The 142,443-nt window shown below is 37.2% G+C and overlaps 12 protein-coding genes and 3 pseudogenes across 13 annotated transcripts; 8 read left to right on the top strand and 7 right to left on the bottom strand.

Moving 5' to 3' along the window:
• Positions 1-18,127: 18,127 nt before the first annotated feature.
• Positions 18,128-19,330, bottom strand: LOC137708084 (F-box/kelch-repeat protein At3g06240-like). The gene has a single exon (XM_068447074.1). It carries the CDS (start codon positions 19,328-19,330, stop codon positions 18,128-18,130), a length of 1,203 nt encoding a protein of 400 aa, XP_068303175.1.
• A 3,972-nt stretch (positions 19,331-23,302) lies between these two features.
• On the top strand, positions 23,303-23,791 carry LOC137707764 (uncharacterized). The gene is made up of 2 exons (XM_068446678.1): positions 23,303-23,528; positions 23,631-23,791. Exons 1-2 carry the CDS (start codon positions 23,303-23,305, stop codon positions 23,789-23,791), a joined length of 387 nt encoding a protein of 128 aa, XP_068302779.1.
• A 9,931-nt stretch (positions 23,792-33,722) lies between these two features.
• Positions 33,723-37,665, bottom strand: LOC137708055 (2-hydroxyacyl-CoA lyase-like). The gene is made up of 2 exons (XM_068447035.1): positions 36,127-37,665; positions 33,723-34,317 (listed from the first exon to the last, which is right to left on the bottom strand). Exons 1-2 carry the CDS (start codon positions 37,522-37,524, stop codon positions 34,003-34,005), a joined length of 1,713 nt encoding a protein of 570 aa, XP_068303136.1. The 5' UTR covers positions 37,525-37,665; the 3' UTR covers positions 33,723-34,002.
• A 580-nt stretch (positions 37,666-38,245) lies between these two features.
• LOC137749361 (uncharacterized) lies at positions 38,246-39,785 on the top strand. The gene is made up of 4 exons (XM_068489458.1): positions 38,246-38,613; positions 39,036-39,158; positions 39,248-39,298; positions 39,390-39,785. The coding sequence occupies exons 1-4, from the start codon at positions 38,356-38,358 to the stop codon at positions 39,447-39,449; spliced, it is 492 nt and encodes a 163-aa protein (XP_068345559.1). The 5' UTR covers positions 38,246-38,355; the 3' UTR covers positions 39,450-39,785.
• Positions 39,786-40,244: 459 nt separating this feature from the next.
• On the bottom strand, positions 40,245-42,909 carry LOC137749215 (probable histone chaperone ASF1A). The gene is made up of 3 exons (XM_068489327.1): positions 42,687-42,909; positions 41,173-41,288; positions 40,245-41,068 (listed from the first exon to the last, which is right to left on the bottom strand). Exons 1-3 carry the CDS (start codon positions 42,793-42,795, stop codon positions 40,715-40,717), a joined length of 579 nt encoding a protein of 192 aa, XP_068345428.1. The 5' UTR covers positions 42,796-42,909; the 3' UTR covers positions 40,245-40,714.
• A 7,809-nt stretch (positions 42,910-50,718) lies between these two features.
• LOC137707997 (F-box/kelch-repeat protein At3g06240-like) lies at positions 50,719-51,957 on the bottom strand. The gene has a single exon (XM_068446957.1). It carries the CDS (start codon positions 51,928-51,930, stop codon positions 50,752-50,754), a length of 1,179 nt encoding a protein of 392 aa, XP_068303058.1. The 5' UTR covers positions 51,931-51,957; the 3' UTR covers positions 50,719-50,751.
• Positions 51,958-57,718: 5,761 nt separating this feature from the next.
• On the bottom strand, positions 57,719-70,236 carry LOC137708093 (DNA ligase 6). Of its 2 annotated transcripts, none has more exons than XM_068447085.1 (19): positions 67,845-70,236; positions 67,617-67,734; positions 67,382-67,460; positions 66,632-66,734; positions 66,445-66,541; positions 65,236-65,338; positions 64,641-64,769; positions 64,432-64,479; positions 62,383-62,480; positions 62,217-62,282; positions 61,421-61,580; positions 61,195-61,302; positions 60,905-60,954; positions 60,188-60,222; positions 60,029-60,090; positions 59,761-59,922; positions 59,570-59,658; positions 59,009-59,108; positions 57,719-58,410 (listed from the first exon to the last, which is right to left on the bottom strand). In XM_068447085.1, exons 1-19 carry the CDS (start codon positions 70,147-70,149, stop codon positions 58,102-58,104), a joined length of 4,221 nt encoding a protein of 1,406 aa, XP_068303186.1. In that variant the 5' UTR covers positions 70,150-70,236; the 3' UTR covers positions 57,719-58,101. The 2 variants fall into 2 exon arrangements, with proteins under 2 accessions (XP_068303186.1, XP_068303185.1); XM_068447084.1 differs by having other exon boundaries at positions 57,720-58,410; positions 67,379-67,460.
• A 1,014-nt stretch (positions 70,237-71,250) lies between these two features.
• On the bottom strand, positions 71,251-71,977 carry LOC137749410 (uncharacterized). Its single transcript, XM_068489505.1, has one exon. It carries the CDS (start codon positions 71,975-71,977, stop codon positions 71,372-71,374), a length of 606 nt encoding a protein of 201 aa, XP_068345606.1. The 3' UTR covers positions 71,251-71,371.
• Positions 71,978-76,981: 5,004 nt separating this feature from the next.
• Positions 76,982-81,877, bottom strand: LOC137749336 (serine/threonine-protein kinase 12-like). Its single transcript, XM_068489434.1, has 11 exons — positions 81,470-81,877; positions 80,873-80,965; positions 80,248-80,331; positions 80,028-80,119; positions 79,782-79,902; positions 79,234-79,313; positions 78,865-78,927; positions 78,478-78,566; positions 78,314-78,399; positions 77,463-77,575; positions 76,982-77,166 (listed from the first exon to the last, which is right to left on the bottom strand). Exons 1-11 carry the CDS (start codon positions 81,731-81,733, stop codon positions 77,052-77,054), a joined length of 1,200 nt encoding a protein of 399 aa, XP_068345535.1. The 5' UTR covers positions 81,734-81,877; the 3' UTR covers positions 76,982-77,051.
• Positions 81,878-83,789: 1,912 nt separating this feature from the next.
• LOC137707877 (F-box/kelch-repeat protein At3g06240-like) lies at positions 83,790-87,224 on the top strand (annotated as a pseudogene).
• A 6,190-nt stretch (positions 87,225-93,414) lies between these two features.
• Positions 93,415-94,689, top strand: LOC137707977 (F-box/kelch-repeat protein At3g06240-like). Its single transcript, XM_068446936.1, has one exon. It carries the CDS (start codon positions 93,508-93,510, stop codon positions 94,687-94,689), a length of 1,182 nt encoding a protein of 393 aa, XP_068303037.1. The 5' UTR covers positions 93,415-93,507.
• An 11,920-nt stretch (positions 94,690-106,609) lies between these two features.
• On the top strand, positions 106,610-110,578 carry LOC137707731 (uncharacterized). The gene is made up of 7 exons (XM_068446642.1): positions 106,610-106,938; positions 107,161-107,286; positions 107,950-108,150; positions 109,203-109,299; positions 109,515-109,618; positions 109,811-109,862; positions 110,116-110,578. The coding sequence occupies exons 1-7, from the start codon at positions 106,724-106,726 to the stop codon at positions 110,317-110,319; spliced, it is 999 nt and encodes a 332-aa protein (XP_068302743.1). The 5' UTR covers positions 106,610-106,723; the 3' UTR covers positions 110,320-110,578.
• A 1,949-nt stretch (positions 110,579-112,527) lies between these two features.
• On the top strand, positions 112,528-123,760 carry LOC137708856 (DNA glycosylase/AP lyase ROS1-like; annotated as a pseudogene).
• Positions 123,761-131,458: 7,698 nt separating this feature from the next.
• LOC137707988 (F-box/kelch-repeat protein At3g06240-like) lies at positions 131,459-132,705 on the top strand. Its single transcript, XM_068446948.1, has one exon. The coding sequence runs from the start codon at positions 131,473-131,475 to the stop codon at positions 132,700-132,702; it is 1,230 nt and encodes a 409-aa protein (XP_068303049.1). The 5' UTR covers positions 131,459-131,472; the 3' UTR covers positions 132,703-132,705.
• Positions 132,706-138,986: 6,281 nt separating this feature from the next.
• Positions 138,987-140,405, top strand: LOC137707760 (NADP-dependent malic enzyme-like; annotated as a pseudogene).
• The last annotated feature ends 2,038 nt before the right edge of the window (positions 140,406-142,443 follow it).

The following is a 142,443-nucleotide window of genomic DNA, read 5'->3' as shown; positions in this document are numbered from 1 at the left end:
TATAGTGAAATTCAGAAATTAGTGATTCATGGGAGGCAGCGTTAGGGTGTTTGTGGTGCTGGTCTTTGAGGGTAATTTTAGAAGAAACATGGTGAAATTAGAAAAGGTTTAAATTTAAATTCTTAATGGAGTGTAGATAAAAATTGGGGTAAACTTAGATAAAAAGTGATTATGTGATCGTATTTCCAATGAAAAGATTGACTTAAAAAATATTGAAGTTTTATTAAAACATGTGTTAGGTTACATATTTGATTCTAGTCATTTGATGTGTATTTAATTCAAATTCAAATTCTGTTTTTGTTTTAGAATGATGATAGACCCACCCCATTGTCTTATTTTCCTACCCATATTATAATTCACCCACTATAAAAAATTTAAAAACTAAAATCTCATTTCCGCACCCACTATTATTCCTAAAATAGCCTTATATCACATCACCACCTCTTCATTGTACTTTTTGCACCCCAATCCTTCCCTCAACTTCCTTTAGCAGCAAAATCTGCTAATTGGTAGCCAAGGTTGTGAGTAAGAGGACAAAGTAGGGAAGAAAGAGTAGCCCGTGAAGGACAACTAAGCCTCATCCCCCTTATCATCCCATCCCTTTCCCGCTTCCGCCTCTATTTTCAACCTCGCCAACCCAAAATCCTATTGAAATGATACAAGGGCAAAATTCCAGACCTACCCCATCTTCAAGTTTTAATTGTATCCGAGTATTAGAACATGAAATGAATTTTAGTGAAAAAATGACACAAGGGCAAAGGAAGCCTACAATGAGGCCACAATGAAAGTACTAGAACAACAACAACTTGAGTCGTGGTTCGGTCGTGGCGGTTGAAGCCGAGGAGAGAGATGAAACGAAAGAGAGAAAACTGGAGACAAAGAGAGAGAGACGGTGAGGGAGAGAAAATGGGTAGGGTTTAAAAGTCTTTTTCTAAAAGGATAAACGTGTCTCTAATACTTTCATTAAAATGTGGGTGAAGAAATAAGATAATGAGGTGGGTTTATCAGCACTCTTGTTTTAATATTTAATGTATATTTTTATTCAGTATCGCCCACTAAATATTTTGAATTTATTAATACAAATTTTGATTTATTAACTTTTTTTTATCTTCAATTATATTCTTATAAATGTGGAAATATCTCGATCCAATATGTCCACCATGTCCACCTGGACACCCACATCAAGCTATGTTGATCGACAACAACATATAAGTTATCATGCTTGCATATCCATCATTTGAGTCTCCAACAATTATTCCAATAATTACATATCCAATTTGACCTATGGACGAATTCGCAAGCATATAGTCTGAAAGGTGAAACGGCCGTAAAGTGATGGTGTTGTGGAAAGTGCGAGTAAATTAAAACCTAAAGTAACTAATACTAGAGTAAGCATATGAGCAGGGTCGAGCCCTTATCACTGGGTTAGTAGCATTTATACCGTAATGAGAAACATCATTCATATTAGCTTTTGCCAGAAATCCTCGTCATCACATGAACTCTACCACTAAAATCCTAGAGGAGCCAAGAATAAGGGTGAGTAGGCCTAAACATGGCTTGTCACATCAATGGATACAACAAATGATGGTCCCCACACATCACTACCAATTCTTTCAAAAGGTTTTACAGACTCATGATTTCTTGGTTCAAAGACTTGTCTAGACATTTTACCATTCAAACAGGAACTACAAATATGTTTATTTATATCACATGTGTAAGTAATCTTGGAATTCGAAAGCATACTATTTAACTTCATTAGTAGAATTCCCAAGCCTATGATGCCACAAAAATGCCTTTATTAACTGTCCTAGAAAAATTTTTGGTGTAGACTGCAGCAGTTCATTATACTTGAAGAACAACTGTTTAGAGATGTAATACAGGCCTCCACTACTCTTTCATCTCATGAGAATTGTCTTTGTTGCTTTGTCCTACACCCAAAAATTATACTCATCAAGGATTACATAAGATTTGTTATCCCTACACAAAATGTAAATAGATAAAAGACTAGCAGCAAGTTCCGAAACATGCAAGACAGTATGGAGATGTAAAGGTTTTGAAGAAGTTTGAATTGAGGAAAAACCAGTATTCTTCATAGGAATACACTATCCACTTCTAACAGTTATCTTTTGATCCCCTCAAATGGTGTAATTAAGCTCAGATCTGCCATATCTCTTGCTATATGGTAGGTTGCTCCATTATCCATTAGCCATGCTTGACTGGTATTGCAATCTGGTGAAGCTTGTGCATTCATTACATTGATAGTTACTAGTGGTTATGCTCCCTGAAAGGTATAATTGCTCCTATGAAAGCAATTGAGTGTAACATGTCCTTGTTTGCCACAGATTTGGCATCCTAACAGATGCAGGCATTTGTTCGTTCATGTAGTGGCAGTTAGGAGTAGTGTGCATTCTCTTGCTACATATTTGACACTCTGGAATTATGTTAGACCTCTGCCCTTTCCATTCTATGAACCCCATAAAGATCCATCTTTATTTCCAATAGATGATCCATCAAAACTTCCATTATTTCTATTTGTAAAACAACCATAGTTGTTTCCAAAATTTTCTCCATTGCCTCCATCAAAACCTTGGCCTTGAGTTGTATCTAGGACCATTGTATCCTCCATTGTCTCTTTGAGAGTGAAACTGTTGAGGTATATTTTTCCTTGAGTAAAGTGATCTCTAGAAGGGCCATTTCTATTTCCATTGAATCTTTGAGACTGTCCAACAAAACCATATCATTTATTTGATTGTTGTCCACCTTGAAAATTTCCTGGAAAGACATGTCCGTGGTAGAGTTGTCTGCTAGCTCCTATTATAGATGATTCACCTTGATGAAATTGTATATTAGCTCCAGCAATAGAGGATTCCCCTAGACAAAACATTCCAGTCATTGGAAATTGCATAAAGGTTTGAAGTTCTCCAACTATCTTCTTTGCACTAAGTGGCTATGCATGAAACTCTTTAAGAGTTATAGGAGATTCTTTATCAACTATTACAGTCTTTTTCATGTTATATTCAGAAGGTAACCCTGCTAGTGCAGCAACAATAAGATCATTATCTTATATGCTTTCAGCCAGCAACAAGTAACTGATCCTTTAGATTTTTCAATAGAATAAGGTACTTCTCAATTGAATCATCTCCCTTTTTAATGGTATAAAGTTCAGTCTTCAAGTGATTAATTTTGGCTCGAGTTACAGTGGCATAACGATCAAATAGCTAAGTTCATGCTTCATATGCAGTCTTGCTACCAACAACATATTCAATTATTTCATCACCAAGTGTAGCAATTAACAGACCTAACAATGCTTTATCAGTTTTTATCTAGTCACGATGTGCCTGAGTAAGTTCTTTGGTAACCCCAATTTCTAGAGATATCACATATTTTGGAGGACAAACATTTGCACCCTCAAAATAGTCAAACAAAACTTATCCTTCTAGCATAGATTGAAATTGAAATGATCACTTTGCAAAGTTATCATCTTGCAAACGGATAGTGACCATGCCTAGTATACCATCAATTTGAAGAGGTGTAGAAGCCATTTGTATTATCAATGAAATAGTAATCAGATACTCAAGAAATCTCAAACATATACAATCGAATTTTCAATTTTTCAGATCAAATCACAAAAAAAACAAAACAAAAAATTCGAGATTCAAGATTCTATAGCTAATAATCAATCAAATTCAAAACTTTGCACAAAGATTTCACAACTTCACAGATTTAAATCTTCTTGCCTTTAACAAGTTTCAAGAAGCAAGTTTTCACACTCAACTATCAAACAAATAAGAATCAGCTTCGTGTGTTAAAAAAATCATCAAAACACTGAAATATTTTGGAATAATTTAGCCAGATTCAGCTCAAATTCAGGAAAAATCACACTTGAGATTGATCACTGATAAGAAATTGAAGATCCTACCGCATTGATGCAGATCACAAAGCTCACATATCCTTCAGAAATCAGCCTATTTCACCTCACATCCCAGGTAAAAGACAAACTTGAGCTAGATACCATATTAACAATCCAACAATAGTGAAGAAATGAAGAAAACTCAGAGTTGCAGTAATGGAAGTTGAAGCGATACTAGAGAGAAAGATGGATATTTCTGAATATTACAATGTATAAGAAGATATTTACACTTGTGACTTTACTACTATTTATAGTAACTAGGAAACTTAATAGCCAAGTAAGCTCCTAACTACCTAACAATCCAAAGCATAGGATTGTGACACTTTTCCTATATATTTGTGTCCCAAGTTAGGGTATGTTTGGAATTGCAAAAACCACTTTCAAATAATCAAAACGTGTTTGGAAGCGTTTGACATAAATAACTAGCAATGTTTACGAGTTATGAAGACCATATTTAGCTATCTTCTGGAAGCACTAGAAAGTAATATTTCAAAGCATTTGGATTCCTGAAAAAAGTTAAGGTTCCACCATAGAACTAATTGGCAATATGGAGAGTAGCTCAACTTACTTATGAGCACATGTAAGGTCTCTCCTCCCATTCATTCTCAACAATTTTTAGTTATTTTTTGTTATACTTCTTATAAAAAGTGCTTCAAGCATAACTGCTTTATGTTTGCGAGAGTTTTCGAATGAGCACTTGGTAGGTACTTCTTCAAAAAGCACGGCAAAAAAACACTTTTTGTATACACAGGCAATCCATGTAGCCTTACTTGCACCCAATAAACAAGCATATCTATGAGAAAACATATGATGGAATGTACCTGAAAAAATAGCTTGTCAGCTATCCATAAATACTGAGATACAAATCAGAGGTGCCATAACCGTAATGTAATCCACGACTGGCTTCTCACTGCTAAAAACATGCCCCAAAACGTAGCTGCGGTAGAAGACAGTTGTGCTCATAATAATTGCCTCAAAGAGTGATAGAAACATTGTGGCCCATACTGTAACGACCCGTCCCGGAGTTTACAGAACGTTGAGGGCAATTTTGTAAATTCACTTTGATTGGGAGATATTTTGTCATGTTTGCTTTTTGGTCTTAATTGGTGTGCCCAAGGGGGGCCCACCCTTTTGGTTTTGTCGACTGCGGAGTATCTGTGAGTGGACCATTTCCAAAATGCATGATTTTATTATTAGAAATGCATACATGAAAAGTACGATTTTATGACTACATTTTATGAAATGTTTATAAGTAAATCAGATTTACGCTTTATGAAATATCATGCTTTATTGAATTTATGTTCTTTGAAATATTTATGCTTATATATACTTATGAACATGGTGATGATGTTTTGTGCTAGAACACTTCTATGGATTTATGATATGATGTTTGAGTTATTGAGCTCCGATGAGATATATTTTGGAAAGACTATGTTCATGATTTTTTGTGCTTACTTAGTGGTTATTCATACTATGTGCCTTTGGGCACATGATACTTATATATGGTTTTGGTTAGGTGATGAAGAGCCTTTGCACAAATGATATTTATATATGGCTTCAGTCAGGTGATGAAGGGCCTTCGGGGGAATGATACTTATATATGGCTTCGGTTGGGTGATTAAGGGTCTTCTGGCAAATGATGATACCACTATTAAGCACACTATATATGATATAAAAGGTTTTATGGCATGCTAGGGTTTTCGAAAAACTTATTACTTATTATGCTATATGAGTTTTCTAAACCTAGGGGTCAGTACGTTGATGAAAGACTGTTTTAGTATTACTTGTATATAAACTTGGTCCATTCATGTTTTGTTTTGTGCCCCCCTCAAGACTTAGAATCGAGGTGTACAATCCAAGCGTCAAGGCATTCCCACATCGTATCTTCGAGTCCTCTTGGCGTAGGACCCATTTCTTTGTTCGTACAGTTTTATAATATTCCTTTTACAATGTTCTGGATTAGTTGTATGCTCTGAACAGATTCCACAATTGCATATTCATTATAGTTAAATTTATGAGTTTTATTTATATTCGTTTTTTCTTCATAGTTCTCTTGCATGTTAGTATGGCTTCGTCACACTCGGGTGTCAGCCAGCACGTGCCTACCCTGGTGTTTGGAAGATATCGGGGTCGGGCGTGTCAATTTGGTATTAGAGCATGGATTGTTAAGAGCATACTTAGGATCTTCGATTACTGTTGTAGTGTGTCGACCTTGACATCATCTGGATGTCACAATTTTCGGATTTGGTACCATTCTATGCAGTTATGCAAACCTTTTCTTGGGAGACTCCTTTGTAGCAGATGTCATTCTTATCAATTTCCTAAAAGGTTGCGACCGTTGGAAATTGAAATCCTCACAAGGTGTTGTGAAATATGAAAAATCTTTGGTCTTATCATTTTCTGTCGGCAGTTAACGATTCTTTGTGCTATTAATTTCTGGCTAGGTAGCAAGTCAATCTTGTTTAAGATGTTGGAGGTGAATGAAGTTTTTGACAACAGAAGTATTATCACACATGATCATTGTTTTTACACTTTTCGGTGATATCGATAAATTTTGAATGTTACGGTGATGTTTTATTGAATGTTTGGGTACACGCTGATGCAACATGACCAAGTAATGCATGTGCCTCTTGACGGTTAGAATCGTATGAAGTGAACCACCTTATCTTTTACTTGAGCCAATGGTTACCGTCATACTTGAAAATCTAATGACACCATTTCTTTGTAGAAATTTTGTGGTACGAAGGTTGGGAACATAAATTTTTGGTGTTTGGAACATCATCTTACTCATGCTTCCGTCCCTGCTTTTCTCGACGTTAATGGTGAGTTTTAAGCCGCTGGTTTTACATCCTTCTTATATTTGGGTTGTTTTCTAATGTAGCATGGGAAGGTCATCACCTATGCTCCCAGACATCTCAAACCTCATGGAAGGAATTATCTTATTCATGACCTAGAGCTAGTAACAATTTCCCTTGCTATAAAATTTGCGATATTTTCTCTACAACAAAAAGTATTGCATCCTTTCTGACCAAAGAAGTTGTAGTGTGTTTTCACACAAAATGAGTTGAGTTTGAGATGGGAGTGGTGGATGGAACTCATCGGTGATCTTGTTTGCACTTTTGAGTACCATCTTGGTCAGGTAAATGTCATAACTGATGTTGTTAGTCGGAAATCCCATGGACAGCTTACCTCTATCCGAGCTATCCATGTCCCACTATCGTTTTCTCTTCTAGGAATTGGCTTTACTTTGGCATCTGATCCACAGTGAGTATTGTCAGATGACATGAGAAGGGATTTGAAAGTCTGAGGAGTTAGAACTATGTTGATAAGAAAAAAATTGTTCTTGCCTAAGGGTAAGGAAGCTATGAAAAAGGAAAATTCTTTATGAGGCTCAAATTTCAATGTATGACATGCATGCTGGCAATACTAAATTGTACCACTGTTTTCGTCCATTTTATTATTGGTATTGTATGAATGGGATATCGATGAATATGTGAGTAACGTCTGATTTACTGGTAAGTGAAAGCTATGAGGTGGAAGCCATCAGGCTTATCTCAATTTCTTTTTATTCCTGTTTGGAGGTGGGAAGAAGTTCCCATGGTTGTCTTTCTTGGGTTATCGGGGACCCACTGAGGATGTGAATGGAAATTGGTGAATGTCACCATAGATTTCTTGTACAAACCACCTTGTACACATGGAGACTATGACGACGTTTCAGTATTTGTTGATCAACTCACTTGTCATTTTATCTACCAGCCTGTGAGGACTATACTTCAATCACTTGGCATAATTCTTCAGTTTAGACTTTGTTAGACCGACGTCTCGATTAACATCAATTTCGATCGTAATCCCAGATTCACCTCTGTTTACCCTAAAACACTTCGTATCATTTCTAAGAAAATAGACTGTTCAGGAAAACCATTGAGATTCGAAAGTTTTAGCTGAGACCATCAGTCATTCAATCACCCATTATCACCCTATTAAGCGAATCATTACTACTAGTGATTGAATATCCCTGAGATTATCGTTGTAATAGTTGTTATGAATACTGGAATGGGAAAAAGGTCTAAGCTACAACCTATTAGATTATTTTAAAGTACCGATCGAGTCGAGTCCACGCTTAACCATCTCAACTTGCCACCACACAATCAAGTTAGGTACATACACGTGTTCTTGCACCAAAGCTACGCATTCAGTCCAGTTATCTTATACTTTAGATTTGTTGGACTTGTTTTGACCCTTAAATTCTTGAGTGTTCTGTTAGCCTTCTCGGCAGAGCCATTTGCTAAATCCGAGAGAAATTTTCAATGAATCAGCTCAGTTAGGCTTTGTGAATCACATTATTCGGTTATAAGGTGTGCTGTCATTATTGTACCTTATCGTGATGCGCATTTCACTTCTAAGTCTTGTGAAGCTTTCTTGAAGGCCATAGGTACTAAGTTATTGTCCAATACTGCATTTCATTTCATTCTCAAATTGTTAGACAGGCTAAACGAGCTTTCTAGACCTTGGAGGACGTGTTATGTTTATTCGTTTTATGGTTTCGACATGATTTGAATTTGCACTGATCTCTTTTGGAGTTGTTTACGACGATAGTTTTTAATTTTGATTTGGGTATGGCACTATTTGAGACATAGTATGAGAGATTCTACCGGCAACACTTGTTAGATAGAAAAGTATTGTGAAACTGGTATTTGAAGGATCTAAATTCGATATAGGAAACTGTATGCTTCAAATGATGTCACCTTGGAGTTGGACAAAATGATAATTTTGTGCACTTGGGAAATTACTACTTGTTTATCAAGACAACAATGTGTTATCGATATTGCGGGCTACAGACTATAATATCGATGGCTTATTCGTTGGGTTCGTTAAGAAAGTGGGCAGGTAGACCCGTCTACGGTAGTTGATACTGATTAGTTATTGTTTGGGCTCAACCCAAAGACACAAACACCTATTTTTGGGGTACATGGCGTTACGAATGCTTGGACGAGACCCATTTTCATTTTCGGTTCTAATTCTTAGTGCAAGTATTTTAAGATACTTTATTATAATTATATATATTTGTATTTTTAACGTTACAAATGTTTGGGTGAGTCTTTTCCACTTTCAGTTTTAAGTTCAATACGAGTTTTCAGCTTCTATGTTAGTACATATCTATTTTGACATTATCTTCTTATGCGTACATATTTTTGACCTTATGTTATTATATATTTTCGACTTTATATCTTTATAAAGTATGATTTTACTTTTATACTAATGGGGGAAAAAGTTATGAGCTTGCAGACATGAAAAATGAATCATTGCAACCCGATTGCGTTGGTGTGGCATATTCTCTTTGATGTAACCGCTCTGAATTGATTTCTTCTTTATATATATATATATATATATATATATATATATATATATTCTTCTTCATATCTTTGAGTTTTTTTTTTATGTATAGCAAGTTATTTCAAATTTCAAGGATGAAATTTTCTTAACGAGGGTAGATTGTAAAGACTCGTCTTGAAGTTTACAGAATGTCAAGGGCAATTTTGTAAATTCACTTTGATTGGGAGATATTTTGTCATGTTTGCTTTATGGTCTTAATTGGTATGCTCAAGGGGGGCCCACTCTTTTGGTTTTTCCCTTGGCCCTCTCCTTCTTGTCCTCTCCCTCTCTCCATGTATTCCACCTAAAAGTCTCATAGCTCTCTCTCTTAAACTCCCCCAGCTATCTCTTTCTCTCATTCTCTACAAACTGAGTTCACACCACCCTCGCCGGAGTGGCGAGCACACCCACTATAACCTTAGGCTAGTCACGAACCACTGCCATGTTGGCCTTTCCCTCACTCTTTACTTCTATCTCTCACTTCTTCCTCGACAAGCACCGAGATGGTGCAATGGGGAACTCCGGCAAGTTCTACCTTTTCTTGACTACGTCAGACTTGAAATACCATTGCTTCTTCTTCCTTTTCAACGTCTTGGTTGGTTTTAAAAACTATAGGTATGCCTTGTTGATGTTTTGTGATAGAAAACAACTCAGGGAGACTTTCCTAATTTTTAAAAGAGAACTCGAAACTTCCAAGCCATTTTTTGGCCAACTTCGGCCACCACACGGCTCCAAATTGGTATAAATATCTTCTTCTCTTTCTTAGCTTCATTTTCATAGCTTGTACGTCGAAAATGGTGAAAAAATGAGCTCGAACGGAGCTCTAGAAGCTCTGCTTAGATTTTGGCCGACCTGCAACCTGAAACTAGGTCGACCCGACCTAAACCCAAAACCTAAATTTAAAATTAGATTCGAACTCAGCCCAAAACCCAACTGAGTAACCAAGCCTAACTCAGCGACCCAAAACCTAGATCCAACCTGGGTTCTACCCGACCTGGACCGGTTTTCAGTTTCCAGGTCAGCGCTTGGGTTCTTATGTCGGTTCGCGCGTGGGCGCTGCCATGGCCGGCGCATAGACCACATGCACCTTCACCGAAGGTACTGTGCTCCGCTGCCATCCACGGCGATGCCGACAACTTTCCGACCAACTTTCCAGGGACTCAACTTGGCGCGTGCGGTGGTGCGTGGCCTCCCGGGCCGCCATCCCATGACAACTCATGTAGCGGCGTGTAGGGTACCCGAGGTCCCCCCTTAGGTTTTTCGACGACCTGAATCCGTTTACGACATCCGTTTTCCAAATTCAATCATTTTAGTATAGTTTAATTAAGTTCTCCATTTATGTGCTTAGGTGCATTTGTTTGTAGCGTTTTCGTCTTCTCTAGTTTGCACGACTCTTTGATGGTGGAGTATCTGTGAGTGGACCCTTTCCAAAATGCATGATTTTATGATTAGAAATGCATACATGAAAAGCATGATTTTATGACTACGTTTTATGGAACATCTATGAGTAAATCGGATTTACACTTTATGAAATATCATGCTTTATTGAATTTACGCCTTTGAAATATTTATGATTATATATACTTATGAACATGGTGATGATGTTTTGAGCTAGAACGCTCCTATGGATTTATGATATGATGTTTGAGCTATTGAGCTCCGATGAGATATACTTTGGAAAGATTAAGTTCATGATTTTTTGTGCTTACTTAGTGGTTATTCATACTATGTGCCTTCGGGTGAATGATACTTATATATGGATTCAGTCGGCTAATGAAGGGCCGGGCAAATGATGAAAGGCTTTGGAGCAAATGATACTTATATATGGCTTCAGTCGAGTGATGAAGGGCCTTCGAGGGAACGATACTTATATATGACTTCGGTTGGGCGGTTAAAGGTCTTCGGGTGAATGATGATACAACTACTAAGCACACTATATATGATATATGTTTTATGAAATGTTTTATGGCATGCTAGGGTTTTCTGAAAACTTATTACTTATTATGTTGTATGAGTTTTCTAAACTTGGGGGTTAGTACGTTGATGAATAACTGTTTTTAATATTACTTATATATAAACTTGGTCCACTCATGTTTTGTTTTACGCCCTCCTCAGGACTTAGAATCGAGGTGTACAATCTCGGTGTCAAGGCACTCTCGCATTGTATCTTCAAGTTCTCTCAGCGTAGGACCTATTCCTTTATTCGTACAGTTTTATAATATTCTTTTTACAATGTTTTGGATTAGTTGTATGCTCTGAACATGTCCCACAATTTCATATTCATTACAGTTAAATTTACGAGTTTTATTTATGTTCGTTCTTTCTTCGTAGTTCTCTTGCATGTTAGTATGGCTTCGTCACCTTCGAGTGTCGGCCATCACGTGCCTACCCTAGTGTTTGGAGGATATTGGAGGATATTGGAGTCAGGCGTGTCACATATAGCCATTCAAGCTGCTTATGGATTTCCAGCTCATAATTCTTTCGACACCTAAATGATATAAAAAAAGTTGATGTTTAGGTTTACTTCAGTTATTACCTCCAGGCCCCTAGCATTAAAACACACTATTAATATGCAATCCTATTTAGGTTTGAGCGCTACTCGAGCAGTCTTGAGGGGTGTTCAAATATTGCTTGAGGAGTCATACGTATATTGATCTAAAATACAAAATGCACTTTAAAATAACATGATGAGAGTGGTACCTTGCAGCAGCTTCGAATCCATATGATATAGTGAAGTGCAATGTAGAGATTGTAAGGTTGTATAACCACAAAGCATACTAGTTTGCGAATATCAGCTGACGATCATAATGTAAATAGAAAGTAAAGTGATTAAGCACAGAAATTGAAGTGTACCATATTGAAAGCACTAAAGGCAACTATGGATTTGATAGAAGGTCGGCCAAACAGCAAAATTATCAGATCACGCAACCACCATTTAAGATTATATTTTTGCCGAAACAATGCAAATTAAGATATAAAAGTACACAAAAAATAAATAAGGTCAAGACATTTTGCATTTAATCCATTCAAATATACAAAATCCAAGGAACCATATGATTAAAATAAATGAAAATATAATCAGATCATGCTGCAGGCTTCTCCTTCACAGCCCAAACTTAGGTGGTCCTTGGAGGGCCTCACAACCACTTAGCCAAGGTTCAGGTGGTTTCAGGACCATCCAAGTCCCTTAATGGATTTCTCCTCCTTCGTGTCATACAAGAATACATTACTATTGAATATAATGGATTGATTGACAGCCAACTCACTGTCAAATGGATTGCCAGTTCAGTGTTCAACTTAATAGAAAATATGCTAGCTCAGCTTTATGGTTACAAAAGATTGGATGATGTATCAATAAGTTAGTTGGTTAGTTAGTTATACAGATTGCTAGCCAAGCTATGTGCTTGATATATAGTAGTGTAAACATAGACTGTGTAACTCGTTCATTCATAAATTAATACAAACAGTTTATTCATTTCTCTCTCTCAATATTCATTTCTGAATGCTAGTATCAATTTCTGGTTTTCAGAGTTCATCATTTTTGGTTCTTTGATATTGTTATCATGATATCAATCGCCTAGGACAGTCTTTCAGCAGCTTTTCCCTTGAGTTTTCTCGTATTGAAGGTTTAGTTTGCGATCGCTGAAATTTTTTTGGCATATAAGTTCGTTCTTTTGGGTTGCTGGTATTTTCGTTCTTCGATTCATCAAAATTCTTGAATTTTGTGTACATGATCTATTTGATTGTATGTGTAAATGAGGTATATGATTGTTGTGAGGAGTTAAAAAGGCCGATGCCAATTCTTGTTTTTTGTGTAATGATGTATGTGATTGTTATGAGGAATTAAAAAGGTCGATGCCAATTCCTGATGATTGTTGAAATGCTCTTAATTGTTCAAGATTGTTGATTCTTGTCACTTCATAAAAGGCCAAAGCCAAAAGTGATGTTATACTCTCTGTTAATTAAGATTTAGGTCATAAGTGTTTGTTTTGTATCCATTACAATGGCTGTGAATTCAGTCAAGATTGAGGGGTTACTTGGTATGATCATAGTCAAATTGCAAGAAGATAATTTTGTAAAGTGGAGTTACCAGTTTCAATCAGTTATTAGAATGTATGATTTGTTCGATTACTTCAATGGGGAATCCCAGTGTCCACTAAAGTATTGTAATAACTCATGAAAGTGGTGTCACAAAAGAAATTACACAGGCCTATAAGCAATGGATTCAGAAAGATATGGTTTTGCTGAGTTTGCTCATTGCTACATTAACTGGTGAAGCAAGGATCATATGATAGGCTACATGACTGCTCAAGAGGGTTAAGAAAGTTTACAAGAAAGATTTGCATTTGTTTTTATTGTGAGGATAAATTAGTTAAAGACTGAATTTCACACTGCACAAAAAATGTCTGATTCAGTGGACAAATTCTTACTGAGATTGAAGGTTATTAAGGATGAGTTGGTATCTACATGGGAGAAAATCACTGAGAATGGTTTGATGATTGATGTGCTGTCAGGATTACCACCAAAATTTGAAGTCATAAAGACCATCATTCTTGCAAGGGAAGCATCCATCTCTTTGAAAGATTTCATAGCTCATAATAGTCTTGCTGGGTTAATGTATGCCATGTATATAAATAGTGAATCATCAAATGCACAAGGTATTCAAGGTGGTTACTAGAATTTTTTGCAACGAGAGAGTTCCAACTCACAAAGATTTCATGGAGGTTTCAATGGTGGGTTTGGGTTTGTTGGAAATGGTGGAAGACCTTTTCAATTACAACAGAGATTAAATTTCAATAACATAAGGTTCAATGGAAACAACAATAACTCAAGAACTTATTCCAACTTTGGAAACATGGTTCTATGATTGTAATGGATCTAATGGGTCTAATAATAACACCAAGCGGTCTCAGAATCAATATGGTAGTTCTAATAATTTTTCTAGTGGAAGTGGATTTAAGCAATGAAGCAACTAAAATGAGAATACAAATTAAAAGTCTTCTGGTTCTCCTGAATGTATCTCAAAGAGGTCACACATTGCACCAAATTGTTTTTACAAGACTGGTAATGATCAAGCTACTAGAAATCTAACTGTTTGTTAAATCTGTGGAAAGAAAAGCCATACTGCTCTACAATACCATCATAAGAATAAGTATTCCTATCATGGGTCTCCTCCACCTCCATCACTCACTTAGTCATCTATTGGAATGGCAGCTCAATCATCCAATACAACTCAAATGGCTTAGAATGTCCATGGACAACAAATCTTGAACATCTTAACATGTCACTCCTTATAATGGTGAAGCTAAAATTACCATGGGCAATGTAAAAGTTTGAATGTCAAGAATAATGGTATATCCAAACTTATTATAGATAATCATACATTTGTATTAAATAATGTGTTGTATGTTCTTCATTTTGCAATGATTTTGTTATCAGTTAAGAAACTATGTAGAGATGATGGTTGTTGGTTCATGTGTTATGATTTAGTGTTTTTTTTATACAAGACAAGGCAACTCAGGTGATTTTGTACGAAGGAAAGAGTAATAATAGGCATATTGTTCAAGATACCAGTTTAAGTGTTCAAAAGTTCATTTGTTGCAAAGTTAGATAATTATGCTGCATTTCTTGGAAAGAAAGTAAGAGTCTCAATTTAGCCTTAAAAGTTAGCATTAAAAGTTTGGGCATCTATTTGAGGAAGTATTATTTATAATGTTGAAGAATGTAGGTGTATCAATTAGTAGTGATTCTTGCCTCTCAAATTTATGGTAAAATGTGTAAATTGTCATTTTCTGTAAAACAAGTTAGGAAAACATATGTTTGAAAAGATACAGTCAGATGTATAAGGTCCACCTCTTTAGAAATCTATAGAAGGGTATATGTATTATGTGAGTTTTGTAGATGATTACTCAAATTTATATGGATTTTCCCAATGATAAATAAATCAGATGTGTTCCAAATTTTTGCCAAGTTTCATGCTTTTGTCATTACTCAGCTTAATACTTAGATTAAATGTCTACAATATGATGGAGGTAGGGAGTATCTGAATAAAATGATGAAGAATTTCTTGGATCATAAGGGTATCATACATCAGGTATCATGTCCTCACAACCTCAACAAAATGGACTTGCTGAGAGAAAGCATAGGTATCTTGTTGAAACAGCAAGTTTAATGACAGAAGCTCATTTTCGAGCTAGTTTGGTATCATGCCTGTTCATATGCAGCATTCTTGTTAAATAGGATGCCATGTCAAACTCTGGAAAACAAATCACTAATCAGTTACTATTTGGTGAAAATCCTACAATTCATTGTCTCGAAGTTTTTGGGACTGCAATATACCCTTATCTCAGACCTTACAATGAGAACAAACTTCAACCAAGGTCAAGTCAGTATGTTTTTCTGGGTTCTGTAGTGGGATATAAAAGATTAATAGGTTATGATATTCACAGTGGTAAATTCATCATTTCAAGACATGTTATTCATGATGAGGATGTTTATCCTTTCAAGCAGCTATCTGTAACAAAGGATACTTGTTCAAGATTCTGTCAATGGTTAAATCAAACTCATGTGGTTATTCAAGTTCCAGTACATAGTCATCAAAATGCACAGAATAGTGACAATGGAATTCAAGAGAAAAATTATGTATCATATATCAATAGCAATTCTGAATTGCAATCTGCAACTCCAAGTCGTTCTATATTAGTCACAAACAATAGTACTGAATTACAGTCAAGAGAGTCAAATGCTATTTCAGACCAATATGCAGTCCAAAGTTCCCCACATAATCACTCTGGTACATTGCCAATGTTGCTTGTCTACTCAAATTCTCAACTTAAGGGTCATTTTACGTTTCTCATCACAAAATGAATCACCATTGGCACTAACATCTCTACTAATATGAATACTTCTAGTTTTATGCATCAAATGGTAATAAGATTAAGAGTGACATTATTCAGAAGAAGGACTGCAATGCTTTCATAGCTTCTTTTCTTAAGTTACAGTCTTTGCAGTTAACTGAAGAAGATCAATTTGTTAGGTATACTTTTATATATGAAATTATTGATGTCTCAGAACCATCTACATTCAAAAAAGTTGCTTCAAGGACACAATGGCAACAAGCTATGCAAGAAAAATATGATTCTCTCAGAAGTCAAGGAACATAGGTTTTAGTCACCTCTTCTAATGATAGATCCATTGTTGGTAGCAAATAGGTTTATAAAGTGAAGAAAAATCTTGATGGTAGTGCTTCCAGATATAAGGCAAAGCTTGTGGCTCAAGGATTACCTCAAGAGCATGCAAGGTACTAATTACTTTGACACTTTTAGTCCAATGGTTAGACATACCACTGTGAGAATATTGTTAGCTCTAGCTGCAATTAACCATTGGAAACTTAGACAGCTTAATATAAAAAATGCATTTCTGCATGGTGAGCAAGAAGAAATTTATATGAAACAAAAACAGGGGTTTGTAGATGCATCTCATCCTATTCATGTGTGTAAACTCATCAAGTCTCTATATGGTTTAAAGCAAGCTCCAAGGACATGGAATTCAAAATTCAAATCATACTTAGCAGCTATGTAATTTCATTCTTCAACTTCTGATACAAGCTTGTTCAACAAGAAAGATGGCAGTGACAGTCATTCTTCTCCTACATGTTGATGATATCATACTCATAGGGTCTAACTCTCTTAAAGTGCAGAAAATGATTGATGAATTGTCTGAAGTTTTTGAACTCAAGGATATGGGACAATTGACATACTTTCTAGGGGTTACAGATTTTATATAAACCAAGTGGTGTTATATTTGTTAACCAGTTAAAGTATATAAAAGATTTGATCCACAAGGCAGGTATGGATTCATTTAATCATGCATCCAATCCTTGTAAACCACATGATCAGATGTTGAATTTGAATGGTCCCATAATATCAAATACTTCTCTTTATAGGACCACTGCAGGATCATTGCAGTACTTGACCTTCACTAGACCAGATATTTCATATGATGTGAATATAGTGTGCCAGTTTATGAATTCTCGTACAAAAATGCATTATGGAGTAGTAAAGAGAATGTTGAGGTATCTACAACAAACATTGCATAATGGGATCTATTGATACAGTAACAACATTGACTACATTTTTAGATGCAGATTGGACAGCTGATCTTAATACAAGAAGATCAATTACAAGATATGTAGTGTATTTGGGAAATAATCCAGTGTCTTGGCAATCAAAAAAGCAAAGTTCAGTTTCAAAGAGCTTAACAGAAGCATAATATAAGGCTCTTGCTCACCAATAAATTAATACTAAGATTACGGTAAAATATATAGTATAACATTGACTCTTCATATAGCACTGTAAACACAAATGGTGCAATTCATTCATTCATTCACAAATCAATACAAATAGTTCTTTCATCTCTCTCTCTCTCTCTCTCTCTCTCTCTCTCTCTCTCTCAATATTCATTTCTGTAAGCTAGTATCAATTTTTGGTTTTCTGAGTTCATCATTTCTAGTTCTTTGATATTGTTATCAATTACTACTATTAATTAAGCTATTGATTTTTAAAACCAAAAGTACGAGTTGTAGCAATTTAACAAAAAAAAAAAAAGACACATTGTTATGTATACGGTTTGAGTTTAGAAGACCAAACAAAGACATTCAATTGATCAATAAAATAAAATAAAACCATACAAAGTTAAATGTAACAGAAGATGAGATTTAGAACAGTGCTAGGCTATGAGTACTACTACTGTGGATATGGTCTCAACAAAACAAAGTTCCATCGATATATATTATATTATGCATTCAAATATATAGGAGAAAATGGAACTTGATTTGCCCTCAACTCACTTGATCGGAACAATACTTTCCACATAAATTAGAGCTTTAAAAGCTCTAACTTGATTGAGAACAGGAGAAATATGAAGATAGTTGAGATTTCCGGTACTGGAATTATAAGAGCTAGCTGTTCCACCAGAGGTTTCCATAAGAAGCTCATCTGTTTTCCAAAATGTAAATAGATTTTCAATGCCTTTTAAGGGTCCAAAGGTTAGGAGTTTTGTCCATGAACTTTTAACTCCGTCATAATCGTCCATTACCCATATTTCATATAATGTAGAATCCTCATCACTTGGATTGTAACAAGAGCCAAAAGAAGCAATCGATTTATTACACAGAAAAAGATTAGAAAACTGAAAATCAGATTCTCTTCTAGAAGGCAATTGTATTCTATGAAATATCTCTTCACCTAAATCAAATGAAAGTACGAAATTTTCTTCATCGGTTGCAATCCAATAACAAAATCCATTCAAGTACACTGAACAAGTATAACAATAGGTTTCACTTGATATATCAATCTTGATCTCTCTCCAAGAGTTAGCAGTCGTGGTATATACCTCAGCCGTGTGAGGAAGAGCAATACGATGATAATCATATTGCTCAGCATCTGAATACTCACAATTTTCAATAACTTGCACGACCTTGTATTCTTTAGCTTTGCAATCATAACCAAATCCCAATAATGTAGAGATCGTGTTCAACTGAAATTTTCTCCTCGAACGGGAAGGTTGAAGAAGGCATGAATGGGGAAGTTGCCTAAATTCCCCAGTTGCAGGATTGCATAAAATAACATGTATCCAATGAAGAGTTTTCCATGCTAGTACACAGACAATCCCATTGCAATAGCCACCAATCTCCACAAAATCATGGCCTTCCAATGGACACGGTATATTGACGTCCTCAACATCATAATGAAGGTTGTGATCATCACTATCAATGGAAAGATTAATTATGGACCAGAAAACTTCTGGTTTCCAACTTCTATCCGGGAAAACACGATTCTGACAACGGTTGAGAAGGATGCAAGTGGAGGTCGATAGTTTGTTGTTCATAGAATTGTTGAGGTGTTTGGCAACAAAACTTGGAGTATTGATGAGAGTGCACCAAGACTTGCGTATGCATTTGAATCGCATCAGAGACTTGGGCGGCAACCTAGATAGTGTTTCGACCACCCTATCTTCAGGAGTTTCACTTTCACGCACCTGGGACATTTTGGCAATTTGTTCCACAAGAATTCTTCACACGTATATATACAGAGGAAAGAAAACCACCAATTTGAGAGCCAGACTAAATCAAACTACAAGTCCCTAAGACCTGGTAGATCGAGATTCAATTTCAACAGTACTAAATAAATTTGGAGTTCCAAGACCACAACATATATAGCTATAAAAAAATAGGAGCGATCGAGTCAGTTTCGAGTTTTATGGAGGATCTTATGTTCAAATTTGACTATTTTTTATTTTATTTGATACAAAACTAACCATTCAAATTTTACTTTTTAATTCTACATTAAATTGATAAAACAAAAAAAATTGAGGAATGGGACCCTAATCTTTTCTTTTAGATTTTGATATTAGACACATTTTCAATGTTTTATTTCTCATAAATCATTTTCAGATTAAATAACCAAAAGCATTCTTAAATTATAAAATAAATTAAAAAAATCCTATTTGTCATTTTCTTATAGAATACTCATAGGCTTTTCGTAAGAATTTGTTATATAACTCGCACTCTTACTTATGTACATGACGTGAAAAACTTGTTTTGAGCTCAGCTTGTTAATGGATTTTCTTAAATATTATGTTCTTCATTTTCAAAATTAATTCTTTTTAAATTAATAGCCAAATACATTTTACACTAATTATTATATCTGATTACTGGAAAAGTATTTTCAAAAGTATAACTAAACTAGCCCCAAGTTTTCACCATCTCTTTAGTAATAAACTATCTTCGAAAGTATTATCTTCCAAATGAGATTTGAATTTGTGATTAAGTTGTTACAACCTCTTAATGCCATCTTCTAGCATATCTATCTACAGTAAGGAAATCCCTTTGGTAAATCTAAAACAAAAGCATGACAATTGACAAGAAATAGGGCAACATAAGATGGACCATATATCTATATATACCAACTTGGAAGTGGAGGGAGATTTTGAAGTCCTTATTGGTGTTGTTAACGGTACCATTTTCATTTGCCATTGAATGTCATCATATTTATCAGAAGCAAACTTTGTGACAGATGCTACGGCTGATGTCTTCTTCTTGTTGGATTGTTATATAACTGACTCTTCCTAATGACTAATGAGGCATGATCAACTTGATTCTAGGATTATTTCAATTTTAGTCATTTAACAATATGCTTGAATGAGGGAAATAAATTTGAAATTTTGGAAAAAAAAATTAGAATTTATAAATTGACATGCATCAATTCTATTGTTTGGATTCATAAACATAGAAATTTAAAATTTTCGCATGGAAAAAAAAAACTTGGAATTTGGGACCTCCAATTCTCAAGTTTAAATTTCATGTAAATAGATATCATTGCTTAACTTATATGAGTGAGAGCTTAAAAATAACAAATTTCGTATTCAAATTCTATTGTTCTTTTAGGTTAACCAAACAACAAAATTCATAAATTCTCGAAAATAAAATTCTGTCATTTCAATTTCCATCATTATAAAATTCCTTAAAAATCTCAAATTTCCTCATCCAAATAAAGTGTAAGAGGATTTTCCGTGTATTTTTTTTTTTTTTCTATAGAAAAACATAAGGTGGAAGAGTCCCAAATTGGTGAAAGGAGAAACTTTGCAAGGATTTATATATTACCAATTGGTTTTATGAAGGAACCTCAATTCTCTTTATGGTCTCATAGCAGGTTGTCTCACGTGTGAGCTCAACGGCCACACGTGCTCCACATCATCGGAGTTGTGTTGTCCACCGGTTAGGCTTGAAAATTTGCCACACGTGAGGGGCATGTGAGTATGTGAAGGTTAAGGAGTCCCATATCTATGAAAAGAGAAACTTTTCAAGAACTTATAAGTAAGTTGAGCTATTTTTGAGAGCTACTAGACCCACCCGCATTGTCTTATTTTCCCACCCACGTTATAATCTCACCCACCATAAAAAGTTAAAAAATTAAAATGTTATTTTCCCACCCACTATTATTCCCAAAATAACCTTTAATATATACATACATATGAAATTATAAAATTGTCTTTTAAAAAATATAACAAATAATATGTAAATGAAAACCACTAAAGTCTGCAAATTCAAATGAAAAACGACAGAGATATCCAAATTCAAAAGAATTCAACAACAACAAATTTAAAAATATGATGCACAAATTCAAATGACCTACACACAAATTATTCTTCTACATTTTCAATGTAAACATAATCTTCTACCTCTTCCGTAAAAGCGTCATCTTCTACCTGTTCAATGAAAAAGTCGCCTTATAAGTTCATTGCTATTTTTTTACTTTCTTTGATTTAAAGGACATGAAAATATGAGTTAGGGTTTAAGGTAGACAAATTGTTTCCCATGCCAAACCTTAGGGTGGGAAGATAAGACATTGGGGTGGAAATAACATCACTTTTTCCCATATTCAGAGACAGATCTACAGAGGGACCTGGGAGGTCCCAGGACCCCTCGGTGATCTTGAAATGCTGCTAGAAATTTTCCAGAGGACCCCTCGTACTCGAACACGAGGTCTGTGTAGACTGTCTGTGCTGCAAGCAGCAGGTTGCAACTTGCAATGGAGAAGAAGACAGCAGGGGAGAAGAAAGACAACAGGGCTTTTTAAAAAATTGGTCCAAAACACAGTGTTTTGGCCTATTTTTTATTTTTTATTTTTTATTAAACCAATGAGACAAACGATGCCATTTGTCTCCACTGTTTGCAACATGATTCCATATTCTTTTTGAAAGCCTAGCCCCACATGGGCCATCTTTCCCATCCCGAAAGTCCCTTTTGCTTTTCCTTTCCCCGTTCCTCTACTTTTCCCCCTAATCCCCCCATCATTCTTATATTCACCGAAAACCCTAAATTTCTAATCCCACCCAATCCCATATTATAATTACATTACTCCAATATCATACCTCCACTTGTTTCAATTCTCCAAGCTACCACTATTTGGTTCCAAATTCAAGTAAGGTTTTTGGTATTCTAATCTAATCTCAATTAAATTATATTAGATATTGGTGGAGATTTTTAGTCTATTATTGATATGATTGTTGATATGTTTTATGTTTGCATACCCATTTTATCATTGAAATTTAGATGGAATTTTTGTTTATTGGTTGATTGGTATATGTTTTGTGTTTTTGGTTAAATGTGTAGTTTAGAAATAAGAAATATGAAAAGATTTTTCAAGCCAAAGCCAATAGCACCATCTACTTGTTCGGGTAGTTCAAGCTCAAGACAAAATGAGTGTGACATTGATTTTAATAATCTTGAGAAAGGCTCGGAAAAAAAGAATTCGAATGAAGGATTATCCTTCTAATATTCAAGATGAGGTCTGAAGAGCATATTTGCAAATGGGACCTTGTAGGCCTACAAAGTATGAGTTCCCATACACTTTGCATGCAAAGAAAAAGCGATGATTTGTTGTTTCGTGGTTTGAAGAATATGATTGGTTGGAGTATAGTATATCTAAAGATGCGGCATTTTGTGTTCATTGCTATCTCTTTAAAATCAACTTTTCACAATTATGAAGCAATGCCTTCACTGGGGTAGGCTTTAAGAAATGGAAGAATGCAAGAGAATGTTTTGACAAACATGTTGGTCCTATTGGTAGTTTCCACAATAACGCTAGAGAAGCAGCTAGTTATCTAATGAACCAAAAGACACATATTGAAGCAGTTGTGATCAAACAGTTAGAAGAAGAGTGTATGAAATATCGTCTTTGCTTGAATGCTTCAATAGATTGCACTAAGTTCTTGTTGTGACAAGGCCTTCCTTTTCGTGGCCGCGATGAAAGTGACACTTCGAATAATAGGGGGAATTATTTAGAGCTCTTGCAATTCCTTGCGGACCATGAGAAAATAAAGGAAGTTGTGTTGGAAAATGCTCTGGGAGATCTTAAGCTAATAGCTCCAATTAAAAATGATATTGTCAATTCATGTGCCTTCGAAATTATTAAGGCTATTATGAAAGAAGTGAAAGAGAGTAAATTCTTTTCTATAATGGTAGATGAATCACATGATATTTCAACAGAGGAACAAATGGCGGTGATTTTGCGTTATGTGGACAACAAAGGTCAAGTAATTGAAAGGTTCGTGGGAGTCCAACATGTTACGGAAACGACTTCAAGTAAACTAAAGGAGTCCATTGATGAGTTCTTGAAACTACATGATTTGAGCTACTCCAACCTACGAGGTCAAGGTTATGATGGTGCGAGTAATATGAGAGGTGAGTTCAATGGCCTTAAAAAAAAAAAATTGTATGAAGAAAGTTGTGCATTCTTTGTTCATTGTTTTGCTCGTCAACTACATTTAGCTCTTGTTGCCGTAGCAAAGAAAAACTTTGATGTTGCCGCTTTTTTCACATTGACTAATAGTTTGGTGAATGTTGTTGGATGCTCATGTAAGCGTCGTGATGCACTTAGAGAGAAACAACAAGAAAATCTCATGAAAGCTATTGAAAATGATTGTCTTGAAACAGGGCAAGGTTAAATCAAGAAACTAGTCTCAAACATGTTGGGGATACACGGTGGAATTCACATTATGATGCTTTGATTAGTTTGATTACACTGTTCTCATCTGTGGTGGATGTGCTTGACATGATTGTTGAAGATTGCTACAATGATAGTGCTGGTGAAGCAAAAAGGTTATTAAAAGATTTACAATCTTTTGAGTTTGTGTTCCTCCTCTTTTTGATGAAATCCACATTAGGAGTTACAAACGATTTGTCACAAGCATTGCAAAAAAACAAAACAAAGATCAAGAGATTGTGAATGCAATGGCTTTAGTCAAGACATGTAAAGAACAACTACGTTGCATCAGGAATGATGAAAATTTTGATCTTTTGGTTGATAATCATCTTTTTGTGTTGAACATGAAATTGAGGTGCCTAATATGGATGATTTATATGTTATTCAAGGGAAGTCATTGCGTAAGGCTCCAAGAAAGACCGATCATCTTTTTGTGTTGAACATGAAATTGAGGGTCCTTAACAGGTCGGGTCACTTTACCTAATGGGTAAAGTGACCCGACCCGTTATGACCCGCTATGACCCATTAAGAAAAATGTTTTTTTTTTTTCCTTAAATTTGCACATACCACACATTGCCACATAAATATTACTTCAAAACATTAAAACACATTTGTCATTTAAGTACTACATCTACACTTGAAAATAAGAGCCTAATAAACAAACATCCATACACTACTAATCTATTACAAAATATTAAATGTGCAAGGATATGCAAAATGAAAGAGTTTTTGTTTTCAAGGTTGTGAAGCCTTTCTCAAAAGTTTAAACTTTGTCAATGGAACTCAAAGCTTGCATGTTATTCCTTTTACAAAATCCTCAATTTTCATCGATCATCATGACATAAGATTTTGTGGTATCTACTAGTGTAAATATTTTAAATTGAAGATCGAATTCATCACTGAATGTATTTTTTTGCGATTTTTGACGTATGCAATCTTAAAGCATATACAAACAAGTTTGATAGTTGGATCGTTGAAATTATTTTCGTAGAATGCGTATCCCATCAAAACGATAGATTCACTAACACTTGGAGTTTATATAAACTTTCATTAAGTATAAAATAAGATTTTGTGGTAGCTACTAGGGTAAATATTTTAAATTGAAGATTGAATTAATTCATTGTATTCATATAGGGTCAAGGACTGTAGCTGTAAAAAAAATCATCAAAATTAGAGTTAAAATAACCGTTAAATAGTGATTTTTCGTTGATAACCTTCGAAAAGTATTGTCCCATTACATGATCTCTGAATATTTGTTTTTTCAAATTTTTGGCGTATGCGATCTCGAAGTATATACAAACATGTTTGACGGTTAGATCGTTGAAACTAGTTTCATAGAATGCGTATCCCATCAAAACAATAGATTCACTAACACTTAAGAGTTTATCCATACTTTCATTAAGTATAACATAAGATTTTGTGGTATCCACTTGTGTAAATATTTTAAATTGAAGATTGAGTTCAGTCATTATATTCGTATAGGGTCAAGGAGTGTAGCTGTAAAAACACCATCAAAATCGGAGTTAAAATAACCATTAAATCGTGATTTTTCATTGATAACCGTCGAAAGGTTTTGTCCCTTTACTTGATCTCTGAATGTTTCTTTTTTGCGATTTTTAGCGTATACGATCTTGAAGCATATACAAACAAGTTTGACGGTTGGATCGTGGAAATTAATTTCATAGAATGCGTATCCCATCAAAATGATAGATTCACTAACACTTAAGAGTTTATTCATACTTTCATTAAGTATAACATAAGATTTTGTAGTATCCACTAGTGTAAATATTTTAAATTGAAGATCGAGTTCTTTCATTGTATTCAAATAGGGTCAAGAAGTGTGGCTGTAAAAAATCATCAAAATCAGAGTTAAAATAACCGCTAAATCATGATTTTTCAATGATAACCGTCGAAAACTTTTGTCCCGTTACTTGATGTCTGAATGTTTGTTTTTTGCAATTTTTGGTGTATGTGATCTCGAAGTATATACAAACATATTTGACGGTTGGATCATTGAAATTAGTTTCGTATAATGCGTATCCCATCAAAATGATAAATTCACTAACACTTAAAAAGTTATTCATACTTTCATTACGTATAATATAAGATTTTGTGGTATCCACTAGTGTAAATATTTTAAATTGAAGATCGAGTTCGTTCATGATATTCATATAGGGTCAAGGAGTGTAGCTGTAAAAAATCATCAAAATTGGAGTTAAAATAACCGTTAAATCGCGATTTTTCGTTGATAACCGTCGAAAAGTTTTGTCTCGTTACTTGATCTCTGAATGTTTGTTTTTTGAAATTTTTGGCGTATGCGATCTCGAAGCATATACAAACATGTTTGATGGTTGGATCGTTGAAACTAATTTCGTAGAATGCGTATCCTATCAAAACAATAGATTCATTAACACTTAGAGTTTATTTATACTTTCATTAAATATAACATAAGATTTTGTGGTATCCACTTGTGTAAATATTTCAAATTGAAGATCGAATTTATTCATTGTATTCATATAAGGTCAAGGAGTGTAGTTGTAAAAAATCATCAAAATCGGAGTTAAAATAATCATAAAATCGTGATTTTTCGTTGATAACCGTTGAAATGTTTTGTCTCGTTACTTGATCTCTGAATGTTTGTTTTTTTTAAATTTTAACGTATGCGACCTCGAAGTTATTCATACTTTCATTAAGTATAACATAAGATTTTGTAGTATCCACTAGTGTAAATATTTTAAATTGAAGATCGAGTTCATTCATGATATTCGTATAGGGTCAAGGAGTGTAGCTATAAAAAATCATCAAAATCGGAGATAAAATAACCGTTAAATCGTGATTTTTCGTTTATAATCGTCGAAAAGCTTTGTCCCCTTACTTGATCTCTGAATGTTTGTTTTTTATGATTTTTTGTTGATGTGATCTCGAAGCATATACAAACAAGTTTGACGGTTGGGATCGTTGAAATTAGTTTCGGATAAGTCGTATCCCATCAAAACGATAGATTGACTAACAATTAGAGTTTATTTGTACTTTCATTAAGTATAACATAAGATTTTGTGGTATTCACTTGTGTAAATATTTTAAATTGAAGATCGAATTTATTCATTGTATTCATATAGGGTCAAGGAGTGTAGCTGCAAAAAATCATCAAAATCGGAGTTAAAATAACCGTTAAATCGTGATTTTTTGTTTATAACCGTCGAAAAGCTTTGTCCCGTTACTTGATCTCTGAATTTTTGTTTTTTGTGATTTTTTGCTGATGTGATCTCAAAGCATATACAAACAAGTTTGACGGTTGGGATCGTTGAAATTAGTTTCGGATAATTCGTATCCCATCAAAACGATAGATTGACTAACATTTGAGGTTTATTTATACTTTCATTAAGTATAACATAAGATTTTGTGGTATTCACTTGTGTAAATATTTTAAATTGAAGATCGAATTCATTCATTGTATTCATATAGGGTCAAGGAGTGTAGCTGTAAAAAATCATCAAAATCGGAGTTAAAATAACCGTTAAATCGTGATTTTTCGTTTATAACCGTCGAAAAGCTTTTTCCCGTTACTTGATCTCTGAATGTTTTTTTTTTGTGATTTTTTGCTAATGTGATCTCAAAGCATATACAAACAAGTTTGACGGTTGGGATCGTTGAAATTAGTTTCGGAGAATTCGTATCCCATAAAAACAATAGATTGACTAACACTTAGAGTTTATTTATACTTTTATCAAGTATAACATAAGATTTTATGGTATCCACTTGTGTAAATATTTTAAATTGAAGATCAAATTCATTCATTGTATTCATATAGGGCCAATGAGTGTAGCTGTTAAAAATCATCAAAATTGAAGTTAAAATAACCGTTAAATTGTGATTTTTCGTTTATAACCGTCGAAAAGCTTTGTCCCGTTACTTGATCTCTGAATGTTTGTTTTTTGAGATTTTTTGTTGATGTGATCTCAAAGCATATACAAACAAGTTTGACGGTTGGGATCATTGAAATTAATTTCGGAGAATTCGTTTCCCATCAAGTTCAATGGTGTATATGTATATATATATATACACACATACACACCATTGAACTTGATGGGATACGAATTCTCCGAAATTAATATATATATATATATATATATATAAATATTTTTATTAAGTAGATTTAAATCTATTTATTTTGTACATATAATGTCACGCCCCAATCCCGACATACGACTAGAATTGACACGTGGCGTCAACAAAAATCTGTATCTATCATATCCCACCTCCGGGATATGGCTAAGCACAACTCAGTAATCGAATCACATAGTTATTTTCGTATGCTTTATGGCTGCATCTAACCTTCCTGTTAGACTACCTACGTACCCTAGACAGGGATCAAGCCATTCGTAGTTCGTCATGCACAATAATTGACATATAACACAGTCCGATTAAGTCGAAAGGTATAACATTTCTCAATCAGTCAATAGAACTTGACAAGCATGAAAATACTAGACTCAGGGTTACATAACAACCCATCTGAAAATCATGATTTCCCCTCCAACAATATATAGGCCATTATGTCACAACATGATACCGCAATTCACAACATATATCATTTCAAAGAATCAACGATGTATAATACCATTCTCTAGCCACATTTATCAACAAGTCTAGTCATAACAATAACCATGGTATCCAACATAACAATCTCACATGACGATTAACATATCCCACTTCAACCCTCACATAATTTCCTCACGTTTCCCACATAAATTCGCGTTTCATAGCGAGTAACATATTTAAGAATTAACAAAGAACATATTAATCTCTAGAAACATTAATCAACTAAAATACTCATGATAACTCCACTCATATCCAACGTCATTCCACAATCACATCAATCAATAATGTCAACCATCACATCATCAATAACACATACAACAAGTCGAAACGCAAGGCTAGAGCAACACAATTCAGTTGAAGACTACATTTTAAAAAAAGGGGATTTTGGACCGCACAACGGACCAAGGCTCCAAAGGGGATTCCGGACCATCACTCAACGGAATCCAAACAGAATTCAGTTCCAATCCACCCAACCGAATTGAACGGAAGTCCAAGAAACATAACAACGGCTCGAAGGAACAAGACATGATTCAAGTTACCCAATTCACGAAACTCAACGAAACAAAGCAATATTTGAGTAAAATCCACATCACAATGGGTCATCGGTCATTTACTAGCCTCACATCTCCCAAGCAATTCAATATGCATTACAATTATGTGTCATAACCATTTCCAATACCCAAGTTACATCACATTTCACTTCATCATACTAATCACTATACTTCCAACATTATATTTCAATACATAGCTTGTAACATATCAAGGAATCACGAAGTACAATATTAACATTTAATTACGTTAATCAATCAATGAGATAACATATCATTTCACGAATTTAATTAAAGAACTCTACATAATTCCCAATTTGGGTTAAGAATAATAACATGGTAATTCTAATTTATTTTCACAATATCTATTGTGGGTAATTCCCATCTACTCGAATTTAGGATTCTAAATCACCTTACGGAATGAACAAGAGCAAGGATTCCGGACCACTCAACGGAATCCAACAACATTGGGTTCCGGACCACTCAACGGAACCCAAACCAAGATACGATTCCGGACCGTCACTCAACGGAATCGCGGAGTGGAGTAGGAAGGATTCCGGACCATCACTCAACGGAATCCAAACCAGGATACGATTTCGGACCATCACTCAACGAAATCGCAGAGTAGAATGTGTAACACCAATCGATAAAACAAGACATGGATCAAGTTACTCAAGGTACAAAGACTCAATGAAATGAGAATGAATAATGACACGAGGGTTGAAACATGTTTCGAAGCAACAAACCCCATAACAATGGATTAAAGGTCCACTACTAGCTCTCGCATTTCATCACCTCAATCCAATCATACAATACAAACCATATTTCCAATCCACAAGTCAAATCATACTTACTGAAAATAGATCACTGGCCACAAATAAAATAACACTCCAATAGAATTCACATTTAATTAACATAGGTCTATGGCGTATGTATATATATAATTCACATTTCAATATGCAATTCGAATCACTTTTCCACAATATTACCCATCCATAATCAAACCACATTTAATAAAAATAGATCGATGGCCAATTATAAAAGAAATCACATTTTAATAGCTTAGTTTGGTTAGTAATGTGTGCTACTTGTATTTATACTCTTGATTGTACTTTTGTGTTCCGATTAGGCTCTTCAAAGGAACAAAATTAATATTATCTAAAGAAAGTACACTGATTATGGAATCTACCACTCAAATAATATCACTCAATTAGTAGTAAAGAAGATTAGAAAGGAAACTGGAAAAGAAAATAGATGTGGCAAAAAAAGGTACTCTACTTCTCCACAAAATCTGCAGAAAACAGCACTATTAGACCAAGTTTAGGCTCCCCTTGGGACATTCCAAACTAAACCAAATCATGTGATATTATATGGGTTTTGAAGCTTGTGTTCTGTACTTTAAAAGCATACAAAGTTTGTAGAAAACGGAGCTCTAAATTGGAAGTTATGCCAAAAGGAAAAAACGGAGTCTTGAAACTGGAAACCCAATTTTCTGCCGCTGTTTGGCAGCCCGCGACCCAAACTTAAAGAAGGTTTTGATCAACCAAAACTCAACGAAATTGAGTGAAACCAATTGGGTTACGATCATGAGCATATATACTTTCAACACCCTAAAAATTTTCTCCAAAGGAGCACATGAAGGCCTAGAAATTAAGAGCCAAAGAAGGCTACTCGAAACTTGAGTTTTCTTTGCAAAGAAATCAATTTTCTGCAACTTACGTAACAACCCACTTCCAATTCATATCACATATCCCAAAATACTTCCCGGTAGTCCAGAAGTCACGTACACAACATCCAAAACTAACATGACTCAAAATTAACAAGAAATTGACCTTTGAACCAAACCCTTGATCAAGAAATTTGATTTACACACCCAACAATTGAATCTTTGGAAACCAAGCTAGACATAGGTTCACATGGTCACTAGAAGGTATTTAAAACCTAGACAACACTCGGGAACGATCCCACGCACTGCCACACGCGGTGGAAGCCAAGATGGAGGGTTTACAAACCCCGAATTTCAACCTTAACTAGAGGAGCTCAAATTTACGTGGTAGCTAGAGCTCAACAAGGGAAACACTTTTCACAACTAGGCCGGCGATAAATTCTAACCGGAAACAGTCCAATTTCACCGGAGAAAACCGGATTTCTAGGTGTTCTAAACACCCAACTCTAAATTGAATACGAAAGCACAAACTAAGCATACCCACTTGAAGATTATGAAGAGTAGATGAAGTTTCATACCTCACTCGAAGGAAATCGTTGCCGGAATCACCGGAAAGATGATAAATCCGCCGGTAAGGTCGTGGACTTTGCGACCTCGAACTGCACGGATGGAAAAAGAAATGGGAAAATATAAAATCACAGAGATGTAGAGCTCGTCAAGAGCTTTCCAGGGACACCAAGATCATCCAAAACGGAGCTCGGATGAAAAAGATACAAGCGGGTCAAGTTTGGTGGTTTTATGGGTCAAATTCCCCCCTAAAACGGTTTTGTGCAGTTTCCCCCTCCCATTTTCTGAAATCCCCCCAATTTATAGCATTTTGGTAATATAACCAAAATGCCACCAACTTCAAACGACTCTTAACTTCTCCGTTCAGACTCGGAAATAAGATCTGTTTGCGCCTACGCGCTCATGGAATCGAACTCTACCTAACCAATTCAAGAGTTGACCGAAAAGGTCGAGAAAATTAGAAATGACTAAAGTACCCCTCACTTCGTTTTCTTAAATTTGGAGAAATAAAGAACTAGTTCCAATCAAATCTTCGAAATACGTCAAGAATAAAATAAAATAATAATTTTGGGGACGGGATACCACATATAATTGATTGATACACGGAGTAGTACATCATGTGAGTCATTATAAAAATAGTGAGATATGTCATATGTGTGATAAAAAGTTAATAACTTAAAAAAAAAACAAAAAAATTCTCACCACTTCTATTAATTTTCATTTTTCCCTCTCTTTTTTGTTTCCTTTTCAACTTTTCTTATAATTTTCACTTTTTCCTCCGGCAGCCTACGGTGCCTACCCATCTTTCCCTAATTCCCTCTCTTTTTTGTTTCCTTTTCAACTTTTCTTATCATTTTCATTTTCCCTCCCTTTTTCTTCAAAAAGTGCGGCACTGTAGGGAGTGGAATGAAATTATCAATTATGGAATCAAATCAATGGATGCATATTAATTAATAATTATTATAGTTTTTATAAAATTTAATTCAAAATTTAATATATATATATATATATATATATAATTATTATAGATAGTTAATATTTTGGGGGTATAATTATTATAGTTAATTTAATATATATACAAATATATATTATAGTTTTTAGGGGTATAAAATTGTTAAATTAATATATATAATTAATACAATATTTTTTTAGGGTTATAAAATTATAAAAATAATATTCTTCTTATCGTGTATCGTGTTACCCACGTGTATACCCGAATCAACCTGTTATTTTAACAGGTGCTTATCGGGTTACCCGATAACGATCCGATTCGTTATCGTATCGACCCGAACACTTGTTAATTTCATGTTATGTCGTGTCGGATTATCAGTTCGTGTCAGAAATTCTCAGCCGTAAGTGTATGGTGTTATATGTCGTTTGCCGTCTTTACCGGCCTATAGAGACAAAGTTGGACTCCTCCAACATTCATTTAATCAATAATTAATGAGAACATATGAAGTGACGTTTGTTTTATCTTTTTACTTTGTGACAAACAGCCAGTCAAGTAAACGCAGATGTAGATTATTTATTTATTTAGTTATTGGATTTTGTCTGCAAGATTTAGGGACTCCAAATCCAACAGTGTGGGCACGGTTTGGTTAGATGAGACTTTGAGGTGAAATTAAAATTACAATTGAATTTTTTACAGTTTTGTTCGGTACTATTTTGATGCTTGAACCGAAGTGAAACAACCATTCTTTAAAGAATAACATTTAATATTAGAGATGAAAAATTATGTACAGGCTATATGTGAGAAGTTTACTATTAATATTACTGTGACCTTTTCTTAATAGAACTTTTCGAATAGTATGATTAAAATGGGACAATGTAGATGATGCTGTTAGTGTACGACGTAGGGTGTAAGAAGTTTATAACCTTCCACCATGCCTCCTCTTCTTCTCCAATCGACGCTAATGGTCAAGGGATCTTCTCGAAGCAAGAGGCATGATGGGAGCGGATGCTGTCAGAGGGATTGGACCGGTTGAGCTTTTTGGATTGTTTTATTATCACCTCACATATTAGTAAATACATTATATGTTAAAATATATAAATTCTGAATACACCTCAAATTATTATCCAAATTTTTTTTTATTTTTTTCAAGCTCTTAAAACCACTCACAAGTCACAACTTCCATTATAGAATAAAACTCTAACAAATAAAAGTAGAAACACGTCGATAAAAAAAAAAATTATTTTGACAAATAAAACATTCAATCAACATTTTAGCTCTTTATTAGGCTCATTTGTAAAGACTTCTTTGAAAGCACTTCCGCTCAGAGGCGTTTCTTGTAAAAGCACTTCAATTACACTCCGCTTCTTTTAGAAAAATTTCAATGGATTCTTTAACCCAAAAGTACTTTTAACTTTTTAATGCCAACATGATCAAAAGTTTTTGGTTATCTGAAAACGTTTTAGTTAACAAACCTTCAAATGTAGAAATCAATAGAGAAATACAAGAACCTGTACAATTACAAATGGACTGATTTGCACAGGACTCAGACAAGCACGATAAGTATTCATAAACCATCATTCATTAAACAAAAAAAACATAAACTCCTCCACTTTCCAACCATTCTTCCAACATCTCTATACCACATCTAAAATAAAAATACAGTTCCTTGAGTTAATGGCATTCATTTGAAACTCTCTTCGATTTACACGCCTAACGAAACTGTGAGATTAGTGTAATTCGTAATAATTGACAACTCCAAATCTCATGCATGTTTACATTATTCATACAGAAGCACCTCTACCCGGAGAAATGAGCGCGCTAAAACGCAGCTCAGGCCTACATCAGTTCTTGTGTTGAAGCCTCCCACTTTCTGCACCAGCATAAGGATCGATAATTACATTTATAACAGCTGGTTTTCGTGCCGAGAAGGATTCTGAAAGGGCGGACTTGAGTTCTTCAGGTGTCCCAACAAGATAGCCTTTGCCTCCAAAGGCTTCAATCAGAGTGTGATAACCCGCGCTTGGGACGAAGGAAGTGGGAGCAGGGTCATCCTTGTAAGGCCCACTAATTTCATCTGGGCTTCTTCGATCGCCACCATATACGCCACCATTGTTAAAGACTATCACAACAACAGGTAACTGGTATCGAACCAATGTCTGCAGAAATCAAAGAAAAAGAATACACGAATGATATTATCTCTTGTACAGCCCAAGTAACGCATATACACACACTATAAACAGACAGACAGGCAATAAGATAAACATTATCAATGGACATTGACCAAACAAAAAACATTGATGATATAATGGAAAATTTGTAAGGGAATCTTGATTACAGGAAAGAAATTTCAAAGGGTGATCATGAAAGAGAAATCAAATTTTCTAACAAAATTGCTTCTAGCCCACTAACCTTAACAAAAGCTGCGCTCAGCAATAAGGGAAAATTGTGAATAGGGGAACAAAGTATGGCAATGTGTCGAGGTCAAGCTTTCAACGACCGTTTCTTTCCTTTTTCTTTTCCTATTATACAGAAGACCACCAGACCCTCTTCAAACTTTGGACCAAAGACACTACCAACGACATCTCTCACCAGAAACTACGCCTTATCTTTACTCGAACTATGAGAAAAGATGGCCTTACCTACGACATCTCTCAAAAGATGGTCTTACTCCAACTATGTTTTTTTGTCAGACCATGTAAATCCTATGTATTTAGAAACCTATTGTCGCATGAATTCTCAATACACCACCAATGTAACCCAAATGATGGAACTTTGGTCCGCTACTAGTACTAACCACCAAAACCTAACTTGCTGAAGCTTTCAGAGAGAGAAGTCTGACCATCATTTACCTCAAAGTAGCACAACTACAACAAAAACAGCAAATGTCTACTATTTGTTTAAATGTCTCCAGGACTGTGTGCTCTATAAATAAGACACAAGGGTAGATATCTACCGAGGAAATCACAAATATCATGTCATTCTCTAAATCTCAACACATTTTGAGAAAAAACTGCACATGCTTCAAGCTGTCTTTGTTACGTATTCCAAAAGTTTCTAATACAAAGGAAAGCCAACATCAGACTCGATGTGGAGATGATGGAGGTCATGGCCCCTGCAAATTTTTCAAACAAAAAGTCCTTACTTGTGAAGATAGAGACTAAAAACCTCCAATGTATATAACCGAAAACATGTAGTCCCCCCTCAAGACCCAACTCCTACCACTCCAAGTATAATCCAGCCTACTTTGTAAGTCCCTTCAGCACTTAAAGTTGCCCATTTTTAACCCCAACTTCAAATAAGATGCTCACTCACTACTTAAGCTAATCATGTCCAAACCCATGCGACTGCATGTTCAAAACTAAGCTAATACTAACAGAAAAAAAAAACTAAGATGACCAGTTAAGCTGTCCAATTATACGTTTCTTTCTCTAATGTCTTTTAAAACAAAAAATAAAAACCAAAAGGGAAAGGAAAAAGGGTTACTGTTATGTTTAATATTATTTGTACTATTACTTTCACCAACCTAATAAACAACACCTAGGTTGATAATGCAGCACATATGCCATTAAGCATCTCACTTCCAAATTCTTTTTATTCCTATACCTAACACAAAGACCACCAAATTTTCTTCCACATCTTTCGAACTAAACGAAAACCGCATCAAAACCAACAACCGGCAAGCAGATGTCAGATGACTACAAATCAAGTTACTCTAACTCTCTAAACCATTAATGAGATTGACCAACTCAGATCCAAAACAATTTCATGGGGAGGAAAAGAAATCACAGTTTCGCAGCACAATCTGTGTGCCTTCAAATGAAAGTATTTATGTAAACAAACAGGTTATCCTTGCTAAAGGATCAATCACAGCTATCAAGCATATCACTAGCAGATAATTTGCCGGAATTAATATTTAATAACCATTAGCACATATTTTTTATGACAACGCATGTGAGGGACCATACCTCAACTTCCATTGCACTGAACCCAAATCCTGAATCCCCTTCCACTGCAACAACAAGCCGGTCAGGAGAAGCTACCGCACCCGCAATGCAGTAACCCAATCCAACCCCCATTGTTCCCCAAGTCCCTGCATCCAACCTGGTCCTCGGCTCGGTCTGAACCAACACAGACCGACCCACATCCATAGTGTTAGCCCCCTCGGAAACCAATATAGGAGCAGGGCTCCCCAACCCTGCAATTGCATCTCTAATAATCTTCATCGGCGTCAAGAAATTAAATGGCACAACTTCCTTAGCCAACTGAGCCTCCATTTTCGAAACATTGTCCTTCACCTTACTCAAAATCGCTGCAACCCACGGATGAGACTTCCCCAAACAAAAAGGGTCATCCTTGATCCCCAAATTGATATTCTCCAACACCAACTTTGCATCTCCAACCAAACCCAAATGTGGTTTTCGCAGCTCAATCTCTTCCTTACTAACATCAACCAAAATGAACTTCACATCCTTGGACCACTTGGGCGGCTCACCAAAGTGCAAAAGCCAGTTAAGCCTTGCGCCAACGACAAGCACCACGTCACACTTCCCGATCGCCAGAGACCTTGCCGCGGTCGCCGCCAGCTCATGAGTGTCCGGCAACAGCCCCTTCCCCATTGGAGTGGGCAAAAATGGGATTCCCGTCCTCTCCACCAGCTTACCCAACTCGTTCTCCGCTCGAGCAAATGCAGCTCCTTTACCAAAAACAATCAACGGCCTCTCCGCGTGCCGGAGCAGCGAAACGGCCTCCTCAATCTGCGAATTCTGCACACACGGAACCTTCTCCGACTCTCCGAATTTCTCGGCGGCGGTGGCCAATAAGCTCTCAGCCTCCGCCTCAGAAATTGTCTGGTGCAGTACATCCGAAGGAAAATCCAAATAGCACCCTCCGGGTCGACCCGAACCGGCTTTTGCAAGAGCTTGAAACACGCAATCCGGTATTTCTTTGATTGATTTAGCTTTGGCGGAGAATTTGGAAAAGGGTTCGACGGCGGCGATCTGATCGAGCTCCTGGAAATCTCCGCGGCCGAAATCTTTCTGGTCGCACGAACCCGAGATCATCACCATGGGCCAAGCATTGGCCATGGCGTTGGAAAGACCCGCGAGCCCGTGGACGCATCCGGGACCCGAGACCGTGAGGAGGACTCCGGGTCGACCCGTTAGATACCCGTAGGCTGAGGCGGCGTAACCCGCCGACTGCTCGTTGTGGAAGGCGATAAACCGAACTCCGAGCGAAACCGCGCGGTTCGCGAGCGAAGTGACGGGAATTCCCACGACTCCGAACATGCGGTCGACGCCGAACCGGGCAAGGGCCTTGGCGATCAGCTGGTTGCCATCGAGTGCGGTTGTGGTTGATTCACCCATTGGATCTGATTGCAGTGCTTCTTATGGTTTGGGGGGAAACGAGTGAGTGGAGTGGGTACATATAGACACAGAAGTTGGACGATTATGCCGCCGAGAGATTGTTGGGAAATGTGTTATGTCGGGGAGGTGGTAGAGAATTAGGAGATGGGTAGATGGAGAAATCAAATTTGATAAGGAATGCTGAGTCAGCCGCTGTTGCTTTTCTGCTTTGATGGGCGGCGGTCTGTCTGTCAATGGCGAAACGGAACGGGAGCATTTTTGCTAATCCCCATAAAACTATATGCTCATCATTACTTAATTAAATGACACGTGTTATTTTATTTAATTTTGATTAATTTTTTTTTAAATTGAAAAACTAATATTTAATGTAAAAATTAACTAAAATTAAATGAAATAACACGTATCAATTGATTAGATGTATGATAAGCAAACTATGATGAGCAAAAATACTTCCAAATGGAACATAAAGCAATTTCCTATGCCACGACGAGTTTATTAGTTGATGTTATTATTGTGCATAAAAGGCGTAACAGTGGCATAAAGTTGATATGAAAATTAGGCTTCGACTTCTAATCACAAGGCACGCAGCATACTGTTATGCCGTTTGCATAAAATATAGATGTTACGTTACTACTTCCTTCCCCTCGAAAAGAAAATTACCATTACTTTTTTCTGTTGCAAGATATGTGCTTCTGTGGACTTAAGTATAGATCATGAGAGTTCAAACTTTGTAGAAAAGTGAGTGCATTTTACATCTTAATGTTTGACCAGAATAAATACACCTATGTTTCGGAGTGTCAGCACTTCCAGGACGTATGACATCATCTTTTCATGCCAGGTCTACCAATAACTGAAGATGATGCTGCTTCAACAGGACATGAAATACCAGTTCTTATTGCTGGTCAGTTGCTTGGTAAAAGTGGTTCAGAATTACTAGAGGAAGAATCTAACATCATGCCAGACGAGGAATCAATACCGGTAGATTTACCAGACTGTATCGTGAAATGCAAATCAGCTTTCAAATGCAGGTTATGCCCTAGAATTGTCTGTTTGAATGAGGAGAGTTTAAGGGCTCATCTGAAATCCAAGGTAAGATGTGTGTCATAATTATCTTAGGGAAATTTGAAAAAAAATGTCAAAAGTTATAAAGGGAAGTTGGAAAAAACTTTAAAAGTTCATTTACTCTTTACGAGACAGAATGCTGAACATTTAAGTAACAGAGAGCAATGTATTCGTGTAATAAGATACGATTTAAAATTACTGATTTAGAGAACCATTGAGATTTGAACCTATTTGCTTAAGCTATCTTTTATACAACGAGATATGCAGTCTTGCGAGATGCAGAGGTTCTAGAAGGGTTCCTAACCACTAGTGGTGTAAGGAAGGAATACATTAATACAGCTTTGTTATGTTGTGCTTGCTCGCATTTAATTGAAGAAGTGCCAGTGTTTTTATGTGGTCTTGTCAAGACCAATTACTAGTGACTAATTCTATTGTTGTTATTATTGCAGAGACATGCTCGATCTAAGAAACTATTAGACGAAGGTAGGCTGAAGACCATACTGAACGCTGATGGGAAAATTGATGAAGAGGAGACCCCTGCTTTATATGCAAAAATTCTAGCTAATTCACAGGTAGGTCTCTCGTATATGCTAAATTAAACCAGGAAATAAAGTCACATGTGCATGCATGAAATTAACCCATCCCTGCTACTTTATTCTAGGGTATGCCGAGAAAGAGAAGTAAAAGACGGGACAAGAATGGGTCGAAAAAGGTAAAAAAACATCACACCACAATGTTTGGATATATCTAGGCTTTAAAGTATATAGTCTGTTATGACTTATAACGGATGTTGTAATATGCAGAGGACGAGATATGGTGGTAAGCAATCCAAAGGGAACCCAGCCAAGAGAAGGCGTGGATAAAGTTCTAAGAATGTTGCTTTTGGTTACTGTCCCGTGAGAGAATACAACTGCGAGAAAGGAAAACAAGGATTTGCTAGGTTTGTACCGAATTAAGGAAAGCTATTTTAAGATTTTCATCGCTTCCTAGTGATGTGGCTAAATGTGGAAATTTTCAGGTCGACGGGCCGAGGGCCCACTCCAACAACACCGATACTGTCCCCACTTAACCACCTGCACAATCCTCAGGTGTGGGGTTTTATCACAAAAGGCCTCGGTGTTAATTAGAGAGGGGTATTTCTATTTAAAGCACTCTTCTCTTCTCCCTCTGTCCGATGTGGGACTGGGGGTTCCAACACTAAAGGACTGCTTGATAATACTTTTCTGTTGTTTAGTTTCGGCCAAATTTTGTTTTAATCTTAGGTTTTATCCCTTCTTATTACCCACTTAGCTTTTGTCATCAGGAGAATGAAAATGATCACGTCTTGCATTCATAAGATTTTAAGATTCACAGAATTGACTTGACAAGCATAATGTTTACATACCAATTGATGCTAATCCGACGATTGCAAACATTTATCCGAAGTGTAATTATCGGTAGTTCCACAAAGGGGCTAAAACAGATTTCAATTCAAGGGTCAAACATTGCCCCTTAAACTCGGAAAGTTTGAATCGGAAGAACTGTAATAAAAGCCACAACAAAAACTATACACAACAGACATCTTGGTTGAATGATTCAGCTCATACACAGGCTAAAATGGAGGCATGGTTCTTCTGTTATGGAGTCAGGGTGCCGATGCAATAACTCAAACACGCTACTGCTAAAATTCTTGACATAGGCTATCGGGCCAATAAAACAAGTGAAACACAGAACCATTGCATTTTACTTTCACGACTACCTTGATTACGCAAACTTAAACAAAGAAAAAGCTCCAGAAGTGATATTAGTCCAAAAAGTTAAGATTATACACAAGGTTCGGTGAGATTTCAGGCTAGTAGTGAACATCTGTCTCCTATTGCTACAAATTTGATAATCCCAGTCAGCACAAAATATCACCTGAATGAACGAGACTTCCAACAACCAAAAGTCAGCATAGCTTCCTGAACCGATGTTTACTGTAGCTACAAGGAAGAAGTTATTAACTTCAAAACCCCTTCCCCGGTAGGGACAAAGCATTGGTATCCTTCTAATTTTTTTGGCAATCGCCAAGTGAAACGTTATGCATAATGTTTTCCTAGAAAGAGGATATCAAAAGTCAAAAAGGAATTGGAAGCCTGTGATTCAATACCTAAGGTTTCTGCTCCTCTGAAGGATCTACGGGCAAAACTAGCTGTTCTTCGCTTCCATCCGCCTCATTAGGCTGATCACGCGGAGAGGGTTGTTCTCCACTCTCAGTATTCTTTGGCTGGAAATTGATGGGGAACTTTGTGACCCTGGGCTTATCAGACAAAATGTTTCTTTGAACCCTATCAATCAAGACCTTTGGAGGAGGTTCTTCTCGCAGCTGCTCATCATCATAATCATTGTTAACATAGTAGCCCACTCGGATAAATTCCTGACCAATATAAGAGCAGGTCAACAGAAGCACTGTCACACCAATGATGTCTTCATCACGAATCTTGGATGGGTCAGGAGGATCTGCCTGCAAAATGATCAACAAAATTAACTGGAGTTGATTCAAATTCAAATGCACCTTGTGAGTCAGATGTGAAAAGAATACGGTAGAAGGATCTAGTGGAAGCTTACCTGTAGTACAAAACGATAGTTTCCAACATTGACGGGCCCAACAAGTACACTCTCCAGTAGTTGGTCATAAGTCTCATCCTCAGCAGATCCCACGTAGATGAGCTTCCATTCCAAATCTGTATTGGCATAAAAATTATTCAACAAGTAAACAAGGCATCCATACACTTTTAGTTCACCTAGAACTAGAAAAGCATGTGCAACTAGGTGCTACTTGTGCAATCTCAGAAAGTCAGCTCCCCATTCCATTCAAGTTTCATGCAAACAATCATCACCATTAGTGAGGGGATGACTCAAGAATCTGAAATAGGATATGATAATTTCCAAAAAATATTAAAGGAAGGGTATGGAACTAGAAGACTAAATCTTTTAACAAGCATCTGTACATAATTACTTTACTGTCTGTTGTCCTCAATAAGTCCGGTTAGGTCAATGCTTCAAGTTGGTGCTACTTGGTGGTTAAATAATTTTCTGTCGATCAAAGCTATAAAATTGGAAAGATTTTAGAGTTACAGCTCTACTGTTTGCCTAATTACACGGTGTTACGTTTTCACTCTTTGAAAGATACCTTTCTGGTTTTCTGTCTACAGTTCTATATGCAATACCTACGCAATTATAGCACCTCAGGCAAGTACTATAATTACATTCAAGTGACTGACATGTTAAACAATATTCCATAGCTGAAGCACCTCATCAATGCATCTATTCTTTGCTAAATTTATTTCTATTCCAAAATCCAAATCCATTCACCTTTAGCTGTATTTAATTTAACTGCAAACAGTCTAAATAGATCCAATCGCATCAAAGAACAGGAAGGAAGAAAGGAGGGGGGGTGAGGTCAGGGGTAAGGGCACGACAAAGACATTGAAACTGAAATTACTGGAATAACAATAAATATGTATACAGTGCACCCTCGAAATGCAGAAATGAATTGTTATTAGCAAAGCTGATAAATCAAACATGGTCATTGATAGAAAAGATTACCACCAATCTTTAGAACATACGCTTTCTTGAAATGCATACAAAACACAGTTTGACTTCTTTCAGCATCACACCAAGTCCACTGCGACGACATTTTCTTATTTCCACTTCTCATTCAATGGCAATCCAATGCTACAAATTCTTCCAACATACTATAATGTTTATTGTTCCAACTACATCGTGAAAAACGAAAAGAAGAAACACTCATCAACCAAGAAACAGTTTCACTTCTGGCTCAAAACCCAAACAATAAACTCAATCAATTGGGTGTATATCCCCAGTATTTCACAACAATAAGATAATAATCCAATCTATAGTATATGAGCTCTCGCACACCCATCTCCTTGCAAGCCAAGAAAACCCATTTTTTCGGAAGATAACTTCTACCCATTCAACATTACATCTAACACTTCAATCTCCAATTGTTCTGCCAATTTCCCAATCAAACACGAAAAAAACCCTAATTCAAACTCAATCATAAAATTAAAAATAACAGTACAAAAACTAAAAGAAAGAGAAAGAGGGGAAAGCAGTACCGTCTTTGAGAGGAGTGTTGCACTCGTAAGAAATTTCGAACTGGAAGGGTGCCAGAAACAGAGCCGGATTGTCGAGCACCGTCACGTTCGTGATGTTAATGGCGCTCATTGCAACGAAGCCCAGACGAAGAAGAAGACGACAACGACTGTGACTGTGACTACTACTCTACTCGCGTACGATTTCTTACGGACGGATTGAAACCCTAGGTTTCAGAACCTTAATCGAAATCCCAAGCCCGAATCGCGAATTGGTTTCGGAACACTGCTTTTATTTACTTCCATTTTTTTTTTTTTTTTTTGCGCGGAGAGGGATTTGATTTGCCGGTTCGATTTGGGAGTTCTGGGTTTTGGGGGAAATTTATTGATGTCGTTTTAAAGAGAGAAATGGAAAACGGGATAGTGACCGGATGGATACGGGCGATAAGCGGTGTCGATTTGGCGGGAGATTTTTGGTGAAGGGTGAGGAAACGGTTATTTACTGGTGTGGGAAACTTGAGGCGGTGAGCCTAAAAAGGATAAAAATGGACTCGTTGCGAAACTAATTGGGTAGTGCTAAGAACCATAGATGATCAATGTTGGGTGAGAAGTAAAAATGAGAATGTGAATAATATTTTTCAATTAATTATTATGGTGTTTCTTGCTTTACAAGTAATATAAAGCTTATAAGGAATTGATCTTCAAAACTTTGATGTGGTAACTTAGTAGGACAAACTCGTAGTCTAAGAAGAAAAGTGAGTTAATACAGGATATTGATGTTTCACGTCTCCCGGTTGATCATTAACACATACAAGGGTATGACCAACTTATAGTAGGTGCCTCATCAAAACTTCGTTAGGCTAGTAAAAACTAAGTAGGAAAAAATGTTTCCAATCGTAGGTAAAGAGTACAGTAAGGTCATATGAGTATGCTTCAGAGGATACTCCCTTGAGTTCGACAAAGCTTCCTATGAGAACTACCAGTGATGCAAATATGAAAGTTTAAGTAATCCAATTCCTTGAACAAGTTTATGAAAAGTATATTTCTGCAATGACTTCATGAAGAGGTCGACAAGATTGTCTTGAGATTAAATCTACTTGACTTCGATCTTCTAATGCTCTTGTTGATGGGTGAAGGAAAACTGCAATGCAATTTGTTTGGTATTGTCGCCTTTGATGTATCATTTCTTTAACTGGTTGATACTTGCAGTGATGTCGTCATGAATCGTTGTTGGATCGCCAATGATGAAAGAAAAACAACATGAGGTTGTAATGTGTTCAATCACCCCACAACTGAAAGTATTCATGTGATGCTTCATGTAGAGCTAGAATCTTAACGTGATTTGAAAACGTAGGAACCAAGTCCAGTTTGGTATATCTTTAGGAAAAACCAGATTAGATGATCAATTCATTAAACCAATGTAGAGCAGGGTTCTCATCCTATTGCTCCATAAAAGTTTACCAAATCAGTAATAAATTTGGGGTCAGAAAGCCTGTGTCCAAAACAGAAGGAAAAACCAGATCAAGAAACGCTACATAAGGAGTTATAGATATTTACTGCTTTCCATTGGCAAACATGATATCAAAGACAAATACGCAGATGTTGGCCTGCACATGAAAGAAAATGTTTGAAAACAAATTCAATATTTCAGAACAAAAATGAAATCTACCCATACATTACTGTTTGGACTTGATTTTACACCATCGGCCCAAGCAATCGAGGCCGTTGAGTAAGGATGATTCTTAATCGTCGGATAAGAAAGTTACAATAATTTTGTTGTTATTAGAGGATAATATTATGATTTTTAATCATGATAATTATCTTTTAATAATGAATTATCTTGACACTTTTCTTGTACGAGATAAATGTGACTCAAACTATATCGAAACAAGCAAAATAGTTCAATTTAGTTTGGGATTCTTAGCATTCAACGCGGGATTGAGCATCATGCATTATAAGAGGCTTAGCATGTGGTGGCATCAGTTGGTAACCAAGGTGGAGTCCAACTTGAATGATTAATTACGTGAAGTAAGCCATTGTGATGCATGCATGGGATAATAATTAGCAAACTCAAGGCTGCCAAATGAAGTGAATATTCTATGGATAAAGCTTGATATTCCAAGGTTTGAATGACAATGCTTATCTTTAGCAAAGAAGGAATTGGCATACCAAGCTTTGTTACGTGGTTTTGGCTAAAATGCATGGTTAGCATCAAAGACGTTGAGTGCCACGACTTTCATTGGATAATCATCATCTCCACGTAAATTATTATTTGTGGAGGTTGATGGTCACATATGGATTTTGCGCTAAGTTAGTTCTATAAATACCAAGCGGCAGACAATTAAAAGAGGACCTGGAATTCAACACCCAACTGCCCTGCGCAAAACCTCTCAAACATCTTGAGATTTCTTTTATTTTCTTTTTCCGCCGACACATCTTCAGTTTGGATAAACAGCACTGTGAAGGCAACCGGCGAACATCTTCAGTTTGGATAAACAGCACTGTTGCCGTAGAATCAACCGTTCCCGAAGCACCTTCAGTTTGGATAAACAGCATTGCGTCGAGGCCGACTGGTTATCTATCCAAGTCTCGGTCGAGAAGGATTTTCAAATCCTTATTGGCAGAGGTCATCTCATTAGCCTTCCCGGCGAAGTGAGGTGTTACCAGGTTACTACATTCGGCACCTTGAGAGCCGAATTTGATATTGAACTTCGTAGAACTAGCAGCCTTGTCTTCAGGCTCGAGAATCCAAAGGCCGAGATTTGTTCCTTCCTCGGCCGCAGTCGCAAGATAGAGAAGTCACCGACGCGCTCAATGCAACATCAACAAATTTTACTCCTCGGCCAGGCTCGGCCGACGAGTTGGCACGCCCCGCATTCGACCGAAGGACGTAGTTAGCTTATTAGTTACTCGGCCTGCGCACCACGTAGGTTTTGTAATTTTTAGGATCAACAATTACACAATTTTTTTATACGAATTTTATCTATCACGTGAACCTGTATAAATAGTCTATCAACATTTTTTATTAGATTTGATTTATTATGTAAGGAAGGCTTTAGAATGAACATCTTATGTTTCCCAATTAAGAAGCACATTGGATAGCATCCCGATAAGTCATACAACCTTTATGCTATCCAATGTAATTGATGTATCTCTGCCCCCTCTCCCACGTGACGACAATTCTTGAAAAGACATTAGCTTGTGACCATTATTCCTATCAACTGCAACTACCTGAAACCAGAAAATCTCAGAGAACTTAGTTATCCCCCAACCAAAAGAAAGAATTTAACAACTCCAGAAGAGCATCTTTGTCTGTGCTTGTCCATGAGTACAATACTAAGAACTTTTACCTCCGCATCTAGTATAAAAGTTTCTGCATCAGGCTTACAAGATGCATTAACTATGTTAATCAGATCTGGAAATCTTGATGTTGACTCCTCCCCCGTTTCGTGAAAATACACGCACAGACCCATCAACCAATTTGACCATCATATCTGAAATTATTGATGGAGTTTTGAGCTCCTATTGTTCCACATCGGGAAACAACAATTTGTCAAAGGTCTTTATATAAGTCAAGTCCTTTTTAATATTGATTAGGTGTTAGGTCATTTGGAATGAGGATTGAGGTTTGGGCCACTAATTATGTGGATTAAGCTTGATGATTATACTATAATATTAATATTAATTAATCAAGACAAGGGCCCTTGGGTCACTTGGGGTCAAGGAATTAATCTGATCAATTAGTTTTAAATTTTTAATTAAATTAATTTAAAACGTTTTAATTAATAGACACAACTCTTTGGAAAGAGTTGTATAGCTTCAGATATATCCAAAAAGTATTTGAAGAGGTATGAAAGAGCCTATATAACTGGAGTCCTCAGTTCTATTGATAGATATCCTTTCTTCATCTTTTTCTTCCGTACAAAATTCTTAGAGAGTAAACACACAAAGTAATTCGCTAGAATTCTATAATCCAATATGGGTTGTAGAATTAGGTAGTTGTATCCTGGTCGAGCAGACGTTGTAGAACCACAAGCACAAGAGTGGGACGGAAATATTGTTCGAAGGACATAACTATTGTGCTAGCTTCTACCTTCGATTCATTCAAGTTAGTATTATTATAATATTTGTATTTATTGTGTAATTGTATTCTGTATTCCAAGTGGATTTGAATAATAAAGTATAAATATTTTGATTCTGTATTTCTATTATTTTGTTGTTTCTAAATTGTTCTCCAACAATTATGGTCATAAGCATAGTAGTTGTTTCAAATCTAAAGGCTAAGCAGACTCTCTTAACTTCACATGAGGCACAGTTTGATGAATGCAAAGAACCACTTCATCAGCAGATACCACGGAGTTACTTTGAAAATCAAAAGGAATAGTTGGAGCTTCTATAGCCAGAAAAAGGAGAGGAGGGGGAGGAGGGGAGGGGAACAAGAGAAAGAGAGATCACCACCCATCTAATTCCTTTTGGGAATAAAGTATACCAGAATGTAACCAATATTTAAAATAAATGATCACAGGAATTCTCAGAAGAAAATTCTTGAAGTAAACCTCGAAAATTTCACAACCCTGAAATCTTTTCAACTAAATAAGAGTTGTCGGAACAAATTATAGGTGACACGGAACAGAAGTCTCCAACAATTTTGCATTGACATCTTTTGAACCTCTTATTAGCAAATATATTCCCAAACACATAGATTTCAGTACAAGGCCAAAGAAATTCAAAATATCTAATCATGAGTTTGAACATAAATAGTTTCAAAGGTGTATATCATAAGCTTAAATTATAAGATGTAGTGAATTTTAATTAGGCAGGAAAAATGACCACGGCAAAACAATGCATCCACAGGTAAGGGAGGACCTTACTTGTATTCACATGTAAAACCTTTTTTTTCAAAGAGCATCAGTGCTTGCTGAACACCATTCGTGATCCTACCACAAACAAACATTAAAAACACTGAGTTGCAGCATTAGTTTTTATTCTACTTGCATTCTTTAATACAAAGTAAGAAGAGCATTGGCTTAATAGGTATTCCTGGAACCATTGCCAAGGTTGACGAAGAAAATCCAATGCCTTTGTCCATGAGGGAAGGAACGACCAAATCCTGCATAGAATTAATCATGTGTCACATTCTGAAATCTCAAGATGATAAAACCAGGATGACAAATTTGAAATTTGCCTTCAAAATAGCATCAACATCTAACTTGAATTAGCTAAGAACAATGTATGATGTTTATGTTTACTATCAAAAGTGAGGCATCAGAAGATGAAAACAATCAGCCATATATAAAAGACATACAAACCCAATGGAGTGATGATGATGCGCAAGGAACTGCATTGGTAAATCTTAAATAACTGAGATTGATCCAAACACAAAAGTTGCACTTCAGGAGTCTTTCAAATAAATGACGACCGAAACTCAATACATAATCTCAAGTCATTGACATTTCTTCATAAACTTTAGTTTTATTGTATGCGGAAAAATAAGGGCTTAATGGTTAACATATAATCGATTAACACAATTTGGAGAAAGTACATCAATAAAGGCCAAATTGAGAAAAGCCGAACTGCACTACACGAAGGCTTGACCTTGCCAACATCACAGCCCATCCAAATTATCCTCATAAAAGTCAACATCCAGTTATACTGAACCACACCAAGTTGAGATATAGATTTTATTCAAGTTTGGCTTGTTTTATTCAAGTTCTGATAACTACAAACTTGTTGGATATAGCGACAGTGATTGGGCAGGAGATTCCGATGATAGAAAAAGCACTACTGGATTTGTGTTCTTCATGGGAGACACTGCATTCACATGGATGTCGAAGAAGCAACCGATTGTCACTCTCTCTACCTGTGAAGCTGAATATGTAGCTGCTACTTCATGTGTCTGCCATGCAATCTGGTTGAGAAACTTGCTGAAAGAATTAAGAATGCGACAAGAAGAGCCAACAAAGATCTATGTCGACAACAAGTCTGCAATAGCTCTAGCAAAGAATCCAGTATTCCATGACAGGAGCAAACACATAGATACCCGTTATCATTTCTTAAGAGAGTGCATTGCAAGAAAGGATGTGCAAGTGGAATACGTGAAGTCTCAAGACCAAGTTGCCGACATATTCACCAAGCCACTCAAACAAGAAGACTTTGTCAGACTAAGAAACTCAATTGGCGTCACAAGACAAGATTAAGGGGGGATGTTGAATTGTAATCTTGTCTTGGCCCAAAGATAATTGATCCGGCCCATACACAAAGAAAGATCCATACACATGCTAGAGAATTCTAGCAAAGTTCAAGTTGGTGGAAGAGTCTAGAAGAATGGTGAGGATTCCACCAACATACAAGATTAGTGTAGATAATTCTAGCTTAGGAAGGTAGTGGAATTATCTAGATATCTCTAGCATGATGTTTTCATGCTTCTCCAAGGTTCCATCCATGCCTATAAAAGGAGAAGGCATCCACACCATTTGGAACAACCAAGAGAGCAAGTAGCAAGAAGTGAGAGTGTCAAGTAAGAAGTAAGAAGAAGCAACAAAGCTTCTAAGAGTGTTTGAGTGTTTCCTTTTGTACTAAGTTTGTGAGTGAATAAAAACCTTGTGTAATACTTTGAGAATTCTTTCTTTCTCTTGCCTATCAATTCCGCTGCATTACATTTTTCTTTGTGAGATAAAACATCTCTAGAATAGTGAAGCATTTTTAAACTCCAACAGGCTTGACCTTGCCAACATCACAGCCCATCCAAATTATCCTCATAAAAGTCAACATCCAGTTATACTGAACCACAACAAGTTGAGATATAGATTTTAGAAGATCATCCTTCATGAAACAAAGACGGAAAATGGTTTTCGAATAAGAAAAATATAAGCATATGATATTTATGAAACTGTGAAACAAAATATTAGATATAGAAACCCTAATTGAAAATGGTTCCCAAAACCTTGTCCAGACCTGTGTCCAGAGTACAGACCCAAACTCAACACAGAAATTGTATCAAGCCTAACATTATAGCGCTAGATAAGGGTTTAAAGTAGTTACAATAACTGGCTGTGAATAAAATAGTCCCAGAAATAGTAAAAATAATTTCAGGCTATGAGAGGATGATGCCACAGTGAACTCCCTTCTTTCACCTAAATATTAGGCAGTTGCACATGGTGGATACTAATTATGTACCTCTGAACTATTTAAGTTTTTATTACCAGTGCCAGGTCATGTAAAAGTAGTCATAACAAACTATAGAATCTTACAAAACAACATTGGATACACTTGCTTTTGCACTTAAGCAGAATGGTATCAAAAGCGGCATTGTGATTTCATACCCCATTTTTATAGTGGAATACAGTCATCTAAAGGATAAAAAAAATAGAACTCCAACACCAGCATCTTGTTAGGTTTTGGCTCGTCAATTAGTGTCCTTTTCTGTTTAGGATTGTTTTAGGAAAAAAAAGACTAAAATTGTCGAATAATACACGTATGTGTGTTTTACATACTATACCCATTATGTGTTTTACGAACTATGGTTTGGGGGTAAAAGGCTATAAATATTCTTTTTTGCCTAAATATTTTTTAACACCCGGATTTTACTTATAAATGTTTGCACTCGTACATACGCTAGAAGGTTTAACTTGATTATGTTCAATGAGTAAAAAGGTTATTAGGTTTTTAAGAAGGGAATTCCGAAGAAAAAAAAAAAGGAAAACATAAAGGAATTGTTAGCATTAATTAACTTAAAAAAAAATAGTTATCGTAATCACTTAGTATTACGGTCTAGTGGCATTTCTCTTCACCTGTAAATGAGAAGTCTTTGGTTCGATTCTCACCAAAGGTGAATTTGAACCACATTATTGTTAGCTCATTATGAGATTAAGCCTAACCCCTCGTTCTTAGTGTAAATAATATCGTTTGTTAAAAAAAAAAAAAAATTATCATACTTTCAAATAGAATAACATTACAAAATGCTGAAAGTCCAAAAACTAAAGGCAGCCCATGATAAGCAAACATGTACAAAGGCCACAAACAAAACTTAGAAGAAGAAAACTCAAGCCTAATATCATGCATACAAATTAAATAGAACTTTGTCCTCAATTCACTTGACTGGAACAATAGTTTCCACATAATCTATCATCCAATTGATAATAGGAGGAATATGAAGATACTTGAGATTTCCGGTACTAGAATTATAAGAGGTGGCTTTTCCATATGAGGAAAGGATAAGAACCTCGTCACATTTCCAAAATGTCGAAGGAGACTCAATGTCTTTAAAGGGTCCAACGGTTAGGAGTTTTGTCCATGAACTCTTCACTTGATCATAGTCGTCCATTATCCATATTTCAAGCAATTTACAATCCTCTTCGTAACGAGAGCAATAAGAAGCAACGGATTCATTATACAGAAAAAGACCATAAAAATTAAAATCGGATTCTCTCCTAAAAGGCAATTCTATTCTATGAAATATCTCATCACCTAAATCAAATGAAAATATGTATTCCCCGTTATCGTTTGCAAACCAATAACAAAATCCCTTCAAATACACTGAACAAGAATAGGGAATGCAATACGGATCAGTATCACTCGATGTATCAATCTTGATCTCTTTCCAAGAGTTAGCAGTCGCGGTGTATACCTCTGCCGTGTAGGGAAGAAGAATACGCTCATGATATGATTCTTTACCTTCTGAATACTCACAATCACAATTTTCTATAATTCGCACAACCTTATATTCTTTAGTTTTGCAATCATAGCCAAATCCCAATCCTTTAAAGAGCGTTTCCAATCCGAATTTTCCCGTGGGAAGGGGTAGAAGAAGGGATGAATCGGGAAGTTGCTTGAATTCTCTTGTTGCAGGATTGCATAGAAGAACATTTTCCCCTACTATTACACAGACAATCCCATTGCAGTAACCGTAAAGCTGTACATTGTCTTGAACTTCCATAGGAAAGGGTATATTTAGGTCCTCGACATCATAATGAAGGTTGGGCTCATCACTTTCAATGGAAAGATTAATCATAGACCAGAAAACATCTCTTTTCCAACTCCTGTCCGCGAAAACATGAACCTGAGATCGGTTGAAAAGGATGCAAGTGAAGGATGAGAATTTGTTGTCCACTGTATTGCTGACGTGTTTGGCCACAAAACTTGGACTATTGATGATAGTGCACCATGATTTGTGTACGCATTTGAATCTCATCAGGGACTTGGGCGGCAGCCTGGACAAGATTTCGACCACCTTATCTTCAGGAGTTTCACTTTCATGCACCTGGGACATTTCAGCAGTTTCATTCCACAAGAATTCTTCACATGTATATACACATAAAAGAACAGCACCAGTTTGAGAGACAAATTAACTAAATCAAAATACAAGTCCCTAAGGCCTGGTAGATCGAGATTCAATTATTAAACATATTAGCAAATAAGATGCCAAAATCCAACAGTAGTAAATAAGCTTGGAGTTCCACAACCACAATATATTTAGCTATCAAAGAAAACAGGGGCCATCCAACCAGTTTCGAGTTTTATGGAGAACTATACGTTTAACTTTTACCATTTTAAACTTTTTTATTAGTACAAAAATAACCATTCAAATTTTATGTTTGCAGTCTAGATTAAATTATTTGAGTCAACGTGTAACATCACATGATTTTAATTAACTAATAAAGGAAAATTCACATATTCACATGAGTTTTAATTTATTACGCCAATTTTAGAAATACTATTACACAACTGCATCCTTGTTACAACTAAGAGTGTTTCTATTTAAACACCACTTCTCAATTATGTTTACCCAATTTCTATATACACCCCCATCAAAAATAAAAAAAATTAAACCTTTACTAAGTTCACCACATTTCTTCCAAAAATGCAATTAAACATCAACACCACATCCACAAACACCCTAAAGCAGCCTCTCATGCACCCCCAATTTTAGAACTTCAGTAGAGCAGTTCCATCGGTGGAAGGCAAAGGCACAAATATTGCCCAAAACTAAAGAAAACATTGCTCAACCGGCCCAAAAATTAAGGGGAATCACTAGGGCCCCACTATACCAGACTTAGTGCCAAGGCGCTAATTTTTTCTTTCAGCTTTAGCGGACAAAAGGCCACGTACAATTAGTCAGCTTTAGCTCAAAGGAGGCCCAAAATAAGGCCTAAGCCCACGGATGGGTTAAAAAAAGGGTGCCGTGCGTCCCAGGCCTAAAACGGGTGGGCTGAGCCGCGGCCCAGAACCACGTTGCAACACCGACCTGACCCTAAGCCGATCCTGCAGCTCGAGGCTTGGACGCTGGAACCGTGAGGCAGCAACCTTTTTTGGTTTGCTACATGTGTGTGAGAACCAGACATGCGCCTGGGTTCCTCACTGAAGGCGTACAGCTTCTGGCCCACATACCAGCAATTTTTTTCGCTGGGCCTATCACACTCTGGCCTGCACCAAACCCTTCTAAAACGGGTGGCTTGCTCTTATAAACGAACATCTTTTTGTCTCTTCCATATTATTCAATATAAACCAACATGTTGGTTCTAAGTAAAGCTCTTCTTTTATCTTTTGTTACAATTAAAAGTTAGAAAAACTAACGAAAAAAGTTTCAATGTTGTGGTCTATTGGGGCCGACGGGGAGAGAGTAGAGAAATATGTGTTTGTAGAAATGCAGGGAAATGTGTGTGTTATCCCTCCTACGTAGTGCCTTTATTTATAGTAGTAAAGGGGAAAGAATCCTTCATCCCCAAGGAATACAAGTTATAATAGGAAAGGATAACTAGAATAAAATCTAATCTAGGATTTACACAATCACACTTTAAATAGGAAGTTTACAACACTCCCCCTTGAGTGTGTTAATACTCAAGGTAGATTCAGCATCATGTAGAAGTTAAGGAAATCGACTCGTTGACACTGATTCTGGGAACATACTATTCTCAATGAGGTAGGAACTTGCATAAGGAAGTAAGTCTCACAAAAAAAACTCTAAGGCTATGGAAAAAACCCGAGTAGGGACAAAATCCATAGTCTAAGGAAAAATACATGAGTAATACAAAGTCAAAAGAAACGTCTACGGGACGTCATTAGGAATATGACCAGCCCAAGGTGGGTGCCTCGTTAAAACCTCGTTAGGTAGCAAAAACACAGTGGGAAAAATGCTCCAAATCGTAGGGAAAAAGAGTAAATTAAGATCAAGCAAGTATACTTCATGATACTCCTCCTGAGTTTGACACAATTCCAGATAGAAATAGTAAAGTTACAACTTAGAAAGTTTACGCATACCAATTCCATGAACAAGCTTCTGAAACGTCGTCTTCGGCAATGATTTGGTGAAGAGGTTGGCCAAATTATCTTGTGAACGTATTTGTGTGGTCATAAGTCTCATCCTCAGCATATACCACGTAGATAAGCTTCCATTCCAAATCTGTATTGGCATAAAAATTATTCAACAAGTAAACAAGGCATCCACTTTTAGTTCACCTAGAACTAGAAAAGCATGTGAAACTAGGTGCTATTTGTGCAATCTCAGAAACTCAGCTCCCCATTCCATTCAAGTTTCATGCAAACAATCATCACCATCAGTGAGGGGATGACTCAAGAAGCTGAAATAGGATATGATGATTTCCAAAAAATATCAAAGGAAGGGTATGGAACTAGAAGACTAAATATTTTAACAAGCATCTGTACATAATTATTTTACTAGTCTGTTGTCCTCAATGAGTGCATATTCCTACGCGGAACAAGTCAATGCTTCAAGTTGGTGCTTCTAGGTGGTTAAATAATTTTCTGTCGATCAAAGCTACAAAATTAGAAAGATTTTAGAGTTACAGCTCTACTATTTGCCTAATTACATGGTGTTACGTTTTCACTCTTTGAAAGATACCTTTCTGGTTTTCTGTTTACAGTTCTATATGCAATACCTACGCTTACATTCAAGTTACTGACATGTTAAACAATATTCCATAGCTGAAGCACCTCATCAATGCATCTATTCTTTGCTAAATTTATTTCTATTCCAAAATCCAAATCCATTCACCTTTAGCTGTATTTAATTTGACTGCAAACAGTCTAAATAGATCCAGTCGCACATACGACACAAAGAACAGGAAGGAAGAAAAAGGGGTTTTTGTGGGGGGGGTGGCGGCGGGCGCGGGCGGGGCGGGTGTTTGAAGTTTTAGAGAGGTCAGGGGTAAAGGCACGACAAAGACATTGAAACTGAAATTACCAGAATAATAATAAATATGTATACAGTGCACCCTTGAAATGCAGAAATGAATTGTTATTAGCAAAGCTGATAAATCAAACATGGTCATTGATAGAAAAGATTACCCTTTAGAACATACGCTTTCTTCAAATGCATACAAAACACAGTTTGACTTCTTTCAGCATCACACCATGTCCACTGCGACGACATTTTCTTATTTCTACTTCTCATTCAATGGCAATCCAATGCTACAAATTCTTCCAACATACTATAATGTTCATTGTTCCAACTACATCGTGAAAAACGAAAAGAAGAGGAAACACTCATCAATCAAGAACGGTTTCACTTCTGGCTCAAAACCCAAACAATAAACTCAATCAATTGGGTGTATATCCCCACTATTTCACAACAATAAGATAATAATCCAATCTATAGTATATGAGCTCTCGCACGCCCATTTCCTTGCAAGCCAAGAAAACCCCTTTTTCGGAAGATAACCTCTATCCATTCAACATTACATCTAACACTTCAATTTCCAATTGTTCTACCAATATCCCAATCAAACACGAAAAAACCCTAGTTCAAACTCAATCATAAAATTAAAACTAAAAGTACAAAAACAAAAAGCAAGAGAGAGAGGGGAAAACAGTACCGTCTTTGAGAGGAGTGTTGCACTCGTAAGAAATTTCGAACTGGAAGGGTGCCAGAAACAGAGCCGGATTGTCGAGCACCGTCACGTTCGTGATGTTAATGGCGCTCATTGCAACGAAACCCAGACGAAGAAGAAGACAACGACGACTGTGACTGTGACTACTACTCTACTCGCGTAGGATTTCTTGTACGGACGGATTGAAACCCTAGGTTTCAGAACCTTCATCGAAATCCCAAGCCGGAATAGCTAACTGCTTTCGGAACACTGCTTTTATTTTTGGAAAATTTTATTTGAATTCATATAACTTGGTTCTACATCTAACTTCCTCTCTTCATCTATATTGTTTTTGCTTAAAGAATTAATCTCTTTTTAAACCCAAATTTATTACCTAAAATACCCTTTCAAATTCATTTCAAAATGTTAAGTTATCTTTACACCCATTCACTTTATAAAATAACATTTGTAATTGATTAAAAAAAAAAAAAAAAAGGCGTTGCCACACTCCCCTCTTCCCACTAGCATTTACATGGCTACTTTTATTTTTCTTTCTACTGATGTACATAAACAACAAATCAAACAATTCATTCCTTTATATTTATCAACAAGTAAGGAAGTTTATAATCTAAGAACATTGGAAAGAAGTTTTTCCTTAGAACTTTCCAATTGCAGAAAGTTTAACAAACTATTCGAGATTGATGAAAAAAATTGAAACCTAAATACTCATCTTCTAAACTTTAAAAAAATTGAAATCAAACGAACAAAATATTCATAAATTGAGTCATACCTTAGTTGGATAATTCAAAACTTCAAAATCATAATCCATCAATAAAAAAAAAGCTTGTTTTACTCTACAAGATGTATTAGGGGTTTAGCCAGAATAAACGTAAGATAAACAAAAATTGATGGTAGGGTTTAATGGGTTTATTGATAAATTTGACTTTTATTATTAATTTCATTTTGTACTTAATAGTAATTATGCAATAAGATGAAATGGACAGGTAACAATTTAAATTTAAGTTGGGTATAGAAAAAAATTACATGAATTCAAATAAAATTTCTCGTTATTTATTTTATTTTATTTTACACGGAGAGGGATATGATTTATCGGTTCGAATTGGGAATTTTGGGATTTGGGGGAAATGGATATTTGTCGTTTTAAACCCAGAAATAGAAAACGAGATAGTGACCGGATGGATACGGGCGATAAGCGGTGTCGATTTGGCGGGAGTTTTTTTGGTGAAGGGTGAGGAAACGGTTATTTACCGGTGTGGGTAACTTGGGGCGGGAAGGGGTTTAAGTCTAAAAAGAAGAATAAAAATGGACTTGTTGCGAAACTAATTGGGTAGTGCTATGAACTATAGAAGATCAACGTTAGGTGAGAAGTAAAAATGAAGATGTGAATAATATTTTTTTAATCAATTATTATGGTTTTTCTTGCTTTATAAGTAATACAAAGCTTATGAGAATTTGATTTTTAAAACTTTAATATGATAACTTGGTAGAACAAACTCGTAATCTAAGAAGAAAAGTGAGTTAATTCAGGATATTGATGTTTCACGTCTTCCAGTTGATCATTAACACATACAAGAGTATGACCAACTTAAATAGGTGCCTCATCAAATCTTCGTTAGGCTAGCAAAAACTAAGTAGGAAAAAGTGCTCCCGATTGTGGGTAAAGAGTGCAGTAACGTTATATAAGTATGCTTTCAGGATACTCCTTTGAATTCAACAAAGCTTCCTATGAGAACTACTAGTGATGCAAATCTGAAAGTTTAAGTAATCCAATTCCTTGAACAAGTTTATGAAAAGTATATTTCTGCAATGACTTCATGAAAAGGTCAACAAGATTGTCTTGAGATTAGATCCACTTGACTTCGATCTTCTAATGCTCTTGTTGCTAATGAGTGAAGAAAAACTTTGATGCAATATGCTTGGTATTGTCGCCTTTGATGTATCATTTTTTTTCTTTAGCAGGTTGACACTTGCAGTGATGTTTTCATGAATCGTTGTTGGACCGCCAATGATGAAAGGAAAACAACATGAGGTTGTAATGTGTTCAATCACCCCTCAACTGAAAGCATTCAAGTGATTCTTCGTGTAGAGCTAGAATCTTAGCGTGATTTGAAAACGTAGGAACCAAGTCTAATTTGGTATATCTTTAGGATATTGTAGTACCTCTAATGATCTAAACAACCCATTTGAGACTGGGTTTGTTTAGAAAAATAACCACATCAGCATAACCAACCAGGCAAACTTCATTATGAAGATCGGGGGTTGGATCCGCTTAACGATGTATAAGGATAAATCAAGCCCTTATTCACTGTACCAATTGACATCAAAGTTCATGCACCGAATATAAAAAGATTGTAAACCCTTGGAGAACTAACTTTGTAGAATATGCAGACGCAGATGCATTTTAATTTAAAGCTGAAGTGGAGATCCCTATGAATCTTTACAAGGTAACAAAGATAAGAAGCAAAGGGGATGACTGTTTAAGCCCCAACCCTTTCAAGCTATACATTCAAAAGATATTTCGTACTATGCTATTTGTACAAACATTACAAAACTTTGGACTGAAAGCAGTTCACGCACCAAATTAAAGAAAATTCTCAATTTTCAGGTGCCACGTCCATCTTCCTTGTCTGAGAACGAAACATTGCAGCTATATCTTCAGCTGTGCTACATTCATCTGGTTTTCTATCTGCCACAGTGCGAATGTACCTTGGGAATCTGATCGAAATGCCACGTGATGGATGCACTAAACCTACAGCAGCCTGGTGAACAGGAGACACTGTAAAGTCTGCACCTCTTATTTCCCACACAAGTTCTGGGGAAAACCACATATCAGGCATCTCAGAGGTTTTATAATAAGGTGGTTTTCTGGACAAGATCTTGTCTCCCGAAAAGAAACCTTTCATCTGCAGTTAAAAACAGAAATCAAACCTATAATAAGCAGATTCATGAGATGAGATCACACAATGCATTGACTCTTAATAAGAGAATCCACGTGCAACACAGCGAGAAACCAATTGGAAGTATAATTTCCTGAAGGTTTTCTCCGCGCAGAAATGACAAATACACTAATAATTTGTCCAGTAAAAATAGAGTTTTCAAACTCGAGGATCCTCAACATGAACCTGATTTCTGCCATGAAGCCCTAAACTATGCCTTATTCACCATTGCAAAGAGGAAATTGCTTTCCACCACATATCAAATAGCTTACAACCCAAAGCTATACCGCACTAACTTTTAACAGGATAAATTTTAGAGAGGACACATTAAAATCTTAGGTCTCTTATATTTTAAGAAATATGAACCCTTCATTGTACTCCGCAATTGGAACTTGGTTTCAACAGGAAGTTGGAAACTTTTATCCAGCAGGATAACATTTCTAATATTGGAAACCACTTTACAGCCACAGGTCATCTTCGATCAGTCACAATATCATCAGTAACATAACAAAAAATAGCATGTACCTTCTTAAGAAAATACTTTGCATATCAGCAATACACATACCTCAGTGTAAAATGAGTCTGAAAACCCAGACATGACACGGCAGACGCTTTGGAAATCTTCAGTCTCAGGGTTATAACATGCCATAAGAAATGGACTGTACCTGTAACATAAACAACATGGTATGAGGAATGGACCTTACCCGCACAACTGATACATACTTCAACCCTTTCTCTTTTATGGAATGAGTAAGATTCAATATACTACTAAAAACCACAACAGAAACAGAAAAGACCGAATAGAAAGAAAAAACACAAGTTATCGACAAAGACTAAACTAATTAAAGGGTAGTGCTATCCACACCCATTTTTACTTTTGATACACCCCTCTCAATTTTGGCCGTCGGATAAAATGAATTGAAGAAGATCAATGCCCAAAAATTAACAAGGGTGTGTGGGAGGTAAAATTGGGTGTGTGAATAGCACTTTCCTATTTAAAACTCTATTTGTAAATTCAATGACTTGGAAAACATGTAAAGCAACTTTAACGTTTGTGCATCCGTGTATGTAGTAGGTAATCACACACAGCATAAAAGGTAAGCGGCAATGAAAAATAAATAATTACCAGCCTGCCTTTCTCCCGTTTCCATGCCAAGCTCCAATTGGGACTAAATCAAGAGAGTCGTTCAATCCCTCCATGTAGTCCCGCTTGACCTACAAAGGAAAGAAAGACTTAATAACAGGCCAGGTCAGATGTTTTTCCTATGATGTTTATTATATCAAATCATTTAATAAGAAACTTGAACAGAATTAAACCTTTAGCCACGTGTCTGTACGCTTTGATGGAGAATATCCAGCGTCAACATCTAAAGATTTAACCATAATCCCTTCGCATGAGGATTGGAATGAATTTTCAAGAAAGCAGCTGATCTTTGCTAACGTGGCTTCACTGGTTAAACAAGCATCATCTGCTTCAATCTACAAGCAGACAGATTTTACAAATCAGCAATTAAGGAAAGATCCATTATGCAAAAAGATAAAGCTAAAGCGCCAATTACAAGAAAAGTAAACCATAAGCACTTACTGTAATTTCCTTGGCATATTCAAAATAACCCAGCTTCTCAACATAAAACATATCTTTCAAATCTGCAGATTATTGAGCACCAAAGTTTACAACATAATTTCAGGGTATCAAGATACTCTTAGACAGAAATATACTACAAACTAAAGTCTGGAGACATACATTTTCGCCTTTGCCGCAGAGGAAAGCCCAGCAACCTGTGATAAAGTTTGATTAGCTAACTTTAATGATAAGCAACCATATTACAAAAAAATAAAAACAGACATAAATAAAAGCAAAGACAACAATATTATCGTGTAAAAATTTAGCGTGTCAACCCTGGGTCAACACAAAAACCATATACAGGTATTTAAATGTTCGTATCTCCTCTGAGTTTATACTGTTGAATGACACAAATTCTAATAAGGAGCAGTTAACCCAATGCAGAAGCAATGGAAGTGTTAGACAAATGTCCAAGCCCTTCCAACCTTGCTCTTTTTGCGTAGTTATAAATATGATTTTATGCCAATTTATCTGTAACTATATGCTTTTACGAAGTTACCACACAAGGACGTTTATATGGTGGTATAATATGCCCAAGATACTTCCAAGATTAAGATCATTTGACGCCCTTTTGGTAGAGCCTCTGACTAAAATAGGAATATAATCTGCTTTGAATAAAAATAGAAATATAAATGCCAATAGTCTTAAGCTGGTTAAGACTAAATTTCTACAGATTAGATGATCAATTCATTAAACCAATGTAGAGCAGGGTTCCAATCCTATTGCTCCATAAAAGTTTACTAAATCAGTAATAAATTTGGGGTCTGAAAGCCTGTGTCTAAAACAGAAGGAAAAACCAGATCAAGAAACACTACATAAGGAGTTATAGATATTTACTGCTTTCCATTGGCAAACATGATATCAAAGACAAATACGCAGATGTCGACCTGCACATGAAAGAAAATGTTTGAAAACAAATTCAATATTTCATAACAAAAATGAAATCTACCCATACATTACACAATTTTTTTATATGAATTTTATCTATCACCACGTGAACCTGTATAAATAGTCTATCAACATTTTTTATTAGATTTGATTTATTATGTAAGGAAGGCTTTAGAATGAACATCTTATGTTTCCCAATTAAGAAGCACATTGGATAGCATCCCGATACGTCATACAACCTTTATGCTATCCAATGTAATTGATGTATCTCTGCCCCCTCTCCCACGTGACGACAATTCTTGAAAAGACATTAGCTTGTGACCATTATTCCTATCAACTGCAACGACCTGAAACCAGAAAATCTCAGAGAACTTAGTTATCCCCCTCCCAAAAGAAAGAATTTAACAACTCCAGAAGAGCGTCTGTCTGTGCTTGTCCATGAGTACAACACTAAGGAACTTTTACCTCCGCATCTAGTATAAAAGTTTCTGCATCGGGCTTACAAGATGCATTAACTATGTTAATCAGATCTGGAAATCTTGATGTTGACTCGTCCCCATTTCGTGAAAAAACACGCAGAGACCCATCAACCAATTTGTGAATTTGGGCGCGCTGACCATCATATCTGAAATTATGGCCATAAGCATTAAGCATAGTAGTGGTTTCAAATCTATGCGTACTCTCGTAAATTCACATGAGGCACAGTTTGATGAATGCAATGAACCACTTCAGCAGGTATCACAGAGTTACTTTAAAAATTAAAAGGAACAGTTGGAGCTTCTATAGCCAGAAAAAGGAGAGAAGGGTAAGGAGGGAAGGGGAGGGGAACAAGAGAAAGACAGATGACCACCCATCTAATTCCTTTTGGGAATAAAGTATACCACAATGCAACCAATATTTAAAAAAATGACCACAGAAATTCTCAGAAGAAAATTCTTGAAGTAAAACCTTGAAAATTTCTCAACCCTGAAATCTTTTCATCTAAATAAGAGTTGTCGGAACAGAAGTCTCCAACAATTTTGGATCCACATCTTTTGAACCTCTTATTAGCAAATATGTTCCCAAACACATAGCTTTCAGTACAAGACCAATGAAATTCAAAATATCTAATCAAGAGTTTGAACATAAATAGTTTCAAAGGTCTATATAGACTATATTACATGTGTTCATAAGCTTAAATTATAAGATGTAGTGAATTTTAATTAGGCAGGAAAAATGACCAAGGCGAAACAATGCATCTACAGGTAAGGGAGGACCTTACTTGTATTCACATGTAAAAGCTTTATTTTCAAAGAGCTTCAGTGCTTGCTGAACACCATTCGTGATCCTACCACAAACAAACATTAAAAACACTGAGTTGGAGCATTAGTTTCTAATCTACTTGCATTCTTTAATACAAAGTAAGAAGCAGTTTCAAAAGCATATACTTTGCAAGCATTGGCTTAATAGGTATTCCCGGAACCATTGCCAAGGTTGACGAAGAAAATCCAACGCCTTTGTCCATGAGGGAAGGAACGACCAAATCCTGCATACAATTAATCACGTGGCACATTCTGACTTCTCAAGATGATAAAACCAGGATGACAAATTTGAAATTTTCCTTCAAAATAGCATTAACATCTAACTTGAATTAGCTAAGAACAATGTATGATGTTTATGTTTACCATCAAAAGTGAGGCATCAGGAGATGAAAACAATCAGCCATATATAAAAGACAAATTCATCATACAAATCCATTGAAGTGATGATAATGCACAAGGAACTGCAATGGTAAACCTTAAATAACTGAGACTGGTCCAAACACAAAAGTTGCACTTCAGGAAACTAAATGACAACCGAAACTCAATACATAATCTCAAGTCATTGACATTTCTGCATAAACTTTAGTTTTATTGTATGCAGAAAAATAAGGGATTATCGGTTAACATATAATGGATTAACACAATTTGGAGAAAGTACATCAATAGAAGGCCAAATTGAGAAAAGCCAAACTACACTACACGAAGGCTTGATCTTGCCAACATCACAGCCCACCCAAATTATCCTCATAAAAGTCAACATCAGTTATACTGAACCACACCAAGTTGAGATATAGATTTTAGAAGACCATGGTTCATGAAACAAAGATGGAAAATGGTTTTCGAATAAGAAAAATATAAGCATATGATATTTATGAACCCGTGAAACAAAATATTAGATATAGAAACTCTAATTGAAAATGGTTCCCAAAACCTTGTCCAGACCTGTGTCCAGAGTACAGACCCAAACTCAACACAGAAATTGTATCAAGCCTAACAGTATAGCGGTAGATAAGGGTTTAAAATAGTTAGTGACTATGGCTGTGGTAAAAATAGTCCCAGAAATAGTAAAAATAATTTCAGGCTATGAGAGGATGATGCCAGAGAGAACTCCCTCTTTCACCATAATAAAGGCAGTTGCACTTGGTGGATACTAATTATGTACCTCTGAACTATTTTAAGTTTTTATTACGAGTGCCAGGTCACGTAAAAGAAGTCATAACAAACTATAGAATCCTACAAAACAACATTGGATACACTTGCTTTTGCACTTAAGCAGAATGGCATCAAAAGCGGCATTGTGATTTCATACCCCATTTTATAGTGGAAAACAAGACATGAATAGAATACAGTCATCTAAAGGATAAAAATAGAACACCAAAACCATACCTACAAAAAATTTACAAAATATATCAACAGCATCAGCATTCCCATCTGAAAATAACAGAAAGTGCACTCTCCTGAAACTCAGATGACAACTAGGCAAAAAGAGAGGCCCAGCAACAAACCCTCTCTCACAAATACCCCACTTTCTTTTCATTTTTTCTTTTTTTTGAAACTAGTGTCTCTGAGTCTTTGACCCGACTAATCACTAGGGAGCAAACCAAGGACCCAACCGCCAGACTAACAACTCACAAATACCCCACTTTCTCATCCCTCAGACCCTCCAAATTCCAATATCTGTCTATATGAATAAAAGCAATAACTGAACATCTTCCCAAAATCAAAACCCCTTTTCCATCCTCACAAAAATATTGTCCTCCCAAAATAATGTCATGTGTAGCTGGAACTAGCAAGAACAGATTTGCCTTCCTGAATAGCCAAAGATTCAGTTCTGTAAGTCAATGTAAAAACAGATGATTCGCACTCTCAGCATCTTTCTTGCACAGAACACACCAATATGGAGAGAGAAACATGTACCTGGAACCACCCAGCACATATATTGCCCTCCCTGAATAGCCTTAACCAAAGGACCATATTAATTTTTCATAAGAATGGTAGGAATTTTTACTCCAGTTGCAATGTTTTAATCTTTCACACCTTCACCAAGAAATTCTCTAGGGAAACCACCTATATACTAGATTGGGGGTGGTGCAGGCCTTCCAATAAAACAAGAATTTAGCTTCTAGGGACACAACAGGCAACTAAAATTTCGGTGAAAAATTCACAAGTACTCACCAAATTGGGCAGAACATTGTACGCTTCGACTACAGCAGCTGAATGACGCTGGAAGTTTAAGAAAGCCAGGGAAAAAAAACATTAATATTAGAATAAACTAGATATTCAAACAATTTATATCTTTGATAATAAAAAAAAATTTGTAACTTTTGTAATAAAAGTAAAAAACATAGTGGAACTATTTAGTTCAAATAGATAAATATTAAAACCTGAAGCTTATCTTTCATATTTTCTACTCTTCCTTCATTATTGAAGTTATACGAGGAGTTAATGACAACAGCTTGAGCCAGAGCAGGTAGAACAGTTTTCATCATTGCTCCAATTCGTAAATTCCTGACCTGTACAAAGAATATACAGAAACTGAGTGGTGATAATCATATAGAGCAGTTTCCACTTGAAATGATTCTCACTGTAACTCTATTCCTATTACACCAGAATTCACTTCCATCCACTCGACAGATGAAGCTTTTGGTTTGTCTATTCAAGCAAGGGCAGAGTTTTTTATTTTTCATGTCATAACGTATAACAAAGAACTTTCATGTTGTCAAAAGAGTTGAACAATTAAAACAGAGGAAGTGGCTGCTCATAAGGACCAGCACCTCCTCCCCCCCCCCCCCCCCCCCAAAAAAAAAACCAAAGAGATGCATAACACAAACCCAGCTGTTTCAATTGGAGACTGGAAGACTTACAAGACTGAAATCATGAGTTTTTTTTGTTAAATACAAGAAAAACATTGGGTCATCTAAATCTAGGCATGTTTAGGTGAAAAACACTGAGAACCAAAAGGCTCGGTAAGAGTGTTACCAAAGTTCTAACAAGAAACTTCATCTCTTTCTCTCTACAAGAGCGCATTAGATTCAAAATGAGGCTTTTCTTTCGAACAGTGCTTCCACTACCTGTTTGTACACTGATGAATAATACATAAGTAAAGTGATGAGGTGCAAGTGATATGAGAAGATAAAATAAATTAACAATTAAAATGAATGATGCACCAGTACAATTTCCATGCTGTAAATAAAACATATAATAGAAAAACGTGAACATATTGGTTATATAAAATGGTAATAAGCAAAATAGTTATGCCAAAAGTACCTAAAAGCCATCTTACATTAACGTGTTACCATTAAACCTCTATGAGACTCCATAAATGCCCCAGTCCTTCAGAACACAACAACACCAACAATGCAATCATCTACCCATCACCACATATTGTTGTTTTGTTAATGCAGGCTATTGAACTTAATTCCATTACGAGCAGACTTATGGCCTTAAGACAACAGTGAGTTCAAGGCCTGCACTTTAAAATCTCAGGAAGGAGGAAAAAGAACACTACGTACAGGGAAGAGAATATTTAATCATAAAATGCAAATTGCAGAGATGTGGCCTCAGTGGCAACAAATCATTAGAGGGTTTTCCAATACAACTCCCTTTGTTTTGCAAATGTTTCTTGGGTAAGTTTTTGTAATTTCTACAAACTTAGTGAAACATGAAAATTTAGATAACTCTGGAGGTACACTGGTTTTCTTATATATAAAATAACATAATTCATTATAAGGAAAAGAATAGAGCAGTTCTGCTGGTACACTGTTAAAAAAAAACTCGAGGAATTCAACTTATTTGGCAAATAAACTTGGAAACCATATCAAGTTTTAAGGGGGCTAAAATACAGTAAAAGTCTCCATTTCGTCTAATTTAAATCTACAAAGCAATTATAAAGTAATTATGTGAAATTTATCTCAATCGTTGAACATCAGTAGCCAGAAAATCCTGTTTCTTTTTCTCCAGTCACAAACAATCCAGAAAAGTTAAGGGGGTCATCAGCCAACTTTTTATAACCCAAACCTCAATTGAATTGACACAATATCACTAATATGAAATATGTGCTAGATTCTGTCAAATCTTCATAAATCAAAAGCATGCACCACACATCAACATTTCTGGTCGTCTAAACATTGTAACTGGACTAAGTTCATATATCGGTCATGAACAAAAACCAATCTGGACTATCCATACCTTATCTTTTGGAGTGCAGAAAATACATCCTTTATTAACAACGGTGAAGGAGGGGCAAGTAACTTTTGTGTCTGCCGGCACGCTTGAGCAACATCACCTTTAAGATATTATACTGTTATTAAAATTTATTAAGAAAAATGCTTAGAAGAGCAAAGAGAGAGGAGTGAGAAAAATGGCCCATTCCTACCTAGATCACCCAGCTCACTGTACATCTCCCTTATTTTGGATCGGCTTGTCCCACATGCTTCTTCCAGTGCTGATGTGACCAAACTTCCACCGATGTTTAGCTCCTGTATAATTCTTATAAATGAGAATTCCTTCCTTTTTTATAGGAGAGGGGCCCTTAGGCAGCATATTTGTGATTTGTCTTTAAAAAATTCCTAGTATTTCTTCTTCCTAACTCTATCTATTGGCCAGCCAAATGGAAAGGAAAATAAAAAGTACATGGGCAGACAACAGTTATCAGGGGAAAAACGCATCAAACAAGCACATTGAGCAGAAAAAGTTGACAATCCACAAGTTAATCACACTTCTTGCACATAAAAATGCTGAACCACAACACTAAAAAGTCCAAATGCAAACAGAAACCACTTAACCAAATCTCGCAGTTAGAAAGTTGGAAACCATTGATTTTCTAGTCTAACTAAAAGTATAACCCAGTCTATATTTGTTATTAAGGCATGCTCAAATACAAAAGACAACAGATCTAACTTTGCATGGGTTTAGGAATACAAAGTGAACATTATAGCCACAGCTAAAACTGATAAAAAATTTAACCCATCAACAAATACATGCTCTAGTATGAAAGTTTTCATTCAACTACTTCATAGTTTTAGCCAAAGCTCTTTAGTGTATAAGAAATAAGTTGCACACGTATGTCTAGGCAAGCAAACAAAAGAATAAATACAAATGATAAAGAATAAATTCAACTAACCACATTTTCATGGTCAGCAGCGATCTTATTTGTGCACAAATACACTGAAGGCAGCACGTCATCAGGAGACAAGGCAAGCAAACTGCATAACAAGAAGCATCACAAGCAATTATGGGCCACTTTTTTCTATTTCTTTTTTTTCTTGCAACAGAATTATATACCACATAACCAAAGTGGACAGTAGATCCTGAATAATAAATAAAAGCCCGAAAACATCACAATGGATCATACACCAAACCTTCTGAACATATTGCAGAGCATGGAAGTAGCTTTTATCTTGCCCTTTTCATCCTCAAGTAAGTCAAAAGTTCTTGCAAGATGTAAATATGGAGCATTCTGTCCATTCCTCCAGCAAGCTACACATGTTATCTCCAAGTTAATCAAGATTCCTATCTAAACAATGATAGCATATAACACAAAAAAGTTCTGCAAATTGAACATCATGTTCTAACTAAGTGGCACTAACCATGTTCTATAGGATTGAATTTTTCTGGTGGTAGAGACACAAAAGTTATATTTACATTCTCTGGTAATGAAACCTGCACAGACGAATCAGTTGTTGGTTCCATTTTCCTTGACTGAGTTTTCTCTTTGTCGGAAGAGCAATTATTTACGTGGCAGTGGAACTGAACTGATTTTTCATTAATCACCAATTCTTCTTCATTTTCACCGGACCTTCCTTCGCGATTAGAGTAATATATATTAAGCGCTTCATTGATATCTCCATTTGCCTCCTCCAGAATGGTGGCAGCATAGCTCTCTAGCGATTCATCACCATCTATTATCTGAAGAAACTGATGTATCTCATCCCTGTATGATTTGGTGTCATCCTTGAGCAAATTTTCATATTTAGGGTTTTGTTCATGCAATGAACCAGCCACCCCAGTTTCTGGAACATTTGGTAAGACTTTACTAAAATAACTTGTTATTGCCAGTTGCTTCGGCCCGCTTGAATCCAATTTCGAATTTAATTTCAATTTTTTGTTTACCTTATTGTTAACTTTCCTCGTCCTTTTTCCAGGAGATATTCCACTTTTAATCATATTCCTTGGCATAAGTGAGATATAATCTTGACTTAAAGGAATGTCAGTACTTCCACATGGACTGCTCTTATCAGAACCTGCTTTTGGAAGTGATGCAGAGTCACAAGTTGAGGTAGTCTGGGACACAGAATCAGCTATTCTAGAAGCATTTACTTGCTCATGAAATTCTGTCTCACGTTCGTAGAAATTAGAAACTGCTTCAACGATGTCCCCTCCCGTGCTACCAATCAAAACTAGCATCTGCTCATGGGTGACCCATGTGGGCAAATAATCACGAAGTTCTTGGATGATTTTTTCTGCTTCCTCTTCATTTAACACCACTTGATTTTGTCGATCAGGTTCTTGTAGAGAAGATGATAATTCCATGCCTAAACTGATAATACTATTTCCTACTATATCCTTATCATATGACAGTGCCTCTTTCTCCTCATCGAGCCCCAAAATGGGGCCCTTGTTGGACTCCTTTTCTACACTGTCAGCTACTTCTTTAGACCCAAGACAAAAGCTCTTCAAGAACTCCTTCTTGTTCGCCATTTCATCAACTAACCCAGCAAAATGCTTTTGCATTTTACTGGCGTGCTTACTATCAAGCTTTTCAACATCCAAGCCCACTGTAGGAACAACACGCTTTGGTTTCAAAAACCTCACATATTCTCTAAGTTCTTCATAGTTTGAATGTTCACTATATGGTACAAGATGGATCTCAAACGAATCCTTTGACCTAACCGAAAACTTATTACGCTTCACTTCATAAGTCCAACCAGTAGGAACAAAACCCACAACCTTAGAGTATCCTCTTTCGGCCATAATCTCCTTCATTTTCACAAAATTAGGCTTAAAATATGGCCAAGTCTCACCCAAGACATTCCACCCAACAACATGTACATCACTTTCACATTCATCCTCTGTAAATACCCCATTCTCTCCATAACCCAAAACACGAAAAACTGCCATTTTACGAGCATCCACATGCACCTTACGATTACACCTATGCGCGATTTCAAGCAAAATCTTCTCTTTTCCAATTACATAAGTAGCTACAAGAAACAAAACATTTTTCATTTCACTTTTACATTCACCACCAACTCGTTCTATCACACTAGCAATATAATCTACAGACTCTTGTTGTGAAGGAAACACGAATTTCGGATTACAATACGTAGTGTCCAAGAAAACAGCATCGGAACCCACAAATTCACACAGAAAAGGGTCTAACTTCATCGAACCCGAAAACCTAAAATCGCCAGTATGAACATACCTCTCAAACTTTCTGTTCATATCCGGAATTTTAAACAAGAACTGAACTGCACCCGGACAGTGATTAGCGTCAATCAGCACAACCTTCACCCCATCGATTACAACGGCTTCGCCCAGCGGCAGAGCCACAACGAAATGAGGAGAGACCTTGAGCACCTCAGTGAGAAGACGGGCGGTGATCGGAGAACAAAAGACGACGCCTTTAGCCCAATTGGGGGAGAGGCCGCCGTAGTGATCGGAGTGGAAATGGGAAAGGAAGTAAGAGACGGAGTGATCACCGGCGTGGCGGAATGCATCGACGGCGAAACGGGTTTTGGGGATGAGTTTGGAGTGAGGGAATGTGGAGGGAATTGGAGGGAAAGAGGGATGGGGAGGGTTGGGTTGGTGGGAGAAGGCGGCGAGGGCGGCGAGGAAGAGGTGGGTGGAATCAAGGGTTGGGGTTCTGGTCACGGAAGAGGAGGAGGAGGCCATGGGAGATTGGACATGGATGTCAAGAGGAAAGCAATGTTTGGAATTTTGAGGTTTTATGGTGGAAGTCGTAAGCAGGTATGTTGAAGGCGGCAAACACCAACTCACAGTTTATTGTGTACCTCAAAAGCTTTTTGGGTATTTTCTGGAAATGATGGTGACATCACTTTCTTTTTCTTTCATTTTTTTTTCCAATTTATTTATATGGCTCAACCGTAATGAAAAAAAAAGTATGTGAATAGTATTACATTTGAAAAAAAAAAAACAACTTAGTAATTACAAAGTTTCAATCAAATTATTCACTTTTAATTTTAATAAAAACTATACTTCTGACGAGTCTCTTATCCAAAATATTTTGATTTTGTTTTCGCCTGTTATATTTCTACTCAGATATTTTGGTTAGTAGACAATATTGATCACTAAATTTATATTAGTTTAGACATTAGTTAGTTCCTTATCAGTTTCCTTTCGAAATTGACATTATTCTTTGTCAAGAACTGTTATCATGTGGCTAATACGAATTTCAATTTGGTATATGGCTATATGGAAATTGAATGTACCAGTGCGTAGACCAAACAATTTATTAGTTAAAAGTTCAAATAGTCAACTTATGCGTTTGATATTAATATTGAAAGACATAACCATAATTTCGCCTAAGTTTGAAGAACTATAAACGAATTTCACTTCAAGAGTTTGGCAAAACAATTTGCACTTATAATTACGTAATTCAATTCCTTATTCTACCAAGGGTTTTTATAATAAACCTTACTTTTGCTTGGCTAACATATGGTAAATTCAGTTTTGGATCCTTGATCCTCTATTAAATTAAAGACAATACCGATATTGAATCATTGATATGTCTGAATCAAAATTTGCAAAAAAAAAAAAAAAAAAAAAACCGCATGCTACATATTTTGAACCATATTAAATCTAAAAGAAAACTTAAAAAGAATTCCAATAGTATATATATTATTGTTTTGTATTCTTATGGACAAACCAGAGAATGAAAATTGAACTCAAGATTTCGGATGAAGAGTGAGTGCTCACATTGTGCAAAAAGAAGAGGAAAGTTAGTATTTAATCCACAACCATATGTTTGTATGCATCATTACATCCTTAACATATATAGAAGACTCGAACCTTTCCAGTGGTGGAGAGGTGAAAGCCCACGTTGACAGGGCTAAAATTCCGTAAATAACCCTGCTGTACATGCCATGAATAATAATCACCTTGAAGAAACAGAAACTGCAGACTCTTCTGCTATGGTCTCCAGCAATGGCTTCTTTGACCTACTCATAGACAATCTGTGCATGAACTCCGGCGCCGAGAAATCTTCTATATCATCCAAATTCAACTTCGGCATCGCCGCCTTATTATCCGAACTTTCCCTCCAACTCTCAATCATCTTACCCTCTTCGCCGTCATCATGAGCAAATTTCGTGGCCTGATGGTGATCATCAGCCGGCCTCACCTTCACGTTTCTCCCGGAAGCCCACTTGCTTGAGGAGCTGGACGCGGTGGCCTTGAGGAACAGTGGCCCCATATCAGCCGTTGTGACGGTGGAGTTGAGCCTTATCATGGGGAACATGACGTATACGTCGCCGATATCTAAGTCTTCGTCGGCATTGAGAGGTGAAAATCTTCTTCCGACACGAAGAGACTTGGTGTTCACGAGAAAGAAGTTTGGGGTGTCGAGCATGAGCTCGGCGGCCTTTATGGGGACGTGAAATTGTTTGATTTCGCCGCTTGGGATGATCACTTTGGTGGCTGCAGGTTTCCCATGCTTGCTCAATATTGGGGTTGCTAGGCTGCAAGAAATGTAGTTGCCCATGTTGTCTAGAGAGAGAGAGGGAGGTATATAGAGTTGAGATGAAACTTTTGGCCTGGAAGTTTGAGGGGAGTTGAAGATTTATATAAGGGAATTGAAGAAGATGTCTCTCAGCTAAAAATATGATTAAAAGCGCTTACTTCTGCACCCAAAATATTAAGTTCGATTCTCTTTTTTCTCTATTGTTTGAATGAAAAAAGCTAGAAGATTCTGAAATAAGATAAAAGTAGAGCCAGTTGTAATGTATCTGGGTTTGACATTGTTGGTGGAGTCCGCGTTGGGCCAAAAAGGAAGAAAAAAAAAATGAGAAGAAAGCAAGAAAATGTATTAGAGATTTTTCAGTGTGACCGTCACACGAGATAGTACATCATGTGTCATTATATAAATGGTGGGATATGTGTTAAAAAGTTAATAGCTTAAAAAATAAAAGTTCCCACCAATTGCATAAAAACACGTGGTGTATCACCCTTGTTCCTGTCACAACTAAAAATTTCTCCGCGTTTCAGGTTGGCTTTTTATTATTTATTAATTAATTAACAAAATGATTATGCTTATAGTATCATCTATGAACAAATACACCCTGTTATATAACGTGTGGGACCTTTCTTCATTGTACTTGACTTACTCGTTCTTTTTTTAGTTCTTAAAATGGGACTAGGAGCGTATCTATAACACCAATGTTATTTATGTAGGATAATTGACCTGTATTAAAGAGTTATAGTACATGTTGTCAGTTTTGTGTATCTGCATCAATATACTCTATTTACAAATCATTTAGTTCTTCTATTACTATTGTGCTAAAGTCATTAGGTTTAGACACTAAACGTCTCATATGCCAATGTACATATCAGTGTCTTGTTTCCTTTTTGACAAGAAGCGATATAGTGGTGAGGCCAGCTGATGATCATCATCAGTTCACAAAGTTTGATCATCAACAATAAATACATAGGGTTGTACTAATTGTATACATTGCTGCAGTGACCAAAAAAAATGGTCTGGAGTGAACTTGCACGACCAAACAAATTAGAGTAAACTCCTATACGGCTACCAAAAACATATATCTACAAATGCTACCAGTATAGATTTGTTACAAAATTTTTTTTTTTTAAAAAACACGATAGATGCAATTTGTTAGAAGAAATACAATGAATCCATAGCATGTATGTATTCGAGATTGAATAAAGAAACGATGTGTCATCATTTGGTGACCAATATTTCTTCCATGTATCCCTTCCCTAGTCTTCTTAAACATATTTCTGCATCTCTTCCATGATTTGTGGATGATTAATTCAATGAAGCATATGTGTGAATGTGATAGCTTGGGAACCAAATAAACACTTATGACTTGCATATCATTTACGTGTGAAATAACAGGACAGCATGTGACCTTTTGAGATGCACGCATGAATGAATAGTAGGGTTTGTATTTTACCTTTATTGGCGGTGGCGGTGGCGGTGGCGAGCCGTTGAACGAGTCCATTAAAGACTCACAATCAAAGAGGGGCAGCTCATCATATTCTTCCTCTGCCTGCTTGCTGCCTGATTGCGTCACGGGATCGTTGGTGTCACATTTCCAAGTATCTTTCACAAAATTCTCCCACTCACTCTCCCGAATTTATTTTTTTATTCTATGCCAATACAATAAATTGTCGTATTATATACAATTTTTTTTTAATAAAGCAATAATGTTAGTGAGTTAAATAGTTCTGCAAATACAGTAAAGCGTCATATGCAATATTAATTTAAATATTTGGTTATTTAATATTAAATCTTGTATTTCTTTTTGCTGATTTTTATATTTGTTGACATATGATGCATTAAAAATGATATTCAAGTTCATTTCCATCTCATAAAAACACTTCATTGATTCTTTCCTATCTCCCTCTCACTGGACTACATCTCAATCTTGGTAGAGGCTTGAGTGCACTTGTCACATCTCAGACTAGCTCCACTATAACACGATATTGTCCGTTTTAGGCTTACCATTCTCTCACAATTTTGTTTCTAGGAGCTCATGAGTAACTTCACAGTGGGTCATTCATCCTGGGATTGCTCTAGCCCAAATTTGCTTAACTTCGGAGCTCCTATGGAATCTGAAGCCAGTGAATTCCCAAAAGGCCTCGTGCTATATGGAGGTGAGTATGTACATATAAGGCACATCCCCCCTCTCCGTTAATTGATGTGGGATCTTACAGCACTCCACTGGCAATGTGGAATATATATTTGTTTGGACTTGCATAGCTACAAAATTTGAAATTTTTAATTCCTGACATGTAAAAAAAATCATCATTATTTTTTTGCATACGTAATTTATAGTGAAGAAGGAAAAGCTCATCGAATGCAAAGAACCAAATATTGTTCTATCTTAAACTTAGATTCAACCATTATTTTTTGTCCTTTTTATTGATACAATGATATATTAATATTAAAAAGAAATATTATTAGATCATAGTACTAAATAAATATTAAGTTAATCAAAATTTTATTGCAATAAATCCTTCAACTTTATTTTTTTCAGTGAAAATAGTATGGTCACTTGGTGCACTATGGCCTAGAGAATTGGATTCAGAGTGACTCGCTGTAACAACCTGTTCCAGAATTTATGAAACGGGAGGATATTTTCGTATTTTCACTTTGGTGGGTTTCATTTGTTTAAAATATTGCTTTCTAAGTCTTACATTGTGTGCCACTTGGGGCCCACTTTCCTTTTTGGTTCCCTTTCCCCCGGCCCTTTTTCTTTTTCCTTTGGACACGTAAGTTCTCTCTCTCTCTCTCTCTCTCTCTCTTGACACTCTCATTTCTCTCCCTCTCACTTTCTCTTTCTCTCTATCCTTTCCCTCTCACTCCCATGCCCTCTCTCTACAACTCTCCCTCCCCTCTCTGAGATCACACACAAACAACACAACAACTTAAACACCACCACTATTGCCCATGTGTTTTCAGAAACGAAGAAAGAACCCCACAAACCTTTCTTTCCCTCTCGGCCGACACTATTCATCGTCTTCCTCAACGAGTTTCTCACATTTCCGACGAAGGTAAGCCTCGAAATTGGTCCTTATCATTGTAAATCATGTATAGGTTCACGGTTAATAAGTTTTTGGGTGGTTTTGGTGGTGTAGGTGTTCGGGCAGGAATTTCACTTGGGAAGGGTCCCTGGCTCGAGCACACAGCTCCCCGAGGAGTTAGCACTTTGGTTGGTTGTTGTGCTCCTTCTTGCTGAGAGGCTTCAAGTGGAGAACAAAGTTAGTTCTGAAAAGTGCCTTTGTGGGGCCTTAGGTGTAGGTCTTGAGGCTCGCAATCAAAACTAAGTGCTTAGGCATGCTACTGCCATCTCAGTATGGTAGATGTAGAACAAGTGTGTTTAAGTCGATTACTTGCGCCCCAAGTTATTCTGACATCTTATTATCAAAGGATTGTCGCAGATGGGTTAAGTCTACATTAAATTCTTTTCTGTGCCTTGAGATCAAGGACTTTTAGTTCATTATCCTATACGCTTTAAAGGGTGGAAATCCAGATCTGACTAAGTCATCAGGTCGATCCTCATTTTGGCTTTTATGATAGTAAAACCACTAAGTGAACCAGATCTGAGGACCAATGGAACTTTTGATCACCAAATGACTGGAAATAACTTGAATATATATTGGAGAGTACATCATAATACCAAATCTACTAATTGAAAGACGAAACAAAGAGTGTCGGGCAAGATTTCATCTTGTTGGGCAAGGTCGAACGTCTTGCAACCTCTTTTCTTTGTGATTATAGAGGGTTGTGTGTTTAAAAGGGATGGATGGTAAACAAGTTTGCATGAGAGAATCGATACTACGCCACTAAGGGTGATAGTAGAGCTTTAAACTAGACAAAAAATGGCCTTTGTAAGGAATGATCCTGAAAATGATTGAGATCTGGGCTGATTACAGCTTTGAGATACAAATTTGGCTTGAGAGCAGAGTTTGTATGTTTGTTTGTTTGACTGGTTGAGTGTCTTTGTCTCTGGGGCATCTTCCTCCTTTTATAGACTTTTGATTTTGGCTGTTGCAAGCTTTGTCCGAAAGCACTTTAGTGAGTCATCATCTTTTTTACATGTTCTGCCATTAGAAAGTGCTTTTGGGCTGAGAGTAAGTTGAATTCCATCGGTTGTCACTTCTCTTGTATGCACATAACCTTTTGATTAATGAGGAGTAGCCATATTGTCTTGAGATAGATGGCTAGGATTGGTGCTAGGCCTCGAGCGAGTTCCTTCACTTTAGCTCTTTTGGGCTTCCATTCCTTTAAGTCCAAAGTTCAAATATTAACCCAAACAGTAGGAAGTTGAACTCCGAAAAGTTCAAGGAAAGTCAATGTGCAAATTTGGAAATTTTTAGGCCGTGGTTGTTTGGCCATCTTTCAGGCCATTTTTCGGCCAACTTCGGCCACCACTCGCTCTCCACTTGGTATGAATCTCTTCTCCACATTCCTAACTACATTTTGACTTTTGAATCACTCAATTTGGTTAAGAAACGAAGAACTTACGAAGCTTTGAAAATTGTCAAAACTTTCGGCCAAAAACCTGGTTTTCCGACGAGCGCCTCCCTTTCGAGGCATTTTCCGAGAAAACCACTGCGAGTTGGCCGGTGTTCATCAATCTCTTTTGTTTTGCATGTGAACCCCCTGTATAGTTTTTTCTCCTGGAGCTTTTATATTTGCTTTGATGAAAAGCATGTGATTTCTGATGGATATTGGGAATTAGGATACTTTTGGTTTTTTCTGTCATAAGGTTTTCAAGGGCAACATTGCCATTTTTGAAATTATTTGTCCTTAAGGTTAAATGAAAGTTTTCTAGGGTGTTTCCATTAGTTTTCCCAAGATTGTATTCTTTCTAACCCTTTCGAAATCTATGGACCAAAAACAATCGTTATCACAAGTCTTGTAAATCCAAATTACATAAGCTTGTCGATGAACGCAGTTGTACGTTTTGCATTATACAGACCATTTATTTATTTAAAATAGTCTAAGGAACATCTTCACTACACAGATTTTACATAAATATGTTTGTATTTATTCAGTGATTTTCTTGTCCATCTCAGTTGTGAAACTGCACTCAACAAGGGCATACAGCTCTCCCAAAAGATGACGATTCCTCTTCCAGAATCTCGATGACAGTACCAAATGAGGGTATTTCCGAAGGATTATTACTTGTACAATCCTCTATCAACCTGCATACGTTGACATACACCAGAACTTACATACCCAGTATTGTCAAACAATGAAATGTCACGTATAAATATAATAAAAATAATAGCCTAAATGTCGCAAATCCCTCACTTGAACATAACCTGAATGTATTAGCTTAAATATAAAATTAAAACAGATAGTGATGAGAGATTACAAAGATAAAGCCAACTCACATATGTACACACGCAGATAATAAAGCTTGTCATGACGACTGAATGTCAAAACTGGTGCTTCACATTTTAGCAAGACGGAAATGATAATGAAAATGTACACTTACTCATGAATTCTGTTTGTACATCGACTTAAGTGGAATTTCGGCTTAAAATCAACAGGTTCCTCATTTTTGGTGTCAGAGTTCGTGCTGTTCATGAAGTGCCCTCCTTCTAGCATCTGTAGATTACGAATCAAACTCGCAGTGGTGTTAAATTATTATTATTATTATTATTTTTTTTTTTGAGAAACTACTTGATAAACAATAAACACGAAATATTAGTCCAGACTCTACACAGAAACTTTACATTCTCAAGCTTGCCAATGTAAAAAAAAAATAAAATAAAAAAAAAAAAAAATTCAAATTATTGAACTTTGTAACGATGGATTAAAACAATGTTAATTGAATTTGTATAATGAAAAACTTCTGATCTCTATGTGCTTGGTAAACAAAGATACTAATGGGTTTACATTTACAAATACATATGCTGCAAAGATACTAGTTAATGGATAACTGATGAGATACAACTATCATACTAGAGTATTATTGTCTGAGAAATTGTGAGTTAGAGTTGGCATATAGCATAACTAAAAGGGCGACCCCAAGACAAGAAGACTCCCCACTTATATCTTGAATTTTGCTCTGAAATAATTAAAATTCTAAAAGTTACATGGTTTTAGTACCGGTACTTATATTAGATGTGCCTACATTTCCTGTCAAAACTAAACATGCTATATATTTTTTTTTTTTTTAGGCAGAGTGATTCAACTTATATTCTTTGAAGTATCATATTTTTGGATTACGGGAAACTTCTAGTGCAAACCGTTTCAAGAAAATGTCTTGCCAAATAAAATAACAAATCCATACATAAACATATGCCAATATAAATACCAAGTCCAAATATTAAAAACACGCACCTGATAAAATATGAAACCAAATGTACGAACATCTTTCTTGGTGTCGTCTTTTAGGTTTTCGATGTTACGGGGATTGCTTCTTTTCCCTGTGAATTGAAATTGATCAGAAACACAACAAAAAAACTTTAAACAAAGTAAAATGGAATTTGACGTTCCTGTACAACCATTTTGATCTGGGTTAATTGGCTGGTACAACATTTGAACCCAATACTCGCCGATCTTCAAGTGTCCACCTTCGTCCTGCAACAAGTTTCTACCCCAAAGAGACAAAACAGGATTAGTAACGTTATCATATATGATTGCCTATAATAGCACACCAGGCAAATAAATCGTGGCGCTTTTTGAAGGCATTAACCTTTTCTTTCTTTCTAATTTTTGTCTTCAACATTGTAAATTCGATTCTTGGAAACTGTTTATAAAATTGGGAATCTTAAACAACTAAGGGAGATAGGAATAAATGTTTTCTCTTGGATTGTCATGCTTATATATTTTGATTATATTGGTGGCATAATACAACATGAGCAATAGTTGAGTTTGAGGAAAGGGCATACCTGGTACCCAAATGGTTGTGAACTATTGGGCAGGGCTTGTGTTGGTGAAGATAGTTCATTCCCCTGCCAATTTGTATGCGTATCATATTCTGGAATTCTATACTATATATTCTTAACAGCATGTAAGCTACAAAGCAACAGCTTTCTGAGGTGCAGAGACTGAATAACAAAGCATGCATATCAAAACACTTGGACGATCGACGTGATTTAAACCTTTGCTAAATGGAGAAAACGTGGCTCCCTTTGTGTAAATGAAGCAAATATGCATGTATGTTGCACATTGGATAGAAAGAATTGCAACGTGTGTAAGGACATGAACTCCTTCACATGATATACTAGTTGTTACTGAAAAACAGCACAATCAATTACCTAGCAATATCAAGGGCATAGCGAAAAGCAGTAGGTAAATCAAGTCGAGCTTTTTGCCTCAAAATGTTTTCCAGGTTACCCTGCAATAGCACCAAAGTTATAAATTGTGAAAAAAAAAGAAAAAAAGAAAAAAAAGAAAAAAGAAAGATGCGAAAAGATAAATTGACCATCCATAGCAGCTTCACATTTCAATACAGAGTCACAGACACGTGAATAACAAATGGTCTAGAAAAGAATATGCAAGAGCAATGAGTTCGCTAACATAAAATAACCAATATACACTAAAATCGCTTTTTAATTTCACTTCTTAGTTAATACAACTCAGTAGATGGTTTTCTTTCTAAATACACTAGAAAAAGCGTAATTTATTGAGATAACTGAACGACAGTAAGTATGTCCTTTTCCCTTTAGTAGTGCTCTTACCTAAACAAAAGAATCAAAGTTGCAGTGAAGCAAATATCAGGGTTTTAATGGTGTATGTCAATATATAAAATAGAACAAAACCACTGACAATCTAAAAATAGTGTATAATTGATAGCGGTATGTACTTTTGGTAGATACTCAGTAATCAGAACCATCTCTTCCTGCTGCACTATCGAACCAAGAAATTGCAAAATATTGGGATGTCTAAGTTCTCGCAGGAGAGTGTTATCCTTAGCAGAGAGGATCCTGTGTCAAGATTGGAGCAGCAAGCTATTATTACCTAAAGATTGTTCAAACTTTCGTCCTAAATTAAATGAAACAAATAATACACCTTGAAACTCATAAAGAAAAAGCCCATATATCAAACATACATTTTTACAGGATTGCATATTTGGCTCTTGACAACAGTCTTAACAACCCATGTTCCACGCCATTTGACCCTTTCAGATTCACCAAATGAACCCTGCAAGATTAATGGATTTTTAATAGTTATCAAAACCATTTGATACTACGCCCATTTTGACATATTAGTTGCTTATCTATTGAACTTAACAAAAGGTTGTCTTTATTTCCCTACACTATGGTATATACCAGCCGAATTGTTGATGAATGCTCTGTGTTTAGTTCTGACATGTCAAACTTTACATCATTTGAATCTTCTTCATGTCGAACAGTCTGTAGAAATGCATGAAGATAGGTCAGCTGCTGAATATTATACATATATAGGGTGTCAATTTACTCCTCCAACGGAGGAATTTTGGACTTAAAACAATTCAAACACGCAAGTATAGGCCTTATCATATGCTAATATCATAGTATGAAACTTTTTTTTTTTGTTTTTTTTGTTTTTTTTTTCTGTTTGCGATAGTATGAAGCTTTGCTCATATTAAGTATTTCCTCAAATAGGCCTGTAAAGAGAAACCAATTGTAGCAATAACAGACTACTTGTTCCACAAACTGAACATAAAAGCTATTGATGCAAGTTCCAATCTTGTGCAATGTTATCGATTGTTTACCCTGGACCGGTTCAAATCCCAGTATTGCACAGCAAAGCTTGCAGCAAAGGAATCGTGCAATGTTGATATTACCTCTAATGTAAAAATAATATATATGATAAGCAACTTGGGCACGAATCACTCGAGAATCCTGATCCTAGAAGTTAATCAGATATTAGGCTTCACTCTACATCTGTGTTGTAAAGTGATATTTCAATTACCATTAGTTGATCATTGGTAAAGTCATTGCCACCATTTACTTCAAGAATCCTGCATATATCCCGATGTCCATAGAGTCTCGCATCTGTCAGGGGCTTGACATCACGAAAAGATAAAAAGAAGAATATGAAATGTAATTAGTAGCTATTAAATGTAACAATTTAGTCCAAGAGAATTGTCGAACATAATTGTTAACACTAAACAACTATCAGAAAACAGGTCCAGAAACATGTCACCAAAAGTATAAACATTTAAACAATCCAAAAAAATTCTAATTAACTGGTGATTTGGGCAGGCCACCCCAGAATTGATATATCTACAGCAGAAAGTGTGACAAGTTCCGCATGAAAATTATTAATTAGCATTCTGAGCGACTCCAAGGTAACAAGAATCCCTCTTTGCGAGGATCGAGGAACGTCTATTGTGCGTAGTCTTACGAGGCTGTTCCATGACTAAACCCTTGACCTTTTGGTCACAAGGAGCAACCTTTCCGTTGCACTAAGTCTTACCCACCATGACACATATTCCAGAAATTCTCAAAAATCACTTTATATTAAACAAAATAAACAGGCAGACAATTAAAGAGTTGTTCTTCTTACAGTCCGTTTCCATCGATCTTTGAGATTAACATTGGCCTTGTAACACACAAGAAGCTCAACAATGGGGGTGTGACCTTCGCTCGCGGCGAGATGGAGCGCGGTCCTGTTGTCGTAGTCTTGGACATCAGGAGATATGCCCTGGATCAACATCTGGTTCAATCCAACCCTGTCGCCTCTGGAAGCGAAACTCAAGAATTTGCCTATCATCTGCATATCGAAATCATCCGAAGAATTGGCACGCAGAATCTCGCGCATGGTCTTCATTGATTTGATTCAAAATTGGAAAACCAATTCAAGAATCCAAACAGAAAGTAGGAAACTGAATGTCCAAATGTTCCTGAGCTGCGGAATTTGAGGAACCAAACAGGGGGAGAGCAAGAGGGTGTGATGAAAGGGAGAGAGAGAGAGAGAGGGACGTATACAGATAGCATCTTTTCCGAGTGGCGTTTATTGGTGGAGGAAAATGGGGCGGGTGTGCCGATGAGGGAGGCTTCGGGCTTAACGACCTCTTTGATCTTTCCGCTATTTGAATCTCTCTGCTTTTGTAATAGGCGTTGAGCGCCAATTTAAATTTCATTTTATGGAAAAGGATCCTCGCCGGATCATTTTCCTGCGGATTTGGGATATTGTAATCATATTCGTTCATCGTATATTGAGCGATAAAAAGTTATTTAATATTTAAAATTAAATATAAATAGTACTTCACAAAAACTAACCGCACGATGTACAATGAACGGATCTTTTTCCTCATTTTATGCCACTTAATACTACCCAGGGTGGGCACAATCTGGTTCTACTTTCAAAGCGGAATCTAAATCGAAAAATATCACGAGGGAAGAGAAAAAGCTCGAGAGGGGAAGGGCGATCCAAGAGAGGATTCTAAAAGATCAGGGAAGGGGACACGTGTCAACTCGGGGTGGTCCAAGGTGGAAAATATCTCCACTTTGGAAATTACCAAAATGCCCTTACGTTCCGAATTCCGTAGAATCTTCATTTTAGCTTCAATTTTGATTCTACTTGCTCCCACGTGTTCGTAGCGACGAGACCTACAAGTATTCGCCAAGGAAGCGGGTCTTACGAGACACAACGAGGCAGTCAACAAAAGTCAACATTTTTGCCTCGAAAGGCATTTTCGTAAATTCATGCTTTAAAATTATAAAAACCGTAATAATTGAGGACGGTTCGTTACATGTGAGGTGTGAGGGCAATATGAGAATGTATGCGGGATGTATTAAGTGACACTTTTATTAAAAAAGTATAAGTGAAGTATATGAGGTGTATTCACAATATGTGGGTGTGAATAAAACAACCCTTCTGTGAAATATGAAAAGCCTATGCATATTTTTTTGCGAAAGTTAAGGGTCTATTTCGTGACATTTTAAAAAACTATTTTGTAAAACAAAAAAGACAAATAAGATTTTTCATTTTATTATTTAAGAACAATGGTCTAAAAAACAGCCTAGGCGCTGGGCAGTGGTGAGCCGAGGTGTTTTCTTGCAAATCAGTGGGAAAAATCGGATGGGTTCTAGGCGGCCTAGGAGGTTTTTTTTTTTTAATGAAATTAAAAATAAAAATAAAAAATCCTATCTAAGTCTAAGTGGTTTAAAATTGTGTCATCCTACAATACTCTTCACTATGGTTATATGGCATATATGCTTAATGTGTTTTTAAATTTTGGACTTGTTGGATACTCTTTTTGCATTTTATCATTCTTTTATTATCTTATCCATGAATTTCATACACGTATAATTTTTTGTAATTGTCAATATGCACTTATTTACAAGATATACAAGAAATTTACCTAAATCCACCTAGGCGGCTTAGGCTCCCGTCTAGACCCCGCCTAGCCGGCCGCCCGACTAGCGCTTAACGTTTTTTAGAACCTTGTTTAAGAATGCTTTTAGTTATTTAATCTCAAAGTAATTTACAAGAAAGAAAACATTGAAAATGTGTCTACAGCTAATCTAATATCCAAAAGGAGGAATTACGTTCCATTCGTCTTTTTTTATTTCATCAATTTAATGTAGAATTAAACGTAATATTTGAATGGTTAGTTTTGTGTCAAATAAAAAAAAAATAGTAAAATTTGAACATATGATTCTCCATAAATCTCGAAATTGACTAGATTGCCCCTGTTTTCTTTGGTAGCTATATATGTTGTGGTCGTGGAACTCCAAGTTTATTTAGTACTATTGAATTTTGGCATCTTATGTGGTAAATATGCTTAAAAACGATTTACCAAGCGTTAGGGACTTGTAGTTTGATTAGTTTGGCTCTCAAACTGCTGGTGTTCTTTCCTGTGTATATATATACATGTGAAGAATTCTTGTGGGACTAAATTGCCAAAATGTTCCTGGCACATGAACGTGAAATTTCTGAAGATATGATGGTCGAAATCTTGTCCAGGTTGCCGCCCAAGTGTCTGATACGATTCAAATGCATACACAAATCTTGGTGCACTCTCATCAATGGTCCAAGTTTTGTGGCCAAACATCTCAACAATTCCATGAACAACAAACTCTCATCCTCCACTTGTATCCTTCTTAACCGTTCTAAGCCACACTTTTTTCCCAGACCAGACTTGGAAACGAGAAGTTTTCTGGTCCATGATTAATCTTTCCATTGATGGTGATGAGCACATCCTTCATTATGATGTTGAGGACCTAAATACACCGTTTCCATTGGAAGATCATGAATTTGTGCAAATTCACGGCTATTGCAAAGGGATTGTTGGTGTAATAGTAGGGAAAAATGTTCTTTTATGCAATCTTGCAACGGGGGAATTCAGTCAAGTTCCCCAATCATGCCTTCTTGTACCTTCGCCTCCCAAGGGAAAATTCGAATTTGAAACTACCCTTCAAGGAATGGGATTTGGCTATGATTGCAAAGCTAAAGAATAAAAGTTTGTGCAAATTATAGAAAATTGTGAGTATTCAAATGATGAGCAAACATATTATCATCGTATTGCTCTTCCTCACACGGCTGAGGTATGCACCACGACTGCTAACTCTTGGAGAGAGATCAAGCTTGATATATCAAGCAAAACCTATCATTCTTCTGGTTCAGTGTACTTGAAGGGATTTTGTTATTGGTTTGCAAGCGATGGCGAGGAATACATACTTTCATTTGATTTAGGTGATGAGATATTCCATACAATACAATTGCCCTCTGGGAGTGACACGCCCGACCTTGATATTCCCCAAACACCAGGGTGGGCATGTGTTGGCTGACACCCGAAGATGACGAACCCATATTAGGATGCATGAGAACTAGAAACAATTAACCAACATAACTAAAACTTGTAAATTTAATTATAATGAATATGCAATTTTGGAACATGTTCGGAGCATACAACTAATCCGAGACACTAAAAAGGAATAATATAAAATTGAATGAACAAAGAGATGGATCCTACACTGAGAGGACTCGAAGATGCCGATGCGGGAGTGCCTTGATGCTGGGATTGTGCACCTTGATTCTAAGTCCTGAGGGGGCACAAAACAAAACATAAATGAACCAAGTTGATATATAAATAATACTAAAACAGTTAATCTTTAAAGTATTAACCCTCAGGTTTAGAAACTCATAGTATAATATGTAATAGGTTTTCCAAAAACCCTAGCATGCCATAAAACCTTTCATAAAACATATATCATATATAAAGTGCTTAGTAGTGGTAGTACAAGGTATATATATAAGTATATATATTAACATATATCTTCAATCAAGTATATATATTAACATATATCTTCAATCGCCAGAAGGCACTACATCTCCCGACTGAAGCCAATATAATTATCTTCCACCCGTAAGCACTAACCAAACGCTCGGCCGAAGCCAATATAAATATCTTCAGCCCGTAGGCACCAACCAAACGCCTGGCTGAAGCCATATAAGTATCATTTGGTTGTAGGCATTACCGTTCGTCCGTAGGCAGTATCATTCGCCCGTAGGCAGGACCGTTGAGTAACCACTAAATAAGTACATAAAAACATTACAATAATATTTCTAATATATATATATATATATATATATATATATATATATATCTCTCTCTCTCTCTTAATTGGAGTTTAGTAGCTAAAACGTCATATCGTAAAACCACGTTCACAAGTATGTATATATAGTCATCAATCATATATACCACAAGGAACGTAAAGTCGATAAGGCATGATAATTCATAAAGCGTGAAACCAATTTACTCATAAACATTTCATAAAATGTAACCAATAAATCATGATTTTCATGTATGCATTTCTAATAGTAAAATCATGCATTTTAGAAGGGGTCCACTCACAGATACTTCACCGTTGATGAGCCATGCAAACTAGTAAAGACGGAAACTCCACAATAAATGCACCTAAGCACATAAAGGGTCCCATTAATAAAACTCTACTATAATGATTGAATTTGGAAAAAAACGAACGTTGGAGACAGATTCAAGACGTTGAATTACTCTAAGAGTGGTCCTGGGCAAATTTTGTAAAAGTCAACAAAAAGTCAACACAAAGAATATTCCAGAGAATATTCCATTCGGGTCAGGTTAGATCGGTCAATGGGTAAATGGGTCAACGGGTTTGGGCCGGTTCAGCTAGGCTGGGTCGAGGGTTAATGGGCTGGTTTTCATTTGGGTTGGGCTTGGGTTCTCTAAGTTGGGCCTCAAGGTTAGGCTCGGGGTACTTGGGTCTGGGTTGAGAGTATTAGGCTGGGTTATATGGCCTAACGAGTTGGGTCGACATAGGCTAGTGGATCGAGTTTTGACCCGTTCTCAACCATAGCCTACGATCTACCTACCAAAATGAAGACCAAGGGACAAGGAAGAGATCTACACCAATTTAAAGACGAGTGGTGGCTGGAGTTGGCCAAAAAAGGGTCTGAAAATCACAATATTATTGCCAGAATCTGGGAAAGCCTTTATGTGATGTTTCTTCATGGTTTTGTTGTCCAAAACATACAAATATGATCAGAAATGAAATATGAGGACAAAGGAGGGAAAATGTTTAGGTTGTTTCTAAGCTTACCCACATCGGACGTGATGGAGTCGGGAAAAGAATGAACAGTGGCTTCAGCCACTATTGAGTTTCCAGGTCTCCTTGCTGAGGTTCGTGATGACGAGGTCTAGGTGGTGAGAAGTGAGGCGCCTCGCCAAGGCTGTGATGGTTTTTCAAGTGGGGTTTTTCCCTATGGCACTATCTTGGTGCTTGCCGTGAAAGAAGGGAGAGAAGTAAGAGTGAGTCGGGAAAGAGAAAGAACTGTGAGAGAAAGAAGATGAGAGGCTGGGGCCCAGGGGACAAAAATCAAGGGAGGGCCTCTTGGCATACCTATTAAGACCAAAAGCAAAAACAAAATACCCTCGTTCCAAAATTCGTAAAATTAATCAGGACGGGTTGTTACAAGGAGAGAATATGGTTTTAAGCTTTATAATCTTTTTCTGTGTAATGAATCCATTGCTTCTTTTTGCTTTTGTTACAATACAAGTGATGAGGATTCTACATTATGTGAAATATGGGTAATGGATTATTATAACGGAGTTAAGAGTTTGTTGACAAAATTACTAAACATTGGACCCTTAAAAAGCATTCAGAATCCATCGATATTTTGGAAAACGCTTCTTATGGTTTCCTCCGATGGAAGAGCCAGCTCTTATAATTCCAGTACTGGAAATTTCAACTATCTTCATATTCCTCATATTCTAAATAAGGTTTTAGATTTCCAAGCTCTAATTTATGTGAAGAGTATTGTCCTAGTCAATTGACTTGAGGGCAAATTAGGTTCCATTTTCTCCTATTTGTATACATGATTTGTTGACATCATATCCACAGAAGTAGTACTCATAGCCTAGCGCTATTCTGAATCTCATCTTGTGTTACGTTTAACTTTCATATATGAATTTTTACTATCCCCTCCTTATAGGGTTTTATTTTATTTTATTGATCAATCGAATGTCTTTGCTTGGTCCTTTAATTAATCTCAATTCGTATACATAGTAATATTATTCTTACAAAAGTAAGAGGCTCCTCAAACCAAACTAGGAAGTGTTGTATTGAATAAGAGTAATATTATTCGTATACATATGTCTTGGAGTAGAAGCTCCTGAATAAGAGTAGGAGGCTCCTCAAACCAAACTAGGTTATTGCTACTAGACAACGCAAACTTAGCAAGACGATGGGCAACCCCATTACATAAACGAGAAGCATGAATAAATTTCACTCTAGAGAAGGTGGAAGCTAGCTACAACACATCCTTCGCAATCATACCAAGAGCTGATAAGTTCATCACAGTGCCATTAAGGACTGAAATAACATTCATAGAATCGTTTTCAACTACGATCTGTTGGAACCCTTGCATCTGCGCAACCTACAACTCGTACTGCATGATAAACAACTCCAGGAGTGGAACCGAAGTGACCCATGTGAGTTGCTGGCCCCTAGCTGCCAAAAAACCCTTTCCCCAGTCTTGCAACACTGCTTCAACCTCCCTCCCTATATTCGTATGACCTTTCACCGCACCATTCGTATTAACCTTAACCCACCCTTGGCTAGGAGGAGACCACCTCTAGGTAGGTACAACCCCCACCCTAGCAGAAGCACAATTTGTTGCTTGAAACACTGATAGCCAAGACGAAACCTTCTGCCACACACCCATATGAGACGTTTGAGCACCCCTTCATACCCGTGAGTTCCTTTCTTGCCATATGCCCCACATGATCACACAAGCCAAGTCAAAATCCACCTCCTTATTTTCCAGCACCATAAGCAACCAATCCTTCAAAGACAGTCTAACACTCTCGGACAACCGTATACCAAAGGGAGAGCTAAACCACACCACTTTAGCAAACAGGCATCTAAGTAACGCATGAGCCGCATTTTCCTCCTCCCTTTTGCACACCCCACACTCCAACTCCACTTCCACTCCTTTCCTTTGAAGGTTGACTTTGGTTAGAAGAATATCATGACACACCCTCTAGGTGAAATTCTTAACTTTGGGAGGGATGTTAGCCTTCCATAGATTCTTCCAAAGTCTCGCATACGCACTAACTGTATTAGAGGAAGATGCACTGCTATCCGAAGATTGTAACCATTGTCGAGCAACCCAATACCCACTCTTCATAAAGAAGTGACCCATCTCGTCATGATGTCACACCAACCTATCCTTTGGAGTACGAAAGTTGAAAGGAAGAGAAAGAATCAAAGATACTTCATCCGGGCTAAAAAAATTCCAGTAACAAATTGGTGCGCCACACCCTTGTAGAAGTATCGATCAACTCCTTAACCTTCATGTGAACTCTTCCAGGAGGAGGTGCCGAGGCCAAGGTACCCACCGATCCAACCACATCCTTACTGTTCGTCCATCACCCACCACCTACCTAGACCCATGGACCAAGACCTCCATTGCCGTTACAATACTCTGCCAATAGTACGAAAAAGACGCAGATGCTTCCACTTCCCAAAAAGAAGAATTCGGAAAGTACCTTGCCTTGAAAACTGCCATATTAAAAGCATAAAAATCCTTACTTGTTTTGCTAACACTGCCATATTAAAAGCATAAAAATCCCAAAACCCTAACCTTCTGCTTTAGATTTACACATCTTATCCCACAACCTCCAATGAATTTTCTGATCCTCCGAACCATTCCCCCACCAAAAGTGGGCCATAAGTTGATGTAATTCATCACAAAAAGTCTTCGAGAGCAAGAAACAATTCATCGCATAAGCCGTGAGGGTTTGGGCAACAACCTTTATAAGAAGTTCCTTCCCCGCACTACTCAAAAGATTACTTTTCCACCCATTAAGCCTTTGCATCACTCTTTCCTTGATATATGAGAAGGTTTGTTTTTTATTCTTCCCCACACATGTCGGCAACCCCAGATATCTTTCATGCCGTTCTACCAACTGAACTCCAAGGAAACCTGCTAACATTTGTTTGTCATACTGGAGCACATTCGCATTAAAAGCTACACTACTCTTATCGAAGTTCACAGATTGGCCCGAAGCTTGAGAGTAAATATCCAGTATATGTTGAATCACCGCACATTCGTCCACATTTGCTCTACCAAAGAGAAAATTATCGTCGGCAAACAAGAGGTGTGAATCGGGGAGCTTCCTTACACAGCTGAATACCACTTAACTGCCTTAATTGCTCATTCTGTGTAATGAGTGCCGACAAGCCTTTAACACATAAAAGAAACAAATAGGGTGATAAAGGATCCCCTTGCCGTAGCCCACGTGACGGAATCAAATATCCACTCGGTTGCCCATTGATTAGGAAGGAGTATGACACCAACTTAATGCACGCCATCACCATTTTTATCCAATCGGTATCAAACCCCAACATTACCATTATAGCTTCCAAAAAGCACCACTCTACTTGATCATAGGCTTTACTGAGATCAAGCTTAAGGGCAAAGGAACCCTCCCTACCATTCCTCTTATTATGTAAATAGTGCCCAATCTCTGCCACCATAAGAGAATTATCCGAAATTAATCCTTTAGGCACAAACGCACTCTGATTAGTCAAAATAATCGTGGACATCATGCCTTTAAGATCATTAGCAATCACCATAGCACCAATTTTGTAGAGCACATTACACAAACTAATGGAGCGTAATTGTGACATATCTTGTGGCTCATTCACCTTTGGAACCAATACAACGTGAGTGAAACAAACTTCCTTACTTAAATAGCCAGACTGCAGAAAAGATCGAACCGCCTCCACCATCTCTGGACCCACAATATGCCAAAATTGTTGATAGAAGAGTGGGGACATGCCATCCGGTCCCGGAGATTTTGATGTGTGGATTTGAAAAACAGCCACCTTAATCTCCTCTACGGAATAAGGTTGTAACAACACCTCATTCATTTCCAGAGTAACTCTCTGCGAAACAGCCCCTATCACCTCTTGAACGGCATTAGAGAGAACCCCTTGTGTCCGAAAAATGCACCTAAAATAATCCACCACCGTATCCTCAATACCTTTTGGCGAGTCATACCACACCCCATTATCTCCCCGTAAGCCCTTAATGGTGTTTTTCCGCCGCCTATTCGAAGTGCGGTTATGGAAGAACCTTGTAGTCCAATCACTTCCTTCAACCACTGAGTTCTCGCCCTCTGCCGCTAAAAGGTTTCTTCTTTACCAAGTAAATTATCTAGCTCTTGCATCAACTCTCCCCTACATTCATGCAGATCCGGTGAAGGAGGATGCTAAAAAAAAACCCTCAATTTATCTCTCACCTTCGTAATCTCCATTGTAGTATTCCCAAAGGAAGTACGTTGCCACTCTAATAACGTCATCCTAGTGGCTCTAATTTTGTCGCACACACGGGTCAATGGTGAACCCCTCCGCTGCACACTCCAAGCAGCTGCAACCATTTCTTCCCTCCTGTAACCACATCTTCTCAAACCGAAAACTGCAAAATTTCCAAGGGGTGCCACCCACCGAATTCCAAATCTCCACCACAATAGGCAAATGGTCAAATTTGGAAGGGTTGAGGTGACAAACCTTAGAATGCGGAAATAACTGTATCCAAGTTTGAGTAGCAAGCGCACGGTCAAGGCGACACCAAACCTCATCCTCCATGTTATATGTCCAAGTGTATTCACTACCAACAAATCCCAAATCCACCAGTTCACGGTCATGTATTGCCTCTCGAAACCCATTCATCTGACTCTCCCTTCTCCCAGCCCACCAAGTTGTTCTGACTAACTCAACACCTCATTAAAATCCCCCACACATAACCAAGGAAGAAAACTTTCCCGACTTAACGTTGACAACAACGTCCATGACAAGTGATGCTCCGCTTTATTCGGAAACCCATAGAAACCTAGTTTCAAGAATGAATAGCTTAATTAATAATAGTAATGTATTTTTGAATGCCATTAAGGATGATAGATCCATTAAGGGACCTGGATGGTCCTAGGACCACCTGGAAGCCCAGATAAGTGATTGTGAAGATCTTCCTCAATTATTTATTAACACATGTTTATAAACTCAACTTTTTTAGCTTTGTTGTCATAAATTTATTGTGTCAAACAATAATTGAGGCCACAAATAGATCATAGCCATTTTAAATGGAGAGGATTTGATTTTGTGAATTAGGTAGTATCTTAATAAAATTGTCCATCGTTTGAGAAAAAAATTAAGTAAAGCAAATTGGTCGGCTTTTCTATCACTGCCCTTCGATATAACCGCCCTTTCCAAAACAACAACCAAATCATACATTTTGATAGAATTATGAAAATAAATACCAACCACTTTGTAAGACGTCCTCTACAAATTCTCAGAAGGAATCTTTCTCAAAATAGGCCATCTTAACCTCCAAAATACCAAAAATGTCCAGAAACATCAATCTAGGAAAGCTGCACGTTGGGCCTTAATTTCATCGCCACGGTCAAACGGCCTGGTATAAAAATCTAGAATTTTGACACAATCATCTTGAAAGGCACATGAACATCCTCCAATTGGAATTACTCCAAAATTCATCTGTTTGATCACTTTTTGCTCTAGAGGAAATCGAATGTCCTACATTGAAAATATATAACAAAGTATCAAAATTCTACCAAAATAACCAATAAATTAATACCAAGATTAGGGTAAAATATATAGTATAATATTGACTCATCACGGCACCTCCATGTCTGCATGTAGACAACCTCCCCCAGCTTGATCAATGAATGTTTCCGAGCATGAGGTTGAGGAAGAACCACCGGTTTCACCAAATGAGGCACTGGAGTACTGATTTTCTGATGGTTAACTTGAATGAGATCGTGGCGGATGGTGGAATTAATGTTGATATCAATTTGGTTGGGGACATCAGCAATTATAAGGTAAAACTTACCCGATTTAAATGAGGAAGGGGATTATATGGAAATGGTGGTTGACTCTTTGGAGTTGATTCCACAAATTAGTACCATCACATTCAATACTGGCAGGACTATGGAGAACAATTTACTTGCAGCGGAGATTTTGGAGAGAATGAAGTACACTTACCTGCTTCCAATAAACAGTTGACTTTATTTGGAATTAAATTACAAACTACTACTCCAATGGAAGTGGGGACAGCTAGACCTTTATCTAATGAAGTTTGGGGTGGAAAAACTAACAAGAAAATTATTCATACCATACCAGTTGGGCCACGGATTGGGAACCAGCTGGACTTTGGTCATTCTCAGCATGTTTCAACGAGTTACAATGTACAGACTATTGTCGATAGCACAGAGAATGGGTTGTTCAGTTTGAGTTCTCTTTCGGATCAGATCCTTTATATTGGTGGTGTGGATGTTATGTTTGAAAGGGACTCAAGTATCTCGCTTACTGCAATGAATCGCCAAGAAGATGATAGCTCTTTGTTGGGTCCGATAATCAACGACATTCAAGTTTTACTTCAAGTCTTCGCTCGTCCAAAGCTGAATCATGCCTGTCGTGAGGCCAATCAAGCCGCACATAGATTGGCTCATCCAGGAGCTGTAAGACAGCTCGAGGGGTCATGGTTCAAGGAACCACTAAGTTTGGTCTCAGATATTTTGATTGATGACACTCAATGTAATTTGAATTGATTTTATGTGCTTTTTCTTTGAGGATAGTTACGTTTATGCAGGACACTCCTTTTTTCATTCAACCAGTTGAAATTCCCAACAAGATTTTTATCGAGGCCCATCTATGCATCCTATCCTCATTTTGTACGATATTGTACTTTTTCTCAAAAAAATGTAGATTAAAAGGTAAAATTTGAATGGCTTTGTATCAATAAACAAAATTAAAAAGATAGTAAAATTTGAATGTTTTATCCTCCATAAAACTCGAAATTGACTGGATCGCCTTTATTTTCTTCCATAGCTAAATATGTTGTGGTTGTGGAAGCCCATGTTTATTTAGTACTGTTAAATTTTGGCATCTTATATGGTAATATGCTTAATAATTGAATCTTGATCTACCATGCCTTAGGGACTTGTAGTTTGATTTAGTTTGGCTCTCAAACTGGTGGTGTTCTTTTCTGTGTATTTATATACATGTTAAGAGTTCCTATGGGACAGAGTTGCCGAAATGTTCCAAATGCGTGAAAGTGAAACTCCTGAAGACAGGGTGGTCGAAATCTTGTCCAGGTTGTCGCCCAAGTCTCTGTTACGATTCAAATGCATATGCAAGTGTTGGTGCACTCTTATAAATAGTCCAAGTTTTGTGGCCAAACACCTCAGCAATTCCTTGGACAAGAAACTCTCATCCTCCACTTGTATCCTTCTCAACCGTTCTCAGTTTCACATTTTCCCGGATCAGAGTTGGAAACGTGAAGTTTTATGGTCCATGATTAATCTTTCCATTGATAGTGATGTGCACAACCTTCATTATGATGTTAAGCCCTTAAATATACCGTTTTCAAGGGATGACCATAATCCTGTACAGATTCACGGGTATTGCAATGGCATTGTATGTCTAATAGAAGGGGATAATGTTCTTCTATGCAATCCTTCAACGAGGGAATTCAGGCTACTTCCCAATTCATGCCTTCTTGTACCCCATCCCGAGGGAAAATTCGAATTGGAAACGACCTTTCACGGAATGGGTTTTGGCTATGATTGCAAAGCTAATGAATACAAGGTTGTGCAAATTGTAGAAAATTGTGAGTATTCAGATGATGAGCAAACATATCAACATTGTATTGCTTATCCTTACACGGCTGAGGTATACACCACGGCTGCTAACTTTTGGAAAGAGATCAAGATTGATATATCAAGTTCAACCCATCCCTATCCCTTTTCTGTGTACTTGAAGGGATTTTGTTATTGGTTTGCAACGGATGGCGAAGAATGCATACTTTCATTTAATTTAGGTGATGAGATATTTCATAGGATACAATTGCCTTCTAAGATAGAATCCGGTTTTAACTTTAGTGGTCTTTTTCTATATAATGAATCTATCACTTCTTATTGTTGTCGTTATGATCCAAGTGAGGATTCTAAATTATTTGAAATATGGGTAATGGATGGGTATGGCGGTGTTAAGAGTTCATGGACAAAACTCCTAACCGTTGGTCCCTTTAAAGGCATTGAGTATCCATTGACACTTTGGAAATGTGACAAGCTTCTTATGGTTGCCTCCGGTAGAAGAGTCACGTCTTATAATTCTAGTACTGGAAATTTCAAGGATCTTCATATTCCTCCAATTATGCATCAGATTACAGATTTGCAAGCTCTTATTTATGAGGAAAGTCTTGTTCCAATTAAATGAGTTGAGGGCAAAGTTCCATTTTCTTTTATTTAATTTGTATGCATGGTATAAGGCTTGAGTTTGCATCTTCTAATTTTGCTCTGTGGCCTTTGTACTATGTTTGTTTATCATGAGCTGGCTTTATTTTTCGGCTTTCCAGATTTTGTCAGTGTTCTAAAAAACAGCCTAGGCGGCCGTCTAGACGCTGGGTGGTGGTAACCCGAGGCGTTTTCTTGAAAATCGGCTGGGCTCTAGGCAGCGCCTAGGTGGGCTAGGTGGGCTAGGCAAGGCTAGGCGGTTTTTTATTTTTATTTTTAATGAAATTAAAAAAAAAAAAAATCCTATCCAAATCTAAGGGGTTTAAAATTGTGAATTTGTTGTACATGTGTCATCTTACAATACTCCTCACTATGGTTATATGGCATATATGCTTAAATTACGGTGAATAATTTACGACGAAGAATGTGCTAGACCAAACACCTTTTTGGACTTATTGGATACTCTTTTTGCATTTTATTATTCTTATATTATCTTATCCATGGATTTCATACAATTAAATTTTGAACTTGTTGGATACTCTTTTTGTAAGTGTCAATATGCATTTATTTACAAGATATACAAGAAATTTACCTAAATCCGCATAGGCCTCGCCTAGCCACCTATGTGCTAAGTACCAGTCAGCTACCCGACTAGCGCCTAGCGTTTTTTAGAACCTTACATTTTGTAATGCTATTCTAATTGAAAGTGTGATAACAACTTTTCAGAGTTAATCAGTATTCCCCACTTTTTTTTTTTACTTCGAAATTCCCTTCTTACAACCTAAACTTTTTACCCATTTAACATAATTAAGTTAAACTTTCTGCGCAAGAGTGCACACATTTATAATTAAAATCCGGGGTGCTAAAGAAAATTTAGGCAATATATGAATTGATTTTATATTATATGTTCTATCATTTTCTTAGCATATTTTAGTAATTATTTTGATGAAATTTTTCTACTTTGATTTATATTTTCAATATAAGACATGCAAGATGAATTTTTGAGTGATTCCATTTGAAGGATATTCGTGAGTCTCTCAGCTTGTTCATAGCAAATTTTTAGATTTTTCTACCAAGTGAATAATTTATGACGAAGAATGTGTTTGGCCTTTTTGGCATCCAAGAAGGTGTTTTTTGACAGCGAGCCGTTCTTTAAATATTTTCAAGACATTTTAAGTTTTAAAAAGAGTCATCTTGGGCCTGTTTTGTAAGTGTCTAAGGCCCAAAATGTGGCTGCTTTTGTGGTTGGGCAGGTTTCCCATTATTGAACAAAAGCAGCCGGGCAGGTTTCCCATTATTGAACGTGGCTGCTTTTATAGCTGGGTAGATTTCCCATTATTGATTAGGATTATGCTTCCTAGTTTATCTTTAACTTATTATGTTTCCTAGTTTTGTTCTAAGACATTTTCAAGGAAATTTTTTATTTTGTAGTAGTATAAATAAGGCTATTTAGCCATTACGGTTCTTAACGCATTACTTTGGAGAATTCAGCTTAGAGAGCTTTTGACGATTCAAGTTTATTTACAAGATGTTTTTTTACCCATGTTCTTAATAATTTTTGCTTTATGGTTGTGTGTAACTAATCTCTTTTGCTAGGGCAAGGTGTGGTTTCGTTTTAGTTTACTTGTGATATTATGCATGCATGTTTTAAATTATTAATCGCCGTGTTTGAAACTATCCATTTGTGTTAATACTTAGCTACCATTATGATATTTAGAAAAGTAATTTGATACAATTTTGGTCGGAGTCGGTCCCTGAAATTGACGAAACTTCTTGTGGTTAATAATTGTAATTTCACTTAGAATGAATACCACGTCTTAATAGTTGCATGGTTTTTCAAAAGATTTTCATAAAACTTAATGAGTTTTGCATTTTTAGATTTGAGCTTAACACCATAAACGGATTGCATGTTTGATATACGTTCTATATTGGGGCTCCAAGTAGAGCATACTTTAGGAAAACCTAACCTTCAAAATATGCATATGTAAGTTATAAGTAATTGGAAAAACTACATAGGATTGTTAATGTGACGATGAAACCCTAGTGCTTTACAACTTTATTTTCAACGACTCTTTTATTTTGTTTTCCTTACTTTCTCGATATCTTTAATTGTTTTAATTAATTTGTTTTCATTATTTTTAAAATGCCAAAATCAACATTTTTAAAATTTTGTTTAAAATAATTAATTAATATTTGGCTTTAATATAAATTGTTTTAACTAATCCATGTTGAGAACAATCTTGCATGAGCATTCTTACTACAACTACTTTGTTTTCTTGTAAGTATTTTTAAGTGTTTTTATCCTTATTTTTGCAGGTAGTAAAAATCCTATTAATAACAAAGAATATTTATAGCCCTTTAGCCTTTGACAATAGTTTGTAAAATACAGAACGGATATAATATGTGAAAGATATGTTCGTGTATTATTCAACAGCGTTGCCAAAAATTTACTTTGAAAAATTCTGCCATTTTTTATTTTAATATTTATTTAAATAAATTAATCATTTTAATTTATAAAAAAATATGAATTGAATACGTGAATTTTATATGTATTATTGAAAATTGTGTTGACAATAACATGCACTAAATGTAAGATCCCACATCGTCCAGAGAAGTGATCCTTATATGTATATTATCATCCCTACCTAGCACGAGGCTTTTTGAGAGCTCACTGGCTTCAGATTCCATGGGAACTCCGAAGTTAAGCGAGTAGCGCGCGAGAGCATTCCCAGGATGGGTGACCCATCGGGAAGTTCTCGTGTGAGTTCTCAGAAACAAAACCGTGAGGGCGTAGTCGGGGCCCAAAGCGGATAATATTGTGCTACGGTGGTGGAGCGAGCTCAGAAAATGGTTCCCCCAGGCTGGGATGTGACACTAAACGTGAAATGTAGGTACATACATGTTTAAAACGTGTATTGTATGTTAGACTTTTTTTAAAAAGTGTAATTTAACGAATCATCAAAATGTGTTCGAAAAATGGAAGTATTTTGATAAAATAAGTACGTCCATAATGCGCGGATTAACAAACTATGCCTGTAACCTCCTACCAATAAAACAACAAAAATTAAAAAAAAGAAGAAGAAGATAGATTTGATGAATAATAACATTTTGAGCGTCGAAAATGGCACGCATTTCATGAGTTTATTAATTTAAAATCTTCAAGCAAAAGAATGAGTCTATCCACCATCTAGTATTACTGCATTAAAATGTGAGAATGCGAAGAAATGACCCACATGTAATGTTTAGCAATGGACTACTACTCCCATATCTAATTGGTTTTTAGATCAATACACAGCCCATAAGAAATGGTTGTTGAAACAGAAATAGTTGTGAATTGGTTTTTTGGCCAAAATGGTTTTTAAAATTGGTGTAACTTCTCAATTTGGTCTTTGACAATGAAATTCAATAAATGTGGTCCTTGAATTTGTTCACCGAAAGTCATTTTGATCATTTTGTAAAAAGTCTGTCAGTATCCTCGTTAATTGTCACGTGAATGGCCACGTAACCACATTTTAAAGGTATTTTTGCCAAACAAAACGCTCAATTTAACGAGGATATTAATAAATTTTTCATGAAATTAAATTTGTACATCAAGAAAATAAAAAATAAAGATGATTTTCACACATCATTCTTAACCTTTTATACACCCTTTTTTGTAATTTTGGTCATACAATTGAAGAAATCAAATAAAGAATTAACAATATATATATATATATATATATATATATATATATATATATATATCAAGCAGTTAAGTAAATTGCATTCACAATTTATGAAATCACAACTTGAGGTAATCAATTCATATTGCAAATATAATCATGGTTTCAAAGTCTTCTCTAGCTAAAACGAGTTTAGCTCCTCATGTTCGCAAAACAAAGATAATTAAACTTAAACATTGAAAACAAAGGATTGAATACACCTAGAAACGCTCCAACAATCCGATCTTGAATGGCAAGCACGTCCTAAGGTCCTCCTTCTTCTTCTTCACTGCGGCACAAGTTGTGGGTGAAGGTTTGAGTGATGAATTGTATGAAAGAATGGCCGAAAGTATGAATTGGTATCTGAATGGGTGCGGCAAGGCTCTTTATTTATATGGGAAGGAAGGGCACGGCTAGGAATTAATTTGGGAAAGGTTTAAGACTCCATATCCTCCAAGAAAAGGGTGACAAATCAGAATCCCAAGAGGAAAAGGGTGCAGCAAGGGAATTGGGAAAGGTAGAAGGCCTTGCATGGCAAGGAAAGGGAAGGAAAGGGATAGGTGGTGCGGCATCCCTCTTTGACTGGGATTAGGGCTTCTAGAACTTATATTTAAGTGTCCTAAATTAATTAGGAACCCCCCTTAACAACTGGAAATTAAGTAGGAAAAGATTAGGATTGACTAAGTCAAAATAAGGAAGTTTGACTCATGTTTCCTTCTTTGTAGCTAATTCCTTCTCTTCCAAGTCTTGAATAAATTTCTTCCATCTCATTAGTAGATTCCTAGCCTTTCTTGAACTTCAATTTCGTCCATCCACCTTGCTCCAAGTATGTGCTATCCATTCCAAACCCAAAACTGCTCCAAATTGCTCCAAATTGCATTTTCTTGCCACTTTAGCCAGTTGGACCTACAAACACACGAAAATAGCTTAAAATACTAAAATAAATAGAAACTAACTAAGTAAATGCAAGGAAATAGGCTAACAAAGTCGCATAAATATGCTTATATCAAATTCCCCCACACTTAGTTTTTGCTAGTTCTCGAGCAAAACAAAACAAACAAAACACAATCTAGACCTTCCAACATTTGCCTCAGGGATTTCAAATGAACATGACATATTAAAAATCACTACTCCCACATATTTTAGCTCTCTTTACACTTAAGCAAACACTTAACCGCAGTCACCACTCACCATCTCGCATTTCATCAATTAGAACAACATTTTGAATGTAGTAACATGCTTTAGAGAATTCCCTCAATTCCTCACTGGATATACTCTCTATTTTCACACAGATTTTCTGACTACACTCCCTACACTAGGTATATGTGAGAAGATTGATGTAAACATGTAGACTAACACTCACATATGTTATAACAAAGAAACCATTTTCTGGAATTATTAATATGAACATGTATATGATCTCATGAATGGAATGTCACTACTTAGAAGCGAGAACCAGGGATTCCATATGCTCATACCAATTTCAAACTCCATATATTGAAACACATAACAATCAAGATAGAAGTTTAAGGGTTGTAACGGGACTAGGGTATTGGCTAAAAAGAAAGGTTAAGGATAAACAAAGGTTCTTAAAGCAATAGTAAACAAAGTAATGAAATCAAAAATTAGAATTCACTTTTGATGGCAAAAACTAACTTAAAAACAAGAGGAAAATGCATGTAACACTTAGGGTCAAATTCAAACTTTTGGACCTTTTTTTCAACAACCAATACTTGTGAGTTCATTCTCACTTATTTCTCAACTCTTTTTCTTTCTTTTCACGTTTTTTTTTTCCGTGCCCTTTTACCTTCCCCTACACTTGTTTTTCTTCAAAATGTAAGTCAAAAGGAATTCCCTCTAAGTCATGCTTACCTATTCTTTAAGAACAAGGGTATGGATAGTCCTAATCTAGGCTAGGTAAGGATAATGTGGCTAACAAAGAAAATAGGCTAAATAAGGCTCAAAAGGGTTAAACCTACAATACATATGCAAAGGGTAAGGCTTTTTGGCTCTGGTTTAACTAAAAAACTTCATCTTATTGTATGTTATGCAATCAATTTTATGCTTTGAATGAAACGGGCATGAGTTCTAGTATTTGGAACTATAATGATGAAAACACATTCTAAGTAGCAACCAAGCAAAGAAATAATGAGATCATGCAACGACTTTAGAAAACAAGAAATCACAGATTAATAATTCTCCAAATAAAGTTTAGGCTCAAGTCTCTCAAGGTTGTAGTGTTAGTTTGAGTTCCTTCCTTCAAGCATTTTACAAAAAACTGATTTTTTTTTTTCCTTTTGTGATTACATATGAATTCGTAAACGACAAACTACAATTAAGCATAAACCAAAGAGCAAATCAAACCTCCATCCATGTTTGTAACTTTCTTTAATAGTCATGCAATTAAAAACCAAATCCTCATCATTGTGTTGAAAGGTACCCTAAGACACAAACAAACATCAAAAACTCTTTAAAAACGACTCTTTTTGGGTTTTTCAAAACTTTTTCAATTCTTTTTTAAAAATTTTCGTATTTCCTGTTTAAGACACATTAAAACACTTCAAAACACTCTAAAAACACTTAAAAACAGTGAGAAACAACATTAGAAGTGATAGGTGATAAATTTTGACGAAATTCATGCAAAAGTACTTTGTTTACCCCCCCCCCCCCCACACACACACACATAAACCAAACATTGTCCTCAATGTTGCAAACAAAGACTCACACACAAACAATCAAAACAACAACTAACAAATATGACTATCATGGCAAAGTAAAAGCAATAAGGAGTAGGGTTAAGAACGCAAATCTGGTTGTGGATTGTTGGAGATTCCTAGGTCTTCTTTATTCAAATGCATGGGTTGCCTCCCAAGAAGCGCTTTCTTTAACGTCTTCCAGCCGGACGATACCTCTCTTTGAACTTCATTGGAGCCCACGACATGGAATTGGTCTTTGAATGGAAGGTGATACTTGAAATGATCCAGTAATGGTTTAAATTCTAGAGTGGGTGCCTGAATCATCAACAACCTGTTAGTAGAAAACGAAATTGAAATTGGAGGAGGTGGCTTACCTATGTGCTCCAACAAGAACTCAAGGACAAACACCACTTCTTTAAAAGTTTCAGGAACTTTGCACTTGGCCAAATTTGGTGTGAGGATTGTGACTTGTCCCGTGTCATAAAATCCAACTTCTTTGGGGTTGGTTGTCTCAAGTATATCCTCTTTGATGAATTCTTGATATTCCCTACTTTGCACCTTTGGAAGGGCTTCCAAGATGTCTTTTTCACTTTCTTCTTCCTTGGAATTCATGAACCTGCAAGGAATAGAGACATTTGGTGGAATGGGGTTAGAAAGAATTGAATTTGGAACAATCATACCTAAATTGGATGGCGTAGGATCTTTAGAAAGCTGCGGCAACGGTTGTTCTTCCCTTGCCGTGGTCTTGTCCACCTCTTCTTCTTCTTGCAGCAGCTCTATACTACTTCCCAAGGTGATAGCTTCAGCGATTTCAAAATCTCCCGTTGAATTTACAATAGTTGAGTTGGAGAGTTCACTTTGTTCTTGAATTTGCCCCATGAATTCTGCAATCTCTCCAAATTGATTTTGCAATTCGCTTATCTTCTTAGCTTGGTTTTGTAAGCCTTACGTCAAAGAAGTTAGTACATCAAGAATTTTATCATTATCCATGGACATACTTGAATTCGATTGGAATTGTTGTGGGGGGGGCTGTGGTGGCTGCATAGGTCTTGAATAGAACTCCTCATATTGCTGCCAATGTCCTTCTTGTTGAACTTGTTGAGGTTTCCTCCACATAAAATTTGAATAATCACTCCAATCTGAATTGTAAGTGTTGGAAAACAAGTTGTTCCTTGATTGATTATTGCCCTGATAACCCTAAACATTGACATTATCCCAACCTCCATTCTCAATTAATTGAGGATGTTGATTAGTTTGATATCCTTGCTTATAGGACAAACCAAATGTAGGGACACATTGCATTGTGGTCCTTTCGATATGTTGTGACAAAAGAGAAGTAAGATTCGCCATTTGCGCTTGAATATTAGCAATTGCCATGTCTTGCTTCTCTAGTACCTAAAATCAACAAAACAAAACAAAATAAAAATCAGAAATTAAAACTAAAATACATGAACAGAAACAAAGGGGATTAGCAAAGTTGCTAATCCCCGGCAACGGCACCAAAAATTTGATGTGATATAAACTAACACTCAAATTAAACCCTTTTATTGACAATTGTAGTAAAGATGTAAGTAGGGATCGTTCTAGGCCAAGGATTAGGAAGGATTGCTAATCTACTCTAAACTGACTTTAAAACACAAAACTAGGCTTAAAAACACTTAACTATACTCAAAGAACTCAAAACAATCTAAAAAGACTCAAAACAACACAAAACAAGCAAATAGACTCAAAACAGAAACTGAGAGTGATTTTGGATGAATTCTAACTTAACTCTAACTCAAAACACTAAAGGAAACAAACTAAAATAGGTTCTAACTAAGTAAGACACGAAATATTAAAGGAGGGATTGGTTTTGATGAATTTAAAGTAAAACAAACAGATTTAAAGACTTAAACAACTTTGGACGAAATCAGGTGAATTTATGGGTGATAAGCTAGTTAGAGGGTCCTTTTCCACACATGATACACCTGCATATAAATTAATTTCCAGTTGCTTTTCCAATAAATCATGAACCTTAACACGCCAGATTAACCGTGAACAGCACTAATTAACCCTCAGATTTTCCTTAAGTCATTGAATTGGATGGAATACGCATCAGCAACCAAATTATTCTTCAATAGTTCCCTATATGAACAGCATAATAGAGATACAATCAAAGATCATTAAGCTTTGTGAAAATCATAAGCATTGACAAGACATTCGTAACTATGAACAACATGATACTCCTGCCAGGAATTTACTTAACACGATTGTGACTAGCAACCTCCACTATTTGTAAATATAAGTTCATAACAATTAGGTGAAAATCCCTTATATTTTAGCATCAAATTCATGCATGCAAACTAAGTAAGCCTCCTTAATCAACATACAAGAATAAGTTATCAATCAAGCATTTAAGTAAATTGCATTCACAATTTATGAAATCACAACTGGAGGTAATCAATTCATATTGCAAATATAATCATGGTTTCAAAGTCTCATCTAGCTAAAACGAGTTTAGCTCCTCATGTTCGCAAAACAAAGATAATTAAACTTAAACATTGAAAACAAAAGATTGAATACACCTAGAAACGCTCCAACAATCCGATCTTGAATGGCAAGCAAGTCCTAAGGTCCTCCTTCTTCTTCTTTGTTGCGCCACAAGGTGTGGGTGAAGGTTTAAGTGATGAATTGTATGAAAGAATGGCTGAAAGTATGAATTGGTATCTGAATGGGTGCGGCAAGGCTCTTTATTTATATGGGAAGGAAGGGCACAACTGAGAATTAATTTGGGAAAGGTTTAAGACTCCAAATCCTCCAAGAAAAGGGTGACAAATCAGAATTTCAAGAAGAAAAGGGTAACAAGGTGTGGCAAGGGAATTGGGAAAGGTAGAAGGCCTTGCACGGCAAGGAAGGGGATAGGTGGTGCGGCATCCCTCTTTGACTGTGATTAGGGCTTCTAGAACTTATATTTAAGTGTCCTAAATTAATTAGGAACCCCCCCCCCTTAACAACTGAAAATTAAGTAGGAAAATATTAGGATTGACTAAGTCAAAATAAGGAAGTTTGACTTATGTTTCCTTCTTTATAGCTGATTCTTTCTCTTCCAAGTCTTGAATTAATTTCTTCCATCTCTTTAGCAAATTCCTAGCCTTTCTTGAACTTCAATTTCATCCATCCACCTTACTCTAAGCATGTGCTATCCATTTCAAGCCCAAAACTGCTCCAAATTGCTCCAAATTGTCTTTTCTTGCCACTTTAGCCATTTGGATCTACAAACACACGAAAATAGCTTAAAATACTAAAATAAATAGAAACTAACTAAGTAAATGCAAGGAAATAGGCTAACAAAGTCATATAAATATGCTCCTCTATATATATATATATATATATATAATGGAGGTGGTCTCCAAGCTAGCTGGACTATCACGCGATAGGATAATTTTTGAAGACATTGTTGTAAAGTTAGAAAGATGAGATGATTTTTCAAAATTCTTCTACTCTTCCTCGTCAACATTATTCCAACATATATGCTGGCTGGAAACTACAAGGAATGCACATTTCCAACAAATTAAATGACTAACATGCATAAAAAACAAACAAACGCATTAGACATTACATAAAATCTAAAAGTTTATAAAGACCTAATATATAATTATATATACACAAGCACAGGAAGTAATTCGCAAGAAATTCAAGTTTAGATGTAAGTATAGTTTTCAATTTCAAATGGCATTTCAGTCAAAATGATCACTAAGATTAGCATAATTTCTCACTTTGATTCCTAAAATTAGAAATTGTCAGAAGTGATCCCTGAGTTTGTCCACCATCACTCAGGGACCACTTCTCTCGATTTCAAATTTCAGGAACCAAATTAAAGAGTCATAACAATCTCATAGATCATTTTGGCTAAAAAAACCAATTCAAACATAGCAGCAGCGGGCCCATAACATATTCAGGCAAGGGCTTGCTTTTAATAATATGTCTGGATTATATATCTAAAAAATTTATCATCTTTGTCAAAAGCTAGTACATGAAAAGAAAGAAAGAAAACAGGCTTTAAACACCCCTAGTGCTTTAGAACTTCATCAAACATACACAATTCATGAAAACAACGAAATCAATTTTGTATAGCAAAGACGAGAAGAAATAAATCGGGTGCATCCTTCATGGACCAAAAGGCCGAACACAACACACTGAAATAAATTCGGCCTAAAAAACTTTGACCACTAGTTGGATTCAGCTGAATCCATAAATCCCTCGCAGTTTTCTCAACAATCCATCATAAAAAATAAAAATTATCCAATGAATTACAGAAACAAAACAGAATCAGTACAAGATCAAACCTTTAGCTATTCATCTGACTAAATAGGAAAATAAAATTAAAAAACAAAAAAACAAAACTACCTAACTCAAATTCATCAACGGAAATCCATAGCTCAATCCGAACATACCCAATCACAATTTAGAAATAAGAAGAAATATGAATTAACAAATAAAAAAAATTGATTTTTAGAGGGACTCACCGAGTGATCGGATACGGAGGAGGCCAATTGACGAAGGTGAATTACAGGTTTTAATTTAATTGAATAAAGATGTTAATTAATTAATATGGAGTAAGAGATTCGCTTTCCCTTGACAGAGTTGAGCTCGAGGAGACCTAGGTTGAGTGACAGAGTCGAGCTAGGGGTGGTGGAGGAGACGACGAGGCAAGACAGCGAGAGAGAATTGAGTTGAGTTCGAGGACTCCAGTGACAGAGTTAAGCTCGAGGAGACCTAGGTCCTAAGTAAAACTAACGGTTCAGATTTGCTGGTAGGTTCATTTTCAATCTCGTTCATCCATTGCAATTACAAACGGGCCAATTCGGGTACCTGTTTTTCTATACCTCTGGAACCGGTCCGCCCCTAAAATTTCAAAGCCCCGGTCCGCCCCGCCTCGTTTCTCTTTTTAAAAATTAGGAACCGGCCCGTACCCGCCTCAAACCTGAATTACCCGCCCCAATCCGCTGTTTCTATACCCGTTTGCCCACCCTTATCATTGATGATTTGTCCATTTGTGATGAGTCATATGCCACATGAAACTTTGTGGTACATCATTTGTATGCAACAAAATTTACATGTCTACAATCATGCACGTGAGGCTGAATCAATGGGCAAATATGAAAAATCAAATAAGAAGAATTATACCAATGGTCCCTGAACTTTAATTCAACTAGAGAAATTGTCCCTCAACTTTAACTCAATTCGAGAAATGGTCCCTCAACTTTAACTCAATTGTAGCAATGATCATTACAATATAACTTATTTTGACAAAATTATGACATAGATGATGAAAATGACCATAAATATACATTTTGATAAGTTAAGAAACCAATAATATAAATTTTTAGTTGAGAAACCATTACTATCAATTTAATTAAAGTTGAGGATTACTACAATTTACTTTTAGTTTTATTCTTTTGCACGCATCCCATCCGATCCCGTAACCCGTTCACTGAGCCAGGTACAACGTACGAATCCAAGATCCACAACCCATACCCAAACCCAAAAGTCCAACAGCAAATCTCAACGTTTGATCACTTCGATTCTTCATTAGTCTTTCAGTCAGACAGTCCATCTCTCTCCCATTGTTTGTTCAGCAATGGCAGGATTTCGATTGGGGCAAGATGACTCGGAGATATCGCAGCAGAGCCGAGCCGCACCGCCCGATCTCGTCTCCGACGATGAACGCTCCGTCGCCGCCGACTCATGGTCCATCAAGAGTGATTATGGAAGCACTCTCGACGACGACCAGCGCCACGCCGACGCCGCCGAGGACCTCTCAGCTGCTAACCTCCGTGCCCCCTCCGAATACAGGTTTGCTCCCCTCCCCTCCACTTCCTATTTGGTTTCCAGCAAAATATATGTAAATAAAATATTAATTAATTAGTGCAAAATTAAGTTATTAAGACTAAATCTTTGAATTTCTTGTTGTATTTATGCTTTTGCAGTTCTCAATTTCGAGGAAGAATTAATAGGCTATTAGTTTAGGAACAGTTATTTCTTGTTGTATTTTTATTGATATTGTGGTACTTGCAGTTCTGACAAGGAGGAACCAGATGCTGAAGGGGTGACATCAATGCTAGGTCTTCAGAGTTATTGGGATGCTGCATATGCAGATGAGTTGGCGAATTTTCGGGAACATGGTCATACCGGTGAAGTTTGGTAAGCTTTTCGCAACTGTGCAAATTAATTTGTGATGCATTTCTTCTGGCTTTGGGGCACTGTAGACAACAGCTAAGTGGTAACATCAAGGAAATATCCGGAATCAAAGAGAACTCTTGAAGGTAGAGAGAGAAATTAGAGGGAGAAAGCTTTTTGTGTTGTTTGAGAAGATGAATCGTACAAAGTCTGGTATTCTAGAGGAATTATTATGAGCTTGTATATGTTTAAGCTAACTGTCTCTAACTAGCTAACAACCACAATTACAAAACTGTTAAGAATTAGTGAAACACTATCTTGTGAAGATCACATGGGTTAATTTTTTACTAGGTACTAATTACGTTATATGCATTTGTTGCCACTTTTCGAAGAGCCTTAGGAAAAAGATATTCATATTAGTGAGAGGAGATTGAAGAAAAACCTTTCTTAACAATATTGATATCCTTTTCATATCAACTATATAAAATGAAAGGGGGTGAATTTAAAATATTACCAGCCCTGCAAGTCACTTTTTGTAGTGATTTACCAGAGTTTGTCAACCTTTACTCCTTACTTTTATAAATCCAGAGTAGTGAGGGATTCATATTTTAGTTCCCCTTTGTGTTAAAGTGAGTAGATACTGTAAGGCGTGGAGCGTTTGATGATTTCAGTCCTCTATTTCTGTAGGTTTGGAGCTGACGTCATGGAAGTGGTCACCTCTTGGGCCAAAAGCTTATGCATTGATATTTCTAAAGGTCGCACACCAAATCATGTTGATAATAATAAGTCTGATACTGTGGAACAAGGTGATAAGTATCTCTCAGGCTGGAGTGTACTTGATATCGGGACTGGCAATGGTTTGCTTGTTCAAGAACTTTCCAAGCAGGGGTATTCTTTTATTCATTGAACTTTGTCTGGTATTATATGCTGAATTAGATTGAATTCCTGTATGGAAGCAAATAAAATGCAAACTAGGTGAATCCTGTATCAGATTGGAATGTCTAGGCTGGAGACATCTTGTTTTAACTTTAAGGTTAACAAGTTGCCCATAGATGCGAGTCTCAGTATGTATGTGCCAATTGGTTAAAGTGATTTATGCATTTAGATTCTTTAGAATGATGTAGCAGTGAAGAAAGATAACTATCAAAGATAAATAGGTAACAAACTTGATGGAAATGTGCAAATGCAAATGTCCTTAAACCCTTAAATATTTATTTGTAGTTTATAATAAGTTATAAGATTTAAATGTAGAAACTTGAAGGATCAGGAGGTGGACAGAATGTTGACTCAACCAATCTAATTTTGTGATCTCAATCAATTCATCCCTTTATTTATTTAGAACAAGTCTGCTATCAGTTTTTCACCAACCTACGTACTCTCAAGTGCCATCACTGTCACCACTGCACATACGACACCTTTGCCGCTGTTAAATCAGGCTTCCTTTACTCATATGGTTGGTTATTTTGATATGCTTCATCCTCCAAGAGTCAATTCCGTCCTAAAGGGGGCATGATATTTTGAGAATGTGCATTTGGCCTTTTTATTTGTGTTCAGTACATTTGTTAATAAGTTAACATACTGGCTAAAGTCAATTAAAAGAACCTTCCAATATTTAATCTAAAAATCTCATAAACCTTCTTTCTTCAATTGAAACTATCTTAAAATCTTATTTAAATGGAATGTTTTGCTCCAGGATCATTCCTATGTAATTATTATTGGTTATTAGGCCCCAATTCACCCTCCCAAAAATACAATTTCAATGCTTAATTTCCTTTTTTGCCTCCCTTGTTGGAGGGTTGCTGAGAAGTGCTGGGAGCCAGAGAGTTGTAAATAAAATTGAGTCCAAGATTTCATGAAAGTTCTTTGGTGAGTGAATTTCCATTGTTTCTCTAAATGTCAGAGACACCATAATGAATGAAATTCTGGTGTTTTGGGTTCAGGTTCTCTGATTTAACAGGAACTGATTATAGTGAAGGGGCGATTGACCTTGCTCGAAGCCTTGCTGATCGTGATGGATTGCCAAACATTAAATTTTTGGTATACCTCTCCTTTTGACCAATGTTTTCTGGTATGTTTAGTCTTCGGAAAAAAATTATTAGATTTCTATAATCCTTATGCCTGTATATTTCCGGTGAACGAAGTTGTATGAAGCGAATTGTTAATGTCTTCCAAATCGTTGCTTGTAGTTAAGCTATTATTTTGATACTTCCTTTCTACAATATTGTAAAATGAATTGTGTCACTATTTTTTAGGTTGATGATATTCTAGAGACCAAGTTGGAAAGGCAGTTCCAACTAGTTGTGGACAAAGGAACCTTGGATGCCATTGGATTGCATCCAGATGGTTCTAACAAAAGGTAAAAGCCAGCATAGTATGCTATGCTGCAAGCATTCTGTTACGATTATTACTCTTATTTATTTTCTGATTGATAATTCCTCTGTTTCTGTGTGAATGATTTGTCTAGTGACTTTAGTCTATCTAATTGCTCGGTGTTATTAAATAGAAGGAAAGTGGAGTTTGGAATTGCTAATTCATATTTTTTATACAGGGTAATTTATTGGGATTCAGTTTCACGATTGGTGGCTTCTGGTGGATTATTAGTAAGCATCTTCACTTTGGCTAATACTTGTTAATTAAAATTGCAGTTACCTTCATTTAGGGTGTGTTTTCAAGTGCTAAAAGGAAGAGTATAGATAATATATTTTGTTATGAACCCTAGCGCTTCTTGCCTGTTCACTTTGAAAGTGCTTGGTTTTGTTCTCTTTCTTTTCTCTTTAAATTTCTCTTTGAGAAGTTTTTGTTGCTTTCGACACTACCGGATGTTTCAATTGCTGTTGGGGAACACCATTGCAGGTGATCACATCATGTAACAGCACAAAGGATGAATTGGTGCAAGAAGTGGAAAGTTTCAATCAAAGAAATGCGACGCAGGTTCATGAAACACGCAAAGATCCTCCTAAGTTTCAATACCTTAGTCATGTCCGCACGTATCCGACATTCATGTTTGGTGGATCCGTAGGATCACGTGTTGCCACTGTGGCATTTCTCCGGAACTAAAACACTAATCGTTGCATGTTGTAGTTACATGGCTGTATGCAGTCAATGGATTTATGTTCCCGCATCGAGAAAGTGCCTGTCTGACTTTGCAAGTTCTTTTGTTTGTTTGAACACCGTGAAACACTCTGATTCGTTTTAAGATGTTTCTTCTGTCGGGTTTTCTGCGAGTTACGCAAAAATTATACAGAAAATATACATTTCGTTGTTAGTTCCTGTAATGTGTTTTGGTCTAATAGTTTACAAACTAGGTTATCGTTTCCTCTGTTCTTTGCAATTCAAATACTTTGTAAGCAGGGGAGCAGTTGATGAAGTTTTCTTTTGGGTTAAAAAGAAATATATAGTTTTTGGTCATTTGACAAACCTACCTCAAAATTTATTTTCCTCAATCCTTCTTCGTGAAACAACACAAATGCTAAATCACATTGACCTCTTGTACACCTTGTTCAATCCAACGACTAGGAATAATTAAGGGTATGTGGGGGTGGGAAAATTACTTCCCAGACAGGTCAGCATATTTCGAAAAAAGTTTAAAGTTGATCATTTTTCTTAAATAATAAAAGGCCCATTAATTCTCCCTCTTCCTAATCATCTAAATTTGAGTCACACTGTTGTACATGCATGATTTAACTCTGTTTTATTCATTATAACAATATTGATCTAAAGACACAATTAAAAGGGCATTAGATGATGAAGATGTATGCTAAATACACAATTGTATGGGTCGACCAAGTGTTTGATGAAATGTCTCATCTAAAAAGCTGGAAAAAGAATTTGGACGATGTATGTGCCATTGTTGGAATGCAACGAGAATATAGTCTTGCATCCATCACTACTTAAATGTGTCGCTGATGAACTAACTTATGTTCCCCACATGTTATTAGGTTTTTTCTATTGCACCCAATTTGTTTTACTTGTAACAACTTAGCGTTAACCATGATTAAGACAGAATGATGGTGAGAAGTCACTCAGCGACTTTAAACACCAATATCATGGTAAGCAAATCAGAAGTTGCTCTGCACACATCGTTTCACCCTTTGCACACTTTTGGTTATTTTATCTCTTGATTTTCCTTTAAATTTTTAATTCAAAATTTTAGTTGTGTTTTTATTTATAAAAAAAAAAAATATTATCAATGGGTAAAAAATAAAAAAGAAACATTCCCATGTTCAGGAATGCTTATTCTACCTCCATTTCGACAATTCCATCACTATTCACACACGAGTAGTGTTTGCAAAAATGCTAGGAATATGATTATTTCTGTTCTTATTTGGATAAGCAAATTAGCTAGTCGAATTTCTAAATGTTGAAGTGCATATTGAATGGAGGTTTGCTGTAGAGATTTCAGAATTACATGTTTTTTCTTAAAAGTTTTTTCAAAGGTTTTAACATAATGGATTCTGTACCACTAATAGGTTGTTTAGAAGTATTTTTGTAATTTCTAAAGCACTTGAAGTGCATTTTGAAAGATATATCAGTTATGTACTTCTTGTACGAAATACTTCAAGTGTTTTTCTTAGAATTCAATTGTTTTTTTACTAAAAATATATAGATTTCAGAAAATAAATCCTAAAAGCATCTTCACTTAATATGTCAAATTTAAGCTATTATTTACTTTTCATAATTGTAATAAATATTTTTAAAACAAAAAATAATAATCTCAACCAAAAAAAAAAAAACAAAAAACAATTATAAAAGTAATAAGAAAACATTTATTGATAAATTAAAAATGGATTTAAAGTTGTTAAATTTGACAACAACTACCTTTACTGTCAATTCATATCATACCACATAATAATTGACACTTCGGAAAACTTTAATATTATTTTGGATTACTATTATCGTAGACGTTGACCTTTTAACATCTTTTTTAAAGATATTTTAAATAACTTCAGCATGATCTCAAACGTGACAATATTTTTTTGTTCATAACTTCTCTCGCTACTTAAACTATAGGTGAGTTAGCATCAGTTTAAATTATTACAGTTTTACCAGTCATTCAAGTAACCCAACAAATATACTGTACTAAATTAAACCGGTGAAACAAACTACCATAAAAGCACTTTCCGTAAGAATTCATTTTACCCTACTTACGGCGGGCGCCCATCTTATAAAATTCAGGAGGTGCCCAAACCAAGTTTCCATTTAATATAAAAGTTCACATGGTCTGTCTGACTTGTCTTCTTTTCCCCTCTCCTATCCTCTCTCAACAACCCCTACGCTACTGTTGAATGAAAACTGACTGTAAATTCGGGCATTGTGGCTGACCAAGCTCCGACGACTCTCAGTCGTCTCACCGCCGGATCGGAGAGAGCTGAGGTGCCGCCTTTGCCTCCACTCATATACATTTTGCCATTACTGTAAGCCTTTTCACTTTTCAGAAAATCGAATATTCTCTGTAATTAGCATGTTAGGTGGGAGACTTGGTCTCTGAAAATTTCCGGTTGTGTTTCGTGCCGGAATTTGAATGCCGATACGGTAATTCGTAGCAATTTCCTGGTATATATAGAATACTTATTGTGTTATGCATTCATGGTAGGTGGGAGGGAGTATTTGGGCGTTTTGGCACCGGTTGTTTCCGGCAATGGGGATAAGAAACAAGAAAACTGGACGTTTTTCGGTTTTCAGCTGAAGTTATCTGATTAGAAGAAGACCAGGGAGAGTGTTAATAGAGACATTAATGTAAGAGACAAGTCAAAAGAGACTTGGATGGCTTGTGAATTGTAGGGGCTCAATCAAGGATGAAATTTGAAGGGGGATTTTTTATTCCCCGGGATGACAATTTACGGGTCGTGGATTCTTGGGTTCCAGTGACTCCACAGAAGCCGACTCCAGTGAAGCCTCATCCGGTCCCAGTCAACCTTTATGGGAACCTCCATCAAGGAGGAAATCGGCAACAACAATTGACTGGAATTACGAGGGAGCATGTACCGGTGGGGGCTAGTTACAATGGCGTGACTCAAGCTGTTAGCCCGAATGGTCAGCTACATAGATGTGGTTATGATGGTAGTCTGGGGGAGAACATTCAAATGATAATCCATTGACACAGTTGCTCTGTGGTGAAGGCGCAAGTTGGAAAGATAATCCATTGACACAACAGTTACTACATGATAATGCTGCTTATGTTGCCTCTGCAAACGGGAACCCGAGCAGAAGTGTGGACATAGCAGCGAACACACCTCTAATTCCTAAGTTGCATCCTCAATTGAGAAACCAAGGAATCGACTCGGATAGTTTCTTGGTAACCAACCAAAATTTCAACAGTGGTTCGTATCCTTCAAGTAGTGTGGACATAGCAGCGAACACACTTCTATATCCCAATTTGCATCCTCAATTGAGAAACCAAGGAATCGATTCGGCTCATTTCTTGCTAACCAATCAAAATTGCAACAATGGTTCATATCCTTCAAGTAAGGTGATGAGCACATCGTTGGTTATGGATTTTCCTTCTCAAGTTGACAACAGTCAGAGAGATTCCAACTCAGTTCGTTGGTTATTTGGCGACCAAAATTACTGCTCAAGTTCAAATTCAAATCCTTTGAGTTATGGTGACAGCTTGTCCCAGATATGCCAGAGTAAGTATTTTTATTCGGTTCTCATATCTGTGTCATACACTGCAAACAAAGATTTCCATGAAATGTGTCACAAATCCATCAAAGTCTTACGTGACAAATAACTGATTCAAATATTTGGAATATTGTCATAGATGAGAGCACTTCCAAGCGGAACTTTCATGTCTTGAAATTTCAACTTAATTGCAAGTATCTTTTATATTTAACCAATGATCTATATGCACTAAACTTGTTTGTATCTTATCTTTATTTTTCACTTAACCAACTTCATTTTGGCACCCAAACACTACCTAAAAGTAAAGACTTGACGCTGTTGGATGACGTTAACCAAAAACAAAAGAAAAGCAGGGGAAAGAGGGGCAAAACAAAGCAATAACGTAACACTTTTTGAATGCCATTAGATAATAGTGATTCTTAGTATTAACCTCCGTAAAGTTTACCCACTTTAACTTAGATGTGGTGGTTGGCTCTCAAAATCTAGTGGCTTATTGTACTTGAAAGCCTAAAACATTTACCTTTGCACAATTCAACGGCTTAAGGCAATAGACCAATATATATAAGTGATCCATAAAATATTTCAATTTCAATTGGAAAATCACAAATTGATGAAGGTGAAACATTTATAACTTGGGTGTGTCATACTGCATCTAAATGGTCTTGAAATCATGATGAATTTCACTCCGGTGGACAATTTCTTAATGGCCATATATTGCCAAAAATCCCTTCACTGTTAAAATTATTTGACAGAAAAACTGCTTTCTGCACAGATGATTTCCCTGTACCATTCATGTCAAGCTGTGATCTAAACTCCTTACCAACAATAGAAGCCGATGCTGCCTCATGTGTTACCAGCCAACACCAATTCACAACAGACGAGGACAAGAATTTGGAGAACGACCAGCTTTCTGCATTACTGAAATTCTTGATGGAGGAAGGTTCTAGCAAGGAAAAAGATGAGCAGGTGAAACTAACCATGTCTATAGGAGATGAAGCAATTTAAAAAAATGGTTACGAACTCTTGCAGAACATTGTGAAGTCATCAACATCAGCAATTTCTACACCATACAAGGGAAACAAAGATTCTGACAGGGAAGGTGACAGAGGGACTGATCTAAACAAGACACCGCAGTAGCAACCATCAAAGCGAATAAAACATAGGCCCAAAGTAATCAGAGAAGGCAAACCCAAAGGGACACCAAAGCCTACAACTCCAAGCAATACAGAGTCTAAGGAGAGCCAACCAGCAAAGAGGAAGTACGTAAGAAAGAATGTTCAAAAGGAATCCCCAAGTCCACTGGCAAATGGTATAATGGAGACAATAGACCCTAATGCTGGAAAAGGTGCAAAATCATGCAGAAGAGCTCTAAATTTTGATTCGGAAAATACCATGGATGAAAACCAATGCAAAGCAGGTGGTCAACAAGATGAGATGCAGCAAGGGATCAAGATGAATTTTGATTCTCAAGGGACACCTATTGTCCCTGTAACTAACCAGGGTATAAAAGCCAGACCAGCAAAGCAAGGTGCCCTACAGAACGAATTGATGGTAGAGAACCAGATTCCAGGAACTATGAGTAACTGTACCTCTTCCATGAATCTTATGCCAAATAACTTTTTATTCCTGCCAGAAAGGCAACCATCGGCATCCCTACTTGCTACAACAAAAGACATGCATCTGAAAAATTTGCATGTTATGGGGAGACATGTAGAAAATGGGAATTATGATTTATGCCAGAGAAGATGCAGAGATGGATACACTCCCTTGCAGCAACTTCGCCATGATGAAGGAATGTGTCAAGATGTCATTCAAGCAAAAAGTAGTAAGAGCCTTCAGATGAAAGAAAATATTACCCAGGGTGACTCTCACTCGGTACTAAAGATCTTCTCCCTCTCCCTTCCAATTGAAGTAAGGGGATCCAAGAGGGAGTATTGTCGAACTGTGGAGCATACACATCTTTCTACCAATCATCCACCTAGTTCACTGTCTTGCCAAGAGATATATCAAATGGATGGCCATCAGAGAATGCTAATCCAGGATTTTTCACCACGTCATAAGAAACAGAAATTCGAGAATGGGTATTTGGGCATCTATAATACGCCTTGTGAAGTTACACCAATTGAGAAGCGTCTGGGAAAATTTGAAAGAACAGGGCAAAATAAAGTCAACTCAAATGGATTCGCATCAAAGAAACATACGATATTGAGTTCTTCCATTGAAAGTAACAAAAGCATGGATAGACAGAACAAAGGAATGGACAAGTTTACGAGTGACAGATACACTTACTCAATCGCTTCTGGGAATAATTTTCTAAATCCGCAGATCTCATCCAAATCACATTCATGCCACGATTTCACCCAAGGTCTTGGTTTTTCCACCCATTCCACGATTGAAACCTGTAACCAGCTAGCCTCATCATATCCCAAAAAATCCGTTCAACAAGGAAACAAGCAGGTATCTCGAACTCACCATGATAACATGTTAAAAATGAAGCAGACTGTGGGACCCACACAGGCAGGTATAGATAATGTCCTGCAAGAGAAGGATGCCTCGTACAATTATCAGCAGCCTTCTTCAAAAGCAATCGGTACTTCTAACATAAAAAACCTCTTAAAAAAAATGTATCATCACAATAGTTATTTTCAACTCACAAATAATGACATACTCTTGATTTTGATGCAGGGTTTCCAGTAAGAGGACATACTATATCAATAGATAACATCATACATGAGTTTAATAATCTGAACCTCAATGGAAGATGCAGCAAAATTTTAGAGCACGAGCAAAATGCCCTTGTCCCGTACAAAGGAGATGGGGCAGTTGTTCCCTATGAAAGATTTATCAAGAGACGTAAGCCACGGCCTAAAGTAGAGCTTGACCCAGAAACAAATAGGATATGGAATCTTTTGATGGGCAAGGAAGGAAGCGGAGGCATTGAAGGAAATGATAAGAAAAAGGAAAAGAATTGGGAAGAGGAAAGAAAGGTTTTCCAAGGCCGAGTTGAATCATTCATTGCACGCATGCATCTTGTTCAAGGTACAATAACTTATATTTTATTCCTAAATTGTAATGTCATGAACTACCATGTTGCAGATGTTAAAAAAATTATAACTTCAACATTGCCGTCTACATGCTTGAAAGCTCTTTAACAGATTTAATTGCAAAGTATTATTAAATATTGAAGCTCTGAACTAAAGAGGACGATCATCCTTAGATTCATTACTATACTGTAGTGCCTGTCCAACTGTGTGAACTGCAAGTTAAGCCACCCACCTAGTATGCTAGAAAAAAAACATGTACTTCCTTCTTTTTATTCTTTTCTCTTTCTTTTTCATTTTTTTTTTTGGGTGAAAAAAGAAGGGTTTTTCACACAATCACACCTGAAATAATGAGAAGGTAATAGAAGACTGACATTTTAGGGATTAAAAGGTCTTTTGATTACATAGACGTCTTGAGAAACAATAGCTTTAGAGAAGATACAATACTATTCAACACAATAGTAACACACAATTGCGTAAGTCTAGGCCCTTATTTTGTAATTGAGTGAATATGTACTGTAAATTAATCAGCTCTAAGCACTTGATGTAGCCCTTTCTTAATCTATACTCCATTATAAACAATGATTAATACAAAAGCCTTTTCATTGCATCAAAAATGACTGACTAGGAAGAATTCAAGTGCAAAAATGACCAAAATATGAATAAAAAGAAATAGCATTGTTATGTTGGCAAATACATATTTTTCCAAGTCAATTTGAAAATCTACTAAAAAAAAATGTTTAGTAAATTATCCAGAAGACCAGCGCAGCCTTGACCAAATGGTTAAACCAGTGAACCGTAACCTATTTATCAGAGTTGATGGTCGGTAAAATTTTGATAAATATGCAGTGAGGTTCTATCTAGCAGAAAATCTTAAATGATCTCAACAATGGTATATACACACACACACACACACACACATCAAAACAAAGATATGAATGTCTTAAATTTCATACCACTTGCTAGGCTGACCCACGTTTCCTTTTCTCCTAAAGCAGCAAATTTTCTGGCTCACATAAACTACTTTAGTGGCAATCTGCAGCACAAAATACATTTTCACCTATGTCAAGAATCCACAAAGTTTCAATTTTATATTCAATATGGAAAAATTAAGCTCAATCTCACTTGACTACATATGAAACATATATAAACCAAGCTGATGCCATTTTTTGCAAAGAAGTTTTTCATTGTTAAAGATTGCACAATTTGTATTTCTCTCAATTAGACAACGGATAAGAAGTACTTTTTCTTCTCATGTACCATAAAGACATAATTCATTATAATTTTCTCCAATTAGTTGATGGGTACTTCAAAGGGAACATGCAGAACCTTTGATAAAATTAATCTATACAGGAGACAGACGTTTTTCAAAATGGAAGGGATCAGTTGTTGACTCAGTGATTGGAGTTTTCCTTACTCAGAATGTTTCAGACCATCTATCAAGGTACGTTCACAACTTTAGCATGTATATACAACCAGATTTCCCATACATGAATGTCTTGAAGTGAACAGTATTCTTTTTGTTCCTTTAACCTTTGTAGCTCTGCCTTCATGTCTTTGGCTGCACAATTTCCGCTTAAGTCAAGCAATCACGAAGCTCAACAGAAGGTTGGGACAAACATATTTGTAAAAGAACCAGCAGTTCGCATGACAGGTCCAGATGATGTCACCAAATGGCATAAAGATATGTCAAGTCAGCCAATCTATCACCCGATTTCTAGGACACTCCATGAATCTGAAGATAACCAGAGAGGCAGTGAGACCTCAGGGACAGAAAGGAACTTAGTGGAGGCACAGAGTCAATGTTTGGAGGAAGAATTTGTATCATCTCAAGATTCTTTTGAATCCTCAGTCACTCAAGGCGCTGCAGGAATCAATTTGTACTCGGGCTCCAACTCAGAAACAGAAGATCCTATCACTGGGTGCCAACCCAAGAAGATTTATGTTTCCCTTTCAACACGTCAACAGATGGAGAAAGCAACCAAGTTGCGAGACGTTTACAATCAAGTAAATGGAAGTTCACTGTCAAATGACGGATCCAAGAATGGGCATATTAAATATGCACAGCTAAAGGGACGATCAGACAGAACCCATCATCTCAATGGCACTTCCTTCAAGGATTCAATCAATCTTGACTATAAAAAAATGCAACTACCAGTTGCTCCTTCCAGCAACAATCAGTTTCACATGTACCCAGATTCTGGAGAACCAGAGCTATGGAGATTTGGAAATTTCAGTGAGGAAAGCATATCCTCTTGGCCTTCAACTGCTTCCAGGTTTAATATTGAACACGAAGAAAATTACAAGAGCTTAAAAACTGAAGAACTGTCAGGAAGTGTCATTAATTCCTCCATGCAACAGAATATAACAGAGGACCCGTATCCATCTTTCAAAGAGCACTCGACAGACCAGCAAGCGAATTCTGAACCAAGGTCAAGCATGGGAGATGATCAACCTTCCCAATACAGTCACCAATGTGTGGGAAACCTAACCTTCCAATCAGAAAATACATTAGCTACAGAGCCTGTAAAACATACTGAACCACTTCTGCGAAATAAGTTTGGTAGCGAGCAGTATGTCCAAAATGTCAGTGAGCTCAATAGAAAATCTTTCAATGTCTTTGATAGCATCTCTGTAGCAAATAACCAAATGTACATTGAAAATCAATCGGTTGATTCCAATTTACAGGTACAAAAAATCCAAAAGGCAGAAAAGGAAAGTAAAACTCCAAAAGGAAAAATAGGAAAGGCTGATGAGGGCAAGAAAAATAATGCAGTTGACTGGGACATTTTGAGAAAGCAAGCACAAGCCAATGGTAGGAAAACAGAAAGAAATAGAGATACAATGGACTCTCTGGACTATAAAGCACTCATAAATGCTAATGTCAAAGAAATATCTGATGCAATCAAGGAGCGAGGGATGAACAACTTGCTAGCGGAACGAATGCAGGTTTTCTTCTATTAGTGTTCAGTCTAAAGACCTCATGTTTGTTAAGTTAATTTGCCCCAAGATAACATCACTGGACAGGTTAACAGTGATTGCAAAATGTTTGTAGGAATTCCTAAAGCGACTGGTTAGAGAACATGAAAGCATCAATCTGGAATGGTTAAGAGATGTTCCCCCTGATAAAGCAAAGTCAGTCATTCCAACTAATTCATTTTCTTCTATAACATTACAACTGCCCCTTTTATGCACAAGGCTATCCAAATGATGAACAATGGACTGCAGTGCATCCGTATATTTTGTATATAGTTAATTAGTTATCACATATGCTTATTCTGCAGGGATTATCTATTAAGCATACGAGGATTGGGCTTGAAAAGTGTGGAGTGCATCCGGCTTTTAACACTTCACCACCTTGCTTTCCCAGTAACAATTGTGTGGCACAATTTAGCAAATTTCCTATGATAGTCCGGGAACATCTTACAATATAAGAAAATTGTTTCTTTTTGCTCCATAAAGGTTGACACAAATGTTGGAAGGATAGCAGTAAGACTGGGATGGGTCCCCCTTCAACCATTACCCGAATCACTGCAGTTACACCTCTTAGAACTGTAAGAAAATAACATCTCAACAATTGGATGATTAACTTTTCCATAATTGCAAGTGCTAACTGTATCATTCTCTAGGTACCCAATGCTGGAGTCGATTCAAAAGTATTTATGGCCAAGATTGTGCAAACTTGATCAACTAACCCTGTAATCTCATACTTCCCTAGAACCATTCATATCAATTTGTGGGCATTTTCTTTTTTACTTGCTCTTTTGCTAATTAGCTGACTATTGAATGACAGTTACGAGCTGCACTACCAGATGATTACATTTGGAAAGGTATACATGGGGCTTCTTTGATTAGAAACATGATTTGGGATTAAGCAAAAATAGAATAAGTCCCTCTTGTTTTCGTATGTATGCAGGTATTTTGTACAAAGAGTAAACCGAATTGCAATGCATGTCCAATGAGAGGAGAATGTAGACACTTCGCAAGTGCTTTTGCAAGGTTCGAGTAGTCATCTCTGGAAAGTTATATGTATATTGATGTCACTGTGCAGGAAAATAAACACTGAAGCGTGTCACGAGAACCCTTACATATTTTGGGGCATGGGATTCTGGCCTTATTAATTAGTAATCAGAAAGTGTTTCAAAAACTTGAACTAGCAGATAGTTTCATGTAGAATCTGTAGAAGTAAGAAGTACTCTATGTTTCACTAATCACATGGAACAAGAAAGAGAAGTAAAATATAAAAATAAAAAACAACAATACAGTACATTATTATGAGACTCTCTGAAGAAGACAGTCTTAATCAAATTCACACCAACCTTGTTTGGTGCAGTGCAAGACTTGCCCTGCCAGGGCCAGAAGAGAAGAGAATTGTCAGTTCAAATGTTTCCGTTGAACCTGAGATAAATCCCGCCATAGCTGTCACTCCTATGTCACTGCCTCCGCCTGAGAACAACTCACTCCAGATAGCAGGTACTGTAACTAAAGAGTGTGAACCAATAATCGAAGAGCCAGCAACGCCAGAACAAGAGTTGACAGAGCTATCAGAAAGTGAAATTGAGGACTTCTTCTATGAAGATCCTGATGAGATTCCTACCATCAAACTCAACATGGAAGAGTTCACATCGACATTACAAAACTATATGCAAGAGAAGAAGCTCCAAGAAGGTGACATGTCCAAAGCCTTAGTTGCCTTGAATCCAGAAGCTACTTCTATCCCTACGCCCAAGCTGAAGAATGTTAGTAGACTACGAACGGAGCACCAAGTGTAAGTCCCTGTCTTCCCAATAAAACCGCATATGCTTACCAATACACTGGATGCAGTAACAACATACCCATCGCTACCATCAGAATTCTAACTGCGTTTTAAATAACTCTCTGCCTAGGATATATTATGAGTTTCAACATACATACCTATATATAAACATATGTACATAGACATAACTATAATTCCCCATGACAAACTTATATATCTGTGTGGATACAATGCAGGTATGAACTACCTGATTCGCATCCACTCTTGGAAGGGGTAGGTTAATATGTTAATTGTGCATCTGGAATATATGAAGCATTCTTAATCTCACTTTATCACTATTCAACTTTGCAGATGGATAGTCGGGAACCAGATGATCCAAGCCCATACCTTCTAGCTATATGGACACCAGGTAAGCCCAAGAAATCAGAGAACTGAGATGCATTGTTTAGAAGTGAGTATCTTGTACATTTTGCTAAGTGATGCATTGATCCTGCATCACGGTATACCAGGGGAGACTGCAAATTCAATTCAACAACCAGAAAGCAGGTGTGGCTCCCAAGATCAAAACAAATTGTGCAATGAGAAGACATGCTTTTCATGCAATAGTATAAGAGAAGAAAATTTGCACACAGTCAGGGACGATTTTGGTGAGGAAAATTTAAATTGTGATAACATGTAAACAAAATAGACCACCCGCAGTTGTTACTAAAATTTAATTCATCTTGTCACAGATACCTTGTAGAACAGCGATGAGAGGGAGCTTCCCCCTCGATGGCACATACTTTCAAGTTAATGAGGCAAGTCTTCTTCAAACAAATTTCCTTCGATTTTATCCACTGTGTCTAGTCAGGACTAAGTTAATAGTAGTCCAGAAATTACACCTTATCTAAATTAGAGGCATTCCTCCAACCCAATCGGTCAAAAAGAGTGCTATCTGCCTATTCTCATTTATAAACAAAACTCTATCACGATGCAGATGTTCGCAGATCATGAATCTAGTCATAACCCAATTGATGTTCCAAGGGGGTGGATATGGAATTTGCCAAGACGGACCGTATACTTTGGAACTTCGGTATCGACAATTTTCAAAGGTAATGAAATTGAGATACCACGGTTACTTTACAAAGATCCCAATTAGAAATGTAAAGTTACTTACAATGAAATACCTTCGACCAGGTCTATCAACAGAGGGAATTCAATACTGCTTTTGGAGAGGTATGTGATAGGCTGACTTCAGTTCTTCATATTAGTTTGAGGATAACGATTTAGGAACATAAGACACCAACGGATAACTATTTAGGAACATAGTACATAAATGAGAAGATAACACAAGATCACAAAATTAAATTCCGACACAACCTACTTGGATGTTTGCAAGTATATCTTGTGTAAGAACTTCATCTAGTCGATAGGATATTAGAATATCCTAAAGTCAATCAAAAGCCAATTGTATTTGATCATTTTAGTGACTACATCATGTCGGCATAAGATTATACTGTTTATGCACCTGTAAAGTTCAGACATGGATAACGAGGTTGTTTATTCACACATCTCTAAAGCAGAAGTTCTGAAGGTGGGTGTGACTGTTGAAAAAAAGAAAAACATTCTATTGCAGAACTGATGTCTTTACATTAGCTGTCAACTGACGAGATGGCGAACAAGTTTCCTTGTAGACTGATTGATTTATTTGCAGGATATGTTTGTGTGAGGGGATTCGAAAAGAAAACAAGAGCACCACGGCCCTTAATGGCCAGATTGCACTTCCCAGCGAGTAAGATGACCAAGACAAAAAATGAAGGGAAGAAATAAAACTGACCATGATGGCACAGAGAAGATTATTCATCAGATATACAGAAGACTACTGACTGAGAAGAACAATGACTAACAAATTCTAGCACATTTAATTATTCTTCCTCTAGCATGAGATCCACACATTATATGATGGGCGGGCAGCAGAAAGCCAGCACCATTCAGGAAATGTGAGGTCTCGTGACGAGTTGATTGTATTCTGTACAGAATAGTTCAATAAATTCCGAGAAAGGAGTAATCCATTCAATAACTTCCCAGAAGGTCCAAAACATTCATAACGTTTTCTTTTTTTTTTTTTTTTTTTTTTTTTTTTTTTTTTTTTTTTATGCCCCACAAAGAAACAGGAATGAAGAGGTGAGAAATCAAATCGTTTAACAAGTAACATTGTAAATGATGCTTACCTGCAATAATTGGTTGCTGATGAAAAATAAACCCTTTCAAGCTTCTACATTATTGACAAGAGAGCATCTGGAGAAGATGTCAAAACACAAATCAACCGAACATATCTAAATAAGGGGGACTGACAACGATACTCACCTGTATTTAATACAATCACCATCTTACGGTCAGATTTTATGCAAATATATCTATTTAATACAATCACCTGACTGTCAAGATGTGATTGTATTAAATACATGTAAGTATTGTAGCCGGATCCCTAAATAGGTATAGTCAAAATCAATTAAATCTTGTCAACAAACATTCTGTCACAAAGATCCAACTACAAAAAAGCAAGATGCAATCTAACAAGAACTAGAGAACTCAATGACAATAGAAGAGAGGTGATGCAACCGTCTACAACACATAGCAAACACATTTTCTATTTTTGTTTCGTTTATGCTAATAAAGAACCGAAACGGATAAGATGTTACCTTCCACCCTAAGAATAATCGTTCTACGATTTAACATTCAGAGACCAGAGTAAGGTTAAAAGCACAACAATGTACCGTAAGATCATATTCAAACAAGCTAGATGTACGCTATGACTCCAAATTTTGAGAATAATTTCGATTAAATAGAAAGCTAGGGTTTGAGAGAATGAACCCGCTGGGCGAGTTGAGAAGCTGCGGAAATCGGAAGAGAGATGGAGTTGTATTGAAATTGCGGGATCTCGATCCAGTTTAGGTTTAAGTGAACTGGGAAGAGTTTCTAATTGAAATATTGCCGCCTTTTGCCCTTTCCCACCATAAATGGAAACTTTGGCGCGCGCACGGGTGGGATTAAACTTCACTCAGACCCTCAGCTTATGGCAACACGTGGAGGTACACAATTCAACGGCCCAAGTAAAATGAAACTTTTTTGAAGAGCAAGTAAATAAAAATAATTTCCGGGATATAACCGGTGTATTACATTACAATAATATTATTTATTTTTTTCTTACACAATGAACTAAAAATAGCTTTCGAGTTTTAAGTTTATTTTTCCAAATTTCATAATTTCATGTTTTGCTTCCCTTTCCATACGAGAGGTTCTTCTCAAACTTCTGGTGTTACATAAATTTTCATAAGGTGATAGTTCGTATTTTCTCTGAACTCTAACTTCTATTATTTTGAAAACATAATTAGTTATCAATTATAATCCAATCATAGGTACCAAATAAGGCTTTTGTTAACAACTTAATTTTAATCCCCATGTGAATAGTGGAATCAAGTAATGATACGGGTAATTGATTTCATTTTGCTAGCTCCGGCAGTTTTAGCTTCCACTACATCTAAATTGTCTTGGCTTACTTGGCCTTTGCTTTTATAAGTCAAATTTTCTATCATGATGTGTGATTTTATTTTTCCTTAACATTTTGTGTAGAAGTTTCACCTTCGTAAAGGGAAAAATCATGTAAGAATTTATAAGAGGTTAGGCTATTTCTATATATATTATCAATTGGTTTTATGGTGAAACTTCAATTTTCATGGTATCAGAGAAAGTTGACCCACATGTAAAACCTAACAGCTACACGTGCTACATGTTATACCCAATTTGTGTTGGCCACGTGTTTTCTTTCCACGGTCAAAACGTGTACTGCAAATTTGTTTTTGTCGCTATGTTATATACAGCATATGGACCTGTTTTCTTTATGCATACATATATATAGGCTGTTCTAAATTTCCCGTCGACAGATTACCATGTTGTTGCCAGCTCTAGCTGGATTAGGCTGTTCTAAATTTCCAATGACAAATGAATTAATTAAGTATACGTGCGGCGGGATCATGAGAAACGTTTGGCAGGTTTTTTAAGGAATTTATTTATTTTGACGAAGGACAAGCAAATTCATTGAATGATAAAGGCTTAGTACAAATACAACAAACTAGCCCAATAAAGTGGAGATGGCCAAAGCCCATTCAGCAAAAAAAAAAAAAAAAAAAAAAAACTAACATAACAAAAACCCAGAGCCGCAACCAGCAAAGGTCGACCGCTGTCGATGCCATCACCTCACCAGCGACCACAAAGGTAATCACCTGAAGAAAACCAACTTCGTGTTGAATTCGACGAAGGAATCGCACCACAAAACAATTAGCAACAAGGGAAAATCCCCAACCAAAATCGCCATATTGGAGAAGAGCCAATAGACCTGAACCACCAAAACAAGCCCCTGCAAGTAAAACCAGAACCAAAACAAAAGGGAAGGGGATGGTGGCTAAGGGGGCATCTAAAATACCCTCGCTTTGGGCAAAACCGCAGGATGATTGGCCAAGAATTTCCGGCATACTGGTCAGCTACAAAGACGTGAACTGAGGGTTGAGATCAGCAAACCAAACCAGGTGCGTCGTTGTTGGCTTTGAACAGAGTTTGTGGGAGGGATGGCAAGTGGGAATAGGGAGGAAATGAACAAGATGGAAGATGATGAGTGTTTGGGGTTGAAAGCTGGGGACTAGGTTTGTCAAGACATAAAAGACTTTAATAAACACCGAAATACAACAAGGAACGCCGGAAAATGGCAAAGGACACAGGAAAACTACGAAGTGCACAAGCATAATGAAAAGAAAAGAGAAGAGAAGAGAGGAAAATGGTTGCTGGCCGACCCCAACCCAAGAAAGGAGTCTTAGTGCTGAGGACTAGTTGTGACTTACTTTGTGCAAGAGAGAAAAAGGGGAGAGCGGTTAGGGTTTGTTTTTCAAGTTAAGTCTTATTTTTAAGGCATATTGTTTAATCATGCTTACTTGTATTATTTCACCCACAGGTAGAGAGGTCAAAATTATCATAAAATTAAAGTCATGCACTTTATTTTAAAAATCTCCGCCTAATATCATCTGACCCCACCACGCTACCTAACTATCACCTTGCGTTTTTTATAGCCTTGACCACAGACAACTAATTTGATCTGACTTCTGGCATTATGTTTTCGGATAGGTATTAACATTGACCATTGAAAAGTTGGCTCTATATTATTAGCCGGCTCTATATTATTAGTCTATTATTTTATTTTATTGTACAATACTCGGACTCTGGCTCTATATTCTTACCGCATAATAACAAATGTTCGTTCAAAAAATAAAAGAAATTCTAGCATTGGTTAAGCAACAATTCATAATAATCACTTAGTATTACGGTTCGGGTAGCAAACATAGCATTTCGGATTTACTGATATTCTTTTTACTTTTAAATGAGATATCATATATTCAAATATTGTTATATCAAAGATAATTAAAACTCGTAGCATGCATATCTTTTGAAAATCTTTTGTTTTTCAAAAACAGTAGGATGTGTAGTATTATTGTAAGCTCATGTCATTGAAAAATATGATCCCTCCATCACTCCGGAATAAAAGGAGCGATCTCGTAATTTTTGGTATGTGAAGATACGTTGTTAGGTGCTCTGTTTTATTTTACCATTAAGAAATATGGTGCTAACTAATATATTTGATGATATAAATGATGGTTGATTCGCCATAACCCCTCATTATTTTAGTGAAAAGATCATGTATAGTTGTAGGATTTAGATGGATGGGTAGCAAATCACCTTCAAATTACTTGTACATTGGTTCATTAACAACTTGGTCATTGAGATGGGCAAACAAATTTGCAGTACACATTTTGACTGGGGGTAAATTAAATTACCCTATATTAACTCATTACTGAAAGGGGTGAGAAATCCACACACTCCTTTTTACTTCTCACACACTTTTTTAATTTTCAACCACCTGACAAGATGAATTGAAGAAGATCAAAGGACAGAAATTAATAAGGTGTGTGCTCCACGTCACACGAGTTATGTTGTCCATGTTTTAGGCATGTGTGAGGGTGTATTGAGAATGAATCACACATTGATGAGCAGGGACCTTGCATGTGCTTATATAGTTGGGCTACTTTCCATATTGCCAATTGCTTTTATGGTGGAACCTCAACTTTCTTCATGGTATCAGATCAAGTTGTCCTATGTGTGAAGACAACGGCCACACATGCTACATATCACACGAGTTATGTTGTCTACGTATTAGGCATGTGTGGGGGCGTGTTGAGAATGAATCTCACATTGATGAGGATGAACCTTGCATGTACTTATAACTAGTTGGGTTACTCCTTATATTGCCAATTGGTTTTATAGTGGAACCTCACATTTCTTCATAGTATCAGAACAGGTTGTCCCACGTGTGATGCCCAATGGTCACACGAGTTATGTTGGGGGGCGTGTTGATAATGAATCCTACATTGATGAAGAAAGAGCTTGCATGTGCTTATAAGTAGTTGGGCTACTCCTCATATTGCCAATTGGTTTTATGATGGAACCTCAACTTTCTTCATGGTATCAAAGCAGGTTGTCCCATGTGTGAAGTACAACGACTACACATGCTCTATGTCACACGAGTTATGTTATCCACGTGTTAGGCATGTGTGAGGGCGTATTGAGAATGAATCCCACATTAATGAGCAGGGACCTTGCATGTGCTTATATAGTTGTGCTACTCTCCATATTGCCAATTGGTTTTATGGTGGAACCTCAACTTTCTTCATGTTATCAGAGCATGTTGTCACACATATGAAGCCCAATGGCCACACGTACTCCACGTCATACGAGTTATGTTATCCACGTGTTAGGCATGTGTGGGGGCGTGTTGAGAACGAATCTCACATTGATAAGGAGGGACCTTGCATGTGCTTATAAGTAGTTGGGCTACTCCTTATATTGCCAATTGGTTTTATGGTGGAACCTCAACTTTCTTCATAGACTCTTGTCATACACAAATAGGAGAATGTTGAAGTAAGAGTATGTCTGATTAATGAGTTTTAGGTGGGCTATATTGTAATCAATCTTGTATAGGAAAGTCTTATTGAAAGTGGAATGCCAATCCTCATTACAGATGGATTATTTATTGGCATTGAAATCAATTTCTTATTGAACAAGGAAACATATTTAGTTCCTATGTGGATTTTAATAGGGAATCCTAGTTGGTTTTGGCAAAGATTGATATCTATAAATAGTGGCCTCTACTCTTACAGAGATTACCCTCATTCTTGGACTTCAAACCTATTGTGATTCAAGCATTCTATTTTTGTAAGATAGGAGAACGTTCAGTGAGGTACCATTTGGTATGCAGACGGGATGGAACGGAATGAGATGGGATAAGACGGGATAGGACGGAACGGAATAGAATGGAGGTTCCATGTTATGTTTGGTGCATACAAGACGGAATAGGACGGTTGTTCCGTTTTGCGTTTGGTAATCGCAGGATGGAACAGAACCAAAAAATTAAATGACAAACTTAACCTTGTTCTGTCTGTTGTTTGGTACATTGTTTATGCATGCGATGGGACGGCACGGGACGGGATATATTCAAACAAAGAAAATGAAATGATTGTACAGTGTTTATGCGTGGGTAAGTACGAGTTGCTAGCTGATACCAGCATATAAAAGAGAAAGGTAGATAGTTAAAAAAGTAAATGGAATTGCTCTACGTTACTATGCTACGGTAAATTGTTGTGTTCTGGAGAATAAAAAAAAATTGTACAGTTGCTGAGTGCGAGTACGAACTCAATGGCTGCAGTTCTCAACTTGATGGAGCTTACATCGACTATTCGGTGTAGAAAGAAGAGAAGACTAGCGGCATTGCAGTTCTGCCTGGACGCAGTCATCAAGTAAACATTGTTATGCCGTATAAACAAGTGCCTCACGCCATTAACATGAACAACTGGATCATGAGATTCCGGATCAACCTGAACCGCATCTCAACAAGCATGGAAAGAAAAACAAAATGCCACTATCAATTTCTACTCTCACAAAACAGATCAAATCCAAATTTGCAGGGGAATAATTATCAACAAATGACAATTCAGTTTCGTTTTCCTTCGTTTTACGGCAACTAATCAGTTCCCCAAACAATTACAAGATAAAAAACGCAGAAATTCTGGAAATGGAGGTGTTAGGGTTCCAGATTCTTTTAATTTCTTTCTCTTCAAATCAAACACAGAAAAATCCCAAATTGTTTTTATTTTCAATTTACAGAGGCTTCGTCGGATCGTCGGACCTGCAAATTCATTTCAATCAATTTCTGCATCTTTGTCATCGTCCTCCCTGCAGCGTCGTCATCATCCTCTGTGCAGCGTTGTTGTCGTCATCGTCGGCCTGGCTATGGTGACGACGCCGGAGAAGAAGGTGCAGCCATAGTTGGGTTTAGATGGGTTTGCTGGGATTGGGTTAGCAGTTGGGTTGCTGGGTTTGTGGTGGAGGAAGAGGAGGCTACATGAGAGATGAGGGTAGAAGAGAGGGAGGTTACGGGAGAGAAATGGAGGTTGACAATGTAATTAATGAAAAAGAAGAGGGGTATTGTTGTCCAAAAAATATAATTTTGTGTTCCACGGGATGGAACGAGTTGTTCCAGGGGGAAGGTGGAACGAAAAAATGACCAAAATCCGTTCCACGGAACAACACGTTCCACAATTTTTAGGCGCACCAAAACGTGGGACGGAACGTCTTGTGCCACTACGTTCCGTCCTGTCCCATATACCAAACGGTACTTGAGAGTTTTTGTGATATGGCTTCAAGTTCTGGAACTTCTGCAGGTGAGTTTTTGTCCTATATTCGTTATACAAGTAAAGAGATTTCATGTCTTGATAAATTATGATTCATGTCTCAACCTTATTCTACATACATCAAAAAAAAAATAAAAAATCATTGCCCGCAAGACTTGCCTTGGAACTAAGTTGGGTATAGTAGGGCCTACTGATTGGCCTTCAATTTTTGGACTAGTGGAGCAATGTTTTTGAGTATTGGGTAATATTTTGTGCCCTTGCCTTCCACCGCTAAAACTGTTCTACTCAAGTTTAGAATTAAGGGTGCGGTGCATTAGTGGTTGGTTGCATTAGGGTATTTGATGGTATTTTTCGAAGAAATGTGGTGAACAAGAAAAGGTTTTAATTTTTAATGAGCGTAGATAGAAATTGGGGTAAAATTGAATGAGAAGTGGTGTCTAAATAGAAAAACACTTGGTTGTAATAAGGATGCAGTTATGTGATCGTATTTCTAATGAAAAAGGTTCTCTTAATGAAAAATTTCTCTTAGTTAATTAAAAATTGTGTGAATATGGAAATTTTCCTTTTCTTAGTAAATTAAAATCATGTGATGTTACAAACTGGCCATATACAAATATTACGCTCACCTTATTTTTTCAATTTAATGTAGAACTTAAAAGGTAAAATTCGAACTGTTATTTTGTATCAATTAAAAAATAATAAAAAAGTAAAATTTGAAAGTGCGATCCTCCATAAAATTCTAAATTGATTGGATCACCCCTGTTTTCTTTGGAAAACTCGCTAACTCTAACAGCCCTTGTTTACTTTGATAGCTAAATATGTTGTGGTTGTGGAACTCCAAGTTTATTTAGTAATGTTGAATTTTGGCATCATATGTGGTAATATGTTTATAATTGAACCTCGATCTACCAAGCCCTAGGGACTTGGAGTTTTGGTTTAAATTGTCTTTCAAACTGGTGGTGTTTCCTATGTACATATTAATATTACATGAGAAGATTTCCCGTGGAACAAAATTGCCAAAATGTCCCAGGTCCGTAAAAGTGAAACTCTTAAAGATAGGGTGACTGAAATGACCCAGGTACGTGAAAGTGAAACTTCTGAAGATAGGGTGGCCGAAATCCTGTCCAGGTTGCCTCCGAAGTCTCTGATGCGGTTCAAATGTATACGCAAGTCTTGGGGCACGATCATCAACAATCCAAGTTTTATGGCCAAACACCTCAGCAATTCCGTTGACAACAAATTCTCATCCTCCACTTGTATCCTTCTCCGCCGTTCTCAGATGCCCGTTTTCCCGGACAGAAGTTGGAAACGAGAATATTTCTGGTCCATGATTAATCTTTCCCATGATAGTGATGAGCACAACCTTTATTATGATGTTGAGGACCTAAATATACAATTTCCATTGGAAGATCATGATCATGTATCGATTCATGGCTATTGCAATGGGATTGTCTGTCTAATAGTAGGGAAAAATGCTGTTTTATACAATCCTGCAACGAGGGAACTGAAGCAACTACCTGATTCATGCCTTCTTCTACCTTCCCCTCCGGAGGGAAAATTCGAATTGGAATCGACCTTTCAAGGAATGGGATTTGGCTATGACAGCAAAGCTAATGAATACAAGGTTGTGAAAATTATAGAAAATTGTAAGTATGATATGCGAACATTTTCTCATCGTATTGCTTTTCCTCACACGGCTGAGGTATATGTCACGACTACTAACTCTTGGAGAGTGATCGAGATTGAAATATCAAGTGATACCTATAATTGTTCTTGTTCAGTATACTTGAAGGGACTTTGTTATTGGTTTGCAAGCGATAACGAGGAATACGTACTTTCATTTGATTTAGGTGATGAGATATTTCATAGAATACAATTGCGTTATAGGAAAGAATCCGGTTTTCTGTTTTATGATCTTTTTCTGTATAATGAATCCATCGCTTCTTTTTGCTCTCATTATGATAATGACAATTTTGGAATATTGGAAATACTTGAAATATGGGTAATGGACAATTGTGATGGAGTCAATAGCTCATGGACAAAACTGCAAACCCTTGGACCCTTTAAAGACGATGAGAATTTATTGACATTTTGGAAAAGTAACGAGCTTCTTATGGTTACCTCGGATAAAAGAGCCATCTCTTATAATTCTAGTACAGGAAATCTCAAGTATATTCATATTCCTCCTATTATCAATAAGGTTTCAGATTTTGAAGCTCTTATTTATGTGGAAAGTATTGTTCCAGTCTAGTGAGTTGAGGGCAAAGTTCCATTTTTTCCTATTTAATTTGTATGCATGATATATGTGGACATCGAAATTTCGGTGAAATGAATGTTGACCAATAATTAAAATTTCAACGCTCACGTGTCACATAAATTTTACATGTAGCGTGTGACTCAACGAAAAATCGAAATAAATTGGAAAAGTCATCAAATAGGACACGTGTCAATACCTGGCAGAAATGATTTATTTCATATGATTATTTAAATCCAAAAATCAAGTTTTGGAATTCTATAAATAGGAAGCCAAGGCATTCATTTTGGAGGAAGAAGAAGAAAGAAAGAAGGAAATTTACATTACACCAAAACCTTGAAGCCTTGAAACTCTAAAGCTCTCAAGCAAATCTCGAAGGACCAAGAAAGCTATCTTCGTTCTTCGTCAAATCTGAAGAGAAATGTTCATCATTCATCATCCGTTCATCCTAAGATCAAGCCCCAACGGCCCTTTGGATCAACAACCTCAACAAATCCACACATCCAATCGTTCTTCAAGATTAAGCCCAAAAGCCCTTGAAGATCCGCTCATCCATCAACCTTCAAGATCAAGCCCAAAAGCCCTTGAAGAAATCCATACACCCAGTCTTCAAGATCAAGCCCAACGCCCCTTGAAGATCCGTTCATCAACTATTCATCCCTAGATCAAGCCCCGACGGCCCTTTGGATCAACAGCTCATCCACAAACCTACACCCTACGAAGATAGAATCAGAGGATCAAATTACAAAGAGATTGTAACCCCAAAATCATTAATACAAAATATATTTTGTACACGGTATTCTTGTTTCTTGTTGCAGGACCTTTTCGTGTTTACAAATTTGGCACGCCCAGTGGGACATCTCTACCTCTCATCTCTATCCTCAAATCATCGAAAAACGCAAATGGCATCAAGAAAGGATCAAGCTATTCCTACAATCAAAGCAAAGAACAAAAACATCATCGCCGCAAGTGGTGATATTTCGGGCATCATAACCCGAAGTAAGGCAAGAGCTCTTTTTGCTGCAGCTTCCGCCCCTGCATTAACTCTGTCAAAGGAACAAGAGTACTTGAGGTACGAGCCTGTGATCACCCTAGCCTCGCTAAGGGCATCAAAAGGGGAAAGCCCGAGGAAATACTCAGAGTCCCTACTCTCCGACGCTGATTCGAGCGGTAGTACAACCATGCAAGTCATGACCACTGGAGCAACTTCAATCGAGGAGCAGCTAGCTCAGATGAATAAAGCAATCGCAAAGCTCACACGGACTGTGGAAGAGAAGGACTTGCAGATTGCCGCACTTGTCAACCAACTAGATGCGCTGCCCGACGTGAAAGTCGACCCAAATATTGGCCTATTAAAGAAAGAAGACGACGAAGAAGAAGAACCATCAGCGGAGAAAGTTGAAGAGAAGCCGAAGCTAGACCAAGCAACGACATTCATGGGATCTCTCTCTATCCAGCAGCTACAGGAGATGATCGCAAGCACTGTCAAGACACAGTACGAAGGAAGCTCGCATGACTCCGTACTGTACTCAAAGCCTTACTCCAAGAAAATTGATGCTTTGAAGATGCCAAGGGGTTATCAGCCCCCAAAATTCATGCAGTTCGATGGAAAAGGCAACCCGAAGCAACATGTCGCCCATTTCATTGAAACTTGCAACAATGCTGGGACAGAGGGAGACTACCTCGTCAAACAGTTTGTGCGTTCGCTGAAAAGTAATGCTTTTGACTGGTACACTGACCTCGAACCTGAGTCTATCAACAGTTGGGACCAGCTAGAAAGGGAATTCCTCAACCGTTTCTACAGCACTCGTCGTACTGTAAGCATGCTAGAGCTGACCAGTACGAAACAGTGGAGAGATGAACCTGTCGTCGACTACATAAATAGATGGCGCTCCTTAAGTCTGGATTGCAAAGATCGGCTTTCTGAAACCTCCGCCATTGAGATGTGCGTTCAAGGCATGCACTGGGGGTTACATTACATCCTCCAAGGCATAAAACCAAGAACATTCGAAGAGCTAGCAACTCGTTCCCACGACATGGAGCTGAGTATCGCTAATCATGGGAAAAAGGAGCCGATTACTAACATCAATAAGGAGAAAGTATTCGCCCCAAATGTAGACAAGACCGGGAAGAAGCCCGCTAAGGAAGCTTTCACCGTCAACACTACCCCCATCAAGACCTCCTCAGCGCCCATCAAGATCTCCTCCAAGAAGAAAGCGAAGGAGATAAAGACAAGTGAGCCTTCTCGCACCCAAGATAGATACAAGAACACATTGAGAGAGTTGGAACAGAAAACGTACCCTTTTCCTGACTCTGACATGGCTGCCATGCTAGATGATTTGCTGGAAAAAAAGGTGATTGAGCTACCCGAATGCAAGCGTCCTGAAGAAATGAATCGCACAAACGATCCTAGGTACTGCAAGTACCATCGTATTGTGAGCCATCCTGTTGGCAAGTGCTTCGTTCTTAAAGAACTCATCATGAAGCTAGCACAACAAGGGCAAATTGAGCTCGACCTTGAGGACACGGCCGCAACGCATACCACTACAATTGCGTTTGGATCGTTTAATCCTGTGCCTCTCCAAACAACACCTGACCATTCCCGTGAATGCTCAAGTTGCACGGCACCTCCTACACAACCATCACTAGAGAGAAGCGACCAAGATGCACATGCTGATGATGAAGAAGGATGGATATTGGTAACCTACAAAAAGACAAGGAAACTAAGACCACGAGTCATACAGCCAAAGGTGGAACAAAGAAGAAATCACCACGGCCGCAACAATGCGAAGCCTAAAAGAAACATAAAGCATGATAAGACAACATATGCTAGGGAACCTACGAAGCAGGAGCCACGCATTCCCGTTTCCTTACATGAATACTTCCCGAATGACTTTTTCCAACAGTGCACTACTGTGGCCTGTCACATGGTTGAAGTAGAAATAGAAAAGCCCTCAAAAGGCAAAGCTATCGCCACTGAGGTAGAAAAGACCCTTACACCTGGAGAAGGTCTGCCAACACACTTTAGCATCGAGGAAGCGCTACCATTGCCAAAAAAGATGCGAAGAGCACTAGCAGCAGTCTTGGCAGGTCCTGACGACCACGAAGTGCAAGAAAGTAACGACGAAGGCTCGAAGCTTCAGCCACATGAATGTGCCACATGTTGTGTCACCCATGACGTAATTAACTTCACTGATGAAGACCTACTGTTGGGATCAAAGCCTCACAACCGTCCTCTCTTCGTCTCCGGGTACATAAGGGAATACAAAGTCAACCGCATGCTTATGAATGGTGGGTCGGCCATAAACATCATGCCAAAATCAACAATGACCATAATCAGCATCAAGGTGAATGAACTATCCCTGAGCCGTCTGCTGATCCAGGGTTTTAACCAAGGAGGACAAAGGGCGATGGGCATGATCCGAGTAGAGATGACCATGGGTGAGTTCAAATCAAGCACGATATTCCACGTGATTGATGCAAGAACTTCCTACAGCTTGCTCTTAGGAAGACCTTGGATCCACGCAAATGGGGTAGTGTCGTCCACCCTTCACCAATGCCTAAAATTTTACCGAGAAGGAGTGAAGGTGATCCAAGGTGATACCAAGCCATTCACCGAAGCCGAATCACACTTTGCAGATGCCAAGTTCTACATGGATGAAGAGACGGTACCCGAAGCCCTTCCGGAAGAGATCAAATCCACGGGCAGAGCAGCACCTAAAAAGCAAGAGTGGCAAGTCATGCCTAAAAAGCAAAAAGAGCAGACTGTGCCATCTTCAAGCAAAGACGATGACGAGTTTGCTAAACCTGCAACAACCAAAGGAAGTAGGATACCGTCAGAAGGACCGAACGCACCCATATTTCGGTATATCCCGATGTCAAGAAGAAAGAATGGTCAATCTCCATTCGAAACTGGAACAAGAAAAGCCGACACACAGTGGTACACGGATAATGTGAAGTTGCTCAAGACAAATGCAGTTTTGCCTCTGACACAGCTAGGGGGTGCTAAGGCCGCAAGACTACCACAAGGCTTCATAAAAGCACTACCAAAGAAGGTGGAATCAAGCTTTCTTCCAACCAAGAGGACCGAGGAAGGTTTCGATCCTAACGCCTACAAACTCATGTCAAAGGCCGGGTACGACTTCGCTTCTTCTGCGGTGGCTGGAAAGAAGGTTTCAAACACTGTCAATGACGAAGAACGTAACCTCACCAAAACTCAAAAGAAGTTGAAGGAGTATGGTTACGGAGTTGACAACAACAAAGCCGGACTTGGTTTCACACCAAATGCACCTGTGATGATTTCAAGCCAAGCGAAAAACACTAGCACTCAATATGTCAGCATGAGCATTGAACAAGACCAAGAAGAGCCTAAACCCTCCCATCGGACGTCGGTCTTCGATAGGATGAGCCAGTCAAGCTCCAGAACTTCAGTGCTTAATCGCATTGGTGGTCAAGACCGAACCTCTGTCTTCAAGAGGCTTAACGCGCCGACATCCCAAAGCTCTGTTTTTGAAAGGTTGTTAAAGCTTAAGAAACAAAGCAACACAGTTATCTCTCCTCTGCGACGATCAGCTTCAGAAAGATTTGAAGATAATGAGAAGCCTTTTGGAAAGAGGAAGACAACACCAAAGGGAGAAAAGCTCGATGGGTTAGGAGAAAAAAGACGACGTTCGAAGCTTGATTCCTTCAAGGATGAAGCGCCAAGCAATCCTAGAGGTTGACACAAAAGGACCACTGAAGGTAAGGAGGCGCATCATCGTCCACACTGGCAAATCTTCATGCCAACAAACCCAAGAGAACGACACTGAAGATGAAATCCCTAAGAAAGAAGTCACTTCTGGCTCTTTCGACTCAAAGTCTTCACCTCGACTATTGGGGGCATGCTCCAAGTCAAGTGAAATCGAAGGATGGACTCATGTCACTCCGAAGAAACTGCACGAGAAACACATGACTTCTCCACAAGTGCACCAATCAAAAAGGAGGGAAAACAGCTCTTGTCAACCTCCAGAACAATGTGAAAGTGTTGGAGATAATGAAATTTCGACACAAAGATCGTCCATCCCCATCACAATGTGCGACCTCTTCCCAGAAGACTTCTTCAATTACTCGGTCAAGGCTCCTTCCTATGAAGATTGCGAGGAACGCCTCTCCCAGATCGCTTGACAAATCCATAACAACAACCACACGCTCCTGGTCTGCACGAGCATAAAAAGCGACATCAAAAGCTCCTTGCCTGCACGAGCTGAAACTGCAAACGGCACCAAACGCTCTTGGCCCGCAAGAGCATAAACTGTATACGGCAAAATCATCATCAAAACCATCACTCATTTGAACTACGTTATGACTTGATCCCTTCTTTGGAAGAGTACGTAGGCAACTTGAAACTTCAAAACTTCAAGTACAGTCACATCAAAATAAATAAATAAATGTTTTATTAAAGAAAGTTAATTTTATTACAAAAAAAAAAAAATACATATGTTACTATGTATTAGAAAAAATATATTTATTCTCTATCAAAAAAAAAAAAAAAACAAATATATATATATATATATATATATACATGTTAAAGTGGGTTTGCCTACACTTAACACCCATACCAACTCACACTCTCAGATCACAAAGATCCAACGGTCATCAGTCGCCGAGAGTTCGAGAGCGAGAATGGAGGGCAAGGAAGAGGATGTTAGGCTAGAAGCGAACAAGTTCTCGGAGAGGCAGCCGATCGGTACTTCGGCTTAGACCCAGCACGAAGGGAAAGACTACAAGGAGCCACCGCCGGCTCCACTGTTCGAGCTCGGTGAGCTGACATCATGGTCGTTTTACAGGGCCGGGATCGCCGAGTTCATCGCCACTTTCCTGTTCCTCTACATCACAATCTTGATGGTGATGGGCGTCGTCAAGTCGAAGTCGAAGTGCACAACGGTCAGGATTCAGGGCATCGCTTGGGCTTTTGGCGGGACCATCTTCGCCCTCGTCTACACTGTTTTCTTCGCCACCGACGCTAAGCGTAGCGCCAGAGACTCGCATGTTCCGATTTTGGCTCCGTTGCCAATTGGGTCCGCCGTGTTCTTGGTGCACTTGGCCACCATCCCTTCGTACTCTCTGGAGTCAAAGCTCGGAGATTGCAAGAGAGCGGCAGCTATCAGGCGCGAGGCGCTGCGGTGGACTGGATGCTGAGAGTCGCTTCCCACTACTCTTTCTCTGCCCTCACGGCGGTGCTCGCGGCGGATTACTTCGACAGGTTCTTGTCGAGCCTCCATCTTCAGGTTGAGAAGCCGTGGATGACCCAGCTCGCTGCCGTGGCTTGTATCTTTCTTGCTGCCAAAGTTGAGGAGACCCAAGTTCCCCTTTTGCTGGATTTCGAAGTGGAGGTCACCGAAGAAGAATTGAAGCAGTACGATGGCTCTGATTCCAACAAGCCTCTGCTCATGGCTATCAAGGGTTAGATCTATGACGTGTCCCAGAGCAGGATGTTTTATGGACCTGGTGGGCCTTATGCACTGTTCGCAGGGAAAGATGCTAGCAGAGCTCTTGCAAAAAAATGTCGTTTGAAGACAAAGATCTGACTGGTGATATCTCTGGTCTTGGTCCATTCGAATTTGAGGCCTTGCAGGACTGGGAATACAAGTTCATGAGCAAGTATGTCAAGGACGGATCTATTAAGAGCACCACTCCTGCAACAGAAGGAGAATCCACTGGTGAAACCGCTAAAGCCGTCGATCAAGATGCTGCAAAGCCTGCTGAAGATATTCCATCCGAACAATCAACAAAAATGTTCATTTCCAAACCCCGAGCCATCTCCGTCTTCGTTGAGCTCTTCGTCCATCTCATCTCGTCTTCAATGATGACATACAGGGGACGGCATCTGTAGTTCTTGCAGGAGTTGTGGCAGCACTGAAGTTAATCGGTGGTTCCCTGTCTGAGCATAGGTTTTTGTTCCTTGGCGCTGGAGAAGCTGGTACCGGTATAGCAGAACTAATAGCTCTTGAGATCTCGAAAAGGACAAAAGTTCCTGTGGAAGAGGCCCGTAAGAAGATCTGGCTTGTTGATTCAAAGGGATTGATTGTTATCTCTCGTAAAGATTCTCTTCAACATTTTAAGCAGCCTGGGGCTCATGAGCATGAGCCTGTTGATAATCTTTTGGATGCTGTTAAGGCAAACCAACAGTTCTTATTGGATCGTCTGGTGTTGGAAGAACATTTACAAAGGAAGTGATTTAAGCAGTATCGTCCTTCAATGAGAAACCTCTCATTTTGGCTCTTTCCAACCCAACATCACAATCTGAATGTACCGCTGAAGAAGCTTATACTTACAGTGAGGGTCGTGCAATTTTTGCCAGCGGAAGTCCATTTGATCCTGTTGAGTACAATGGCAAAGTTTTTGTTCCTGGCCAGTCCAACAATGCATACATTTTTCCTGGATTTGGTCTGGGTTTGGTTATCTCTGGAGCAATCCGTGTTCACGATGACATGCTTCTGGCAGCCTCGGAAGCCTTGGCGGGGCAAGTTTCCGAGGAGAATTTTGCACAGGGGCTGATCTATCCACCATTGTCGAACATCAGAAAGATCTCTGCCTCAAGATTTGGCTGCTTCTGCACCTCCGCCATGGCTGCTGCCTTTGAATGTGATCAACAAAACCAAAGTTTGTCAACTCACACCCAAAGACCTCATCCATCTTCTTGCCTCTGCTGCTGCATTTGAATTGGAGAAGAACTTCAACGACTGCTGTCAAACGACTAGCCGATCGTGAAGCTCGACGCTTTGCACTACCTCCAAGCTCGACTCCAGCTCTCTGTCTGTCTTCGTCCTCCTCTGCGAGCCCTCTCCTTCTATCGATCAGCTTCAGCAGCACGGACACCCCTTCCTCCTCCGTCTTCTCTCGAACTCGGCCTGGGTTTTCACCCACAAACCTAGCTTGCAGAGCACCATATATATATATAAAAATAATAATAATAATAATAATAAAAAAATAAATAAATAAACAAAATAATAATAAAGAAGAAAAGTATTGATGGTGCCCACCGAGAGCAATTATACAGAAAGAAAAAAAAAATGATGCATGCTACTATTAGCAAGTCAAAAGAAAAAAAAAAAAAAAAGGGAAAAAGGAAGCAATGATGATGTTGAAAAAAAAATAAAATATATATATATATATATATATATATAAAAGCTTTAGCACCACCGAAAGTAAAGAAAAGAAAATAAAAAATAAAAAATAAATAAAAAAGGCAGTAATGATGATGTTGGGAAGTAATGATGATGTTGGGAAATAATGATGATGTTGGGAAGCACTGTAAAATGCCAACTGTTTAAAATAGCAGATTGGAAGGCATTCGGCTCTCACAATGCCAAAAGCTGAAACCACTCACAATGGCAAGCTACTGTTAGCAAGTCAAGAAGAAAATAAGGAGAAGGTGGTGCACGACATCACTTGCAAAAGTGTGTTAAAAAAAAAGAAAAAAAAGAAAAAAAAAGGGAAATAACACATCTTGGTGATATATATGTTTTATCTGTATTTAGCAAAATACACTGAATAAAATAAAGCATGTCCATTGATCTCCGAGAAATTACAAGTGCGTACAAAAAAAAAAAAAAAAAAAAAAAAAAAAAAAAAAAAGAGAAAGATGGAGCTTTCACAAAGGTTGTTCACGTGAAGCCCCACTACTTGGCAGAACTCCAGGAGCGGGAGGCATCGAAGATAGATTATTCGAGGCCTCAATACTTGGTGGAACGCTGGATGACCCAGGAAAAAGGTGCATCTGGAGATAAGCAGCAAGCCTTTGACGGTCACTTTGAATCCGACCTTCAGATTCTTGCAGCTCATCAAGCTTCCTCTTCATGCCCGTCGAATAGTTGTTGGCAAGCACGTGCAACTTCTATTCTCGTACTTAAGCTGTTTGATCTCCTGCTTAAGATTTTCCACCTCTGCCATCAACGATTCAACCTGACGGGAGCGAGCAAGTAGGCGTTGGCCCATGTTGGACACAGAGCCCGCACACTGAACACTGAGAGCCAGGGACTCTTGAACGGCCAACTCATCGGACCGTCCTAAAAGCAGCCTACTATCTTTAGGAGTGAGGAGGTTCCTAGCTACTATCGTAGCTATTGTTGCATCCGTCATCATGGAGTCTTCACCTGTAAGAGGACCATTAGAAGATAAGAAAGACGGGCACCATACCTTAGCCTGACGCGGCGCAACCGGATCGCTGCTGAGATTCAAATCTAAGCAAAGGTTAGATGGGTTAGCCATTTTTCAAAGGTGTTCAAAGAGAAGGGTGGATGGAGTTAAATCTCAAAGGGCCGGAGACGATTTTCAAGAATGGGCAATCTTCAAAGTGTGCATGTTAGAGGTGATCGATACCTCTATAAAAAGCCAAGGCGACACGACCACCGATTCAAAAAACCGGAATTTCCTGCATAAAGTTCGGCGACGCTCTCTCGGCTTTTCAGATAACGCGTTCAACTTTGTCAAAAAATCTCTGACAAAGTTGAAAACACGTGAAGGTTATCATCCCAACTACGCGCCTTTGCCAACAAGCGTGGTGACAGAGCCGCACCCGTGACTACTTTTTCGAAGAGGCGCTCGCTCAGAAATCGAAGAGACGCTTGTTCAAAAATCGAAGAGACGTTTGTCGACAAGGGTAAAAGAACAGTACCACCACTGGCTATTAGGAAATCCCTATATATGTCGACCTTCATCTTTTATGGCAAGGCAGACCTGAAGAAAATGCCCAACTCT

This window comes from Pyrus communis, chromosome 11, assembly GCF_963583255.1.
Source record: "Pyrus communis chromosome 11, drPyrComm1.1, whole genome shotgun sequence".
In the NCBI taxonomy this organism is placed as follows: domain Eukaryota; kingdom Viridiplantae; phylum Streptophyta; class Magnoliopsida; order Rosales; family Rosaceae; genus Pyrus; species Pyrus communis.
The sequence above is the reverse complement of the archived record's forward strand: the minus strand, read 5'-3'. Positions and strand labels throughout refer to the sequence as shown.

Excerpts from the sequence above, each read along its gene's own strand:
- LOC137707988 (XM_068446948.1), top strand. The coding sequence starts at position 131,473 with ATGTCCCAGGTCCGTAAAAGTGAAACTCTTAAAGATAGGGTGACTGAA.
- LOC137707731 (XM_068446642.1), top strand. The coding sequence starts at position 106,724 with ATGGCAGGATTTCGATTGGGGCAAGATGACTCGGAGATATCGCAGCAG. Across the intron at positions 109,300-109,514 it reads TGCCAAACATTAAATTTTTG|GTTGATGATATTCTAGAGAC; the intron begins GTATACCTCTCC and ends ACTATTTTTTAG. Across the intron at positions 109,863-110,115 it reads TGGCTTCTGGTGGATTATTA|GTGATCACATCATGTAACAG; the intron begins GTAAGCATCTTC and ends ACACCATTGCAG.
- LOC137707764 (XM_068446678.1), top strand. The coding sequence starts at position 23,303 with ATGGTAGATGAATCACATGATATTTCAACAGAGGAACAAATGGCGGTG. Across the intron at positions 23,529-23,630 it reads TGGTGCGAGTAATATGAGAG|CAAAGAAAAACTTTGATGTT; the intron begins GTGAGTTCAATG and ends TTGTTGCCGTAG.
- LOC137749215 (XM_068489327.1), bottom strand. The coding sequence starts at position 42,795 with ATGAGCGCCATTAACATCACGAACGTGACGGTGCTCGACAATCCGGCT. Across the intron at positions 41,289-42,686 it reads CAACACTCCTCTCAAAGACG|ATTTGGAATGGAAGCTCATC; the intron begins GTACTGCTTTCC and ends ATGCCAATACAG. Across the intron at positions 41,069-41,172 it reads ACTATCGTTTTGTACTACAG|GCAGATCCTCCTGACCCATC; the intron begins GTAAGCTTCCAC and ends ATCATTTTGCAG.
- LOC137707977 (XM_068446936.1), top strand. The coding sequence starts at position 93,508 with ATGTTCCAAATGCGTGAAAGTGAAACTCCTGAAGACAGGGTGGTCGAA.
- LOC137707997 (XM_068446957.1), bottom strand. The coding sequence starts at position 51,930 with ATGTCCCAGGTGCATGAAAGTGAAACTCCTGAAGATAAGGTGGTCGAA.
- LOC137708084 (XM_068447074.1), bottom strand. The coding sequence starts at position 19,330 with ATGTCCCAGGTGCGTGAAAGTGAAACTCCTGAAGATAGGGTGGTCGAA.
- LOC137708055 (XM_068447035.1), bottom strand. The coding sequence starts at position 37,524 with ATGGGTGAATCAACCACAACCGCACTCGATGGCAACCAGCTGATCGCC. Across the intron at positions 34,318-36,126 it reads TCAGTGCAATGGAAGTTGAG|ACATTGGTTCGATACCAGTT; the intron begins GTATGGTCCCTC and ends TGATTTCTGCAG.
- LOC137708093 (XM_068447084.1), bottom strand. The coding sequence starts at position 70,149 with ATGGCCTCCTCCTCCTCTTCCGTGACCAGAACCCCAACCCTTGATTCC. Across the intron at positions 67,735-67,844 it reads ATTCAATCCTATAGAACATG|CTTGCTGGAGGAATGGACAG; the intron begins GTTAGTGCCACT and ends TAACATGTGTAG. Across the intron at positions 60,091-60,187 it reads TCTGCGGCAAAGGCGAAAAT|ATTTGAAAGATATGTTTTAT; the intron begins GTATGTCTCCAG and ends AATAATCTGCAG.
- LOC137749410 (XM_068489505.1), bottom strand. The coding sequence starts at position 71,977 with ATGGGCAACTACATTTCTTGCAGCCTAGCAACCCCAATATTGAGCAAG.
- LOC137749361 (XM_068489458.1), top strand. The coding sequence starts at position 38,356 with ATGCCAGGTCTACCAATAACTGAAGATGATGCTGCTTCAACAGGACAT. Across the intron at positions 38,614-39,035 it reads GGGCTCATCTGAAATCCAAG|AGACATGCTCGATCTAAGAA; the intron begins GTAAGATGTGTG and ends TTATTATTGCAG. Across the intron at positions 39,299-39,389 it reads ACAAGAATGGGTCGAAAAAG|AGGACGAGATATGGTGGTAA; the intron begins GTAAAAAAACAT and ends TGTAATATGCAG.
- LOC137749336 (XM_068489434.1), bottom strand. The coding sequence starts at position 81,733 with ATGAAGACCATGCGCGAGATTCTGCGTGCCAATTCTTCGGATGATTTC. Across the intron at positions 79,314-79,781 it reads TTACTGAGTATCTACCAAAA|GGTAACCTGGAAAACATTTT; the intron begins GTACATACCGCT and ends GTGCTATTGCAG. Across the intron at positions 78,567-78,864 it reads CACAACCATTTGGGTACCAG|AAACTTGTTGCAGGACGAAG; the intron begins GTATGCCCTTTC and ends TCTTTGGGGTAG.